The 132,032-nt window shown below is 32.9% G+C and overlaps 4 protein-coding genes across 20 annotated transcripts; all 4 read right to left on the bottom strand.

Moving 5' to 3' along the window:
- Positions 1 to 15,653: 15,653 nt before the first annotated feature.
- LOC139494029 (zinc finger protein 135-like) lies at positions 15,654 to 18,329 on the bottom strand. Its single transcript, XM_071282195.1, has one exon. It carries the CDS (start codon positions 18,327 to 18,329, stop codon positions 15,897 to 15,899), a length of 2,433 nt encoding a protein of 810 aa, XP_071138296.1. The 3' UTR covers positions 15,654 to 15,896.
- An 11,515-nt stretch (positions 18,330 to 29,844) lies between these two features.
- LOC139494028 (uncharacterized) lies at positions 29,845 to 30,558 on the bottom strand. Its single transcript, XM_071282194.1, has one exon. The coding sequence runs from the start codon at positions 30,556 to 30,558 to the stop codon at positions 29,845 to 29,847; it is 714 nt and encodes a 237-aa protein (XP_071138295.1).
- An 8,260-nt stretch (positions 30,559 to 38,818) lies between these two features.
- On the bottom strand, positions 38,819 to 96,598 carry LOC139495242 (coronin-2B-like). Of its 17 annotated transcripts, none has more exons than XM_071283493.1 (16): positions 96,508 to 96,581; positions 77,297 to 77,370; positions 76,554 to 76,620; positions 69,264 to 69,458; positions 67,671 to 67,787; positions 66,032 to 66,178; positions 64,365 to 64,529; positions 62,760 to 62,876; positions 61,544 to 61,742; positions 53,617 to 53,729; positions 52,595 to 52,711; positions 50,380 to 50,618; positions 48,983 to 49,124; positions 46,259 to 46,336; positions 40,871 to 40,997; positions 39,520 to 40,823 (listed from the first exon to the last, which is right to left on the bottom strand). In XM_071283493.1, exons 3-16 carry the CDS (start codon positions 76,557 to 76,559, stop codon positions 40,783 to 40,785), a joined length of 1,803 nt encoding a protein of 600 aa, XP_071139594.1. In that variant the 5' UTR covers positions 76,560 to 76,620; positions 77,297 to 77,370; positions 96,508 to 96,581; the 3' UTR covers positions 39,520 to 40,782. The 17 variants fall into 17 exon arrangements, 15 of the variants coding, with proteins under 15 accessions (XP_071139604.1, XP_071139603.1, XP_071139606.1 ...); XM_071283492.1 differs by lacking the exon at positions 96,508 to 96,581 and adding an exon at positions 86,918 to 87,501; XM_071283498.1 differs by lacking the exon at positions 96,508 to 96,581 and adding an exon at positions 86,918 to 87,294 and having other exon boundaries at positions 40,631 to 40,708; positions 40,824 to 40,997.
- An 11,275-nt stretch (positions 96,599 to 107,873) lies between these two features.
- LOC139495240 (transcriptional regulator ATRX homolog) lies at positions 107,874 to 118,937 on the bottom strand. Its single transcript, XM_071283489.1, has 6 exons — positions 117,704 to 118,937; positions 114,194 to 114,520; positions 113,169 to 113,645; positions 112,455 to 112,516; positions 111,891 to 111,988; positions 107,874 to 109,926 (listed from the first exon to the last, which is right to left on the bottom strand). Exons 1-6 carry the CDS (start codon positions 118,233 to 118,235, stop codon positions 109,785 to 109,787), a joined length of 1,638 nt encoding a protein of 545 aa, XP_071139590.1. The 5' UTR covers positions 118,236 to 118,937; the 3' UTR covers positions 107,874 to 109,784.
- Between the last annotated feature and the right edge of the window lie 13,095 nt (positions 118,938 to 132,032).

The raw sequence follows: 132,032 nt of genomic DNA, 5'->3' as shown, positions 1-132,032 counted from the left end.
TAAGTGCCCTCATTCGATTGTTCATTACTTAAAAAAAATAATAAGATGATTATAATTTTTCAAATTAATAATTCAGTTCAATGAAAGTCGTTGGGGTTCTGGGTGAGATTTTACAGAAAAGAGAAAAATGACGGATACCACAGAAATATGTAGAATCCATTTAAGTTTTAGAAAAGAGAAAGATATGCCCACAAAATCACCAAGAATAGAGATTCATATACTAGTAGTGCTTAGATATTAAGAATGAGACTCCCGCAAGGTCAAAAACGACATGCGACCTCTGGGCTTTTTAGAGGCGACTTCCGACCTGAGGGCCTTCTAAAAACGACCTGCGACCTGTAAAATTTGGAAAAAACGATCTCCGACCGACTTCCGTCCTCTGTGATGGAAAAAACGACCTGCGACCTGTACATTTCCCTTAAAAACGACCTCTCGACGAATTTAAAAGCGACCTTGCGACCTGAGGGGGAATACCCTGTGGGACCCTCAAGAATAGAGAATAATGGTTCAAAATAAAGAAGAGGAAATTGGCTTAAAATTACAGATATAAAAAATAATAAAACACCGCCATGCATTAAGACCCTTAAAGATAAATCATTAAACATTTTTTTATACAAAAAAGAAAACTTATTCAACCAACCCCTAGGGATTAAAGGAGAATATAATAATGGTATGGACAACATGCAAGTTTAGTTGTTAATTTCTGTGTCATTTTGTCTCTTTTGAAAAGTTGTCTCATTAACAATCATACCGTATCTTCTTTTTTATATTATAAAATTTCAGGACATCGTACCATGGACATAGTATATTGTCAATATAATACTTCTATGATCGTACTATACCAGTTGTAACTAAAAATAATAGTTTGCTAGTGGGGTGATTCCTCTCCTCAATGCAAATTTAACTTGATTGTCCGATATATTTTAACGAATACGGTAAATATGTCTTCCTCATTCCATTTAAACAGTACGAAATACCAGAGACATATATAATTGTATTATACGTCTCTGGAAATACGAAATATTTCATCATATATGTTTTTACTTGATATCTGATATGTTAATGTACGTCATAGGAAATTATACAGTATTCAGGTCAGAAGCCTAGGGTCTGAATATATATATTAAATACACGGCTTTTAAATAACCACGATAACCACATCAGCACACGCTGTTTGGCGGGGTGACGGCGAGCACTTGCTACGTAATGTGAGCCACAGTGTTAGGGATGAGCCGCCGATGATTAATTATAATTTGACAAGGTTGCTGATTGAATTATAAATATCTTAAAAATAATCAAATGTAGATTTATTCAAATTTGCGATTTAAAATGCTTGCTGTTCGGTGTGAGCCAAGACTCCATGTTGAAATCCGTACCTTAACCTATAATGGTTTACTTTTTAGCTCACCTTTTCAAAAGGAAATGTGAGCTTTTGCCATCACTTGGCGTCCGTCGTCGTCCGTCCGTCGTCGTCGTCCGTCCGTCGTAAACTATTTCAAAGATCTTCTCCTCTGAAAATACTGAACCAATTCAAACCAAACTTCATCTGATTGATTCCTAGGGTATCTAGAATAAAGTTTGTGTTTTAATTCCCATTTCATCAAAAAACATGGCCGCCATGGCTAAAAATAGAACATAGGGGTAAAATGCAGTTTTTAGCTTATAACTCAAAAACCAAAGCATTTAGAGCAATCTGACATGGGGTAAAATTGGTTATCAGGTCAAGATCTATCTGCCCTGCAATTTTCAGATGAATCGGACAACCCGTTGTTAGGTTGCTGCCCCTGAATTGGTAATTTTAAGGACATTTTGCTGTTTTATTATCATGAATATTATTATAGATAAAGATAAACTGTAAACAGCAAAAATGTTCAGCAAAGTAAGATTTACAAATAAGTCAACATGACCGAAATAGTCAGTTGACCCCTTTAGGGGTTATGGCCCTTTATAGTCAATTTTTAACCATTTTCCGTAAATCTTAGTTATCTTTTACAAAAATCTTCTGAAACTACTGGGCCAAATTGAACCAAACTTGGCAACAATCATCATTGGGGTAACTAGTTTAAAAATTGTGTCCGGTGACCCGGCCAACCAACCAAGATGGCCACCATGGCTAAAAATAGAACATAGGGGTAAAATCAGTTTTTGGCTTATAACTCAAAAACCAAAGCATTTAGAGCAAATCTGACATGAGGTTAAATGGTTTATCAGGTCAAGATCTATCTGCCTTGAAATTTTCAGATGAATCAGACAACCGATTGTTAGGTTACTGCCTCTGAATTGGTTATTTTAAGGAAATTTTGCTGTTTTTGGTTATTATCATGAATATTATTATAGATAGAGATAAACTGTAAACAGCAAAAATGTTCAGCAAAGTAAGATTTACAAATAAGTCAGCATGACCGAAATGGTCAGTTGACCCCTTTAGGAGTTATGGCCCTTTCTAGTAAATTTTTAACCATTTTCCGTAAATCTTAGTTATCTTTTACAAAAATCTTCTCCTCTGAAACTACTGGGCCAAATTTAACCAAACATGGCCAAAATCATTATTAGGGTATCTAGTTTAAAAATTGTGTCTAGTGACCCGGCTAACCAACCAAGATGGCCGCCATGGCTAAAAATAGAACATAGGGGTAAAATGCAGTTTTTAGCTTATAACTCAAAAACCAAAGCATTTAGAGCAAATCTGACATGGGGTAAAATTGGTTATCAGGTCAAGATCTATCTGCCCTGCAATTTTCAGATGAATCGGACAACCCGTTGTTAGGTTGCTGCCCCTGAATTGGTAATTTTAAGGACATTTTGCTGTTTTATTATCATGAATATTATTATAGATAAAGATAAACTGTAAACAGCAAAAATGTTCAGCAAAGTAAGATTTACAAATAAGTCAACATGACCGAAATAGTCAGTTGACCCCTTTAGGGGTTATGGCCCTTTATAGTCAATTTTTAACCATTTTCCGTAAATCTTAGTTATCTTTTACAAAAATCTTCTGAAACTACTGGGCCAAATTGAACCAAACTTGGCAACAATCATCATTGGGGTAACTAGTTTAAAAATTGTGTCCGGTGACCCGGCCAACCAACCAAGATGGCCACCATGGCTAAAAATAGAACATAGGGGTAAAATCAGTTTTTGGCTTATAACTCAAAAACCAAAGCATTTAGAGCAAATCTGACATGAGGTTAAATGGTTTATCAGGTCAAGATCTATCTGCCTTGAAATTTTCAGATGAATCAGACAACCGATTGTTAGGTTACTGCCTCTGAATTGGTTATTTTAAGGAAATTTTGCTGTTTTTGGTTATTATCATGAATATTATTATAGATAGAGATAAACTGTAAACAGCAAAAATGTTCAGCAAAGTAAGATTTACAAATAAGTCAGCATGACCGAAATGGTCAGTTGACCCCTTTAGGAGTTATGGCCCTTTCTAGTCAATTTTTAACCATTTTCCGTAAATCTTAGTTATCTTTTACAAAAATCTTCTCCTCTGAAACTACTGGGCCAAATTTAACCAAACATGGCCAAAATCATTATTAGGGTATCTAGTTTAAAAATTGTGTCTAGTGACCCGGCTAACCAACCAAGATGGCCGCCATGGCTAAAAATAGAACATAGGGGTAAAATGCAGTTTTTAGCTTATAACTCAAAAACCAAAGCATTTAGAGCAAATCTGACATGGGGTAAAATTGGTTATCAGGTCAAGATCTATCTGCCCTGCAATTTTCAGATGAATCGGACAACCCGTTGTTAGGTTGCTGCCCCTGAATTGGTAATTTTAAGGACATTTTGCTGTTTTATTATCATGAATATTATTATAGATAAAGATAAACTGTAAACAGCAAAAATGTTCAGCAAAGTAAGATTTACAAATAAGTCAACATGACCGAAATAGTCAGTTGACCCCTTTAGGGGTTATGGCCCTTTATAGTCAATTTTTAACCATTTTCCGTAAATCTTAGTTATCTTTTACAAAAATCTTCTGAAACTACTGGGCCAAATTGAACCAAACTTGGCAACAATCATCATTGGGGTAACTAGTTTAAAAATTGTGTCCGGTGACCCGGCCAACCAACCAAGATGGCCACCATGGCTAAAAATAGAACATAGGGGTAAAATCAGTTTTTGGCTTATAACTCAAAAACCAAAGCATTTAGAGCAAATCTGACATGAGGTTAAATGGTTTATCAGGTCAAGATCTATCTGCCTTGAAATTTTCAGATGAATCAGACAACCGATTGTTAGGTTACTGCCTCTGAATTGGTTATTTTAAGGAAATTTTGCTGTTTTTGGTTATTATCATGAATATTATTATAGATAGAGATAAACTGTAAACAGCAAAAATGTTCAGCAAAGTAAGATTTACAAATAAGTCAGCATGACCGAAATGGTCAGTTGACCCCTTTAGGAGTTATGGCCCTTTCTAGTCAATTTTTAACCATTTTCCGTAAATCTTAGTTATCTTTTACAAAAATCTTCTCCTCTGAAACTACTGGGCCAAATTTAACCAAACATGGCCAAAATCATTATTAGGGTATCTAGTTTAAAAATTGTGTCTAGTGACCCGGCTAACCAACCAAGATGGCCGCCATGGCTAAAAATAGAACATAGGGGTAAAATGCAGTTTTTAGCTTATAACTCAAAAACCAAAGCATTTAGAGCAATCTGACATGGGGTAAAATTGTTTATCAGGTCAAGACCTATCTGCCCTGAAATTTTCAGATGAATCGGACAACCCGTTGTTGGGTTGCCGCCCCTAAACTGGTAATTTTAAGGAAATTTTGCTGTTTTTGGTTATTATCTTGAATATTATTATAGATGTAGATAAACTGTAAACAGCAATAATGTAATGCTTGGGGTATACAATGTTTTTTTTATACTTTTATCATAAATTATATTATGAACACGAGACAAACGAGACATTTCAGTGTGTCCACTCTTGTTTTTGCTTTTGAAGAAGATATGACAGAATCGAAGAACCATTTATATAAATTGAAAACTCAAAATAATCATTGATGGAAGATTTAAGCAAAAAATTTAAGGTGAGCGATTCAGGCTCTTGAGAGCCTCTTGTATAAATTGTGACTTGCATGGAGAGTTGTCTCATTGGCATTCATACCACATCTTCTTATATCTATCAGGTATTATTTCAAATCTATTTATCTATCCATGAAATACTCTGTGTCTCTGCTGCTTACCACTTCAACACACAAGTCGAACCCCCCCCCCCCCCCCCCCAAAAAAAAAAAAAAACAACCCAAAAAGACACAGTTGCTATCGTAATGTTTGAATGTATTGATACTCTTCAATGATTACTTAAAATGCGGCATGGGTTTTGCTCATTGTTGAAGGCTGTACGATGACCTTTAGTTGTTTAGTTGTTAATTGCTATTATATCATTTGGTCTCTGGTGGAGTGTTGTCTCAATGGCAATTATATCTCTTTTATATTAATTTCTTCAAACAGATTTTTTGCGTACGAAATTAAACTTTTTACATTTTTTGCATGAATTTGGCATCGACATAATATGTTGTATTTGTATGTCTCTGATGCAATAAAAGAACGAGGGCTTACACAAATTGTCCTGTTCCTAATAGAAAAAGACAGAAAATTACAATCAATGAAATTGCTATTTTTCAGACTGTTTAACAGTGAGAACTAAAACGCCTTCAGTAACTGTCTCAGAATGGATACTTCGAAACTCAACTGATTTTTATTTCAAGCAATAATTCAAGAATAATATACAAATAAATTCAAGAACGCCATCTATCATTTCATTTCAAGCAAGTATGTTTCACTCACTCAGCCAGTTATACCGGCAATTTTGTCATGTGTATTTGTTTCGTAAACAGATGTGGCATCGAACTTTGCATATTGAACAGGCTGGACTATATACAACTGAGGGGAAAACCGTTGGAACTGTACCATAGGTTAGTCGCGGATTCAGACGGCGGTGCATCCATCCATTAAAAAGGAAAATAAATGTATCCTTCTTGTCAAAAAATTGCCTTCAAATCCTTATTCTCGGGAGTCCCTCGCCTTTTGTCAAATCTTGGATCTGTTATAAAAATCTACATACCCAAGATGTGTTTTTTTTTTTAGATTTCTACAATGGCGACTATGAAACAAAATCTTAAATTTGTATAACATTTAATAAAACAAAATAATTTTGTAAATAATAAAATAACAAAAAAAGAGGTAAGTACAAATTAACTAAATCATTTTTCTCCAACGCACATGCATGGCAATTAAGGCAAGTTAATCTCGATTTACAAATACATATACAGTGAAGCAAGTAAAATCTTGATCTACATACATATTCCTTTAACCACAGTTTATCTCATCTCTCATATCATCGTATCTTCTCGTGAAAGTTATTTTTTTCCCATCATAAACAAACTCCATATTAGGATAAAAACTATAATACAAGTCCAGTTTGTTTCATTAATCAATATCATTCACCAAAACCTGCTTGTCGGTTCTTCTTGGTCATCGTTTTGGGATTCGGAAACATGTTCATAAGTAGAAACGTCCAACAAACTCAATATTCAGAATACACCTGTTTGAAATGTGTAGTTCCAGTGTTTTTTAATATCAATTATCCAGTCACCCAAACCTGTTTGCCGCTTCTTCGTGGTCATCCCCGTTTTTAGAATCATTATCATTTTGGGTCTCGGAATCATTGTCAAAATTATTTACGTCCAATTCTTTTAACACTAATCTATCAAAAATCGCATCTTGATTCATATCCTTAAAAATATTTCCCATGGCGTTCCTCCTATTTTTGTGGTGCCCATGTCCGTTTTGAACACTTATGTCCGATTTTTCTCTTTCCATCATTGACATAGTAACTGCTAGTATCGACATTTAATACAAATAACTTAGACGTATTAGAAATGAAACTTTCTTCTCCAATCCGTATATATCAAACAATCGTATGGCTCTCAATGAAATAACTTTGATGTATATTTCTTCTTCAATCCTTTAAACAATTGTACGTCTGCTCGCAATGAAATAACTTGGAAGTAAAAATGAACCCTTTTCTTCAATACTTATTATATAAACGTATGTTTGATCTTGGATGGCTCACGATTAATCTATGAATTATGATATAAGATTTATATATAATATAGAATAATGCCAAACTACGTCACAAGGTGAAAATCCCCCTATTACTCATAGAGATATTATTACGTTTTGTCTAGTAACAACAATGACTAACGGAAGTCGATAACTAATTCAATGGTCCATATCTAATAGTACTGGGTTAATAGGTAGATACTAGTTTTCAACCTATATTTTGTATACGTGTAGGTTGTTTCATTTTATTGATAACCTAAAATATAAGTGTATATATTTGTATTGTATATACATGATATATGCTTTGGTATAAATGTGCATTTTTTGTATAATAAATCATTGAATAAATATATATTTTTCTACCTATTTATGAGGGTCTAGGTGAGGAGGGGAGCAGGGGGTCCTTCGTTTAAGTATTAAATTTTGTAGGTAATTTTTCTCTATTCACTTTTGGTCATTATTATTCCGGCTCTATTCTTTGTATTTTCACACCCCATTCTTTTGTTTTCTTTGCATTTAAACACCCTACATTCTCTATTCTATTTATTTTTGTTCCCCAACGTTCTCTTTTCTCTATATTTTAACACCCCATTATACTCTTTCCTATAAACCCCTATCCAACTCTCGTCTCTCATCTATCTACCCATGTGTTCTTTCATTTGAAAAGTGTAATTTTCACAGGTTTTTTCCCCCCAGAAGATGTTTTGTATAGTTATATTGATTTGGAAATAAATCTTAATTGGGTCCTTTTTTCTGTTATCAACTAAACTCATCATAGATACAAGGTTTGGAATTCTGTACGCCAGACTCGCGTTTCGTGTTCTTGGAAAGACTCGTTCGTGACGCTCGAATAAAAAAATCAAAAGGTCAAATAAAGATCAACCGAGGATAAAAGAGGGGGTACAACTATATGCCACCTTTCAAATGCATTGTTCGTTCAACAAAAAGGGGATTTCACCCCCACCCCCCACACACCCACCCCGAACCCTCCCTCCGGATCCACCACTGATCCTGTATTGTCTTTTTTTCTGATTTAATAGTCAAAATCGAAACTTTCTACTGATAAATGATATCATTCCTATTTAAATATTTGTATTGTTTAAACATGTTAAATGTCATCAACCCCTTTGGGTATACATATATATTTCATTAATAAATAAATAAATAAACATAATCCTCTACTATCGTACCATCTCAAATGACACATATCTACGCTTACGTGTTCAATCGACTAATAACTAGAACATATATTTTACTGTATCCATGTAAATAAAGTTACCAATGAGGCCCCTAATGGGGGGGGGGGGGGGGTCCTAGTAATCACATAATCACCATTTTTTTGCCAATATAATCACATAATCATTAAATATTTGCTTATCTTTAGTAATCAAATAATCATAAACTAAAAATACAGTCCTAGGTAATCAAATAATCATGAAATATTTGGCTTAATAATCAAATAATCATTAAAAAAACGGCCAAGTAATCACATAATCAAAAACCCCATGAGGGCCCTCACCAATGAAGTATAGGTTTACTGTTTACTTCTGTTTTGTTTTGTCATCATGGTCATAACGATAAACATAAAGTTCAAAATTAATTATGAATGCGTTTTTAAATAATAACACGCACAGGAGAAAAAAAATATTATACGTACGTCTCTTGATGCACAATTTAAAAAATAGATATTCTCCTTTATAATTTTTCCTTACGATTTAATGCAAGTATTCTTATGTTAATAAATAACACGCACAGGAGAAAAAAACAAATACATGTGCATACGTATCTCGATGCTTGATGCACAATTTAAAAAAGGCTATTCTCTTATATATTTTTTTTTATTATGCATTAGGGACGACATCTAATGCTAAAAGATAAAAAAAAAAAAAAAACTTAAATCAAATAGATTAGAGGGGAGGGGGGGGGATTGCTGCAAATTTTGTTTATCCAAAATCGATTTTACACATATCCATATTGGTCAATCTATTTTTCCTAAAATAAGTTAAGAGGGGGAGGGGGGACTATGTGTATTAAGTTTTTTTTTATCCTACATTTAACTTTTGATGCCGTCCCTTAAATTAATTATAAATTACACGCACACATGAGATATGTGTTGCCTGCCTTAAGGAACCATATTATTAAAGACATATTTTTCTATAAATAATGTGAATACTGTTAATATTTGATTGTATTAAAGTTATGAATCTTAAAATTACCATCCCAAATATTAAATACCGAAACACCAAATAGTCAGGTCCCATCCACAGGGATTCTTATGAATTGTAGTAAATATATCGTAATTGGCTAGTTATTGATTGATGACACATGCCATATGTTTAAATATTGTAGATAATTGTCAATATATATATTGATTTAAATTTTTCACATTCAGGCCCCAAAAGGGGGGTCCGTGTCAGAACAAATACCTGTGGTCCTTCCAGTCTGAGATGGGTCATAGTGTTTTGGAATGACACATTTTTTGTAAAGGGTCATCCTATCATTAATTCAATTTGGTTTTATAGGGAGGCGAAAGAGGCCAGAGGGCCATTCAAACTCATAAGTTGAAAATATATTTTCATGGCTAACAATTAAAGAAAGAGACCAACAGATATAGACAAACAATAGTACATTAATACGAGTCGGTCGACATGGAAAGATAAAGACAGCGCAACATGAACCCCACCAAAAACTTTAGGCGCATGATCCAAGATGCTTTGGACTGGTAAGCAGATCCTGCTCTACCGGTGGCCGATCCAGAACTTTTCATAAGGGGAGCCGAGCCGTTGACTGACCTAAAAAAAAAGGGGGGGGTGCTCCTGTCATGCTTCAGTGATTCCCTATATAATCAACCAATTTGTTTAACCGTGAAAGGGGGCCGGGACCCCAGCCCCCTTCCCTGGATCTGCCTATGCCCACCTATGGCACCAGTTTAAAAAATTATCTTGTTTAGCTCCACCATAGAATGATGTTTGTCATTAGAAAAACACTTTCCAGTTAATGAGTAGTAATTTGAAAGGAACTTTTTTTCAATTGAATTTTTCATGTCGGGGCCTTTTTTTGCCAACTATATATTATGGGTGTCCCCATTGTTGAAGGCCGTACGGTTACTTACTATATAATTGCTAACATCTACTGCATTTAAAGTTTGGCTGATAGGTGTTTCATTGGCAATTTTACAATATCTCCTTATTTTTATATAAAACATACAGTATTCATGTTAAGTTTGGTTCTAAGTTAGGCCTCGGTTGCAAGTGATCGGGGTAATGTAAATTTGAATTGCATTATGACGAAAGAACGGACGAAGGACGCAAAGTCTCTTCTTTTTCATTCCTTTATGATATGTAGAATCAAAAGACAGAAGATACACTATACACATGGGAAGAAGTCATCTATGTGCATGAGAGATATGGACATAATAGAGAATCGCATGTTGCTCAAATGGAACTAAAAGAACCTCCACTTCGTTTTTGTAATACCTTGTGATACGGCCTTCTAGTATATACTGTATTTATCGATTTAAGCCTTGCAGAAAAAAGCCTGGAAAAATACATCTTTAAGCAAAGTTTCAATGCCCAAGAAAATTCCGGACTCATTCATATATTAACCCAAACATATCCAGCCTGGCTCTTTAGCGAAACCGATAGGGGACTAAAAAGAGGGAAACACTGACATTTTTGCAGACAACTACTAGGTCGAATAAACCGAGGCAGGACACTCTCCCACAAAACGAAAAAATGGGAGGGGCAATAATTTATTCAACGGTTTTGAAGATTGAAGTGGAGTGTAGACATGGTAGATACATCACAATGTAACAAGAAATTCTAATCTACTAAAATGAGGTAGACGACACGCTTATGGATTGTGGGATATGAGGGTATCTGTGAGAAGGAAGGGAAAATTACGAGAACTGGGAGACCATTATTCGAAAAATGAGGGCTTCGGAATATGAACACCCTGCGGCATCCCCTCCTGAATTTCATTTAATATCCAGAGTGGCATACGGAACTAGCTCAAGTTAGCCAGCTCACAATACGCGACAGCTTATTTCTTGAAAGTAACTTCTAAGTTAACTTGTATAAGGGATGACTGTTAGATCTCCAGTGGTATATTGGATTCGAGCGTCACTGATGAGTCTTTGGTAGACGAAACGCGCGTCTGGCGTATATACTAAATTTAGTCCTGGTATATATGATGAGTTTATTTACAACCACTGGGTCGATGCCACTGCTGGTGGAGATTTATTTCCCCGAGGGTATCACAAACCCAGTAGTCAGCACTTTTTGTGCTGACATGAATTGTCATGGTTATATTTATAAATTTACTGTTTACAAATTTTTGATTTTTTTGAAATACTAAGGCTTTTCTACCTCAGGCATAGATTTCCTTAGCTGTATTTGGCAAAACTTTTAGGAATTTTGGTCCTCAATGCTCTTCAACTTCGTAATTTATTTGGCCTTTTAGCTTTTTTGGATTCGAGCGTCACTGATGAGTCTTTTGTAGACGAAACGCGCGTCTGGCGTATATACTTAATTAAGTCCTGGTATCTATGATGAGTTTATTTACATGCATTTCTAACTCTTTAATTCCGCGTGCTTCTCAGCACAAAAGACAAACACACTTCTACATAACCACAGTGGCGGATTCCAATAAATGTGATCATGATCGTATTGAAATACAAGTTCCTAGGGTCTCCTTTTCGTCACCATAAATCGGTCTGGTTCTTGAACTTTAGTTATTAATGAGCACTGTAATCAAACTTATTTTCGCGAGCGATTTATTTTCGCGACTGGTTTTCGCGAGTAGGAAAATAACACGATAATTAATTGTCGCGAATATGTAAATCATGGATCTTTCCTTATTCAACTACATAAACAAATTTAAAAATAGCGAAATTAAATGGTCGCGAAAAGAGGGCTAAACGCGAAATAAAGCCGTATCCGCGAAAAAAAAGTTGGTTTACAGTAATCCTTCTTTTGAACTTTTTTCAATATTTAGTTTTAGTTTCGCTAACTTCGACATGCTGATCCCTTTGTTTCCGACTGCGTATGCTTTGTTTGTGTCAAATGCCATGCAAGATTCTGCATTTGGGTTTTTATTGTATTGAAATGAAAAAAAAATGAAATATGGAGTAATTGTCTCTAAACCCCTTCTGAGAAATTATATTTTGGTCTATTTTCAACAACTGACATACTGGTTTTGACTTCAGAACCGTCCTTCATATGTGTACGAATATGCTTCGGCTTGGGTTCAGTCCAATGCATGGATCTGCATTTGGATAATGTATTTAAACCTCTTTCCTGCACTCAATGAGTGCTTTTTCTAACAAATCCAATTCCTCGACTTTGGGAAACCAACAAGGAATTTCCTATCATAGTATTACATGTCTAGATGTTAGACGATATGTTAATTAATGCATGTAATAACAATGATAACTGTAATGATTTTATGGTTCTGATCCTGCCTGGAATAAAATGTATATGATTTTTATAGAATGAAGATAATAACATCTGTCTGAACTTTTTTTAATGTTTTATTTTATTATATAAAAATGTTTTTCTATTACAAATCATGATGTATTATTTTATGTGTACATGTTATACTGCCCATCAAGGGCCCTTGGTTGGAATAATAAATAGTCTTATTCTTATTCTTATTCTATGCCAATAACTGCAAGTAATGTTGCCATTCCTATATGTAAGGTACTAATTATTACCTGGAAAACACCTTTTTTTAATTATGCTCTTGACATATTGACCTTAAATTAAGTGATTTACCTTCACATGTGACCAATTATGCTTAGTTTGGTCCAATGTACAGACCATTATGAAGGCTTTTTTCATCTCATGTATAGATCAGGATGGTAGTAACAAACCAATTCTCTCGGTTAACTTAATTCGGTCTAAGAACTGTTTTAGCAACTATAACCTTGACCTTGGACTCGAAATGAAAATGAAACTTCCGTTTGCTATAGCGATTGGTTCCAATCCATTATAAATACAAAATTATGATCGTGGTATATATGATGAGTTTATTAACCTAATCTGCAATCTCCTGCGTTTTACACTTATTTCTATTTTAAGTAAATGTGACCTTAACCCTCAAACGAAGTGACCTTGAATCATCATCACTATCAATCTTCCTCATGATGACCATAGTTGGCAATCAGTTTCATTTGTCATCCGAATACCTTTATCTGACGAATTGACGGGACATATGCCACCTGTGTTTGAATAAGGAATTCCTTTCTTTAAAAGAGCTCTTCCAAGTTTTTTTCCGGATTTGCTAAATTTAGAGTGATATCCAAAAACAGTAAAGATGCACAGGGGCATCATAAACCAGCATTGTCTTCTTCTACACATCTTCGCTAGCCAACGGTTACGATCCACTCCCGCTCTGTGAAGAGAGCGGGAGTGGATCGTAACCCTTGGCTAGCGAAGATGTCTGTGAGAGAGCGGGAGTGGATCGTAACCCTTGGCTAGCGAAGATGTCTGTGAGAGAGCGGGAGTGGATCGTAACCCTTGGCTAGCGAAGATGTCTTCTACATAACAAAATTGATACAAATCAAAGACAAATACGAACAGTGTTTTAAGAAAATTTGTGTGAAGGTGGAACAACTTCGATCATGTCACGTGTTGGACATTTATAGGAATGTCATGGAATTTACAAAAGTGGCAGTGCATACCAATTATGATGGTCCTTCAATGTTTCTTCAATGCGACTAACAGAACATGCCTTCTAATTACCCCCTCGATAAGAGGCGTACTCAGCAAAGCAATTTAAACAAATAAATTAAAATGACTCTGCTTTTTGCAACTGACTGGACGTAACTCACCAAAATCAATCAATCAATGCTACAAGACCGACATGATGATTCGTAATTTAAGACGGTAGACCTAGGGTAAGGGAAATAACTCTTCAGTTCGTTTGTCTCAACCATTTTCCTAGATATATTCTAAGCTTCTAGGTTACATAGATTATTTCCAATCTGTTTCGGGTAAATGCTTAAAATACTTTGATAAAAATTTACCTTTACAAACGCATTACTGATTTAAGGAGTTATCTCCCTGAACCAAGGTCTACCACCTTAAGACGCGCTAGTTGGCAGGGTACAAGTAGACTCAAGACCTTTTACCAGGGGAGGGTTCCGGGAGTGAAACTTTTTTTTTTTACGATCAATGCATTTGAATGCGGACATCAAGTTGAAACCCCCCTCTTTTTTGTCCTGGGTTGGGTTACCCCCCCCCCCCCCCCCCCCCCCCCGTTTACAAAAACAGTAATAGGTTTTTGGTATGGTTGTTTTCTCTTTGATATATTCCCCATTTTCAGTCTCAATTGTATTCAATTTGGGTAATCAATGCTCATCAACTTCGTACCCTACTTTTAATCCCATCAGGGCACATTATTTGGACTCTAGTGCCAACCACATTCTTGCTTCTTATTCCTAAATGCGCGATAAACGGAAAAGCCCCAATTTGATTTTAAAGTATTTGGTTTTACCTGACCATAATGGCCAAACCCACAACATGACGCACCCCTAGTAGTTTGAGACTAAATTTGAAATTTGCATATATTTGAACTTTAGATTGGTTTGAGATTACAGATAGATAGATTGACCGTGAACAACAACAAAATATATATATTATCAGATTATTACATGTCATTTTTCATATCGCATGTATTATCAGTCCTAGGTTCAATATCAGCCCAAGAGCCGCATGGCTCGAGGGCTGATACTGACCGAGGGCTGATAATACATGCGATATGAAAAATGATATGTTATGATCTTTTTATCATATGCTTCAACTATGGAGAAAAATCACAGATTCATATATTGATCCTTTTACGTGGTTCCCAAATAGATGTTCAAAGAGAGAAAAGTTCACGGACGTCAGACCCCAAATTTAGTCCATTCGATATGAAATCTTTCTATCATACATGTATGCCTCAACAGAGAAAAAAAAAACCATTTAAATTTTGACGAAACGACAAAAAAAAATATTCAAAAATATACATAATAAACATTGTTTGAAAAAGTCAACTTTTTGGAAAGTAACTTTCTAAATTATGTTTGAAACTTTTAAAAAATGCATTTATTTAATAATTTTTATTTTTTTTTGCTTTTGTTTTTTTAATTATTTTACAAAATTTACTTTCCAGTATCCAAATAATTGTTGTGTACACTTCTTTGTAATGTTTTTCAGTGAAAACGTAGCATTGAGGTGTATTTTCCGGAATTTGCCGAGTTTCACCGGAATGCCATGCGATAACGTTACGAAATGGCATGTGATAACACTTGAAGCATGACTGTGATAAACTTTTCATATCAGCCCGCTAAGCACCAATTCAAAAAATATGGAATTTACGTTAATTAAATGCTATTATCATACAGTAAAAATCATATGTTATTTAGTCCAAGTATATGATAAATTTATTTCTAATTCTACATGCATAATTCTAGCGTTATATTTAAGACATCATTTTGCATTCCTTCACAAATACTGACAAAATATATTATGTACAAATTTACAGTTTTCAATGCTACCTTTTTCTAAGTATATTTTACAACTTAGCTATGTATGTGTTCTCAGGTGAACCTGTAAATAACGAAGAGTTAACCTTATATATACCAGTCACGTGGTTTATCAGTATTATCATCAACTGTCAGTATGTGTTCTCAGGTGAACCTGTAAAATATCAGGCCGACTAAAAACTTTACCACATACATCACAGTCAAAAGGATTATCACCTGTATGTATTCTCATGTGAGTCTTTAAATTACCTTGCTCACTAAATCCTTAACCACATACATCTCAGTTATATGGTTTGTCACCTGTATGTATTATCATGTGTCTTTGTAAATGAGAATGACTACTCAATCCTTTACCACATATATCACAATAATGAGGAGAAGCACCAGTATGGGTTCTGGCGTGTATCAGTAAAGTATAATGTTGACCAAACCCTTTACCACATACATCACATTTATGACGTTTTTCGCCAGTGTGTGTTATCATGTGTCTCTTTACGTCACCAGCCGCACTAAATCTTTTACCGCATACATCACAGTCATAAGGTTTATCACCTTTATGTATTCTCATGTGAGTCTGAAAATTAACTTGCGAACTAAATCCTTTACCACATACATCACATCCATAAGGTTTGTCTCTAGGTTTGTCACCTGTATGTGTTCTCATGTGTCGCTGTAAATTAGAAGACGTATTAAACCCTTTCTCACATACATCACATTTAAGGCGTTTTTCGCCAGTGTGTGTTGCCATGTGTCTCTTCACGTTACTACCATAATTAAACCTTTTACCACATACATCACAGTCATAGAGTTTATAATCCTGGTACTTTTGATAACTATTATCACCCTTATGTGTCCTCATGTGAGTCTTTAAATTACCTTGCTCAATAAACCCTTTACCACATACATCACAGTCATGAGGTTTGTCGCCTGTATGTGTTCTTATGTGTCTACGTAAATGACTGAGTCGGCTAAACCCTTTACCACATACATCACAATCATGAGGTTTATCTTTAGTATGTGTTCTCTCGTGTATATCACCATTATGTATTCTCATGTGTTTCTTTAAATAACCTTGATCACTAAATCCTTTACCACATACATTACAGTCATGTGGTTTGTCACCTGTATGTGTTCGCATGTGTCTTTTTAAAGTACCAAGCTGACTAAACTGTTTACCACATACATCACAGTCATAAGGTTTATCACCTGTATGTGTTCTCATGTGTCTCTTTAAACTACCATGATGACTAAACCCTTTACCACATACATCACAGTCATGAGGTTTGTCGCCTGTATGTATTCTCATGTGTCTACGTAAATGATTAAGCCGACTGAAACCTCTACCACACACATCACAATCATGAGGTTTATCTCTAGTATGTGTTCTCTCGTTTATCTTTAGGTGATTACCTTCAGAAAATTCTCTATGACAAAACTCCCATTTGCGAGGTTTTTCACCAGTATGTGTTTTCGTGTGTCTCTTTAAGGAACTACTGTGACTAAATTCTCTAGCACACACATCACATTTATGCAGTTTATTACTATCCTGTGTTCTTATTTGTCCCTGTTGACTACCATTAATTGTGACTAAATCCTCTGTTCTTATTTGTCCCTGTTGAGTACCATTAATTGTGACTAAATCCTCTGTTCTTATTTGTCCCTGTTGAGTACAATTAATTGTGACTAAATCCTCTGTTCTTATTTGTCCCTGTTGAGTACCATTAATTGTGACTAAATCTTGTGTTCTTATTTGTCCCTGTTGAGTACCATTAATTGTGACTAAATCCTCTGTTCTGATTTGTCCCTGTTGAGTATCATTAATTGTGACTAAATCCTCTGTTCTGATTTGTCCCTGTTGAGTACCATTAATTGTGACTAAATCCTCTGTTCTGATTTGTCCCTGTTGAGTACCATTAATTGTGACTAAATCCTCTGTTCCTATTTGTCCCTGTTGAGTACCATTAATTGTGACTAAATCCTCTGTTCCTATTTGTCCCTGTTGAGTACCATTAATTGTGACTAAATCCTCTGTTCTTATTTGTCCCTGTTGAGTACCATTAATTGTGACTAAATCCTCTGTTCTTATTTGTCCCTGTTGAGTACCATTAATTGTGACTAAATCATCTGTTCTTATTTGTCCCTGTTGAGTACCATTAATTGTGACTAAATCCTCTGTTCTGATTTGTCCCTGTTGAGTACCATTAATTGTGACTAAATCCTCTGTTCCTATTTGTCCCTGTTGAGTATCATTAATTGTGACTAAATCCTCTGTTCTTATTTGTCCCTGTTGAGTACCATTAATTGTGACTAAATCCTCTGTTCTTATTTGTCCCTGTTGAGTACCATTAATTGTGACTAAATCCTCTGTTCTTATTTGTACCTGTTGAGTACCATTAATTGTGACTAAATCCTCTATTCCTATTTGTCCCTGTTGAGTACCATTAATTGTGACTAAATCCTCTGTTCGTATTTGTCCCTGTTGAGTACCATTAATTGTGACTAAATCCTCTATTCCTATTTGTCCCTGTTGAGTACCATTAATTGTGACTAAATCCTCTGTTCGTATTTGTCCCTGTTGAGTACCATTAATTGTGACTAAATCCTCTGTTCGTATTTGTCCCTGTTGAGTACCATTTATTGTGACTAAATCCTCTGTTCCTATTTGTCCCTGTTGAGTATCATTAATTGTGACTAAATCCTCTACCTCGTACATCCTATTAATAAGGTTAACCTCTAGTAAATATGTTTGTTCTTGTGTGTTTCTGTAAGTAAAAAATGAAGACTTGCATATATGTTTTGTAGACATTGTTTAGGTGCAAAAATAAAGAGATCTTCAGGTTCTAGACGCTGTATGAATGTAAATAAGTAAGTAAGTTAATTTTATTTAGAGTCGGCATATATATTCATTTTTTATACATGATAACAGAGAAAACGTGAGCCCTGGTGAGCTCTTTATTAACCGACTATATGTGTACAAATTAAACTATAATGCGGCTGAGTTGTTATCTAATGTTTCGTAGTATTTTGTTCCTGTAAGACCCAAACATGCAGTTAATAAAAATAGAATCTAGACTTTATGTTCGTTTCGTGTATCTAACTTTTGTTTTGGTAAATTATAAATTACTTATTGAAATATCAGGTTACAAACCCGCATTAATAGCTTGGACAAAATGGCTACCGCTTGAAAAAACGACTGTGTAGAGATGGTTTTATAAAAGCTACATTTTTTGAACTCACGAACAATGAGGCAAATGTTTGTTCTTTCGGTAGATGTTATTATTTTGTAAATAAACTCATAGATAAATAAGAGTCCACCTGGAAAATCAAAAAAAGTGTTGTAAATATGGACTTAGAATGAAAAATTGAGTTGTAACTTTGTCGTCAAAAATGTTATAGAAATAAACTTGCGCAAAGATATGAAGAGGTACATGACAACAAAATATCATTTCATCATCAAAACAGAAAAGTCCTAAAATAAAACCAAAAGAACTGAATATAAAGAATGATATTTGTCATGTGCAACAAAGAAGGCTGTTGGTGCTTGATTGAGTCCTTAAAGTTTTATTTTTAAAATCATAAAAAAAAACAATTTAAGTCTTAAAGACACCAAAGACAGGAACTGGTTCTTGCTTTAAACGAAGATTAAAATGATGACTCCTGCCATGTGTCTGTATGTCATTTTATTAATATGATAGCCATTCCAAGCTGGCAAAGAATAATACATTATGAGGTACTCCTTCGTTAGAGGAATATTCGTTTTAAATTTACAATTATGACTCCTACCTGCCAACTGTATCTATGTGTTTGTTGTATGTGTTTTTTACTAACATCCATAGCTTGATTTATACTGTATGTTGAAAACTAACAAAACTCAATAACATGACAAATTTTTAGCAATACTCAAACATGTCTAACTAAAACACATGTCGTAACCCGTAATCATAATTGAAAATCACATCATTAATTAATATGCAATTGTATTACTCATATTGTTTCATTCTTGCATTTCCCTTTAACTTATTTTTCACACCTTTGTATATGAATTGAAAATTGGATATGTGTTTTTATTCCAGATAAATAGATCACATCTTTGATTATTATTATAATTATAGTCTGAATTATATCCCCGTAAGCATTATATCTGTAGTTATAGGAATATCTAAAAAAAAATATAGACAATAGACAATATTTATTTGTACAAACACATTTACAATAAATGGTTATGGCATACACGCATACACCATTGAGATAATAAACTGGCAATTATTAAATTTACTGTATTTAAATGAGAGTGACATGCATGCAGTGGTAGTCACACGAAAAAAAGTCTATAAAAACATGTGTGTATCTATACGGTTAACTCACTATCAATGTTCATGAACAAAATGATAAACAAAAAAATAGTATACATATTAAAAGAAAAAAAATTATACAGATTTCTTAATAAAAAAACTACTCATTCAAAAGTGTGGTCGAACATATTATCCACATTGATCTGTGTCCACACTTGTATACATATTAAAAAAATATACAAATTATACAGATTTTCTTGATAAAAAACTGCTATTCAAAAGTGTGGTTATATGCCTCTGTGTTATATATATCTGAATGCAATTTGATAGAATTGAAATTAAGATAAGTATTAATATTTTGTAAATAGGTATCCTCCAATGTTAAATAGCATGATTGAACAGACTTGGAAGAAATTGTATTCATCCTCAATTTCTTGTCTGTTACAGAATAAGCACTCTTGATTTCTTTCAATGATGGTACATAGCGCCCCCTTTCTGAATTGCAAGGGAATGGGCATTAGGTTTAAATTTACTGAGAACTGATCTGTCAGTTTTATTTTTACATATATCAATATAGGGGCCTTTTCCAATTATTTCAGTCTTACAAAAAAAATTACGTTTTACATATTTATGGATAGGACAGTTCATAATTTGATAAGCCTGGTCAAAGATTCTTTGTAGGATAGTATTTATATAACATTTTAAATTAATGACCAGATGTCAAATATAAGATGGCTAACACCTAAATCATTTAACCAGTCTTTTACAATGTTGACCCAGAATAATAAGTGATCATCCCCTCGCTAATGGAACCGGAAGCTTCAAATATACTCCACTCATCAAAGACTATGAGACAACAAGAACAAGTTCGCATGGGCGGATCCAGCCATTTTAAAAAGGGGGTCCTAACCCAGGACAAAGAAGGGGGGGGGGGGGCTCCATCTACATTTCCCAATTCAAATACATTGATCGTTCAAACAAAAGGGGGGTTCCAATAAAAATAAATGGGGAATGTGTTCATGAGACACAGATGATGCGCCGCTTGCATATCATCTAAAGTTATAAAAGAACTAACTAACGGTAAAGGTGATGAACTCAAAAATGTACTGCATCATAGTTTTGTGGTAATAAGCTATGTGTATAAGTTTCATAACATTTGGTTAAGGCAAACTTAAGTTAAAGAACGGAAACGAAAAATTCAGGAATTTGTACGGAAGCGTATTAGCGCCACACATTTTTTTTTTCTTCCTATGTTTGCGTTATAACGCAAATGTTATAACGCAAACATTTGCGTTATAACGCAAACCTTTGCGATACAACGCAAACCTTTGCGATATAACGCAAACATTTGTTTTATCTTATTTCTTATTTAAGATTCAAAGGAAACAGTAGTTATTAATGGAGGAGGCTGGATATAATAAACTTTATCACCTTTGTAGTAATTGCAAAGTAAACTACTTGAATAATTAGATCATATCAATGACTAATAATGAGCATAATAAAATAAGAAGATGTGGTATGAGTGCCAATAAGAAAACTCTCCATCTAAGTCACTATTCGTAAAAGTAAACCATCATAGGCCGAATTACGGTCTTCAACACGGAGCATTGGCTCACACTAAACAACAAACTATAAGGTCCCCAAAAACGATATCCAAGTTACTACTAGTATATATATTACAAAGAAAATTGAGTAAATTGAGGTTATACCTAAGAAAAAAATCAACCCTGCTAATATAGCTATAACCGAATATAAATATACTTCCAAAGTAAGCTCTCGTTTGAGAACTGTTTAAAGTAGGTTACATTCAAACAAGCTACCCTTTGGCAATAAATGTATAGAATGAAGATGTTTCATTAATAAAATTATGTTCTCTCTATTCACATTGCTACCCAAGCATCTTAAAAATACTTCATTATATTGAAATGAAAATTCAATGACTTTCTATCAAAGAATCTTGATCATATTCTGAGATTTAAAAAAAATGTTTCCTTATTAATAATTCATTTTAAAGCAAAAACATTTTGTCTATTTGACTTGGAGGTTTCACAATTGTATGACATTATTTTTGATCTTTCAATTTTAATATGACTATATACTATATCTATTTTCTTGTTAAATTATATACTTTTCTGATGCACAAATCAGTCTTCATTTATGTATAATTACACTTCAATTATTCCATTATTCCTATGCATATTTATTATAATGATTTGGCCTTGTATGTATGTTTCTTTTTTTATCTACTAGTAAATCACATCCGAAATAAATGACAGACGGACATATATACAAAACTTAATGAATAATTGAAATAAAGATGTTTGCGTTATAACGCAAAGGTTTGCGTTATAACGCAAAGGTTTGCGTTATATCGCAAAGGTTTGCGTTATATCGCAAAGGTTTGCGTTATATCGCAAAGGTTTGCGTTATAACGCAAAGGTTTGCGTTATAACGCAAAGGTTTTGCGTTATAACGCAAAAGGTTTGCGTTATAACGCAAAGGGTTTGCGTTATATCGCAAAGGTTTGCGTTATAACGCAAATGTTTGCGTTATAATGCAAAGGTTTGCGTTATAACGCAAACATAGGAAGAAAAATAAAAATAAAAATGTGTGGCGCTAATACGCTTCCGTACAATTCCACAACATACAGATCAAGTTTGAATTTTGTAGGCGTCACTTTTACTGTTCTAGAGTTATGCCCCTTTACACATGGAATTTGTCCATGTGTAAAGGGGCATAACTCTAGAACAGTAAAAGTGACGCCTACAAAATTCAAACTTGATCTGTATGTTGTGGAATTGAGCATTATGTATAAGTTTCATAACATTTGGTTGAGGCTTACTTGAGAAAGAGAATGGAAACGAAAAATTCAGCATTTTTTTCATTTGTAAAGGAGCATAACTCTAGAAGAGTTATCGTAGCAACACTAAATCGAAATTGATCCGTGTGTTGTGGTAATAAGCATTTTGTACAAGTTTCATAACATTTGGTTGAGGCTTACTTAAGTTGAAGAATGGAAACGAAAAATTCAGCATTTTTTTCATTTGTAAAGGAGCATAACTCTAGAAGAGTTATCGTAACAACACCATCGAAATTTATCCGTGTTTTGTGGTAATAAGCATTTTGTACAAGTTTCATAACATTTGGTTGAGGCTAACTTAAGTTAGAGAACGAAAAAGAAAAATTCAGCAATTTTTATACGACCGCAAAAATTAAAAAAAAAAAAGGTCGTATATTAGTATCACGTAGTCGTCGTCGTCGGCGTCAGCGTCGTCCGAAGACAGATGGTTTCCGGATAATAACTTTAGTATAAGTCAATAGAAACCAATAAGTTTTAACGCAAGGTTTGTAACCACTAAAGAAAGATTTGGATTGATTTTAGGGGTTATGGTCCTAACAGTTTAGGAACTATTGGCCAAAAAGAGGCCCGAATAGGTATTTTTCTAGTTTGCAGACAATAACGTGTGTTAAAGTGTATGGATCTCTCTGAAATTATACCACAAGTTTCCATACCACAAAGGGATGGTTAGGAATGGCTTTCGGGGTTATGGTTCAATCCATTTAGGAATTAGGGTAAAAAAAAAAGGAAAAAAAGGGGGAAACAAGGGTTTCTTGGTTAATGGACAATTAAGACAATTTGAAAGCAGGGTTAAGGAGGTAATCTAAAAGTAATCCAAACATAATATATGGAGTTACCTCCCTTATACTGCTTTAAAATTAAGTATAAAGAAATATTAAAATTGAGAATGGAAATGGGGAATGGTTCAAAAAGACAACAATCCGACCATAGAGCAGACAACAGCAAAAGGTCACTTTTCTTGAGATGGTTAGCAGTCAATTTTTATTTTACGAAAATACTACTAATTTTCTATTATAAGACTTTTAAATTATAAGATGTATTTAAATGGGAAATTATGGTTGCATCTCCAAAGGAAATTTGAAGTGTAATTATGACCAGAACTTGAGGGAAAGATTTTTTTGGGGGGGAATGGGGGGGGGGGGCAAAAATTGGAGGGGGTTAATTAATAGATTTGGGAGGGAGGATACGATTTTTTTCCGGATAAGGATAAATATGCAACAGCATAAAAAAAAAATGGAGGGTAATTTTTTTTTATATTTGGGAGTGGGCAATTCGCAACAGTATAGTGTTTTACACAAAAGCAAAAAATTGAGATTATTACCAATTCTAAGTTCTTTGACTACAGCTGTTCTGTGTCTGAAACCCAAATATCTGATTACAAACCAAATTCAAACCTGTATCAAGTGTGAAAATTGTGTCCATTTTTGCCTCGACGGTTCAGGGTTGGACCTCTGCGGTCGTACCAACTGCGCTTGGCAAAGCAATTTATTTTATTTGTTAAGGGGCATATTTACTCTAAAACAGTTAAAGTGACGACACCAAAACTCAAACTTGATATGTGTTTTGTGGTAATAAGCATTGTGTATAAATTTTCATAATATTTTGTAGAGGCTTACAATAATTAGAGAACGGAAACGAAAAATTCAGCAATTTTTCCATTTGTAAAGGGGCATAACTCTAGAACGACTGAAGTGAAGCCACCAAAACTAAACCTTGATCTGTATTTTGTAGTAATAAGCAGCATCGTGTATACGTTTCAATCATTTGGTTGAGGCAAACTAAAGTTAGAGAACGGAAACCAAAAATTAAGCATGTTTTTCCATTTGTAGAGGGGCATTACTCTAGAACGGTTAAAGTGACGCCACCAAAATTCAAACTTGATCTGTATTTTATGGTATTGTGTACAAGTTTCATAATTAAAGTTAGAGAACGGAAACCAAGTTGGGACGTACGGACGGACAAGGGTACAACTTAATGCTCCCTACGCTACGACGGGGGCATAAAGAGACTGACAACTATGCAGATCATTACTAGGCCGAACACAAAAAAAAAGGAGGGACAAACATCTTATAAACGGTTTTGAATATTGAAGAGGGTTGAAGATTATTCACAATGATAATTTGTCTAGGCCGTACGGTGACCTATAGTTGTTCATTTCTGTGTCATTTGGTTATTTGTGGACAGTTCACAGTTGTCTCATTGGCAATTATACCACATCTTCTTTTTTATATTCACAATACGCTAAAATACTTATTTTTAGAAAGTAACAACGTGTTGAACATACAAGTATTCATCTCAGAATCATGGAGTCTTTTCTAATCCGTTGCATTTGCCTATTCAATTGTGTTCATGAAATACTTTTTTTCTCCACTCATTTCGATCGATTTTGAACAACTGCTTCCACGACTTTGGGAATAAAAATTAAAAGGGATCTCCTATTATGTTACTATATACATGCAGGTTTTATTACAATTCCATGTTAAGTCAGTCAAGAGTTGTTAAAGTGAAACCACTTTTCTTTGTGAACTTTGGACATAGTGATCTCGAAATGTATATGGGCTTTGCTCATTGTTGAAGTGACCTATTGTTGTTAATGTCTGTGTCATTTTGGTCTTTTGTGGATTGTTGTCTCATTGGCAATCATACCACATCTTCTTTTTTATACTTCCATTTATTTTATGTGGTCATATACAAGTTTGTTTCCAATCCATTACAAGGTTCTAGAGGTATAATCTGTAAACTCCTTTCTTGTACTACTTTGTTTATTGTAGTAACTGTGGCCTTAACCCTCAAACGAAGTGACCTTTATACGTACCCGTCCACGTTAACTTGTAATTTTGTCCATCTGATGAGTAAATAGATATACTGAGAAGATGTGGTGTGAGTGCCAATGAGACAACTCTCCATCCAAATAACAATTTAAAAATTAAACCATTATAGGTTAAAGTACGGCCTTCAACACGGAGCCTTGGCTCACACCGAACAACAAGCTATAAAGGGCCCCAAAATTACTAGTGTAAAACCATTCAAACGGGAAAACCAACGGTCTAATCTATATAAACAAAACGAGAAACACGTATATATTACATAAACAAAACGACAACTACTGTACATCAGATTCCTGACTTAGGACAGGTGCAAACATTTGCAGCGGGATTAAACGTTTTAATGGATCCAAACCTTCTCCCTTTTTCTGAAACAATAGCCTTTTTCAACTAATTTTTAAGTTCGTTCTTATGTTGTGCTGTTATACCACTGTCCCAGGTTAGGGGTAGGGTTGGGATCCCTCTAACATGTTTAACCCCGCCACATTATTTATGTATGTGCCTGTCCCAAGTGAGGAGCCTGTAAATTTAGTGGTTGTCGTTCGTTTATGTGTTACATACTTGTTTTTCGTTCATTTTTTTTTTACACAAGGCCGTTAGTTCTCTCGTTTGAATTGTTTACATTGTCTTATCGGTGCCTTTTATAGCTGACTATATGCGGTATAAGCTTTGCTCATTGTTGAAGGCCGTACGGTTACCTATAGTTGTTATTGTCTGTGTCATTTTGGTCTTTTGTGGATAGTTGTCTCATTCGAAATCATACCACATCTTCTTTTTTGTATTTAGAGCTATTGATCTTCAGTATGTTTGACCATAGGTTGTAAACCATTTTTATTTGACAAGGTTAGTGCAAAATGAACCCTGTTACTGACAGGCCCGATTTAAGAATCCACTGCCTGGATTAAAGTAGTCACTGACCGGACTTAAGTAGCCACTGACTGGGCAAAAGTAGCCACTGACAGGCCCGATTTAAGAATCCACTGCCTTAATTAAAGTAGTCACTGACCGAACTTAAGTAGCCACTGACTGGCCCAATTTAGAAATGCACTGCCTGGATTAAAGTAGTCACTGACTGGACTTAAGTAGTCACTGACTGGACTAAAGTAGTCACTGACTGGACTAAAGTAGTCACTGACCGGACTTAAGTGGCCATGCACTGACTGGACTTAAGTAGCCACTGGCTGGACTAAAGTAGCTACTGACTGGAGTCAAGTTGCCACTGACTGGACTACAGTGGCAACTTGCTGGACTTAAGAAGACACTGACTGAACACAGAACTAATAATCAATCAATCAATGGTACTAGACAGACACGCCAAGTCGTATTTTAAACATGCTAGTTGGCAAGGTAAACGTCACCACTAGAAACTTCACCCAACCGGAACATAATATGCCGACTCCAGAGCCCATCAGTCTTTGTTCTTATCCCTGAATGCGTGCAAAGTGGAAAAGCTGAAAATACCAATTTGAAAATAAATAAGACCGGGATGGTCAAACCACGACCTGACGCACTCCCCGAGTCGTGCAGGCTCCTTTGAGCCAAGAGACAAAACGTAATTGGTTTGTGATAAGGAAGGATAAAAATACACCGTAAACAACAACTATACATCTATTTTTATTTCTACATACATAAATCTAGCGTTATATATCAGACATCATTTTGTATTCCTTCACAAATGACGACAAAAATATATTATGTACAAATTTATTGTTTTTAATGCTTCCTTTTTCTGCTGTTAAAATACTTTTTATAGCAAAAGTTTCTATTGTCAATCTTGTCGTTAATATTTATAGTTTTTTTCGTTCTATTCTCGGTCATTATCTACCAATTCGACATCATTTTTCTCTCTCTTTCATATAAACTAAACAATTCAATAAATTTAATGAATACGACTTTCTGTAACTACAATACCAAACTAGCATATATTCAATTCATTTGAGAAAGTAAAGTTGTTTTCTTTTTTATTTCTCTTTATTCTTTATTTACATCATATATATTTTATTTCTCTTTGTCATTTATTTACAGCATTACTAAGTTTTCTTTTGGTATAAAGTAAAAAAATAAACTAAAAAATATAAAGGTTCTCTTTTCAGTATTTGGCCCAACAATACCCGAGACATGCATGTACATACTTCAATACATTATAAGAAAGAAAAGCTACAAACTTGCAAAAGCAGAATTAGCCAATATGTTTACTTCTTCTTAAAACAAAATAAAAATGTAAAAAAAATCAAAAATCTTCAAGACATCTTTTTTCCGTTTATCATATATGAAACTACGAAATAATTCTGTCTTTTTCTATATATAGCAAGCCGTTTAACTATTTATTCTAAACTTCAAGATATCTAATAAAACTTGATGTTGCGATATCTCATATAGTTTATAAGATATCTTGTATATAAAATTGAGAATGGTAATGGGGAATGTGCCAAAGAGAAAACAACCCGACCATAGAGCAGAGACAATAAATATGTCTTCTGAAATTTTCAAGCTATATATATATATATATCCAGAGACATATAATACAATATTACTATGTCTCTGATATATCTTATGCAAACTTGATTATACAAGTTATCTTTGGTATCTTAAAGTTAGAATAAATAACGAAACTATTTGTCATTCTTTTTGATAGTTGCATTACCGTACTAGGGAGACTTGGAATATACGTTTTAATATCATCAAATATATTTTTTGTTCTTTCTAAAAACAAAATTATAAAAAAATAAATGAACTTTTTTTTCTCTATTTGCATAACATAAAACGACATATACAATATAAAGGTTCTCTCTTTTCACATTAAAGCATGCATTACTAGTATAGCATACACTTTAATTCATTTAAGAAGGCAAAACTACAAATTTGCAAAAGCTATGAAAACTCATTTTCAATATAAATCGAGGTATATTGTGCTGTTTAAAAAACAAATTGTTAAAAAAAAAAATGCAAACGTCATCATTTTTTTTTCTCCTTTAAAATGTAAAGTTAAAATTTTGTCAGCAACTTTACTAGAACTTTAAAATACAAATCTTAAAACTAACCAAACACAGAATATATCTTAAAACTATAAAAATAAAACATAATTTGGTAATCAAGTTTGAACCAGACCATCTTTTAAAATGCTTGAAAATCGTCAAATCATGATTATATTTTTTCCTAATACAACTATAGTTAAAAACGATACACTAAAAAAGCATGTAACTCATAAGCTTGAACCATGCTGAATTGTTAAAAACCTTCAAGAATATATGATGTGCAAAATAAAATTTTAAATTTTCAAAATTATTAAAATAACCATAATACTGTTTTAGATTAAAAACTATCTAAAATCTATGAAAATCATCGAAATGGTATAAACTCGTTAAAATATTCAACTTTTATACGTAGATAAAGAAGTTAAATCAGAAGTTTTAAAATTCGCAATTGCAGCTCGCTTCAAAATTGTAAAAAGAACACTTGTAAAACTTGTGATAAAAGACCTAGTTATAAATATGAAGATTCAAAAGCACACATGGGGGTCATTTAAGGTACATGTATTACAATGCAGGGGCAACCAAAAGGAACTCGTGTATTGTCAGTTTGAAAAGTGTGTAAAAATTACGAGCTTTGAAGACGAGTCTTGATCATTATAAAACTTGTTTTAAAAGTCGACAAAAAAAGTACAATTCTAAAATGTTATTATTTGCAAGTTTGTGAGATAAAAAAGAAATCGGTGAACTTGTTTTAAAATTCTATGATTATCTATAACAAAATAAATAAAATTAAAATCTAATTAGATATACTGGGGTCCAAGCAGGGATATTTAAAAAATACATTTTTAAAATCTGTTTTTAAAACTCTAGGGTATCTCAAATAGCAAACAACATCGATAAAAATTAAAATTGAAGTTTTAACACTGGTGTCTTGGACCAATTCACATCTTCTGGTCTCAGTAGAGATGGCTAAAAGTATATATATTAAACGAATTTAAAAAGCACCAATTTGACATTTAAAGAAAAATATAGAAATTTAAAATGTTATTAAACGTTTTCGATATTTAAAATTGAATTAGATTCTCGCAATCTTGTTATCAAAACGCATTTAAAAGATTTAAAGAATATTTCACAAATTAAAAGTATTAACAAAAAGTTTAAAAAATATATCGTTTCATCTTGAATAAAATATTGTCTTCCATTCAAATTTGGCCATCTTTTCACGTCATATACTAAAGGCGATCTTCTTTCGTCAATAAGTCGATCTTCTTCCATCAAATTAGGCTATCTTCTTTCTTCGTCTTCCACAGCTACTTCTTAGGGTGTAACATGTCTCCGTAGTGGACGACCCCTGGGCATCAGAGAACGGACAATGGCGGAGTGTATGGGCGTTATCCCCTGTGGCTTTACACTTCGGGCAAACGTACTTGCGGAGTACTGGGCATATTACTTTTCCCCTATTGTCTTTCAACACATGTGTAGTGTAATATTCTCTGGTTTCACCGTTCCGTTTACAAAGAATGCAGTATTTCTCTTCGGAAGCGGGTTTAGCTGGCATTATCTGGTATTGTAGCGGAGCTTGTAGCATATTATCAGAGCTACCGTTCAATTGTCTTAGAAAAGCTGATAAAAGGTAATCACTGGAATATCCATCATCTGAAAAGCTGTTTTCTCCGGAAGATGCGGTCTCACCGGACGAAAGAGAGTCCGACCGACACAACTGATCCTGATCATTGTTATATATTTGTACAGCCATCATGTTGTCGTCTGTTGCGTCTGGCATATTTTCAAATACATCAAGGTCTTCATCCGAAAAAGAATCAGAAGTAAACGGCTCCGATGATAAAATATCTTCAATTGAGCTAATCGAGTTTGCCCAATAATCAACCTCTGTTTCAGATAACAATTCTGTAGTCTTCTCGACATGTTCTTCTCTTTCTTTAAATAAAAGAGAACTGAAATTCAAATAATCTTTGAACGGACTGTAATCCATCTTGTCGAGTCTGCAAATTTGTAACAAATGACGCTGGGTAAGATTTTTCGATGTCGGCGAGATGCTTTTTCCCAGGCTCATTAAAATTTGCATAATAAAACTGCGTAGACATCAAACGATTTATGGCTTTTGATCTTTTTGATTGACAGGAATATCGCACGGAACAGTGGTCAGTCTAATAGGTAAGGGAATGGGTTAGGAAGGGTTATACTTATTTTGTAGAATAGGGGCGGTGATCTGCTTTTCTGTTATAATGTTTCAGAATGGGAAAGTTTTAAAATTAAAAATTTAATTTTTAAAAAATGCTTAATTATTTTAGCAGTTTACAAAAATTAAAACCAACATTCAGCATCTTTTTTTTTTCGTAATGAAAGTATCAAAATAGTTTGAAACTTTAAATATCAAAAGTTTTACCAGTAGAAACTAATTTAAAGAGATTTCCAGTGGCGGATCCAGGAATTTTCATAAGTGGGGGTACAGAGGGAAACGGATAAAACAAGTAGCGATGTGGGGTACAGAGGGAAACGGATAAAACAAGTAGCGATGTGGGGTACAGAGGGAAACGGATAAAACAAGTAGCGATGTGGGATACAGAGGGAAACGGATAAAACAAGTAGCGATGTTGGGTACAGGGGGAAACCAAGTAGCGATTTGGGCTTCAGGGGGGAACGGATAAAACAAGTAGCGATGTGGGGTACAGAGGGAAACGGATAAAACAAGTAGCGATGTTGGGTACAGGGGGAAACCAAGTAGCGATTTGGGGTTCAGGGGGGAACGGATAAAACAAGTAGCGATGTGGGGTACAGAGGGAAACGGATAAAACAAGTAGCGATGTGGGGTACAGAGGGAAACGGATAAAACAAGTAGCGATGTGGGATACAGAGGGAAACGGATGAAACAAGTAGCGATGTGGGGTACAGAGGGAAACGGATAAAACAAGTAGCGATGTGGGATACAGAGGGAAACGGATAAAACAAGTAGCGATGTGGGGTACAGAGGGAAACGGATAAAACAAGTAGCGATGTGGGATACAGGGGGAAACGGATAAAACACGTAGCGATGTGGGGGTACAGGTGGAAACGGATAAAACTAGTAGCGATGTGACTGGTACAGGGGGAAACGGATAACACAAGTAGCGATGTTGGGTACAGGGGGAAACGGATAAAACAAGTAGCGATGTGGGGTACAGGGTGAAAGGATGAAACAAGTTGCGATGTGGGATAGAGGGGAAACGGATAAAACAAGTAGCGATGTGGGGTACAGGGTAAAACGGATAAAACAAGTAGCGATGTGGGGTACAGGGGGAATTGGATAAAACAAGTAGCGATGTGGAATACAGGGGGAAACGGATAAAACAAGTTCCGATGTGGGGTTACAGGGGGAATCGGATAAAACAAGTAGCGACGTGGGGGTACAGGGAGAAACGGATAAAACAAGTAGCGATGTGGGGTACAGGGAGGAAACGGATAAAACAAGTAGCGATTTTGGGTACAGGGGGGAATGGTTAAAACAAGTAGCGATGTGGAGGTACAGAGGGAAACGGATAAAACAAGTAGCGATGTGGGGTACAGGGGGGAAACGGATAAAACAAGTATAGCGATGTGGGGGTACAGGGGGAAACGGATAAAACAAGTAGCGATGTGGGGTACAGGGGAAAACGGATAGAAAAAAAGTGGGAAAAAAGAAGTATTTGGGAAAAATGATGTTTGAATGTTGCTGAAATAAGAGGAAGGTTTGTTTGTTTATATAAGTTTCAGAAATGTCCTCCGTTATACTTAAAATTGTATAAACACACAGATTTAATTGTTATATAAAAATGCATGTATTTACCAACATTCGAGGCCGTACTGTGTAGCCTATTATTGATCAAAGTTCCTTCACTTTGATTTTGGATATAGATCTGTCTCTTTCACACTCAATTGTACACCACTTTGTAAAGCGGTGGTTTAAAGTGATAATGAAGTCCGTCTTTCCGTTCGTCCGTTGGACCGGTACAACATGTTTCGCCGGTTTTGTAAGCGCATCTCATCATAAACCACTTAATATACATGGGGGTTTCCAGACATTTTTAAATGGAGAGGGGTCCAATCTAGAAGAAAAGAGGATTCCAAATATGTGTTTCCATACAAATGCATTGAAGGTTAAAAAAAAAGTTTAAAACCGCCAGATCCCAATTTTGTTGAATCCGTCACTGGTATAACTTTTTATTATTTTTTCTCGGATTCCGTATCATAAATGATAATATAAAAAAGAAGATGCGGTATGATTGCCAATGAAAAAACCTTCCATTAGAGATCAAAATGACACAGACATTAGCAAATATAGGTCACCGTATGGCCTTCAACAATGAGCAAAGAAAAGGCATTTGATAACAATCAAAGCATGTGATAAACTTTTCATGTCAGCCCGCTAAGCACCAATTCGAAAAATATGGAAAATACTTTAATTTAATGCTATTATCATACGGTAAAAATCATGTGTTATTTAGTCTAAGTATATGATAATATGATTGTGTCCATGGAACTATAACGTGTACTGAATTTCTTTCATCAGACAATACAAATATATTTCTGGTGATTTTAGTAGACGGCAAAACATAGCATTGAGGTATATTTTCCGGAATTTGCCGAGTATTACCGGAACGCCATAGATATAGGAGTAAACAAATGATGAGAAAAAGTACCACAACAAAACCGTTCTGTTAGCCAGTTTGAAATCCTCGCTTCGAAAATTACGACTTCCGGATAGCGTACAGAATAGTATCTACATGCAGTGTGTATAAGAACTACGTTATGTCGTCTCGCTCTATTAATTTTTACATTATATATAAATTACTGTACTTCCTGGATCGAAATCAATTTTTCGTCATCGGATTTCCAATGTCAATTTCTGTAAACAAACGATGGAAAATTCCCGTAAGCTAGTTCATATAGTACTAGGATCTTCTGCAATTGTTGTCAAGGGGTATGCGATAAAGGCATTGTAATTCGACCAAATAGTGAAAAAGGTGTATAGACACATAATGAAACAATTGCATCAGATATTATTCGGGTTTTTTATTTGTGTCTGCGTATATTTGATGTATGTGAACGTATTCCCGGATGTGAAAAGACACAATACCGTAAAAATAGACAAGATAGATGAATTAGGGAATTACGTGCCGTTTCTCGCTTATTCGATCATATCTATGTGCGATATAACACCGAAACTTATAGAATTGTATAAAGTATTCAATTCATCACCTATTTCAAAGTACTATAAACCACTAAACTATACCACGTATCATATGACAGTCTTCAATTTGTGGAATCAGCGGGAGAAATTATATCCCTACCAGGTCGACCAGAGCGGGCGAGCACCAAAAAGCCGAGATTCAATTACATTGAATCATGTTATGAAACCTGCTTTCTTCAAGATGGCAAACAAAATAAAAGAATTTAAAGATCTGAACGAAATACACGTTTCTGTTTCAAAAATTAAAAGAACTTCTACGGGAATTGTTATGGATGTTCAATTAATGTCTTCAGTACAAATAGGTCAAATAAAAAGTCTTAGATCGTGGTGTGTAGATAACTTTTATAATAGTGATGCGAAATTGAAATTCCACATTTCTTTTGGATACTTGTACAAAAAAGTTGAAGAAGACCTCACTCAACCAATATTTAAACTTGAAGAATGGATAAAAGAGAACATTCCAGACATAGTAGTCAGACGACCTTCGCCAACTATTTTTCTGTCTATGGAGAACTTTCACTCGGCAACCTTCGGGTGAATCCGCTACTCCTAAGACGGAGGAACGGAAATTGACGAGTTCAGACAGGTGATCGAGAAAACTTCATGTCGTTTCGATCACAAGCACTTGTCTCAGAATTTTTTTTTACTATATATTACCTTAATATTAAAAAAATACTTGTCTCAGAATTTTTTTCCCTATATACCTTAATATTAAGGTATATAGGAAAAAAATAATTTCTGAGACAAGTGCCTGTGGTTTCGATGCATAAGAAATAATTGATGCAAGCTATACTCTATTCTAGTTTTAACATGGGTATGAATTATATTCGTAATTATTTATGCCCGAGCGATAGTGATAGCCAACATGAACTGGGTTGTCGATTATAGGTCAACAAATTTTATTTGATTTAGGGCATGGGTTTATTTACAAGGTACTGGCTACGGTTACAAGGAAATGTAACAATAATAAAAATATTATTGTTACATTGGAGAGTAATTGTCGGAAACCAAAGTTGGGTGAGGAACCAGTTTTAATTACGAATGTAACAATAATTACTGATGCTACGGTTACATTGTGTAACTGTTACACGAAAAACAGCAATGTACGATAGATTTATTAAACTTACAGCAGATTTCAGTGAGTATGTAGCTTAATGTAATATCTTTGGTTAGCTTGCTTGTTAGCTGAACCGTGAAGTCATTGTTAGGTTAAGGTAAACTTCCGGCCTCCTTTAATAGCAGACTAGCCCAACAGATAACCAATCTATCTCTCTGTAGGACTAAAGGAGGATAGTATACCTTAACCTAACAATGACTTCACCGTTCAGCTAACAAGCAAGCTAACCAAAGATATTACCATTAGCTACATACTGACTGAAATCTGCTGTAAATCTTCTATAGTTGTATTGCTTAATGCTTTCATATGTACTAAACAATACTTGTAACACTGATAAATAATAAATATCATTATTCAACAAATGGTGTATAACTTGAATAGTTTTACGTATTAATGGTTTTGATGTTCTTAAAGATACTACTCAAGATTAGTAGTGTCAAAGGCGAAAAATATAGTTCAATGGTAAAAAAAAAATCACTTTTTTAAAGTATTTAACTGCAGACCTACTCTTATTACTGTCATTAGACTTTGAACCAATTTTGTTGAGGGTGAAAACATTAAAGCTTGTTATGTGTTTTACACGAAACTGAAACATTATCAAGACATACATTTCATACAGCTATACAACTTGACGCAAATTGATACACCAAAAGCAAAGTTTGCTATCTGTAGCTTAAATACTAAGAACTTCTGTTTGTACACATATCCGTGGAGGACGTACTAAGTAATTTCGTTCATTAAAAAAGTGTCGGAGTTTAAAAACCACTTACTGGATTTGTAGAAATGGTCATTGTAAATACCAAAAATACAGTAAATAAATTGAATGTAATAAATGTATGTATTGTAAATATAAAATAAATATCTTCAACTTTTATTATTTAGTACATATTACCATCGTACCGATTGCTGTTTTTCATGTAACAATGACGCAATGTAACCGTAGCCTCATGCAATAATTCTTGTTACATTCGTAATTAAAGGGGTCCTTTCCCAACCATGCAGTCCGGCATTTAGTCTCCAATGTATATTTTTATTATTGTTACATTTCCATGTAACCGTAGCCAGTGCCTATTTACAAAGCGGAAGAAGCATGTCATATTAGAATGATCATTAATAGGTATTGCAGTGCAGAGGAAAGTTTACATTACCAATTCGAATTCTAAATACTTGAATGCGGTATGGGCTTTGCTCATTGCTGAAGGCCGTACGGTGACCTATAGTTGTTAATGTCTGTGTCATTTTGGTCTTTTGTGGATAGTTGTCTCATTGGCAATCATACCACATCTTCTTTTATATATTGAACTAAGGGCTTTTATTTTGATTTGTTAGGGTAGGGTTGCTGCTTTGTTTTCAGATCTAAAAAAATATAATACAAACAAGTCTTCTTTTATGTAAGAATGTAGTCATAGAAGATGAGATTCATGTCTTTTTCTATTGTGATATCTGTGTCATTACTCTCACATATCATTTCAAGATGTTGATCAATTAAATTAATTAATTTATTACGCATTATAAGAACTTTCATTGAACTGGGTAGCATTTGCGGATCTAGTGGGATCAACTACACAAGCGCCTGTGATATAATTTGAAAATTAATATAACAACCAAAGAAAGATAATTCAATTTCGAAATAGGGTGTCGAAAGTGACGTTCATGAGTCATATTCCTTTAGATATGAAAATTACTATATCTGTCGTTTCAATTCTCTAACATTAGTTTACCTCAACCAAATGATATGAAACGAATTCACAATGCTTAAAATCACAAAATAGTCTCAAATACGTCACAGAATCCTGCATTTGAATGTTGAAGTTGACTCATGCATATTTACAAGTGGGGCATCTATGGCCTAAAGACACATTCTCCATTTATTTTTTATATTTAAGCACCCAATTGTTCTTTGTTCTCTAAATTTCAGCCGATTAGTTCTTTATTCTTTCTCTCAAATTTATATGTATTTTTAAATAGTACAAGTGTGGACACAGTTCAGTTAAAGGAGTAGGTTCGGTAAGGCCCTAAAATGGCCCCTTTTTAGCTTAAATTTCAAATAAGGATTAATTGACCAATATCACAATGAATCATAGCTTAAAAGTATTCAGTAACAAATATTTCTTACATTTTTGAAAACTTTTACGAAATACAGGAAGAATGGATTGCATCCAGTGGCAAATTAAATGGATATTCAAAACAAGATCATGATAGTTTCATCTAAATATAAACCCTGCTTTGTCCTAGACTGACTCACTAAGTCTTATCTTTAACATTCTAAGATTACTAGGTAACAGTCCATACCATTTGACATGTCACCCTTTAGGGACACATTATTCTACTCCAAGCCAACCAGTCTTTGATCTTTACGCTATTCATTGCATATATTTAGCATAAAAGCAGCAAAACACAAGACTTTGCTTTATACCTGGGCTAGGAACAAAAAAAAATCCACCACTTGAGGCAAGCACACTACCACGATACCACTTCTACAAAAACATGGAGGGTAGTAATCATAAGATAAGACAGTTTACATTCTTTAACTTTGTACTTGTTTGGCTTTATAACTATTGTGATCTGAGCATCACTGATGGGTCTTATGTAGAAAAAATGCGCCTTTGGTTTATCAAAATATAATCCTGGTACCTTTGATAACTAATTATTATAATTTTGTAAGAAAACAACAAAGCAGAATTTCCTCATTTATTTGCACAGTTTTTCACAAACATTTTGATAAAATTTAAATATTCATATAAAAGAAACACTACTCAAAGCAGAGTACATTTTGCATAATTATAATAATATAATCACATTCACAATGTCAGTCACATAAGCAAATGATAGGCATCACAATCTGTCTGACCTGATGACCTTGCCACCATTCAAACGTTTCAAGCTAATTAGAACTTATTATTTTTACAGATTTGCTTTTTTAACAGAGTACATCAGCACATGGTGAACCAATCTTGGGAGGATCATTTCTAGAAGCAGGGTTCAAACCCATGACATAAGAGGGGTGTTCCAACCAAATATCCCCATTCAAAAGCTTTGATCGTCAAAAGAGGAAGGGGATTCCAACCCCTGTAAACCCTCTCTGGATCTGCCACTGCAAAAAACAATTAAACAAGTTTATTAAGAAGCAGATTTAGGGGGGGATCATTATAACACAAACCTTTAACAAGTCCCACTCATAATGTCTTTGTTGTTGGTCCCCCTTTTTCAAATTTAAGGGTCTAGTCCTGGTTTTTTTTGCAACTTCTTGCCATTAATGTAAATAGTCTGACTTTTGTCATGAGTTGGATCCTCAATAAGTAAATGATTGTTTATTAATATAATTTCTTAAATCTTCACAACATTTTTTTTTCATCACAATTTTGGAATGATTTATTTTTCGGTTTTCATGGTCCCACGAATCTGAACGTGATTCTTTTAAATATTAATTTTACAAGTTCATTTTCTTTATAAAAAAATCAGAAATACCAGATCTATTATATCATGTGAAAACAGGAATTATTTAAGTATAAATTATAATGTAGATTTCATAACATAATATTTTCACTTTTTCATATTATGTGTAATAGTTGCGTTATTTGAGAATACACATGAACATGTTTTGTTCAATTTATTGATTACAATAACAGCATATTTTGTTAGCTTGAGAATACCTGCCAATTTTTTAAAATGCCCATGGGGGTGTTGTGTGCAAAATGACTCCCTAAGTCCTACAAAACCTTCAAATATATTCTAATGTTGTTTTTTGGCTTCTTCATACTTTTAAAAACCCTTAGACATTGTAAAATTAATTGTTTTGTTTGAAATTGTGGACAAAATTGCTCTTTCAAAATTTCCATTTTGGAGCCTCCATGGGGAAATCCCCGACATTAGTGACAGTTGGCAGGTATGGAATATTCTTTTGCTCAAAATATTGATCATAATAAAATTTTCGGCAGTTTGAAATACATAGTTTTGCAATTAAGGGCTAAAAGATTTAAACATTAGGACAAAACAAAAAGAATAATAGATAAAGAACCTTTATGACAGATCGTTTCAAAAAAATGTACTTAAAATTATACAATCAAGATTCAAATTCAAATTTTCTCCAGATCAAAACTTCCATTAACATCCATGGGAACCACTGTGGTGTCATTTAACAGATTTATATATGAATACACTTTTGGTTACCACAATGCCCAACAATGAAATAAGACTTTACAAACAAAATAAAGGTACTAGTCAAATAAAAAAAATAAAAATTTGAAATATACTTATAGTATAAGCAGTCCCAATTGGATTTGAAATATAATATTTCTGACACCATTCTGAAAGACCAATGTACATTGGTTCAATCCATAAATGTCAAACAGCCAGGATAAATTCACTGAATTCATAAAGCAATGATTAGCACATTGAATCAGTAACAAAAGGATCACTGAAGGATAAATATTGCTCACATCTGCGATGAGGACTTAAAATAAAAATTTGCAAAACACATTTAACCAATGATTGAATTAGAGTTATCTTTCTTTGTGCATGCTTTATTTAAACCTTGCACTACTTATGAAATTTTAAATGGATATTTTTTTTCACATACATGAATAAATGATTTTGTAAATTGATTAATTATTGGAGTATACATGTAGATACTAAATCATGTAGATCTATTTCAGAATCTTTGCACTTTTAAAAGAAAAAATAAACATAAAATAAAATGTTTTTATAAAATAAGCTCAGATCTGAAGTTTTCTCTAAAGTTCAGTTTAAAAATAAGCACTAAATATTGTGTAACAATATATTATGACTAGTAATCCACATTTGGGTTCTTTCTTTTTAAAAAACATTTAAAATTAAATTCATGTTAAAAGACCACATACATCATGTACATCATAAAACAGAAAAATAGGTTATATAAAAAATAAATTAAAACAAAATATTGGGAATTTAGAAAATTATAAAAATAACAAGCAACTTTTAAAACAATAATAAGCCTGAGAGAAACAAATATTAAACAACAAAATATTTCATACATTTTTTGAAGTTTTCAATCACAACCAGAGTTATCTTTCTTTTACCACATTTATTAAGCAGAGCAAAACATACTTTTGTTCCGTTTGTATTAATTGATTACGTAATTCGACATTAAAAACATCCTGAATGAAAATTACAGAACTTATCAAAGCATTTTTTAAAGGACTTGTATATACTTTTTAGGGGTAACATATACCATACAGGTTCAATTTTGTATATTATATGTTGTTATATAAATATGCATAGGAACGTTTTTCTGTCTTTAAGTTTAGAAACAGATATAAAGATGTGGTTTTAACTTCAAATAGGTAGATGTACTTTACTTGTACCACCTGTTTTCACGATAGACTCAACTGTATATTGCTGACCTTGCTTTTAGTTCTAACAATAAATTAAACAGCCCATTAAAGAAATCCAATTCTCCATCACCAGTTCTTTAGATTAAAATATTTAGGATGAAGAAAAAGTTCTTACAGCCAGATGTTCAAAAACTTTTCAATTTTTTGTCTCACATAAGATTATGAAGTGTGGGTATAAAAAGTTTTTATGGAATAGATATCTTATGATAACGGAGAACAGGTTTCAACAAAGCGTTGACAATCGGCTCTAGGGTCAAGTGAGCTTAAAAATCCCCGTCCTTGACCCTCCTGCAGTTGTGCATTCTTCATCCAAATATCTGCATACAAGGGGAATGAAAATGATTCTTGCAGTAAGCCCATGATTAAATGACCTTTGCACTTTAAAATCATAATTGTGTCAGCGGTCTGCAGTCACTCTGACCATGACCTTTGCACTTTAAAATCATATAATTGTGTCAGAGGTCAGCAGTCACTCTGACCATGACCTTTGCACTTTTAAAATCATAATTGTTTCATCGGTCTGCAGTCACTCTGACCATGACCTTTGCACTTTTTGGGGTAAGAGGTCAGCAGTCGCTTTGACCAGGACCACAGTCTGAAGGAGTCCGTAATATTTTTAATTCATCCTCTAACTGTCTGATTCTTTTGTCTTTTAATTTCACTTGTTCTTTTAAACTCTTGATTTCTTCTGATTGTTGGAAATAAGCTTTCTGTAACTATAAATAGAAAATATGAAGTTTGAAACTATAAATAGAAAATATGATAATGATTGCAACTATAAATAGAAAATATGATAATGATAACAGATGTACTTTAAAGTTATTTAAAAATAAGTAATTTTATGTTATTCAGGTATTTCAATATTTTAATTGTTTGTGTTATGCTGTCGCATAGACATTTTAGTCCAGTCGATTTGTGAAACAATTGCTCAGATTGTGGTAAAAGCACAAAATTTGGCAGAGTGTTAGTTGAGGTCATAACTAACATTTATAGCTATGGACCCAATTCAGAAAATCAAAATGGCGGCTCTGGGCGGCCATTTTGAAATCATGTCCAAAAAATTAATAAAAATTATTAAAAAAAATATAAAAAAATAAATTACTTTACCAATTTTGATAAACTTTCGTATATCTTATGACAAAGGATATCAACTGAGGACTATTGAAGTATTAGGTGGCCATCTTGAATGGTGGCCATTTTGGAAACGTAAATTTCAAATATATCATTATTCGCTATCCTAAATTGTTTTTGGAATTAATACTTAGTTTTATATGCATTTACAACTAGTTTTTCTTATCATTTATTTATATGACTGTTGCTATTCATATAGGATATATTCACCAAGTGCTGAAATAAGGCATGCATATGTTAACTAATAAATGTATTTAAAAAATTTCCTAAATTCTTTTAATTGCAGTTTAGCATGTAGGGCTTAGTAACTTTTTTACCACCAAAAAATGGGTATATACAATATAAGTTATGACCACTGTATGTTGAAAAGGAATAATACGTAGGTATTAAGTCATTGGAGCTGAAAAAATAATAAATAGACTGGAAAGAATTCCGTAACGCCAAGAGAGGACACATGAGGATTTACAATGTCAATCAAATACAAAAAGAGCAGACATAGACATTTGAGCTGGTAATCAGTCATTTTCTGTAAGCATACAACTGTTCCAAGTTGATGAAGGCAATGTAATAGGAGAATGACAAGGCAAAAGGTATTTATCCTGTCTAAGCAAATCTTAAGATCAAAATATATTTTGTCCGGAAAAACGAAAAAAAGTCTAAGATGAGTCACGGATTGAAAATAATTGTAAAATAACCAGTCACGGTTGTGATGAATTAACAAGAGCAATATGATTGCAGGAATTTTTTTCTATCATTGTGATGAGGTATCTGACTATCATCATGAAGCCTCGACAATTATGATCGACAATAGAGTATGTGACTGTCACTTGAACTACTAACCATTGTTCTTTTAGCAAGACTCAGTGCTGGAGATTAATATTTCAGGAGCAGATATCATGCTAAATGTTTGTTAAAACTGCACGACAGGGCGATTAGACAGAATTCGAGACACAGAAAAAAAAAGTCAAGAATCTGTTATCCATGGAATGGGGCTCGCCCAATTGATAGAAAACAGTGACGGCTCACACTTTGGAACATCTATTGTTTTAATATTTGAAATTGATGATATTGGTAAATTGTACAAGAATGATTAATACAGCACTTCTGAAAAATTGAATACTAGCTGCCATAGATAGTATGCAAGCACACACGAAAGGTTGCGTTTTTCTCCGGATTCTCAACGAATATGTTGGGGAAGTTTTGAAACAGGCCATGTCTTTTAGTCGTGATGATGAAGGCCTCTTCATAGTCAAAGTAACTAGAAAAGTTTGAAGAGATAAGCTTGTTACTATAAAAAGGTTTACAGGGACATTCAATGTAGGCTTTCCAAATGATTCAGTTCCACAATCTTTGAAACATCTTACTCTCTATCTGAGGACTGATAAGTTGCAGTTGTATCCTTTCAACGACGAGTTGCACAATTGAACTATTATAGCTGAGAAATGGTAAGTCTTGTCTGCCACTCAACGATATTTCTGGACTGTGTCTTGATGTTTGACCATGCTGTATCATTTTTACTAAGGAAACTTATGTCTGTTGAACTAATTCGTGTCAACAGCTGTTATTGAGTGTCCCTGTAAAGTTATTCTTAGTATCAAGCATATCTATTTTGCCTGCCTTCATTTTTAACCCTTTTTCTATTAGGTCTGTTTCAGAGCTTCACGATTACATTTGTTGAAAATCAAGAGCACTAATTTATCTTGCTTGTATGCTTATAGATATCCTATAGCAGCTACATGCCAATTTTGTTAACTGCGTTGTATCAGTTCTTCCTTCCATGATAACTTCAAGATCTTCCAGGCCTTGATTGTACAATTTAGCGTGATCTGCAAGCTTGGAGATTGGTACAATGCTTCTTCCAGACCGTGTGCCATCACTGTATTTCATTATTTAGGAAAGCACAACTCCAAGGATAAAAGATTCCTGGCTTTCTTTCTGTGTCTTTTATTCTGCCTATTTGCTATGTTGTCAAATTTCATCAATCATCAAGCATGATACTAGTGATTTGACATCTCCAGCTCTTACTTTGGCAAAGGGAATATGTCTTGTAGTACAAGTGCACAGTCATGCCCTATTTTTGTCGATTTGAAAATGTTGATGTAACATGGAGATCTTCAGATACATCACCACAGAAAAAAAAACATTGCAGTCATTGTTCTTTTTGATCCAGTTCCCCTTTACAGTGTCTGGTTACTTTTTGTTTCCTTCCAATTGGCAACTTAACTTCAACATCAGAAGTATGTTTTCCCTTTTGCTGATGAAATATTTTGAGGTCTGAAAATTTGTTTGACATGGTTTGTGCCATTTTGCCTTGTGATTCTGGAGGGTTTCTGCAGTTCCATAGCCCTCATTCAACTGTTTCGAATTGAGCGAAAGGAAAACCAATTCAAGACCCACCAACATCTTCGCATGCTTGCATCAAAAGAGGGATTGCCAGCTCAAATATCTATGACTGTTCTTTTTGTATCTGCTTGGCATTGCAAACCCTTACATGTCCTCTCTTGCCGTTTCACACATTCCTTCCAGTCTAATTGCCCATTATGTTTTTCTTATATCTAGTTCCAGTGTTTTCGAAATCAACAATTTTGATCTTTTCCAAAACAACAAAACTTTCGGTCATAAATTATATAATATATACGTAATTTCTGTTTTAAAAAGTTACTTAGGCAAACGTGTAAGTAACAGAAATTTTGATACTGATATCTTAATTTTGTAAACATGTGCATGCCTTATCTGACCTCTTTGTGAATATCCAATATAAATTAGTAAAAAAAGTATGAATGAAAACAGTGAATTAATAAAATTAGCGAATAATGATATATTGTAAATTCATGTTTTCAAAATGGCCATCATTCAAGATGGATACCAAAAAATCAATATATATGAATTCCTCAGATGACAGTCCTTGTCAATTGTGATGAATATACCATATGACTATATAATAATTTCCTGCAGCAAGCGCTTAACTTATAAGTCAAAGTAAACACGGTTACTAAGGAATGGCAAATGTGTGAAGGCAGTATTAAGTTGTACTACTCTATGTTAATGTGGAGGACAATGTGATAGAATATGATAAACAGAGTGTGATTTGACAAAACATGTACATGTACATTTCATTTATTGTTATATATTAGCCAACGTCAATTGAGAACATTTGAGCAGTTGATGTTCTTATAACATTACTTGTATGATATAAAATTCATTTATTATGTCTGCAATCAAGGTTTTTGAAAGTTGTTTCAAATGAACAATATCAACAAAACGAATTATCCAGTAATCAGCTAACTATTATAAACGACAGGTATACACATATTTTCTTGCTTTATTTCTACGTATAAAATAAAATTCTCATGTTATTCTATGTTGAACAAGCGGTTGCACGAATATTGCTTTCAGAGTAATAGTTCATTTTATGATCCTCTTCGTGTCCGCATTTTAATGCTTTTTTGCCCGCTACAAAACAGAAGAATAACTCGGGGGAGGGGGATAGGCTAGCTTTTTGTCCTGTTTATATAGCTCAAACAAATACATTTTTATATATCTTCCACTATGCATTTTTTTTATTATATCGAATCATGACTACATATTTTGGCTTAAAAAAAAAAGATTTTTCAAAATGGCCGCCATTCAATATGGGTAATATTTCAAAACTTTTGTTCTACAAGACAATTGGATTCAGTACTGTTATTCTATCAACCAGATTTCATGTCAATATCTTCTCTAATATAATTTTCATGATTTTCTATTATTAATCTATTGAGATCAAACGGCCGCCATTTTAAAATGGCCGCCTCTTCCGCTAATTTCGATTTTCAGATTGGGTCCATAGCTTAAAATGTTGTCCATGACATATACTACTACTATGCCAAATTTCATGCTTTTACCACAATCTGAGCAATTTTGTCAAAAATCTGCACAAATCGACTGGACTATTTACCCAATTTTTACTTTACACATGTTCTCTTATAATTCTTTTAAATCAAATGCAAAATACTGTGGATTCCTTATTATTCGTTGGATACCAATTTTTTATTTTTTTAGTTTGTACAGGAGAACTATGAATGTACAGGAGAACTATGAATTTAAATGTTCAACGAATTACACACTTTCTATAGGCTCTGTATGCAAAGATTGGCAAAACCACAGCTGTTTTCCTGGATCAAATGTTTAAAATAATTGGAAATAAAATTAGAAATCTGAAATTCATCTATTTCATAGTATTGCATTTATCACATATAAGGGTTTACATAATCAATATGGAAAACATTAAAAACATAAGTAAAAGAATGACAGCAAAATATTATGGCAAAATAAAATATTTATAAGTGGTTCCAATCAAAGAAGTTTGGGGTAGATTTTTCATACGGAAAGTGAAGAAAAGTGCTGGATTATGGTGATTGATTGAAAGGGAAAAAAAATAGGTTCAGGAAAGCAAGAAATTAGGGCACAAAGTAGAACCACAAATACATATCATTTGGCCTGATCACAATCTGGTTGAATTACAGATTGGGTCTCTTAGCTTCACTTATAAGGATCTGACAGTGCACTATTCTACTTGTTCTGCTCTGATGGATATTACATTAGCCAATGAAATTTTAGCTTTCAATTCTTTTAACAATGAAATTTCATCATTCAAATTTTCAGCCAATGACATTTCAGTCTTTTACTTTTTAACCAATGAAATTTCTATCTCCAGAACAACAAAACCTATTGATCTCAAAAGTGTACTTCATAGCAGACGGTCAAACAGAACAATGTCAGATTCTTGTGAGCAAAACATGTGCAGAGAGTCTGTTATTCAACCAGATTGGGCTTGAACAGAACTAAAAGAGGAAGAGATACCCACCTCCACGTCATTAAGTGGTGATTGACAGGGAAGAGCAGAAGGAGGCGGAGTTGACCAGACTTTCTTGACATGAAATTTCTACAAAAGCAGACGACAGGAACAAAGCTTTATATATTAGTTTATATTGTGCAGACAAGATATACATTGAAGCTGTACTGTAAAGTGAGCTATTTTTATCTACAATTTGTGTAAAATAAAAAATTTGAGAGACAAACAGACGACATAACTGAACTTTAGTTTATTGAGATATGCCAACAGCAGGCAATGGGCTATGGAATTTTCTCTGTAAAAAATTTAAAAAAATAAATAAGAAGAAAACATAAAAATATCTTAACATCAAGCAGACATCTAGATTTGATAAAACCTTGCATTGGCCCTTAAATTGTGAATAGAGTAAAAAATTCAATAAAACTAATAAGATCCAAATTATATGAAAACAAACATAAAACTAATTTATTTTCATCAATATTTGTAGGAATTTTGAAGATTTTTTTTTGAAATTTAGCAATGGTAAATTACTGTATCAATTCTTTTTTAAATTATAAATATATATATTTTTTTTAGATGTACAGAGATATACAAAGCTCACTTTTCAGTTTAATACACATATGTATATACATGTATAAATATAAAATCAGGGTTAAATAAAGTGAATGATAAGCAATACCTCATTTCATAACAATCTTCTATACTGTAAATTCAGAAACTATTGCAATGTTTTTATAATTGCAAAAAAATGCAAAAGGGTTGCAGAATTATTGCAATATTTTAAACTCACAATTTGTATTTGAAATTTTCCGTATGAATTAAACAAATTTTTCTCTACATCACAAAATTAAAATCCAGTTTTTGTCGAAATGACAAAATCTCAATTATAAATGCATGCAATAATTTCTGAATTTATAATTAATATTAATGATTATTGAACAATAGAGAAAATTAGCAAAAATTATAACGAATACAGTAAAAATGCTGCATATCAAAGATACATCAAAATTTAGAATGCTATTTTTAATATTTTGTCAAAACCAAGTAATTTATGCAATAAATAAAAACATTGCCAATATTTCTGATTATTCAGTAGAATCTGATAAAAGAACCGATCATAAATAAACTTTGTAATGTAATGAGGGCTGTTCCAGAACAAAATGCTTTGGGGATGAGAACAACCCCCCCCCCCCCCCCCCCATTAAAAAAATTTCTTTTTCCTTTTTAAAGACCCCCTAAAAAAATCATTTTACTTTTAAATAAACCAACCCTGAAGATATATTTTTTCTTACTTTTTTTAGCCCCACCCCCTATTATTTTTTTCTCACTTCTACTAATAAATTCATAAAAAATATATAGGAAAATACAGTATTATAAATTCATGTTTCATCAATTTAAGCACCCTGAAACTCCCCACCTGATAAATTTTGGAACAGCCCTTAGAAAAAAATCTGAAAATGAATAATTCTTCAACAAACAGGAAACTGCCAACTAAAAATTTAATCAACAGAACATGGTAACTGCCTCACCACAATCTCTCTTTTCTTAGTTTTAGTTTGTTTGATTATCTCCCTTTTCTCAACATTAGTTTTTGTGGTTATCTCCCTTTTTTGAACATTAGATTGTTCAGTTATCTCCCTTTTCTGCTGTGGAAACAAATTACTGTACAGTATCATTTTGTGTGAAGATACTGTTGCATCATTTATTTTTCGTTGGTTCCAATTTTTGTGGATTTTAAAAAAACAATGTTTTTTTAAGGTGGATATTTATTTTTGTTTTAGTAATAAAACCATCAGGATTCTAACATCAAATTAATTGTAGATATAAAAGTATAGTTAAACTATGAATGACAGAAAGTTTGACTGATTAACTAATGTTTGCTATCATCTAGGATGAAATATAATATTTGGTAATGTGAAGACAGAATGACTAAGGTTAAAGGTCGTCTTCATGTTTCTGATAGAAAGAGCTATAAATTGACAAAAAAGACTTCGATTGATATTTGGTGATAAGATGACAAAGGTAAAAGGTCATCTTCATATTTCCTACTGAAGAAGCTATAAATAGAAAAGCTAGTAAAATTTTAATTGTTACGATTCTACCGATTATATAAGAGATATTATTTCTATCAATAAGCTTCAGCACTATAGCAACTTACATTACTACGATCACATGACACCTGATTAACATAAATTATGTTAGTGTTCTAATTATAGAATTGATGAAATCACAAAATGAAAGTATGTGATATGTCAAGTCTTAGTAATTCTCTGTTGATCCCATTTCTCATCTACACATTTTACCCTAATTTATCATTATTCTGTGATTAAAAATTGACAGAAATCGTAATATTTCCAACAAATGATTCTTTAAGCGTTTCCAGGCCAAAGAGATTAAATACAGGATACAATTTTTTTTTTTTTATCTCAAATAGTATTTTTGGTTCTATCATCCTTAAGAAAGGCAATGAGGGTTAAAAAAAATAACCAAAATCTATGAAATGTATAATATTAACCCACCTCAAACCGTGATGTAACATCAAATTTTTGATTAAAATGCAAAAAACGTCTGTTTGAATAAAAAAAAGTGTAAATAGGTCTGTTTGATTTAAGAAAGTGAAAAGTACATTTAAAGCAAAGCATTGTGGGTAAATTTTTGACAGGAAGACAGAATAACAACAATAAATGTGCCTAGGTTATCAAATAATTCAATGGACAAATTTAAATAAAAAATCACCTCAGGTTCGGAACCAGTAAATCCATTAGTCATTGCATCTTTTGTTGGTGAAACAGGGGACCAGCCTCTCTTTGTTACTTTCTTTTCTTCCTTGTGGCCATTAGTCATACCATTTTTATTTGTGTGGTTCTCAGAAGCTTCACTGAAAGATATTAAACACAATTTGAACTTTGAGCTATTGTTCACTTAAATGACACCCCAACTATCAAGTATTGTGTATTTTGTAATTTTGAATTAATATGCATTATGACTTGGATGTACAGTTGTCTCATTGGCACTCATACTTTCATTTTCTGATTTATATTTTAAAATAAGATCAGTGGAAGTTGAATATGCATCCAACGGTACTATTTTCATTTCTGAAATCTGAAATAAGAAAAATTGAACCCCACCAATTTTTTTTTTCACCTCCCCCTTTCCCTTATTCCAAAAATGATCTCAATTCAAATTTCTAATGGAGTTTTCAACAATAACTACTCATTTAAATACACCATAAAATATTAAATGTCATACAGTCATGATTTAAGTTGATTTAACTACTATTCTGGACAAAGAAAGATAACTCCAACGGTACTGTGTTGTATTTTTTTGTCTACCAAATTTCCTGGATTTCCTGGATATTTAATTTCATAGTTTAGCCAAAGTCTCTGAATATTAAATTAAAGTATTCAGTTAACAGAGAGTTGATGAGCAAAGAATCTGATAACAAATTTTAAGGAAGCTCTTTTTTAAAGTTTCTTAGAAAAATGCAAACAAAATGTTCGATAATTAAAAATCATAATAGATTGAAAGGAACAAATTGATAATCAGAACTTCACCAACAGATCATTTCTGAAGTTATACCTGATAGCACTGAATGATAAGTAATCTTCATTTGTACTGATTCCTTGAAAGGATCTGTAGTATTGATTGAAAATTTTCAATTATATTCAATTATCCAAACACTCGCATATAAAAAATTTAAACCTGACAGTGGCGGATCCAGAACTTTTCCTAAGGGGGGGCCCGCTGACTGACCTAAGGGGGGGGGACTCCAGTCATGCTTCAATGATTCCCTATATAATCAACCAAATTTTTCCCATGAAAGGGGGCTCCCCCCCCCCCCTAGATCCGCCTATGCCTGATCTAGGTTTTGTGGTAATAAACAATGTGTATAAGTTTCATAACATTTGGTTGAGGCAAACTAAAGAAAGAAAATGGAAACCAAAATTCAAACTTGATCTGTATTTAGTGGTAATAAGCATTGAGTATAAATTTTATAGCTTTTTTTTAAGCCCAATGAAGTGAGAGAATGGAAACCAGTTTTGGGACGTACCTCCAGACAGACGTACAAGGGTAGAACTTAATGACCCCTCGCTACGACAGGGGCATTAAAAGACAAGTTTCTCAAGTTATACCTGACAGCACTGTAAGATACATAATCTTCATTAGTACTGAGTCGTTTCATGTTCTGTAATGATGCAGGTCGTTTGTCTGTCCTCCGTGGCACATCTATCGTACTGGCTCTTGGAGGCATGCCCTGCTTGTTGACAGTTTTATATGTTGTAATGGTCGGAGCCTGATGGATGATATCGTTCTGTTGATTCTGTATGGCAGTTGATGATGTTGTCTTCGGACAATTAGTCACATGACCGTCCTATAAAATACATCGTTAATTTTTACTGTGGATTCATTTATTTTCGTGTGTATCAATTTTCGTGGTTTGAGGAAAACTTGAAAATTTGTGGATATTTTAATTTTTCATGGTTTTGGAAAAGTCTGCATACATTCCTTTAGAAAATTTGTAATTCATGGTTCTCCACATTGCTCCAGTTCCCATGAAATCCACGAAAATTGGTATCCAACAAATGTTAATGAATCCACAGTAGTGTTTTAAGAAAAGAAACAGATAATTATCACTATACACACACTGAAGTTTATTGAAAATGTACGAGACCAAAAAAGATTGAAAATCTTTCAAGCAACCAAACTCTAGCAAGTTTGAATATACTGTAAAGTCAGAAATTATTGCGTGTATTTATTATTGCGATTTTGTCATTTTGGAACACAATGCAATTTTAATTTTCACGATATTGAGATCAATCCTGTTTAATACTGATAAAAATTTTCAAAAATACGGGATTAAATTTTTCAATTATAACCCTGTAGCATTTTTCGCAATAATTTCTGAATTTACAGTATATAGATTTTCCCACGGCATTGAGTGTGATACACTATTAGCATACCCGTAGCCAGGGGGGTTCGGGGGGTTTGGACGACCCCCCCCTTGAAATCAAATAATCACTGTTAAAGTCAATATTTTGTTCAAATTGTGACTGATAAAGTCGGGTTCATGAGTCCAACGAACCCCCCCTTGGAAATTTCTGGCTACGGGCCTGATTAGACTACACTTGTTACATTATGTTGATTCTGTAAGGCTGTTGATGATGTCGTCTGGGACAATTGGTCACATGACCATCCTATAAAATACATTGTCGTGATGTACTTATACATAACATAGAGTAAAATAGAATGAGTATTAAAATTAACAAAATCAGGGAGTAAAATAGAATGAGTATTAAAATTAACAAAAACAGGGAGTAAAATAGAATGAGTATTAAAACTAACAAAAACAGAATAGAATTGCTAAGTCCCACTGCTTGGAAAAAATTTCAATAATAAATTGATTTTTTTAATTAAAATAAAAAATCAAAACATCACCAAGAGGTTATATTCTGATGTTATACCTGATAGCACTGTGAGATACATAATCTTCATTAGTACTGAGTCGCTATAAAATTGTTATGATGTTGTAGTATACAATGAGCAGGGGCGGATCCAGCCATTTATAAAAAAGGGGGGTTCCCAATCCCACAGTAAAGGGGGGGGGGGGGGTTCCAGCTATATGCTCCCATTCAAATGCATTGATCGGCCAAATAAAAGGGGGGTCCCAACCCCAGAACCCCCCCTTTGGATCCGCCAATGATGAGCATGAAAAGTAACCAAAAAATGTCTCATATATTGATGGTGCTGTCGGTGTAAAAGTGTAATGTTGAAGGTAAAAAATGAGTAAAATACAGAATTTGTTACTGAAAATCGATTTCGTTCCTTCAGATGTTAATTCTTGATTTTAAAGATTAGCTTCTGTCCAAGTTTTTTAACAATCCATAAAGGTTAACTAAAAATGCCTGACGATCTGCAAATTTTAATTGCAAAGCACTAAAGTAAAATATGAGAAAAATGGTAAAAAAAGTTCAAAATGAAGACAAGTCAAATCTATGTCTTTCTTCCAAAATATGAATGTTGTTTTTTACAAGAATGTTGTTTTTCACAAAAATGCTGTTTTTCACAAGAATGTTGTTTTTCACAAGAATGTTGTTTTTCACAAGAATGTTATTTTTTACCAAAATGTTGTTTTCACAAAAATGTTTATGTTTTAAATACTATTTTTTTAGTAAGATAACAAGGATTGCAAAACTCTTTTAAGCAAACAAACTTAAGTAAGTTTTAATATATGCATATATCTATCATAAGCGAGAAAACTAACTAAAGCATTGACACCAACACTTATTTTAACACGATATCCATACATTAGCTGTTAGTGAGGGTTTAGGTTTAAGGGAGATAACTCACCATCATTGACACCATAACTGGTTCCCTGTTTTGACCTGCTATCCATTCATCAGCTGTCAATGAAGGTAACATACTGGATGTATTTGGATAAATATCACTGTGGAACTGTGAAGAAACCTGCAAACGAAAATAATTTTTTACATATCAAATACAATAAACCTATTCAATTTTGTTAGCAATTTTTAAAGCAACTTTTGCAATATAAGAATGACATGATATTGTTTAGGGATGTTTGCTTCTCTTATTTTCAGATATTCTGAATCTGTCTGTTTTACCCATATACTGTGGATTCATTAATATTTGTTGGATACCAATTTTCGTGGCTTTCGTGGGTACAGGGGAACCACGAATTTAAATATTCAACAAATTACAAATTTTCTAAAGGAATATATGTATACTTTGCTAACACCACGAAATTAAATATCCACGAATATGCAAATTTTCCTCAAACCACGAAAATCGGTACCGAGGAAAATAAATGAATCCACAGTAGTGTGATTAAATTTATTTTTAATTGCCATAATTGCAGCAGGATAGGTTAGGAAATATATAAACTTGCATTTAATAGCATTATCTTTATGCAGAATTTTCTGAAATTGCATCAATAAATTTCATATTTGTGTCAGTTGTTCGTCAATTTCAATAATAAATGAGTGCAAGAAAGTTTAGAATGGCAACGATTTCGCTGAACAGGTATATATGATCATTTACTGGCCAGCTGAAGTCCGCCTCTGGATGTGGGATTTTTTACCCTGTGCTTAAGACCCATTGATGGCCTTGGACTGTTTTATGCTCTTTACTCAGGTGTGAACTCTATAACTCTATCGTCATCACCTGACACCATTCTCTATTCTAAATTTATTATACTGTGGATTCATTAATTTTCGTGGGTACCAATTTTCGTGGATTAAGGAAAACTTGCATATTCATTGAACATTGAATTTCGTGGTTTATCTGTACCCACGAAATCCACGAAAATTGGTATCCAACGAATAATAATGAATCTACAGTATATAATTTACCTTTCTTGGGACTATCATTGATATTGGCTCTATAACATCCTTGCCTGAGTGTAGTTTATAAAATCGCATTACTTCACATCTACTGGTATCACAGCCTCTCTTTGGCATCACACCTGGAAAGATATAATTTGTTATCATAGGTACCATGCTTGTAATTTATACGCAAGACACACAGTTTTCGTCTACATAAGTAAGACTCATCAGTGATGCTCAGATTAATTTATACACCAGACGTGCATTTTATCTACATATATAAGAGTATTAAGACTCATCAGTGACGCTCAGATCAAAATAGTACATATTGTTTGACAATGCTATTCATATTTCAACTTCAAAATTAAACCTATACAAGAACTTGCTCTAAGCAAACCCCTAATTAGAGTTCCAGCCGATTCCACTGAGTGTGTAGCCAAAGGTAATATCATTGGTTAGCTTGCTTGTTTGCTGAACCGTGAAGTCATTGTTAGGTTAGGTAAACTACCCTACTTTATAAGTAGACTAGTCCTACAGAAAACCAATCTATCTGTCTGTTGGACTATGCTACTTTGAAAGTAGGGTAGTATACCTCACCTAATAATGACTTCACGGTTCAGCTAACAAGCAAACTAACCAAAGATATTACCTTTGGCTACACACTCAATGGAATCTGCTGTAAAAGTATTGTAAAACAGGAGGTAGGTGTCTGACAAATACAACACATCACTAATAAGCTGCTGAACAAATATGAAGTCATTCTGTTCTGACAGTAATTTTGGCAAGTAGGAAGTAGATATTTTTAAAGATTAGAAAAGTGCACATACAATTAAATTCGAAAAAATTGTGACGAAAATATATGTTATACAATTGCGATAAAAATACTTATCAAGAATGTGTCCTTTGTCATGTTTGTACACAGGACACAGATGGATTCATGACAAAATTCTGTTTTGGTGATGGTGATTTGTTGGTAGATCTTACTTTACTGAACATTCTTGATGCTTATAATTATCTCTATCTATAATGAACTTGGGCCTGGAGTTTCAGTGGAAATTATTTTGTAAAAAATTTACAAAATTTACAAAAATTGTTAAAAATTGATTATAAAGGGCAATAATTCCTTAAGGGGTCAATTGACAATTTTGGTCATGTTGCCTTATTTGTAGGTCTTACTTTGCTGAACATTATTGCTCTTTACAGTTTATCTCTATCTATAATAATATTCAAGGTAATAACCAAAAGCTGAATTTTTGTCTTAAAATTAGCAATTCAGGCAGAAACCCAACAACGGGTTGCCTGAATGGTCTGAAAATTTAAGAGCAGATAGATCTTGACCTAATGAACAATTTTATCTGTGTAAGATTTGCCCGAAATGCTTTGGGTTTAGATATACAAGCCAAAACTGCCATTTTACCCTATGTACTATTATTAGCCATGTCGGCCATCTTGGTTTGCAGGCGGGGTCATCAGACACAATTTTTACACTACATACCCTAATGGGGAAATTCATCTTAGTAGTTTTAGAAGAGAAGATTTTTGTAAAAGATAACAAAAATTTAGGAAAAATTGTTAAAAATTGACTATAATAGGGCAATAACTCCCCCTTTCGCCGATGAGTCCCGGTTTACCGGGATTCACGCTTCAGACAGCTGAAGATGAGTCCCGTTTTACCGGGATCGGAATACCTCTTTTACATTTCCCGCTCAAAACAGTGCAAAAATGAGTTATCTTTCTTTGATGAATACCCGGATGAAAGTGTAAACATGTCGCTTCCACTTGTTGAAAACCGTGTCAAAATCAGAGGAAATTTACGGAATTTACGAGAATTTGAAATGAGGGAACATTTTTTTTGAAAGAATATGGAAGAATTGAAGCCAAACTAGTATACTTTTTTGACATAAAATGTCGTTTTATGTTCAAAACACTTGGAATGGACATCGTTCAGTGTGAGGAATTTGTACAGCCTCATAAAATTTTCAAAATTTTGCCGTTTTGGGTTAAAAAATTACGATTTGGGGTCAAGGAGCAGAATTTTGAGAATTTCACCTCAATAATGCCGAAAATTTGAAAATTTTAATATTTTATGAAGAAAAAATTATCAAAACATGAACAAAACTGTGAACATAGTGTTAGTGAAAGAAATAAATACATAAATAACTACAAACAAGTTTTTATTGACATTTATTATGAAGATCTCCCACTTAAGTTATAGTAGCCAGGGAAGCCATCGTCTCAGAGTAGCTTCAGTCTGGGCAGCAATCGGTGAAAGGGTTAATGGGTCAACTGACCATTTTGGTCATGTTGACTTATTTGTAGATCTTACTTTGCTGAACATTTTTGTTGTTTACAGTTTATCTCTATCTATAATAGTATTCATTTCAATACGGCAAAATTTCCTTAAAATTACTAATTCAGGGGCAGAAACCTAACAATAAATTGTCCGATTTATCTGAAAATTTCAAGGCAGATAGATCTTGACCTGATAAACATTTTTACCCCTTGTCAGATTTGCTCAATGCTTTGGTATCAGAGATATAAGCCAAAATCTACATTTTACCCCATTGTTCTATTTTAGGCCATGGCGGCCATCTTGGTTGGTTCGCCGGGTCACCGGACACATTTTTTTAACTAGATACCCTAATGATGATTGTGGCCAAGTTCGGTTAAATTTGGCTAGTAGTTTCAGAGGAGAAGATTTTTGTAAAAATTTATGGACACCGGACGACGGACGACAGACGCCAAGTGATGAGAAAAGTTCACTTGCCCCTTTGGCCAAGGTGAGCTAAAAAGAGAAAATATGAAAAACTGTTAAGCTAATATTTGTTGAAAAGACAAACAGACAAGGTGATTGCAATATAATCCCAAAATAGAGGGAGATATAATAATATTTAGTTACTTATCTCAAGGATTTGTATAGTAAGAAGGATTGGAATCTCGTGGGCTTTTGCATAGACTGTAGTATAATATCTTCTGCGGCGCGAGATTTTGTGAGATTACCCGTGATGCATCTGGAAAATGCTAAACAGCTCTGATTAATGGCTGACATTTGCATCACCTAAACAAATAGACATCGATATGTAAGTATCTACAATCTATATTTATCAAATATTATGCTTGAAATAAGAAGTTTAAAATGGTTCTGGTGTTATGAATAACTTTTACGATCGCAGAAAGAATACACGGCTCCATAGAATGAATTTGCATATTGACCGAAGTGACCTCACCCTATCACGCCTATTGGGCGGTCCTAACATCATTTTCTATTTTTATACTCCTTCCTCAAAAAACGGAGATGAGTGAAAATATTTATATTTTCTGATAGATATAGGATTTCTTCGTGTATTGAATAAATTTCGTTGTGATTGGTGCAGTAGTTTTCCTATTTTTCCTTTTTTTTTGAGTTGATTACAATAAAAATGGCGTTCTGGAGCAAAAATGGGGGTGGCTTCGGAAAAATGAATAAAGTTTTTCAATTGGCCTAGATTAATGTTCAAACATGTTTACAAACGTAAAACATTGGTGATAAAGTGTATTGAAGAAATCTCAAACCGCTAAATAAGGGAATTGTGATACTTTTTTGTCTTTAAAAATCAATGTGGTTCTCAGATGAATCGCAATTTACCAGGTCTAAATTGGGAGGGGATCCAGTTGTCATAATAATCTGATACTTCCTTCCTGATAATATACTGAAGTGAAATTGTTAAACCATGTGTTTTGAAATAGTTTTACATCAATTTTAACTAGCCATGTTCCATAGAAAACTCTATAGATTTGCCTTTGCCGATGTGGAAAGGGACAATGCATGGATGGTAATCTTTTCAAATGTTCAGCCCAATGTTAAACAGCATCATGATATTGTGAGTACATTGTGTCCAACTGTACAAATGAATGTACATTTTTACTGACATCAAAATATTATACCAACACGGCTCATCTACTTTAATGCCTTTAATGATGTATAGGTAGTGCTGTTTTTGTCTTCATTATAAATCACTGCCCCCCCCCCCCCCCCCCCCCCCCTAGGCCTTTATTATGCATGTTATTATTATTGACCCCCTTCTCTATCTGGCATTTTGCTAGGCTAAATAATGTTTTCCTGCAACAACTTCAAATCAAACAATGAAAGATGTTTTCCTGCAACGGTGTCAAAGCAAAAATCAAAATAGCCTTGCAAGATTTTTTCCTGCAACGGGGTCAAAGCAAATAATTAAAATAGCAAGACTTCATAATTTTTTTAAACCTGTGCATTACAAATGTACCTGAGCTTTATCTTTTGTAGATCGAACTGCTCATAACTATACTTCAGTCAAGTCCAGTTAGAGTTTTATATATTATTATTGCCACATGTAACTATATTACACCTTTTTTTTTCAGTATTTTCCAAAATGCTCAAACTGGTGAATGCTAAGAAGAAAAGTCTAGGCACAAGGAATCAAGTCCCCAAAAAAGTCTAAGCAGTTGTGTGCTAACCTAACAGCAGTTGACCATTCATGCACTAATCATGTGGACTTATATATATATATATGGCATGCCTTCAAATAGAAATAGAAATACAAGTGTATCGGTACAACTGAATGCCACTTTTGACCAGAATGTTCCTCTGAATATCATTTATGGAGGATATACCAACAATGTTTCATGGGATCATTAACATTCAATCTCTTATATATACCAACACGTGAAAGCTACGCTTTGTGTGTAGGGAACTTTGATAGTGACTTGATAGATGATCATGTGATACCTGGGTTAAATTGTATTATTTCTATATTTTTAGCATAAAAAAAATAAATCATTGAAAATCTTTTTTAAATTCCATTACATGCCAGATTTATTTAATATTTCAAATCTGCTCGGTGTTGAGTGTACTATGTATATTGACGATGTACATGTATGTGTAGTAAAATAAGCAAGGAGACATGGGATATGATTGAAATAAGACAACCATCCATCCAATATCAAATGAAGATTTTAAAAACTAGTAGTCTACATGTACAATGATTGAATTAATGAATGCATGTCAACCACCATCAACAAAACCCATGCAGCATAGTAGGTCGTTAAATATTATCACATGAAACCAATAGCCCATACATAATAGATGCACAAAAAAATAGTTTTTGTACCAAATTTAAAATTAAGACATAACAGTAAAGAGATGCGGGATCTGGTATGATTGCCAATCGAATGAGACAGCTCAGTTCACCAAAGAAACAAATGATGTTGATGTAAGCAATTATTTAATCTATAAAAATTGTTTTACATGTATATTCGTAACTGTGAGCTATAAAGTCAATACATGTACAAGGCAAAATTGTACAAAAAGTATCTTCTGTTAGACAATAACCATTTTATAGTTATCATGTACATGTTAACAAAGTCATTTATTGTAAAAATAGTTTTTATACCAAATTTGAAGTTAAGACCTAAGAGTAAAGAGATGTGGTATGATTGTCAATCGAATGACTGAGACAGTTCAGTTTACCAAAGATCAAATGATGTTGAAGTACCGGTAAGCAATTATTCAATCAATCCTTGATAGACAAAAGTCAGTGTTGTACATGTATATTAGTAATTGTGCGCTATAAAGTCAATACAAGGCAAAATTGTACAAAAAAGTATCTTCTGTTACACAATAAACATTTTAGTTATGTTTACAAAGACATTTATTGATAAATATCTATAGACGCTACAGTCTAGACCAAGGATCCGGATATTTTTTCACCTAATTTCGGTCATTTTCATACAACTTAAAAGTTGATGCCCCTTTTCAAAAAATGATTGTCAAAATCACATTACTGCATGAGACTCATTTTGAGTATGCTCATACTCGATCGTCATGTTCGTAGCATCAACAAACTTGTTTCACTGTTGCATCGCATTTACTTCATGATTTGTCCTACCATTTTCCAAAAATCGTTCAAGAGCAATTAAGGGAAGGCAACAGTTTATAAATAAAATGATTTTAATGACTCAAAACGATAATATTCTCAGTTATTGCTTACGTTTCCTTTGATTCTGAAGTCAAAATTCAAACCGGATGTACTGCGACAATACTAAAATGAACAATTCCGGACTCATTTCCGGGATTAGTTTTGTTTATCCAAATCACAGGAAATCATCGGCTTTTTAATATTTTACCTTTAATAGTGTAAGCATATTAATTAAAATAGTTGCACTAGCTTTATTTAGGATGAAATTATTTTATATTTACAATTAATTGTCTAAATCTGTGGAAGAGAATTTCAAACATGCGTATTACATAGTAAACAAAGCACGTGTGTTAGAAGTAAAAAAATATTTTTTTCTATGAAATTTAACCAAGTTTTTATTTAATTTTAAATCATAATTGACAATTGTCTGACCTGTTGAGTAATTAAATAATGAAGCCAGTTGGTATGGAATTTTTATTTCTTTATAATAATAGTTTGGAGCTTGTGATTAATTGCCAGGTGTGAATTAAAAACACAGGTAAAGAGATTAGCAATCATTAGCCAATAGCTCCCCGAGGCATTAATATAGTTATTAGGAGGGCCCTCAGGATTATAACACTATAATGAAGTGGCAGTTTAATTACAGGAAGTCGATAACAAACAAAAATATGTTCAAAATGGCGATTTTGAAAGTCGATCTCAACGAAATGACCGAAATTATTACGGTTGAAAAATAAAATTTGACCTAAATCCCAATTAAAAGTTTAGGACATTATAGTTTCAGTTTAGGACATGACTGGCAAATATGACCGTTTCCGGACCCTTGGTCTAGACCTAGAAAGCCCTAGAAAGCATGAAAGTTACAGACAGAAAAGTATTGCTTTTGTTTTAATACTTGATGTAAACTGCTGTTACGTACCTGCTTAATATAGGGAATCACCGAAGCGTGACTGGAGCCCCCCCCCCTTTTTAAGCAGTCAGTGGGCCCCCATTTATGTAAATTTCTAGATCCACCAGTGGTACCTCATATGAAAGTGTACCGATGTATAATCAGAAAAAGATAGTCTTCTTTGATATATGACAAGTCACTCTTCAAGTTAATTTCTGTATTATACATAACCAGGAATAATTCCATGACTGACTACTTGAGAGGCCGTACATGTATGACAGAGAGCTGACACTATAAAGTTGCCCTATTAATTCATGCACAAATTGATGAAAGTGCTCTGATGAGAAACAAAAGTGCATTTAAAGATGTAATGTTATTAGTACAATTAAAAAAATTTGCTTGCATTGATAATTTATAACACACTGGCTAACGTTTCTTTTATTCCTATATGTTTATGATGATTGAAACCTGCTACAGTAACATGCAGAGGCAGTTTTATAGGGTTTACCAGTGGGCTCCCTCTTCAACAGTACTTGTTCCAAACTTATGATAATGACTAGCCACTGACATATGTATAAAACGCAATGCAGTAATTCGTCCTGAAGTGTGTGGTCAGTTCTTTTTTGCCACAAAAATTGTTTTGCACCTGTTTCCCGAGATTGATGGTTTCCGAAGATGCAAATTTGCATGTATAGTTATAATGATATAATTTACAAGAAAAAGATTTTTTTTTAATTTCTTTGACTGAAAATAAAAAATTACAGAAGTTAACATACATTGACATACAAACACACTGTCAACTGTCGTTATACACCTTCCATCAAATAAAACAGTTAAATTATGCTTTTTCGTCAATTGAAACTTGAGTGAAAATCAATAATGATTACATTTTAAAAGAATGAATAAAGTCCTTAACCATTACAACATTGTCTATACGTGACAAAAATAAGAACACAACTCGATGCATGTGTACAAAAAAATCGCGTTCCGATATCGTAAGTGACGAGTAGTAGTAGTAGTAATAGTGGCGAGTACCGAAGTCTCGCCGCGGAAGAGATTACGATAAACCGCAGGATTCCAATCCTTCTTACTATACAAATCCTTGCTTATCTGTATATTCAACATTTCTTACCTAAACTCCGCTGTGGGTAGGAAGACATGAAGGCGTTGAGGAAATAACAATTTGATTGGTCGTCAATTTCATAATATCGTATATTGCTATCGCCTTTGCCTGCTAAATACATGACTCTATTGTCCCGATCGTAATATGGTAACAAAATCCCGTTAGACGTGTCTATTGTGTTGTTGAATAATGACTTGCTAAACTTCCTCTGAAAAAGACAGAAAATTATTATTTTATTGAAATTTAATACTGTAAATTCAGAAATATATGCGATGTTTTAATTATTAAGAAAAATGTGACAGGGTCATAATCGCAATAATTTAAACTCACATTTTTTTTTACATAGGAATTAAACAGGATTTTTTCAATATCAAAAAAATTAAAATGACAAAATAGCAATAATAAATGCACACAATAATTTCTGAATTCACAGGATTGGAATTATATTTCTAAACACACTTGTATTTACAGGTCAATGAAATTACAAAAGTTTAATTTTTGTGTGTAAAACTGTACACTTTTTCTGATTCAGCTACTTTGCATTCCTTTAGTATCAATTTTCATCGACTGAAGACAAATTTTTATCAATTTTCATCGACTGAAGACAATTTTTTATGGACTTTTTATTACTTACTTTTGCCACAGTCTACATACAGGCAAACTGAAAATTTGCATATTGTTGGACATTTAAAATTGAACTTAAACTGTACCCAAGTAAATAAGAAAATTAGAAAACTATAATTAATAATGCATCCTCAGTTTGCCAATTACTGTAGAATTGGATTCATTTATTTTAGTGGGTATCAATTTTTCGTGGCTTGCTAAAAACATGCTTTTTGTATTTGATTTAGTGGTTTTTCCAATCTCTGTATACATGGCCTATTGAAAATATGTTATTCTTTGAGCATTTGAATTCTTGGTTCAAATGTACCCATGAAGCCCATGAACATTGTTATCCGTTTGAAATTTTAATATAAGTGCCTTCTGATTTAATTAATTCTGGAAAAGCCCTGAAGAATTTATCATGTGCTGTGTTTTTTATATCCGATTGTTGATTATAGCAATTTGCCATTTAGAAGCCTTTATGTTTAATTTTGTCATTGGTTTCCTCACATGGTGAACTTTCTGTTTTTGTTTATTTTCAGAAATAAAGGGGAGATAATTTGAAGATTTTTTTGGGGTCTATTATTCACCATGTTACCAAAGTAGAATATCATATACTCACAATATCCCAGACAGCAAGTTCTCTACTACTTGATCTTGTCATACCACATGTAAATATTCTATTATTATCTACAAATACTGATTTAGACGATCGGTTACCATCATGGCCTTGACATTCCTACAAGAAGAAAGAATATTTTAGGGCTATTCCATTAAAATGCAAGTGGGAGGGTAGGAAGGAAAGTCTCATTATCAAATGTGGGCAATAGGTCTTTTTTCAGTATGAGTCTATAACCATTATGCAATATTTTCTAAAAATTGTTCTTGGTTGTAGGGATATTTTGAAAGTCCCTTCCTACTCCCCCCCCCCCCTTTTCCACACACACACATACATTTTAATGGAATAGCCCTCATTCTTTAACAAGGTTTTTATCTGCAGGAAAAGTCCAACATTGTATACATCAAATATGAAATCATTAAATTCGGCCTTTTCCATAATGCTGTTTCTGTTATGTACTGTAAATTCAGAAATTAATGCGAGGTTTTTATTATTGCGAAAAATGCGACTGAGTTGTAACCGCAATAATTTAAACTCGCATTTTGATATATTTTATATGAATTTAACAGAATTTTTCTCAAAATCGTAAAAATTAAAATCGCATTTCTGTCTAAAATGACAAAATCGCAATAATAAATGCACGCAATAATTTCTGAATTTACAGTAGTTGGAAAAAAGAAATTTAATAATATATTTACAACAACCATTACTAAAGATGTCCTGCAAAAATTTTAGTTGCATATTTCTGTATTATTGCTTTACAAGACATAGAATATTTATCGCTATTTTACAAAATTTTCATTAAATCTGACTGACTGATAATTTTTTTCTCAGCACAGTGGAGAGATTTGAAAAATTATCGCTCAAAACTAAGGGAGCACGTGCCATTGTCAACGAAATAAATAACGTTGTCACAAGTAAAATAGCGATAAACAGATTATCATTAGTCATTTCAACTTGATTGCTTTTCTCACTTACGACGTACCGGCTCAAGCGAGAAAACTGATCTTGTTAAGATCGCCAACAATAATCTATAAATATTGCAACTAGATCTCTCCTTGATAGTTCTGTTGAATGGCTAATATTTTATTGTTTCTGTTTAACAGACTTGGGTCGATTTAGAGCTAGATAATTTGTAAAGACACATGTCTATTGTGTTTTGTAGAAACTGTATGCTAGATATTGTTTTAGTAACTGTCTCATTGTTGTATACGCACATATCCTATATTAAGATGGTACATATTACTACAGGGAAATTAAAAAAAAAATCTGTAAAAATTAGCTGAACATTCTAATGGCATTCTATTGTTGAGGAAATATTAAGCTTTTAAATGTTCAAAATTGGTGTAAGTCAAACTGCTATATGCTCAATGAAAATTTCACAATAAAGTGTGGTTAAAATTTTTTTTTTTTTTAATTTTTTGAAGGGCAAGTTAATATTTTGTCAAAATTTTATGAAAATTAAACGAGCCAAATTAATTTTAGTGAAGGTGTTGGCTACCACCTTAATAACAAAAAAATCAGCATATTATCCCTTCAAACATGTCCAACACTTGCTAAAATGGTAACTTTTTAAATTTTAATTGATTAAATGTTACAAGTTCTTACCATTGCAACACTTCCTGTTCTGGGATCGAGAACTCTGATCTGTTTATCTTTACATGTAGTACAGAACAAGCTACCGTCCGTGTTCCATGATATGGAATAAATACTGTCCGGATGTTCTGAGATGACACTGATGGGTTCTGCCTGTTCAACATTCCATAATATACACTGAAATAAAAATCCATCACATTTAACACATCAGATAAAACATTGTGATATATATTTTTTGGTGGAGTTTGTGTTGATTAGTCTTTAGTTGTCTATGTTGTGGTCTTTATATTTTTTAGCTATGACTTTTATTTTTTATCTATGAGATTGAATGTCCCTCTGGTATCTTTTGCACCTCTTTTACAATAATTTAATTTTGGATGTAATGTGTCTTCTGATTGGCTGACAGTGGTTTGTTTATCATCTCATAGACATAATTCTGTCATGTGACCATGACGTCATCAATGTTTTTTCATGGTTTCAAATGGAATTGAGAATAAAATTATAAAAAATGACTGTAATATGTTTTCTTTCTATTAAAAATAACATAAAAATGTGGTGCACACTTTATAATAACCCGCCATATGTCAGATTAGATACTGGCATATATATATATAGGTTTTGTTCACACATGGAATTTTGTGGAACTGTCTTACCATTGAGAGGTTTAGCTAGCCATAAAACCAGGTTTAATCCTACATTCTCTACATAAGAAAATGCCTGTGCCAAGTCAGGAATATGACAGTTGTTTATCCATTTGTTTGATGTGTTTGAGCTTTTGTTTTTGCCATTTGATAAGGGACTTTCCAATTTGAGTTTTCTTTGGTGTTCTGTATTTTGTTATTTTACTTTTTATAGTGTCATTGAGTGTACTGTAGATTCATTATTATTTGATGGATACTAATTTTCATGCATTTCCTAGGTATAATATTAGTAACATAGTGTGCAAGTGACCTAATACAGTATATATGGGGTCAGTAAATTCCATATGGGGTGAGAGCGAAGCTCGAATCCCCATATGGAATTTACTGACCCCATATATACCGTATTACGTCACTAGCACACTATGTAACGAATTTATCTTACCGACTATCTTAAGGTGTAAAATTTAGACTTTTGAACTATCAAAATGAGCAAGCCAGTCTTCAATACTGTTAGCATTAAGAAACTACTTTCATTGGTCCTATAAGAACATTAGCCAACAATAACAAATTGTTAGGCCTTAACGTGTTTAGTGAATTTATTTCAATCTTAATCATCAATTTCTTCTTCTGTTGAAACCTTTAAGATTATTTCTCATGCAGTTCCGTTTTGTTTTATAAAGGGACGTAACACCACTACTAACGGTGTATGAAATAAGCACCACCTCCCTACTCCCTAATATGGAATATAAAGGGTTGTAACTCCACTACTAACCGTGTATGATATAAGCCCCGCCTCCCTACTAACCTAATATCAAATATACACGGTCTTCAAGCGGACACTTTTAACAATCACATTCATAGAAATGTATAGGAGGTAAGATAAGTCTAAATATTGAGAAGGAACATCTTTTTTAAGGGCATGGTAACAGATTTAGCTAAATCACCCATATCAAATATCCACTAAATTGCTAGCTTCCTCAGTGCACTTAAATAGGTTTCCAAGAAATTAAATGAATGCACTGTATTATCATATAATACCTTATGGTCAAAGCCAGCACTTAGTATGATATTCTCTGCTGTTGGATGCCATTCTATGTATCCAACTCTCCGATGATGGCCGTGGAGATCCACCTGCCATTCTGATAAATTTTTATTAAGGTTGTCTGGAATTTGCCATATCTTTACCTATAATGTAAAAACAAATTATTTAAAATTGAAAATCGCTAAGTTTGAAATATTAGCAACAATTTATAGTAATAAGCTTAAGTTTCATACCATTTGGTTGAGGATAACTTCAGTTACAGAACAGAAACCAAAAAATTGTCCATTGGTAAACAAGCATAACTCTAGAACGGTGAAATTGACACCACCATAATGAGCATTTGGTCGGATATTGTCTCTTTGACAAATTCACCATTTCCATTCTCAATTTTACAACTAAAGATAGGTGAAAGTGATGCCGCCCAAATTTAAACTTGATTTGCATTATGTAGTTATAAGCATTGTGTATAAGTTTCATAACATTTGGTTGAGACTAACTAAAGTTAAAGAATGGAAATGAAAAATTCAGCTCCATTTATAAAGGGCCATTAAACTCTAAAACAGTTATAGTGACACCACCCAATTTCAAACTTGATCTGTGTTTTGTGGTAATAAGCCTTGTGTATAAGTTTCATAACATTTGGTTGAGCCAAACTAATGTTATAGAAAGAAAACCAACTTTGGGACCTACAGGCGTACAGATGGACAAGGATAAAACTTAATGCCCCCTCCACCACTTTATCAACATTGTTCTCTGCAATTCAGCAGATCAGTATATAAACCAGTATACATACCAACAAGGGAAATAACTCATATTCAATTGATAATATTTAAACATTTTAATATTCTGACTTTCCGAATTGAGATTCAACAAAGGAGGATATGATGGTTCATTTGCACTTACCGTGCTGTCTTCTGATGATGATGCTATGATATTATCACTAAAGGGACTCCATTTTACTTACCGTGCTGTCTTCTGATGAGGATGCTATGATATTATCACTAAAGGGACTCCATTTTACTTACCGTGCTGTCTTCTGATGAGGATGCTATGATATTATCACTAAAGGGACTCCATTTTACTTACCGTGCTGTCTTCTGATGAGGATGCTATGATATTATCACTAAAGGGACTCCATTTTACTTACCGTGCTGTCTTCTGATGAGGATGCTATGATATTATCACTAAAGGGACTCCATTTTACTTACCGTGCTGTCTTCTGATGAGGATGCTATGATATTATCACTAAAGGGACTCCATTTTACTTACCGTGCTGTCTTCTGATGAGGATGCTATGATATTATCACTAAAGGGACTCCATTTTACTTACCGTGCTGTCTTCTGATGAGGATGCTATGATATTATTACTAAAGGGACTCCATTTTACTTACCGTGCTGTCTTCTGATGAGGATGCTATGATATTATCACTAAAGGGACTCCATTTTACTTACTGTGCTGTCTTCTGATGAGGATGCTATGATATTATCACTAAAGGGACTTCATTTTACTTACCGTGCTGTCTTCTGATGAGGATGCTATGATATTATCACTAAAGGGACTCCATTTTACTTACCGTGCTGTCTTCTGATGAGGATGCTATGATATTATCACTAAAGGGACTCCATTTTACTTACCGTGCTGTCTTCTGATGAGGATGCTATGATATTATCACTAAAGGGACTCCATTTTATGTCTAAGACTGCTCCTGAATGACCACACACTCTAGGAACACTAAACTCTACTCTACCAGTCTGCAAAAACAAAGATTGAAAGACATAAGTATAAAACTCTAGTTATATTGAACTCTTAAACTATATAACTGTCAGTCTGAAAAGAAGCTTGTAAATCAGTGGAAAACTTTGTTAATGTCTGTTGTATTCTTTTCTGTAATTATATAGTTATAAATGAGGGCCCTCATGGGGTTTTTGATTATGTGATTACTTGGCCGTTTTTTTAATGATTATTTGATTATTAAGCCAAATATTTTATGATTATTTGATTACCTAGGACTGTATTTTTAGTTAATGATTATTTGATTACTAAAGATAAGCAAATATTTAATGATTATGTGATTATATTGGCAAAAAAATGGTGATTATGTGATTACTAGGACCCCCCATGAGGGGCCTCATAAATTAGGCTGTAAATGTTCTCCTTGGAATTGTTTCACATTCTTCATGAATGTAAGGACCAAGCTGACTCTTTAGTATGGAATTTTTATCATTGTTGAAGGCCATACATTGACCAATAATCGTGATAATTGCTGATATATTGTCTTCATTGGTGGATAGTTCTGTCAATCATGTTAATGGCAATCATACCAAGTCTCCTAATTTTCATTTAATAAAAGTATCATTGATAACAAATAAAACAATATAAACAGTTTTAGTTTTCTTGAGCTATCAGTTCTCTGACTTTAAACTTGAGTTCTTGCTTGAGCTATCAGTCCTCTTACATTAAAACTTAATCTGTCACAGGGCAATATCAAAAGTCAAACATGTTTAACCCCATCACATTTTTAATATGCCTGTCCCAAATCAGAATCCTGTAATTCAGTGGTTGTGATTGGTTGATGTCTGACATGAAATTTCTTGTCTTTCATTTCTTGTTTTGTAACAAATCATTTGTCATGAAGAGGCCTTTTGTTATATATTTAGATAACTATGTATTATATGTGTAAATCAGTTTCATATTTTAATTATACAGAATTGTACAAGTGATGTTCAGGAAACGCCTTTTTGTTTTACACTCTCTTTTATAAAATGTTGTATAAATTATAAATTTTTGTTGCTGAGCTAGTCACAACCCAAAACTAAAGTATAAAGACGAGGCCCATGTCGTAACACTTATATAACTTACTATAAGATATGAGTCTTACATCCATGTCATTTAGACTCTGGTATTTACATGTAGTTGTCTCATTCATGATTGGTTATCATACAATTTCAGTCTTATTTTAATATAATTACATTGCATGTATGTTTCATTGTGATATGTTATTTTTATTGGTTAATAGCAATCTTGCATCCTTCTGAAATTAAAATGCATTACACAATGAAATGTATCATTCATCACACATGTATCACACAAGGTCCCAAAATGAAGTGCACAGGTTTTCTTGATCCTAGCTAAAATATGTAATTTTAAGTATTGAATGATTCTTTTTCTATTTTCTTTCATACAAAATTTACACCCCAATGATATACAAAAAGAAGAAATAAACCTACCTGTTTAAGGGGAAGACATATAAAAGATCCTCCGCCTCCTGTATCAGGGACAACACACAAAAATTTAGGATTTACGGCACAAAAATTACTGTCATGTGTACTCTTAGTTATTTTTACATTCTCGTAACATTCTTCTTTTTTGGCAGGATTTCCATACACGTGTCTGAACTTTGAAGTACGAATTCTAAATGGCATCTGAAAAAATATAAACAAAATTTATTGACATACCTTTATAAAATGAAATGCATCAAAAGATTATTGATGTTTGTTTAACTTCCAGTGGCAAATATTTCATTTATGTTCACAAGGACCACTGATATATTAATGTTTAATTATTATGCCTGGCATGTTTCACAAACAAATGTTTATATATTAAATTACCCTTGATAGAAAAAAATTGTTTTCTGTCACTAGACCTAACATTAATATAACATTGATATTTTCAAATACTATAAGGGGAAATTTCCATAAAAGTCTCATTTTTGCTAATTTTATGATACTATAAATGGATGAAATATCCCATATCATTTATTTGATCTCTTAAGAAATCAAAATCAAGGACATGAAAGGGACAGAAAATAAAAAATATGAATCCAGCCATTTTAAAAAGGGGGGGATTCAAACTATATGCTCCCATTCAAATGCATTGATCGACCAAAAAAAGGGGGGGTTCTAACCCCCTGAAACCCCCCCCCCCTGGATCCGCCAATGAGAAATGATCATACAAATTTACCCCCTTCGTCAATAGTTAATACAAATCTTTACTTTGTGTTGATTCATTAACAGAACTTCATAAGAAAGCCTATCAGGAATTAATTTCTTACAAAATCCGGACCTAGAAAAAAAGTCATTTAAACGCTAGGGTTGAGCATGCAGAATAACACTTTTTTAATCAAAAACATTCAGTTGAAATTCATTTCTATATGGTTCCTAGATTGCCTCAATCAATTAAATCCATAAAATTTATCTGTCACAAACAATCATGCATTATTCTAATGACACTCCAAGTTGTTCACAAGTGTGTAAGCAAATAATCAGACAAAGCAGACGACAGATGTTGAATGTCCTACTTATTGACCTACGATGTACCCACAATGCAACAATAGATTTTTCTACCTTGCATATCAATTGATGATCAATATCCTGGTCTCAGAGGGTTTGAAAACTAGTTAATTATTCATGCAACAGATTTATGAGACAAACTTCCTTCTTCTGAATCTTATTTAATGATCTGTAAAATGCAGTTTTCTTTTCTCAAACTGCAATTTTACTTTAATGTATTCAACTCTAGTTACACCCAGAAATGTATATCGTAAAAGTAAAAAATTCAACCTTACTTTCAAAACTTCCTTCTTAATTTTATTTAATGATCTGTAAAATGCAGTTTTCTTTTCTCACACTGCAATTTTCTTTATTTAAATGCATTTTAACAATAACTTATGATGCAGAAAATATTGCAAAACTTATTGAATCAAATTTTACTTTTAGTATGAAACTTCCTTCAAATTTTATATACTGGTAATGGTCTGTAAAATGTACTTTTCTCTCAATCTGCAATTTTACTTTTATGCATTTTTTTATTACAAATGCAGAAATGTTCATTGTAAATATAAGTAGCAAAACCTATCAAATTTATTATTATTTTCAATATTATTTGCTATACAATATCTTTCTCGAATCTTCAGTTTAAGTGTTGTTTTACTACTGCATTCTAAATTGTTAAAGCTGTTTCAATTTGTAAAGGTTACACCCAATCATTTAGTAAGTTGGCATTGATTTATCAGGAAAATAAATTCAGATGGCAAATCTTTGTGCTGAATACTTTTTGTCCCTCCTCAAGATAAATGGAGAATGTGACCATGGAACACAGATGATACCCCCACTTGCATAAAATGTTATAAAGGGGTAAAGCTCGAGAAACATCAACTTTTCATTCTTCCCATTCTTCCATAAAGTGGTTAGTTTTGAAAGAATATCAGCAAAATTTATTTGTTTACATTCCTACATCTTAATTTTTGTTTACATGAATTTTTTAGAAATCAGGAAAAAAATCCATACCGAAGAAAACTAAAATTAATGCATCACTTGTGTATAACTTAAGAATACCTAAACTTATATCAACTAGTTGACTAAACAAATTTATTAAAAAGAATAATTCAATATATAAAATACAAACAACAAAATCTGTGAGCCCCTCCATTTCTAAACACATAAAGTATATGAATCTTTATTTCTCAACAAACCAAATTACATTAAGGTTGAGTATAGGCTGAGTAAAAGATTATAGGTTTTTGTTATTGTTGTAAGCACCCCTTTAAACATCTTTGAATACCTTAAACATTCTATTATTTAGTTGACTTAACAAATTTATTTAGGAATAAAATTCAACTTGCATTTTGTTTCACGAAATATAACTCTGTAAATCGAATCCTTTTTTTAAAGAACCTATTATAAATGTTAAACATATTTGAAAAGAAGATATCTATGGCTCTTGTAATCAAAGGTAAAAGCTTATGTAATATATCCCTCCCTAACTAGAGAGATGAAGTTTTAATACACATTTTCTCACCATGAAATAAAAACTTTTTTTTTAAAGGACCTAATATAAATATACAAAATAACTTTTAAAAGATATATCTAATTTGTTATAAAAGTTAATAGCTTATGTAATAAAGCAGTTCCTGGTTAAGAAATCAACACTTTTTTAAACAACCTAATATAAATGTAAAATAACCTATAAAAGATATATCTGACTTGCAATAAAAGTTAATAGCTAATGTAATATATTAGTACCTCAGGTTTAGAAATAAACACTTTTTTAAAGGACCCAATATAAATGTAAAACAACTTTTAAAAGATTAATCTGACTTGTAATTAAAGTTTGTAGCTTATGTAATATAGCAGTCCCAGGTTTAAGGTGATGTTATAATTGACTATAAATAGACCTTGACATAAAGGTAAACAAACCACAATGTATGTAAACAAATCAAGTCAGGTGTGACCTTGTGGGGAAACTACCTACAGTAAAAACTACGCAAAAGAATAGCTTGGATAATACTGATCTTTCATTTAGGCAAATAATTTGTGAGGCGACTTCCTAGTCTATGGTAATTGCCTCAGCAAAAGGGGGTTCAAAAGGTAGTTTCTCATTAGTACCTACATTATACAATACTATTCGAATTTTTCAATTATTTTCCATTTTTCAATACTATTATAATATAGCCAAATTTGAAATAAAATAGTAAAAAATCAAGCTACATTTATGACAAACAACAACAAAAAAATCACACAATAACAAAAAAATACTTATAAAAAAAAAGAAGTTTTCAAAGTTGTGGTATGGTTTACATGTACATATAAAGCTTATAATTTCGCAAAACATAATGGAAATACTATCTAAAATGTCAACATTAACAAAAATGATTAAATGAATGGGAAAGATACAATTATTGTGGGCAGATAAAAATAACTCAACCTTTTGGCTGTTCGATGATTAATGCTTTAATATAATCTGACAGCTGTATTAAAGACAAATATGTAAATGTACCATTCTTAATAAGACTACTACATTTAGTATCTAAAAACAATGCAAACGCTAACTGAATACAAAGAATATAAATACTGTCCGACAGATCAAAATATACCTTTTAGGGAGCTACCATTTGATTTTTATGGGGGGGCTAGGATGAAATTTGAAAAAAATAGGCAGGACAGGAATTTTGAGTAAAAAAAAAGGCAGGATGAAACACTTGCAAAAAAAAAGTCAGGATGACAATTTAGGTAAAAAAAAGTCAGGATAAACTAAATAAAAAAGAGGCAGGACTGAATAGAATGAAAAATAAAAAGGCAGGACAGAGATCACAACTAAAAAAAAATGCAGGACAAAATTTTTCATCCTAGCCCCCCCCCCCAATAAAAATCAAATGGTAGCTCCCTTACATAGAATATAGGAAGATGTTGTATGACTGCCAATGAGACAACTCTCTCATCCAAGTTACAATTTATAAAAGTAAACCATTATAGGTCAAGGTACATTCATGAAGTGTTTTTGGATAGTATTTCCTTTGACTTGTTTGTCTGATGACCATGATCTGATCATCTCACAGAATTGCAAAAAATATTATTCTTAAAAGAAATACTATTAAAAACAACTGAAAGGAAAAATATAATAATTGTCTACAGATAAAAAAAACTCTACCTTTTATTCCCTGTCCATTGACTAGGATCTAACAAAAATAAATCCACTGTCTATTGACCATGATTTAAAGCTTTAATAATCTTGCAGAAAATATACTTTTCTTAAGGAAATACTATCCATAAAACACTTACTGAATGTAAAAAAATATAAATACTTTTGACAGATAAAAATAACTCTACCTTTTATCCACTGTCCATTTATCATGAGTTAAAGCTTAAATAATCTTGCAGAAAGTATACTATAATATTCTTAAAGAAATACTATCCAAAAAACATTTACTGAATGTAAAAAAAATATAAACACTTTCGACAGATAAAAATAACTCTACCTTTTATTCACTGTCCATTGATCATGTCATTTGTTGTAATCTGAGAACCTCTCTTACAGTAAAAATGTACATGATCAATAAACCCAATACATCAACACAATTATATGGTCATAAATAACTGATGGACATTTTATTGTTTGTCAATGGACTTGGGGGTGGTTTGGGAAAGTCATAGCATTATACTATTTTACTAATTAGATATTAGACTTATATAATGTTGCATTCACTATTACATGAATGACCAGTTTTAAAAACCCTGTTACAAGGAGGGTGAAAAAACAATTATATGGTCATAAATATCTGATGTTCATTTTATTGTTTGTCAATAGACTTGTTAGGAAGGGGCTGGTTTTATGAAAAAATCTAGGCATTTAATATTTGGATATAATAGGTACAAAGAATTGTTAGTCTAATGCCCTTCACAAGGAGAAATAAATAAAACTGCATAAAACACTATTATAGGGTCATAAATAACTGATGTTTATTTTATTGTTTTTCAATAGACTTGGGCGATAAGTGAAAGAAATAATTGCATTCTAATTGAGTAAATTGGCTGTGTTCTAAGTTATATGTACAAGGTTATGAAATTTTGAGGTCTCAACACCCTATTGCAAGGATTAATAAGAAAATTTAAATAAATCACAATATTCGGAATTTATGGTTTTTCAATGGACTTGTCAGAATATAGGTGGTATCTGAATAAAATTGAGAATGGAAATGGGGAATGTGTCAAAGAGACAACAACCCGCCCAAATAAAAAACAACAGCAGAGGGTCACCAACAGGTCTTCAATGTAGCGAGAAATTCCCGCACACGGAGGCGTCCTTCAGCTGGCCCCTAAACAAATATATACTAGTCCAGTGATAATGAAGTCATGGCATTTTATAATTAGTACTAGGAATTGTTAGTATATAGAGCCCTTTCACAAGGAGAAATAGTTTAAAGTGTATAAAACACTAATAGGGTCATAAATAACTGATGTTTATTTTATTGTTTGTCAATGGACTTATCAGGAAGGGGGAGGTTTGTGAAAGAAGTCAGGGCATTTAAGTAATTGGATGTACAGTACTTTTTAGAAATTATCAGTCTAGAGCCCTATAGTATAGATGATAATTTCTTTAATGCAAATTTATATAAAACATAATTATATGGTCATAAATAACAGATGTTTATTTTATTGTTTGTCAATGGACTTATCAGGAATGGAGGTGGCCCTGAAAATAAGTAATTGGATTGTGTTCTTTTTTTAAATGTAGAAGGAATATTACCAGTCTAGCACTCTGTTATATAAAACACGATATTGTCAATAATTAGAATATATGTAACTAATAGTTATTTTATTGTTTGTCAGTGGACTTGTTAGGGACAGGGTGGTTTCTGAAAGTCATTGCATCTGATAATTGGACTGAGGTAATACATGTAATGAGCAGTCTAGCACCCAAACAAATGGAACGTTTTTAACGACCTTGACTGGCTATACAGCCCTTGAACAGTCGGTACTATAGCACCCATTACAAAATATTTGTTTATAACACAATTATGATTAAAGTCTTTATGTTGTGTTATATATAAGTATATAAGTATATAAATATACATGTGACAAATAAAAATCATAGACACTGAATAACAAATTATATTTAGCACAAATGTTTTTTTTTATATTCTTCGTCTATAGACTTGTGAGGAACAGGGATACCTTTGACTTTATATAAAAGTAATTGGGCTTTGACCTTTGTTCAATGTAAAAACCAATTATAAGTTTAGCGCCCTGTTACGAGGAGAAATAAATCTATATAAAACACAACAATTGGAGTTGATATCGCTGAGGTTTGCTATTTGATTGTTTCTGTGTTTCTCGATGAACTTGTCAGGAAGGGGAAATTGCATTTAGTAATTGGACTGTGATAAATACACAAGGAATTGCCAGTCAAGCACCCTGTTACAAGGATAAATAAATCAGGTTCATATACAACACAATAATTAGAATTTATGTGGCTAAAATTTGTTTTATTGTTTGTCAATGGAGTTGTCTGGGAAAAGAAAGATGTCATTGCATTTCAGTAATTGGACTGTGGTTTGGTTTATAACTATTTTGATATGAGCGTCACTGATGAGTCTTATGTAGACGAAACGCGCGTCTGGCGTACTAAATTATAATCCTGGTACCTTTGATAACTAATTTCATAAACATCACCTCTTATTTTTATGCAGAGGCAGATTGAGGGGAGTAAGGGCCCAGTATACCCCTGCCCCCCTTTTTGTGGGAAAATTCACTTCTGACATTTTCTGATTCCGGCACTATTATGCTTATGATTATGTAAACCAAACATAATTGTCATGGTTGAGTTGTGTTCCTTTTCAACTTGCACAAAACTAAATATTCTTTTCTTGTTTTATCATTCAAGCAGGGTGAACAACACTGACAATATAACTAACGACCAATAAAAATCATGTCATTTTAATTCAAAACATCAAAGGCCTAAACTAAATTTAAAAAAAAACTGAAAACAATATCATCCAGAATGCATTAGAATCTGAAACGGACAATTGTCATTGAGATGTATCCCTTTTCAGCTTGCAAAGCAAAAAAATCTGTACTTGTTATTAAAATTGATAACTATCTAAAAATTAAAATCATGTCATTTTAATTTAAAACATCAAAGGCTTAAACTAAAAATAATCTAAAAACAAAACACCATGCTGAAGCTCTTCAAACAAGGTGACAAAAATACAAAACTTGTACAAGGAACCATGCTTTTTTTACCTCCATATTGAAAACTTATATTTTGGTCCAACTTGTTTAGATCAATATGTCATCACAAAGTCAAATACTGTACAAAAAAATTATAAAAAGTAGATCAAAACAGATAAATATGAATTCTGAAAAAGGAATCTTATTTTGAAATATTCTGGCATGCATACCTGAAAACTATCTGAATGCAATTTTCAAGATTGTCAAAAATTCTGAATTTACATCACTTGCCATTAGCATAACAATCATGTACAAAGGCCACAAGTGTTGCAGGAACTTTGCTCAATCTTTTGTTTTCAATGCAGTGTATTGAGGACTGTTGTTTTGCCTACATAGACTATGTATAAATTGTCTTTCTATATTGTGAATTTGTGATGTTACACTATTGTTTCAGGTAAGGGTGAAGGTTGGTTCCTATAAAAAAACGTTTGAACCACTGCATTTGTTTGCACCTATCCTAAGTCAGGAACCTGATGTTCAATGGTTGTTGTTTGTTGATGTTGCTTATAAGTTTTTTTCTCATTTTTTATATAGATTATACTGTTGATTTTCCTGTTTGAATGGTTTTACACATCATTTTTGAGGAACTTGCTGTTCGGTGTGAGTCAAGGCTCCGTAATGGAGACCGTACTTTGACCCATAATGTGTCACTGTGACTTGGATAGAGAGTTGTTTCATTGGCACTCATACCACATCTTCTTATAGCAATGTAGAATATCATATTTTCTTCTTTACAGGTTTAAGATTAAACATACCTCTTAATTGTAGGCTAATCTCTCATCTGTTGCTTTTATCTTCATAACTTCACACCAATGAATAATGAGTGGTTCTGAAAAAATAAAAAAAAAGATAAATAAACATGTTCCTACAACTTATTTCTACTACAGTTCTTATAATGTCACATTGTATACATGTATATCACTGTTTATTGTAAATTATAATGACTGAATGTTACCCTCAAGATATTTTTTTATGTTAATGGGTTCCTGTCTAATAGAATTTTTTCTGAACTCATTTTGCGTTTATAGTTTGGAGTCTTGGATACACTGTATTTCAAATACACAAATATCCAGTACTCTCTGCTTTAAATGAACCGTGAGAAACACCCTAATTTAAGAAATTTTTTTCTCCATTTATTGATGTTTATAAAATACATAAATAAATAGATGGAAATGTGTTATGATTGCCAATGAGATAGCTTTCTCTAAAGAGACAACAGGACACGGATGTAAGTGAATATATGTACCACAGTAAAAAAAAATATCAATTTGAAAACTCATATTATCTAGTAAGCTATTTATAAAAGGACCCAAACATAAGTAGATATAGGAAGATGTGGTGTGAGTGCCAATGAGACAACTCTCCATACAAATAACAATTTAAAAAGTAAACCATTATAGGTTAAAGTACGGCCTTCAACACGGAGCCTTGGCTCACACCGAACAACAAGCTATAAAGGGCCCCAAAATTACTGGTGTAAAACCATTCAAACGGGAAAACCAACGGTCTAATCTATATAAACAAAACGAGAAACGAGAAACACGTATATATTACATAAACAAACGACAACTACCGTACATCAGATTCCTGAAGGATTAAGAAACAATTCAAACCAGATAAACCACCAATGTATTACTGTAAATTCAGAAATTAATGCGAGGTTTTTATTATTGCGAAAAATGCGACTGAGTTGTAAACGCAATAATTTAAACTCGCATTTTGAAATATTTCATATGAATTTACCAGGATTTTTCTCAAAATCGTAAAAATTAAAATCGCATTTAAGTCTAAAATGACAAAATCGCAATAATAAATGCACGCAATAATTTCTGAATTTACAGTATTTTAATCATCATAAAAATAAACTTACCATGTAGGTTCTTATGAATTAAATCAATTATATTTAATAAAAGTGTTTCTATATTAATAATAACATGAGGGTCTGAGTGGGATTTATAGAATAAAAGAGAATAATAGGCAAAATGTGCAGAATAAATGACTAAAAAAAAAAAAATTACAGAAAAAAAAGTACAACATTTAAAGAATTGCAAATATTGGGATGCTAAAATATAAGAAAAGAGAATAATGGAAAATATGTATAATTTAGAATAGATTAAAATGGCTAAACAAATTAAAGAATAAAGACCTTTTTCCCACACCCTCCTTTATTCATAATAACATGGGCGTCTAACATCAATATCTTTTTTCATGTACATTTAATTCATGACATGCATTCGTTTAATTTATTTGAAGTCATGCATGTTTTTCTGTTTTAATAGGCTTGCAAACTATTATATACCAGTGCATCTAAAATTATTTCATCATAAAACAGTGTCATCTTTGATTAAACGACCTTGACAGAAGCATTAATGGGAGGTATTTTTTGGGTGAAATTTAATCTTATTTGGTATGCTCACTAGGGTATATATATTTAGGTGACTTTGAAAAGTTTGTTTATATAAGAATTAAATGACACTGGTACATTTTTGTTCCTATCAATTTCAAGGTTGGAGAAAACAATTATTATTTCCAAGGTTCCTTAGGGTATCATTACCTTAGTAGTCCGTGCTTGGATCCTGACTTGGTTTATATCTTAGTACATTGTATTCTTAACCCCCCCCCCCCCTTAAATAATTTTAACTCAGTGTCTTTGACCTTAAATAGACTATTCTGATTAGATCCTTATTGGTAAAACATCTCTTGAATACATTACTACATATTCTAATACATGTATTGTAAGTGCATCTAAAGTTATTTTATCATAACATCTTTTTTTGAGGTTTAAAGGGATATTTTGGGGGTGAAATTTAATCTCATCTGTTACGTACAGTAATATATTTAAAATGGTATTAGAAGCCAACTTTAAAAACTTGTTTACAATTTGCTATGTAATATAAGAATGTACAAAACAACTGATCTAAATGTAATCTTATCTAAAAGCAGGTTTGAAATTTGTTGAATTTTTGGATGACAAAAAATGTCCTCTAGTTTGATGACCTTGCAGTCACAATAGTTGTTGTTTAATCAGTTTACATGATTGCATGAAGAAAAAAATACATGTTCAAGTGGAGGATCAATGGAACTCAAGGACCCTGCTCCCTTTTTTTTGAAAAACCAATACTTTTGAATAGGGACATTTGGTTGAAACCACCCTTTAATCTTGGAATGGATTCCCCTTCCACCTTTAAAAAGGCTCGATCTGCTCCTGTATTCCATAATTTACTTGTTACTTCTTTTTGTTAATTTGGTAAAAGTTTGCCTTGCTCTGCAATATATATACCTATTTTTCTTATAATGCCCCCTTTCAAAATTATGGATCTATCTATGGTTGTTCAGTGTTTTCCATTCGGCATTTAAGCCGGGTGTGCCGACCACCTTCTTTTGAAAGCCGACCACCTTTCGATTTTAGGAGGTGGTCGGCTTTTTTTCAAAATCCGGATTTTTTTCGGTTCCGTACCGTTAAAATATGAATACTAATCCCGCCTTGTTTTCATTGACAAAGATGGCGTCTAATCGTCAAATTTCAATGTTTTCATTAATCAATCGGGGGGAAAGAAAGGAAGATGACGATGATGATAAAGAAAATACTAGACCAAATAAGTTAAATAAAATTGATAGTAATGTTGAAGTTGTGGAAATTGAACAAAAATCAACCAAACAACGGAAAAGACACGCAAGTGAAGACAAATATGAGCAAGACTTCAAATGACTTATAGTCACAGAGGAAGGATACTACTGTTCTGTGTGCCAAAAATACGGCACAAAAGCAAGAAACAGAACAGAAACCTGGATCGAAAGGCCTTAAATCCATGCTGATGCATAAAATTGTAAATGAAAGAAGAGATAAAAGAGATAAATTTTTGAAAAAATAAAATCAAAGAATATTTGACAATTAATATGACTACTTCTATTTATGTTTGTTCAACTCCATAAAATGTGAATATTATACTAATCTCTTTATTTCTGTGACCCCCACGTGCACCCACAGTAAATTAAAAAAGGTTGGACATTTAAAAAAAAAACCACCCGGTTGCAAGTTATTTTTTTAAAACACCCACCTTACCTTAGTGAAAAAAGGAAAACACTGTTGTTCTGTCAGCAAGAACTGCCTTTCTTCCCATATGACATTTTTTTAAACAATTATCATGCATGTCATGTGTCTAATGCATTTTCTATGAACCTTGAAATAACAGTTCTTCGTAAAGATCAAATGATGAAACTTTTCCCTCTAGGTTTTTCAACTGTACACCCATCTAGACATAAACTATATCAAGTTTCTTCTTAATCTAACCTATTGTTTAAATAATCATCATCTTTTCACCTGACATAACCTTTAAAACATGAGAAAAAGTGGGTAGCAAATTATTTTAAGCTACTATTATATATGATATCTAAGAGAAGAAAGTTATTTAAATTTGATATTGTTATTAGAAAACGCCTCTGGTAAATATTAAAATTCTTGAAAACAAATTTGCATTTCGAAATATTTTAAAAGTGTACATTTTATTTGAGAACTCATGACAGTCAGACGTGGGACCAAAATTTCTGATAAGTACCTTTATTTATTTTTGTACAGACAACAAAATGGACAGACTGGGATTGACATATAAAGCCATTGGCAGATCCAAGGGGGGGGGGTCCTTTTTTTGGCCGATCAATGCATTTGAATGGGGACATATAGTTTGAACACCCCCCCTTGTCCTGGGTTGGGAACCCCCCCTTTTTGAAATGGTTGGATCTGCCCCTGAATGCAATTCACTACTGTGGATCAATATTTTATTTTCTTGGATACTAATTTTTCTAGACTGAGGATAATTATATAGTATATATTCATGCATTTAGCAGAATTTGCATGGTATAATAGGATTGTACTTTGCCGAACATTGAAATTTGAGGTAATCCTGTACTGAAGAAAACAATGACAAAATTTTGGATATCGGATATCCTGTGGATAATACCGAACTTGCAGTACGAATAAATCCCCGAAGTTTTCTTAAACCTATAATTAAGGTGGTACCTAACACTTAACAGGGAGATAACTCTGTAAAATCAGCTAAACGTTTTAATTACGTTGTGTTTTTAGGGAATCTTAAGCTTCTCAATGATCAAAATTAGTGTTTGTCAAACTGCTATATAACCAGTGTAATTTTTCTGATCAATTGGTTGGTTCAAATTTTTTGAAATTTTTATATTTTTGTCAAAGGGTCAAAGTGAATACTTTGTCAAAATTTTATGAAAATTAAACGAGCCAATTTAATTTTAACAAAAGTGTTGGGTACCACCTTAAGTCATCTACATTTACATTCGTAACTAGATCAACATTATAAACAATGCAGATCTATATCTGTATTCATTAGATTGTCTCACATTTCAAAAATTGATGACAGAATGATTTTATTGATTTAAAAAATAAAACAATTTGTAAACAACTATTCATTTATTGTAATATTAACAATACAAAACTTGTGTGTGCCCTTATTATATTTATCTATAAAGATGTTTACATGCAGATAATAAGAAGTATTAGTTCCTAGTCCAGGAGGTCAAGTTTTAATATTGAAAGGGCCAGGATTACATGAATTTTCAAGAGAGGGTGACCGTCACTCACTCTTCTTAATTAGTATATTGGTCTAGTATGGAGTATCTACATTAAGAATGGGAGGTCCTGAACTTTTTGATAACAAAAATGCCTCCCCTGTAAATAAAACCACAGGTCTAGGACCCAGACTTAAGTTAAACCCCTAGTTCGCAGCAGTCATCAATTCTTAAAAATAAAAAAAATACAGACAGAATAAGAAATATTGAAGGAAATTGATAGCAGCAATAGTTTGATAAACTTTTTAAAATGTAGCCATCAATTCAAATAAAGAAAATCTGATAATGAAAAATTTAATAACCCATGCAATGCAGTCATCAATTCTATAGTTAAAGAAAAGGAAATAGAATTCAGTACCAAAAATAAAGAAAACCTTAGAGCTTGATAGCGACAATAATTTGATAAATTTTAACCCATGCAGTCATCAATTCCAATTAAGAAAAAAAGAAAAAGGATTCCAATTTCATATATAGACTAAATGCTAAAAACAGGAACATCAAAATAAAGAAAACAAGGAAGTTGGATGGAACCACAATTTAAAACATTGAATGAATATTTACCTCAAATGAATAATGGAAAGTGTCCTTGACACTTGACTTCACTTAACATTTCGGGGTTCAAGATTTAATTTTGCCCTATGGGTTAGTACATGTATTGAATTCAACTAGAGCTTTTCCATTAATTTTAATTGTCCATTTTCTCTTATTTTTTTACAATAACAAAAGCCCTTACCTGTACACTGAAATTGACAACAGTCAGTGAATGTTTACATTGGCATGGATCAGTGCACATTCTTACACTTACTTAGTTATGACTAAACAAGTCTGATATTGATTCTGACTGACTGAGGATTTATCAATATCTTTTAAATGTGTCAATCCTGTTGCTTACTGCATTTTATGACTCAACAAAGGAACTATAGAAAATGTGGAGCTTTAGAATTCGTAGCAAATATTTTATCTTGTACATAAAACTGAGAATGGAAATGGGGACAATAACTCGACCAAAGAGCAGAAAACAGCCAAAGGCCAACAATAGGCCTTCAACACAGTGAAAATATCCCCACACCCTGAGGTGGGCTTTGAACAGCTGGCCAGTTCAGTGAAATTGATGTCATACTGATTTAACTCCAAAACAGATAAATGTATATTTTTATATTGATTTTTATCATTTTTATATAATGACTAGATGAGCTTTCATAATCACCAAAACAGTCAATATCTCAGAGTTTTCCCAATCTTTCTTTTCTTGGTGGTCTTTGTAACAAATCTACAGGTCCTCACTTTGCATAGGCGGATCCAGGGGGGAAAATTTGGTTGATTATATAGGGAATCATTGAAGCATGACTGGAGCGGACCCCCCCTTAGGTCAGTCAGCCCCCCCCCCCCCCCCCCCCCCCCTTAGGAAAAGTTCTGGATCCGCCACTGCTTTAATTTCTATTGCAAAATACCAAAATTGTGGTGACGGCCGTACTTTGGAAATTTTGGTAGTCAAAACATTTGGACCACCACTTTTCAAGAACTCTGATCTACCAAACAATATTGAAAATTAAGAGATTAGGGATGAATTTTGTGTTTGGAATTGACTGACAAAAATCAATATTTGATTTATCAAAATAATCACAGGAATAACATGAATAATCAGACTGCAGCATGTTGACTAATCGAATCAGCTTTTTATGTATGCATTAATGCAGGAATTTGGTAACAGACTTTCCTATTTGTAATAAATGTGAATGTCATATACATTTGTAGTGTTTAGGACGATTAGCTCAAACATATTTAAAGATGTTTATTCAATGCACACCATATATACATGTATACTGTACTGCTTTAAACATTAGTACAAAATGGATATTTTACTGATCAGTGTTTTAATAGATATAGGAGGTGCCCATGAGACAACTCTGCATCCAAGTAACAATTTATAAAAGTTAACCATTATAGGTCAAGGTATGGCATGTATGGTCTTCAACACGGAGCCTAGGCTCACACTGAACAGTTATATATATACATTTATACTGTACTGGTTTTTATTATATAAATAGTAGTAAATACAGATAAATTGTATGTGTAATACAGTCAATGGCAAGCGTGCTGTATCAGCCACCCGTGATGATATCGATATCAGCACGGTTGCAAAAGCTTTATCACACCTTTAATCTGTATGACGTCACGTCATCGATTGCAGTCACTGTTGCAAAGGCTTTATCAAAACCCTAATCTGTATGACGTCATTTCAAACCTCCTTCTCTGTATGACGTCATGTCACATAAAAACATCTACTTGAGGTATAATGTTATGTATATAATAAAGTGTATATGATATGGCTTTTTCAATATCACACACAGAGCTCTTGGGATTATATTGGTGTCTCGGGTTGAAACGGATACGATATTGAAAAGGCCATATGATATTCTCTATATATGTACAAAATGGATATTTTACTGATCAGTGTTTTAATGCTTTAGTTATATTCATACCATGAAAAAACATTTTATAGATCAATGTTTTTCATTTATAATATTAATAAATGAAAGTAATAATGGATTAATGGAAAAACTTTCTACAACTGACCGACTTTACAATCCTAAAATTGATAATCACTTATGGTCCCATCATTCTTAAATGTCATTAGAGAAACAAATTAAGGCTACTATAACTAGAGGAAATCATCCATCTGAACACACATTTATCTTTCTGCTCAATTTCAATTTTTTTTTATAATAGCTATCAATATGAAACTGACAAAATTATGATCTTGTATTAATAAGAGCTTCAATATTATTATTTCAGATGTTGTAACAGTTATCCTGTCAGTTAATCTCTGGACCAGGCGTTGATTATATGAAATCATCCACTTAACAGCTGACTGTAGGTTATTAGTGATACAAACAGCTGGTCACTGAGTTTTCTTTATTCTTTATATTCTACACCCTTTTATCCTTCATTTTTATTTTGATAGCCTTATTTGCCCTGAGTTTTATATGTTTTCCCTATTTTTCTCTTTTTCTATTATATTTTTTGCCCTCTATTATTCACTTTTCACCCATTATTCTCTATTCTTTATTTTTTGCCTATTTTTTCCTGATCTTTATATTGTTTTGACCTCTTTATTCTACACTTTCATCCATGATTCCCTTTTCGTTATTTTTAGCCTATTTTTTTCTCTTTTCTTTACAATTATTGCCCTTTATTCTACGCTTTCCATCATTTTCCCTCTATTTTCAGAAATAACTCATGGCAGTTGAAGATTTGCTCTCATTTAACCATGGGTTGGTTATTTATATTTGATTATCTTACCTTGAGCGTTATAGCACCAAGTGCTGAGATCATTTTCAAAGGCTAATAACTAGAGGGAATGAGTCCGAATGACACGTAACATCTATAAAATATTGTTCTGCCTAATTTAATTTTTTTTCAGGTTATTGCTTTTAATGTGAAAATGAAAAAATATGATATCATTTTTTGGGAGCAGCAACATTGTTATCTCGGATGTTATAAAAGTTACCATTTAACTAATCTGTCTATAAAAATAACTTGCAGAAATATATGGGGTCAACAGCTGACAGCAGAAAGGTTATTAGTGAAACAGCTGGTCATCTGAATTGTAATTATAACTTATAACAATCAAATCTCCACTCCACAATAGTTTATATCCAAAAATAGCAAAGGCAACAGATTTTTTAAACAAAAATTACAAAAAATATGCCAAAGTTCAATATTTGTGGGTCAAATTGTTACTATATGTTTACTGAAAAATGTTTAAGTTCCAAAGTCTGCAAAAATGGTCAAGATAACATTCCAAAAAAAAGTGATATTAGATGCACAACTTCAACTTCTATGTGTATTTTCGGGGTCTGACTGGAAAACTGTACAATTTAAAACACATATACAAAGGTACATGTACCCACTTTCCCAACCTCCCTACTGACTGTCACTGCAATTAGACTCTTTTAGTGGCAGCTCCAGGACTTTCAAAGAAGGAACCAGTAGGTCCACTAAAAACATTGGAAACAGGCATTTAAACATAAAATTGAGAATGGAAATGGGGAATGTGTCAAAGAGACAACAACCCGACCAAATAAAAAACAACAGCAGAGGGTCACCAACAGGTCTTCAATGTAGCGAGAAATTCCCGCACCCGGAGGCGTCCTTCAGCTGGCCCCTAAACAAATATATATACTAGTCCAGTGATAATGAACGCCATACTAATTTATCCTTATAATGCCTCACAAATATTTGTTTTCTTTCATAAAATAGGGATGTATGGGTGCCTTTTTGCCACCAACTCCCCTTCAGACCTTTTTGGCTGGCACCTGTTGTATCTGTATGTAACATCAAGGGTGAGGATAAAGGGTGGTTCCAACAATCTAAAACAACACTAATTGTCGAAAACAAGAAGGATTTCAACCCCCAGAACCCCAACCCCCTCTTAATATGCCACTAAACATAACATTTGCTTGTGCTGATCAAAATAGCATACATACTGCATGCATATATTAAAAGAACGTCATGTTGTACTTATATATATCTGTATGCAAATTTGCTATTGTATTCTCAGTGCAAATCAAAACAACATGTACTGTGCATATAGAATGTCATTCATGTTATTTTCTGCTCTATAAAAATAAGACTGATTACATAATGGTATGTAAATTGGTGAGGTCAAATAACTGATCATCTCTTCCAATGTTTCAATCATTAAATGTCAAATAATATAACTGATACTCTTTATAAATGTCAAATAATTATATAATTTGTATTAATAATTTACTCACTTGGGTCCAAATTGATACAATTAATCCATCATTTATTCCCTTTAACAGTGACGAATTTTCCACTTCTTGGTCAGACAGAAATTAAATATATTCTAATATCCAAATTATGAATTAATATGATTAAAATTTCTCCTTTAATTTTTAACAATACAAGTCGCCACTATTTGAAACAAAAAAGCTTATTTCGTCGAAATTTTATACGAAAAATTAATCAAATGTTATCTTGTATTACAAATATCCATTAATTCACTCTCTGCGACCTATCATCAGCAGTTATGTTTATTTTCCTAGATCAATATCACAGTTTGTGTTACATAATCCTTAAACCCTCACGATTGTATCACAATCTACAGCCAGTCTGTGCATTAAATGATTGCATCATAATCTACTGTGCATTTACAGCTAATCTAATCCAGGTGTTAACAGTAATGAGGTCAATAAACAATTGCAACCCTACCTAAGGACAGTCAAAATATTGTTACAGCTAATTACACTTTAATTGGATGCAGTTGTATAAGTTCACCTGAGGACATGACTCAGAGCTGATTCATCCCACTAGTCAACCTGAGTACCTTCTGATTAGTGATTGGTTAATGTTCAATATTAATTGATTATTTAAACACTGAAAGTGATGACAGCTGACAAATTTTGAAAAAAAAGATTTTTGATTTTGAAAATTAAAAAATAAATAAATATTTAACATATTTACCATGAATCAAAATAAGACTTAATTAATCAATTTAAATTAAAGCACACAGAATTATGATGTAACATTTGAAAAGAACGTGTATTTAAAGAAGTGTTTTTTTATAGAAAATTTTCTTCGTCATGCAGCCACCCCAAGGGTGACTGGGGTATAGAAATATGGTCACTTGGTCTTCTCCTGACCGCCAGTAAAACACTTGCTGAAGTGGGGCGTCCATTTGGCTGTGCGGGTCACGTCCGGTCAGAAGAGGGTCGTTTAATCTGATGCCTCGTGTAAGAGAGTGCCACGCTCTTTGCATGCTAAGAACCCTTGCAACAACTCTTTGAGGGGTCCGTAGGTGGTCCGTAGGTGGCCTGTTGCAAGGCAAAATTTCTGTCCCTATCCAATATATTCTCATTTTCCAGTGGCAGTCCAAATTGTCCTGACCATCATCCTAGATGGCCCCTATTACAACAACCTACCTATTGTATTTATTGTGAACTTGTTCTTGTCCTGTATATGCATGAAATATTTGCCACTGGATGTTAAGCAACCAACAATCAATCAATCAATCATCATGCAGCTGGTGTGTTAAACAAAATATCATGATTTTGTTACATTAAATGTGTAAAAATACCCTTCATTTATCATGCTTTATGTAAAAATTAAATAAGATCAAATTCCTGAAATATCAAAATATATAGTTTTTCCACTTGATCTTCTATGGTATAAATTAGATATTATATACCGTATCTGACCGACACCTTCTGTGTTAAAAAATTGAGAATGGAAACAGGGAATGTGTCAAAGAAACAGCAACCCAGACCAAAGTGTAGAAAACAGCCAAAGGCCCTTATGGGTTTTAATTCAACACAGTGAGAATACAATTACATATATATTTACACTAGCATATTTACCATGCATTCAACTTAACAGAGCCAACCCTTAAATCTGCCTTTGAACTATATCATATATTTTTTGGTTTATTTTAAACTTTTTACAGCTAGTTCATCAAACATACATTTACTCCCCTTTATTATACAACCCTTATATATAAGTCTTTTGTGTTTCATTTCATTTGATAAAAAAATAGTAAAGCTTTATCATACTATTTGGATGGTCTCTGTTTTCTAACAGGATAAAATATGTAATTGAAAAAGTTTGAAGATAAGAAGAGTACAAGAAGTGTGTATTTGGTCCTTTTTATCATGTCCCAGACAAACATCAATATCTTTTGTTTACATTTCTGATTTTATAAATTTTCATAACAATGAAAGAAATCTCAAGAGCTAATTTACAAGAACATGTTGATAAACCAGGTATGTCGCCTATGGAGTTATATTACACACAGATATATGCAAAACATTACGTAACCATGGTAATTCATTTTAAGCTCTTGTTGCAAGATTTTCAAAGGAAATGCTTGTTATTGTTGGTGACAGTAATTTAATTAAGGAATGACTGTAATATTTTTTCTGTCTATGAAGAAATAACATAAAAAAATTTGGTGCACACTGAATAACGCGCGTAGCGGGTTATTTAACAGTGTGCACCACATTTTTTATGTTATTTCGAATAGACAGAAAAAATATTACAGTCATTTCTTATAATTTAATTCTAAATTCCGTTTTAAACCATAGAAAACCATGAAAAAACGTTGATGACGTCACGGTCACAAAACCATGAAAAAACGTTGATGACGTCACGGTCACATGACAAAATTATGTCTATGGGCTCATAACAAAATAACGTCAGCCAATCAGAAGACGCGTTACATCCAAAATCAAATTATTGTTAAATAATATCTTTGTACATTAATATTTTATTGATATTATTGTTGAGGCCAAAAATATGTTTATTTGTTTTCTGCCCTCCTAGCAGAAAAAACGAATTGACTAAGGTTATGTAGGTGAAAAAATAATTAAACATAGACTTTTTATTTACTAGTATACATTTAAGTTGGTTCTTTTAAAGTGTTGAATGAATAATGTTTGAACATGAACAATATGTAATCGAGACAAGAATGTTTATTTAATGTGTAAGGGTAGGAATGAAAAGTTCAGACAAATAGGGAGGCAGGAACCAACCAAGAGGGGCATATATCAGGGTTTGAAATTAGCAAGGGCTCACTCTCCGATATCCCCTAAAATTTGGTGTGGGCTACTAAAATTTCTGCTTTTCTTATATTGCACTATATAAATTGGCCACCAAGCTGTTGGCAGCTAAAAATGTACCATGCCAAAATTTTAACTTTAATTCCTGTATATTTTGACACCGGGTAATGTATGTATATTTTCATATATTATATAATTCATATTTTTGTTTTTACCTGGAAAATGTAAACCCTGATTTGTGAACGATAGATCAGTATACAATCATTTTATCTAATAAATTTGTTCTATAATCCTGACAGAATAAAATTGAAGACTTTTAATTTCCTAAACATACAATACTGTTATCAGGGCTTTAAAGTTTACACAGAACTGATATAAAATAGAAAGCTATTAATTTTTGTATTAAATACACATTTACATGTTGTTCATTTCCTACACCGATACATGAACTCAAACATTACTGGCTGCAACAAATGAAGTCCGAGATTGCTTTAACACTTTGGACAGCCATTGTGGGGACTTTTTGGGGAAGTCTCACATCAGGGTGTCAGACCTCTTAAGTAATTCCTGACTAGAACTTAAGTAGTCTGAGATTGCTCTATTTTCAAACATACTATTTTGGGATAGTATTTTCGATAGGGCAGAAATTTTGCTTTGCAGCCGAAGGCCATCAATGGGTCTTCAATGCAGGGAGGGTTGTGGACTTGTCCAACTTGTAGAGAGCATGGTTTTCACCCTACACAGGAAAGTTACTGGAATGTACATTGTAACTACATAGAAAAGGAAAATTCACAATTGAAAAAATATTCTCTTTTGTTATAAAGTTTAGTTTACTAATGATTTTTACTCTCTAAAGTCAACTTGATTGTAAGTCGAGATATGAAGCAAATAAATGTATTTGCTGTATTTTCATGATTATTTATTTTAAATTAATTGGAAAGCTTTTACAAACTTGTGTCCTATTTATTCAAGAAGCAATAAATAATAGCAAATACATGTACCTGGTACAATGTACATGCATGGAAAATTTCAAGTTCATTGGAATTCTTTTATAAATGGTTCTGTTTATTAGTGTGTCAAGACTCCAGGATCAATGAATAATATAAAACAAGAGTGCACACGCTGAAATGTCTCGCCTTCTATACTAATCATTGATATTATGTTGATAGTCCTAAGTATAAAGCTAAGCTTTATAACAACTGTCACATAAACTTAACATTAACCAAGATAACTAAACATAGACCAATGAACCTTGAAAATGAGGTCAAGGTCAGATGAACCATGCCAGGCAGACATGTACAGCTAACAATGCTTCTATACAACATATATAGTTGACCTATTACTTATAGTTTAAGATAAATAGACCAAAACACAAAAACTTAACACTGTGCAATGAACCGTGAAATTGAGGTCACGGTCAAATAAAACCTGTGCGACTGACATAAAGATCATAAAATATTTCCATACACTAAATATAGTTGACCTATGGCATATAGTATTAGATAAAAAGACCAAAACTCAAAAACTTAACTTTGACCACTGAACCATGAAAATGAGGTCAAGGTCACATGACATCTGCCCGTTAGACATGTACACCTTACAATCGTTCAATACAACAAATATAGTAGACCTATTGCATATAGTATGAGAAAAACAGACCAAAACACAAAAATTTAACTTTGACCACTGAACCATGAAAATGAGGTCAAGGTCACATGACATCTGCCCGCTAGACATGTACACCTTACAATCATTCCATACAACAAATATAGTAGACCCATTGCATATAGTATGAGAAAAACAGACCAAAACACAAAAATTTAACTATAACCACTGAACCATGAAAATGAGGTCAAGGTCAGATGACACCTGCCAGTTGGACATGTACACCTTACAGTCCTTCCATACACTGAATATACTAGCCCTATTGCTTATAGTATCTGAGATATGGACTTGACCACCAAAACTTAACCTTGTTCACTGATCCATGAAATGAGGTCGAGGTCAAGTGAAAACTATCTGACAGACATGAGGACCTTGCAAGGTACGCACATATCAAATATAGTTATCCTATTACTTATAATAACAGAGAATTCAACATTACAAAAAATTTGAACTTTTTTTTCAAGTGGTCACTGAACCATGAAAATGAGGTCAAGGACATTGGACATGTGACTGACGGAAACTTCGTAACATGAGGCATCTATATACAAAGTATGAAGCATCCAGGTCTTCCACCTTCTAAAATATAAAGCTTTTAAGAAGTTAGCTAACACTGCCGCCGCCGCCGTAGCCGCAGCCGGATCACTATCCCTATGTCGAGCTTTCTGCAACAAAAGTTGCAGGCTCGACAATAAAATGAATGTACTTGGTACATGTATGGAAAATTAATGTACATTTGTATACATGTATCCGACTAGTAGTTTATTTTCAACACATTAACCGGTCAAACAAATTAAATGACCAGACTATTAACTGAAATTTAACTATTCATAGGGATTAATCTTTTGATCCCAGTTATAAAAATGTTTATAATACTATTTACATGTTATAACTGACTTTTCACCCTCGAGCTACAGGACTTTTTATAAACTGGTAACAGTTTAACATTTAATTTAAAGTTAACAATAAGGTAAAATATCTTGACACTCATAAGGCTTGATCATATAATTTGTTATAAATCTTGACACTAAATATAAGGCCAAATGAATAAATATGGTCATTCATACTGTAGCCTGTAGTTCAGTGGTAGTCTTTGATTCATAAAAGAAAGAAGATGTGGTATGATTGCCAATGAGACAACTCTTCACAAGAGACCGAATGACACAGAAATCAACAGCTGTCTGTTTTTTGTCAATTGCTTTGTTATAAATTAGGCCCTTAGTTATCTCAAATTTTTCATTGTTCATGTCAAGGCTTTTTAAGCCAACTACCAGTATAAGGTGACATTTGTTTTTTTCTCATTGTCGAAGGCTGTATTGTTGTCTTTAATTGCTTTATCTATTTTATTTGCACTTTGGTATTAACTGTACTTACCCAAAAAGTTTTAACCGATAATTATCCATTAAAGGACAGGAATTTCAAATATAAAAACTGACGTTTTAAATTTTGATAGCATAATTTCTCTGCAGTCATGGCAGTATTTTATCAAAATGATAACATTTAATCTTTGAGTGTGTGTACGTTGACAGTTTGTTAAAAAAAAATACAATATAAAATGGAGGCAAAAATTCAAAATTTACAACTAACCTAAAATTTCATGTACAACTCAATTACTTATAAAAATTCTTACCTTCAACTTGTTTTCACCTTAAGAATAAATTACGAAACTATTTTCCTGTTTATAGTTTGGAATATTTAATCCTACATCAAAGTTTGTAATATAAAATAAAACCTCTTATTTATAAATACAAAACACTTCAAAATGCCTTTCTCACTGACAAGGCAAGATAGATCTTATTAAAGATTCACGATACTTGAAGATCTTCGCCGCACAGGTATTTTTAAGGTAAATAAACAAAGTTTATCTCTCCGACTTCATTTGTCAAATATCATTTAAAAGATTAAACTTATATGCTTTAAATATAGTGAGCGGTAATAAAAATGCACTGCTAAAATTCAATAAATATTTATGCACCTTTTTAAAGTTAGGACTGCGAACACTTGTGTTTTGTTTTAATGTGTAAAATGCTATACAATGATTTGGTGTTGATAGAAGATTAATGATATTTTCTGTACAGTGTTCTAGGATTTTTTTGGCACCTTGACTTACCACGGGTAAGATCAATAAAAAAATTACTTACCCACATCTAAAAGTTAAATCCGCCAACCAATGCGGACGGCGCAAAAAAAAACGATTTCTTACTAAATTTGACAAATATGTTATAGTTATTACTATGTCATTTATTAAGAGCTATAATAAATGCAACTGTAAGTTTATTTTCCTCCGATGACAAGAAAAAAAATTGTTTATGTCCCGATTTAAGCACCAGTTATCAATCCGGATTTTCTGATTTTTACCGACACCGTGACCGACTTTTAGAATGATAGGAGAAGAATGTGGTCTCTTTTGCGCTTGATTACACCTAGTAAACGAGTGCTTGAATAAAAGCGCCGATAGACATCGACAAAATCTTCGATCTTTTATCAAAGTTTTTTCTCGTGATTTAATAAAAATAAAAAGCAGATATGGGAAAATTGAAGAGGACCGGGAAATTTCAAGAGTTTTTCGGCTTCCCCGAAATTGAAAATTGACTTACCACCGGGTGACAAAGGCTAAAAAATGACTTACCCGTTGTCCTAATCCACTTACCCCGGGTAACGGGTAATGGGAATCCTAGAACACTGCTGTATATAAATTTATTCACAACTTTTTAATGCTGTGCATGATTTTGGCACGGAATTTTAAACACATGAACATTTGTATTTTAATTTTGGTCTAAATATCAGCATAACTGAAAATGGCCATTATAAATTTATATGGTAAAATTATGGAAAGTTTTTTCTATATGAATTGGATTTTGAATGAATAAGCATATTCACCTGCGGAAAAGTATTTTGAGCGCATAATTTTTGTAAAAAACGTTTGATGTACAATTCTTTTTGGTAAATAATTGCCATTAATTACACACATTTCTCTTTAAATATGGAATTAACAATTACTGTCTTTTGTTTCGGTAAATATGAGGTTTAATTGACTTTTGAAAAACTACATAATTACCTTATTAAAAGACAGTAATTGTATAATATCTAACTAAGAATGACCCATACCCAATCTTTACAAGATTCTTGTTTAACTACATTTCATGTCCATCTAGCTTGTTATCGGTCAAGAGGAAATCCTTCCAAAATAAATATACATCAGATTAAAAAAAAACTTCCTTAGTTTAAAGCATCTAATTTTATAGATATAACCATGATAATAATATTATTCAAATAAAATCAGAAAATGGTGTTTTTTGTTTATATTCAATGGATAAGCTAGCGTTTAATAAATGTAGGTAAAATGCAACTATGTTCGAATTGTCATGAATCTGGGCAGAAAACAGAAGAAGCAAAGAAGCCCCTCCTTTCCTTCCAGTCACCATTGACAGTGGCAGATCCTGGGAGGGGAAGAGAGGGAGGGTAGAACAATCAATGCATTTGAATGGGGACATATATTTTCTTTAAGCGGTGAGTATAACCATAAATATTTACACCTTGAGCAAAAGGTTATATAAATTAAATACCTTGCATTTTATCAGACATATATATTTTAGATGTTGTGTTATAACACTGAGGTAAATCAAGGTCAAACTTATAACTAATGATCCATTAAATTATTATGACACCTTAAAGATGGCCTTGGACGACATGTACCCCAAAGTTCGCAAAACTCGTTGATCTTCTTATGGAAACAATCTCCATCTTGTTAAGAAACTAAATGAAACAATTCTTAATTTTTCTATACAAGTTCAACTTTAAGACACCATTGTTTAGAGAATATTTTATAGCAAACAATATTGCAGAGAACTACAATTATAACATCTTTTAAATATATGATATGACTGCTTCAGAATATAATGTAAAAAATAAGAAATGGTTAGTTTTCCTCAAGAACACTGACACAACATGAATACTACCGTTTGCATAATTTTGATTGCAACCCCCTTATACAGTGGCGGATCCAGGAATTTTCATAAGTGGGGGCCCACTGGCTGCCTAAGAGGTGGCCCGATTTCGTCACGCTTCAGTGATTCCCTATATAAGCAACCAAATTTTTTTCTCAAGAGGGGGGGGGGGGGCCTAAATTTCGCCTCTGTAATAGATTGACAGTAAAAACCCTTCCATCTATTGCAGTGCCCCAAAAAATATAAAAATAATTAACCATAAAATATTTTAGAAAATGTTCAAAAATTAATCTGAAAACACTCCATAGCAGCCTATAATCTATCAGGCAGAAATGCAGCAATTAAAATCTGACAGAGATTACTGAGAGTTCTGTTGAATATAACCACTGACTTTATTCAGGTTAAGACAGAAGTGACTTCCATCATGTCCATCAAAAGCAAAGTTCAATGAATCAGAGATAGAAGAGCAAGGTTCTCCTAAATCATGTACAAGTGTTTTTCCCACATTTTTGTTGGTAACTGTAAATATGGAACCTGTTTATCCTCAAGAGATAATCTTTTCAATGTTCAAAAGTATCGGAAAACATGCTTCATGTCAAGATATTAACAGAAATTGTCTTCTGTTTTCATGAACTGCGTGCAAAAACTATAAAATCTGAAGGAAATGACCTCGCAGCGTCTTTCCAAAACCTCATAATGATAATCAAAGACTATTTTAACACAATATTGTGAGTGAACAATCTCTGTGATATAGTTGTCACAGTTATAATCTGATCACATACATTTTTGCAAATTATAGAATGATGCAACCATTAATATAAAATTTACTGTTTTTTTCCAATACATATTTTTATTAAGATCAAGATTTACAAAAATTATTCATGATCTATCGTACCTCAGAAATAAATTTATGTATATAGGTCTAACTATGAGACCAGAAATATATGTTACATATTCTACAGTTACATGCAATACATTTCTTTTATATATATGACAAAATGTATATGACACTTGTAACTCTTGTTTGTGGAAAAATTCATGTCAGTTATTGATAAATAATTTGTTTGTTGGGAGATAGCTTGAATTAGTCGAATTCTGGGGCAAAATTTTGTCCAGAGTGAATCTGAATTTATAGTTATATTGCATCAAATCATGGCCTACAGGACACACACATTCGCTTACCGTAAATATTAGTAGTTGATAGATATTTTGTAAATGTTCAGTTCGAACGTGCTATTCCATATGGTTGAAGTTAAAAGTCTAGAGGTGTTCCAAACTTCCGACAACTTCCGAATAATTACGCGCCAAATATGATATAGGCACCTGCTACGGTTACAGAATGTAACAATAATATAAAAAAGTTGTTGTTACATTGGAGACCAATTGCCGGAATGCAGGATTGGGTAACGAACTGATTAATTACGAATGTAACAATAATATTCGTGTCTACGGTTACATTGTGTAATTGTTATAATGTTAGATTTACCAAACATGTTATATAGTTTTGTTTTATAAGCAGCCATCACAAATAACTGAATGATACAGGTCAGCAATATGCAGGTCGTTTTTTCAGACTTGACAATTCCACTCTGCAGTATCACTTTTTTAAACAATAAAACGCACATACTTTTTTGTTTGGCCTAAGAGGTTGTCGGCTACTCTGTATAAATGTATCACACTTTTCAGTAGTCAGCTTAATTTAACCAATAGTTCAAATATTGCATAATGGCTGCTTTAAAGAATACATACTTCAAGACAATAGTTTATTATTTGTGAAGTTGATAAGGAATATTTATTAACAAGATGATACCTACCAATTGTCACTATTTGGGTGATCAAGTTCACCATGGAGTCTGCCAATTTGAAATATTGAGGGCAGTTTTGTCCACAATTTAAAGCAAAACAATCAATATTACCACGGTTATAGTATTGTCAAAGTACGAAGAAGCAAGTAAACAACATTAAATAAGTTTTGAAGGCCCTTGAAATGTTTTATATGTCTATATGCATGGCAGCCATCCTGCACGTAAAATACCCATTGGCATTTTGAAATGTTGACAGGTATGCAAGGGGAAATTTTTATATTGCTACTAAGGTGGGAGGACATTGATAATTTCAAAATTAAAGTCGTATAGTTTGTCTGGTACTGAAATGACCGCTCATTTCAAATTAGAAGTATAAATCTAAAAATGAGGCAGAGGAAGCCGTGTCTGTTGTTTCTTTAATGTCTTGTTCTGGGGGATATATTAATGGAACCCAAACAGAAAATTTTGGAATGCTCATGACAAATTCGAGGTAAAGTCTAAAAATGAGACAGACTGAGGACGCCGTATCTGTTGTTCCATTAATGTTTTGTTCTGAGAGTTTTATTATAATGGTGTTTGGCTTGCTAATGCTTGTTCTGGGGATATATTATTGGAACCCAATCAGAAAAGTTTAGCATGCTCATGACAAATTCGAGGTAAAAGTCTAAAAATGAGACAGAGAACGCCGTATCTGTTGTTCCATTAATGTCTTGTTCCGGGACTTTATTAATGGTGTTTGGCTTGCTAATAAAAAGAACATCTTCTATATATCTGTTTGTGAAATTAAATGATGAGGCCCCTCATGGGGGGGTCCTAGTAATCACATAATCACCATTTTTTTGCCAATATAATCACATAATCATTAAATATTTGCTTATCTTTAGTAATCAAATAATCATAAACTAAAAATACAGTCCTAGGTAATCAAATAATCATGAAATATTTGGCTTAATAATCAAATAATCATTAAAAAAACGGCCAAGTAATCACATAATCAAAAACCCCATGAGGGCCCTCAATGATCTGCCTCTCCGATCTTCTGGATTTTGACAAATGTCTGAAAGAATTCCGACTCAAATGAAAACAATAAGAGGTCGACAAGGAGAGGTGCACAGTTCCTTCCCAAAGGAATGCCGCGAACAATTTTCCGAAAAAGTTTCTTCCAAATTTAAAAAATTTTTGGTCAATGAAAAACTCAAATATTTTGTTAATAGAAAAAATCCATCATACTTATCACTTGTTACACTGTGTGTTCACATATCTTATCCTAAAGTAATGCAGTTATAGCGTAAGCTGCCATTTCTATCTTGAAAAAAGTAAAATCACAGATATACTGAACTCTGAGGAAATTTCAAAACGGATAGTCCCTAAGCAAATGGCAAAATCAAAAGCTCAAACACATCAAACGGACAACAACTGTCATATTCCTGACTTGGTACAGGCATTTTCTTATGTAGAAAATATGGTGGACTTTGTTAAACCTGGTTTTATAGCTAGATAAACCTCTCACTTGTTTGTGAATCATTTCTTTAAGACGATTTTTCAAAAACATCGGGAAGGGTGGTATACAGTATAGAAAAATTAAGAATTTTGATAGAACTATAATTTTAGAGAAAGATTTTTTTTTTTTGGGGGGGGAGGGGGGGGGGGTCATAATATCAGTCGTGAAAACCACTAAGCTCTTTCACTGCATAAAGAATCTAAGTCAATCGAATGGACAATTTTCATCTGACGTGTAGATGAGCCGGTATGATTAATGTACGGTTGTTTGTATTGGATTTTGTGTAGCTTTATATTATGTATTTAATACAAACAAGGTAAGTCCCCCGATTTACTGCTCAACGTTATGTTCATTAAAGCCATACAGAGCTTATGATTAGTCAAAATCTCATCCTTGGCAAATGATGATTTGTCTCCCGATTTGCAGCTCAATGTATTGTTCATTGAAGCCTTAAAGAACTTGTTATTTAGAAGAAATACCGACATAGCTAGATAATACAATTCATTATCTGATTACTAACACAATTCTATATCAGTAGTCTTGTCAATGTTACAAAATACATCAAATAACATAATTACAATCCTAATCTTGATTTATATCTAATTTTTAGAAATTAAAATGTGACGTCACTTTTGTGTCGTTGATCCAGTCTTGTGATGGATAGTTTGAGGTTCTGTTGTGCTGTTCTAGGTTGTTTTGCATGATTTTTATTCTCTGGTTAGCATGTCGAAATGTACTATTGTATTGTTTAATTGTGTATTTCTCTGTACTGAATGCTCTTGCATTTATTTGTAATTAATTCCTGTCATGTAATCTTGTCATTTAAGTGTTATATCTAACATAGCCATAGAGCGCAAAGTTTGGATAGCCACACAGGTTCAACCCAACATTTTTTTCTTTAAATTTCCTGTACAAAGTGAGGAAAATTCAAGATATTATCTTATAGTACATCTCTGTATGTGTAGCGGTTTTTTTTTGTTGCAATTCAGTATTTCTGTTTTAGTTTGTAGCCCGGATTTGTTTTTTCTCAATCAATTTATGACTTCTCGAAACAGCGGTATACTACTGTTGCCTTTATTTATGATTAACCACAATCTCATCCCTATCAAATTATGATTTGGTTGACTGCTGTATTTTTACATTTTTACATGTAATGTCTGTTTGCTTTGTTCACGCTTAGTTGTCAACATAATGGAATTTGATGCGACTGTCATACAAGTGAGAGGTTTAGCTAGCTATAAAACTAGTTTCAATCCAAAATTTTCTACATAAGAAAATGCCTGTGCCAAGTCAGAAATATGACAGTTGTTATCCATTCGTTTGAGCTTTTGATTTTGCCATTTGATTCAGGAGTTTCTGTTTTGAATTTCCTCGGAGTTCAGTATGTTTATGATTTTACTTTTATTCTCAATTCTTTGACAAGACTCTTATACGATTTGCAAACAAAGTCACAAATAGTAAAATTGTTTAATGTACGCTTTGCCAATTACACTCTCCAACATTGGTTAAAAAAGTTTGTTTTCTTCTTAGTTAGTTGGTAAATTCTTTTATCTCTGTCTTTAGTTTTTATATGGTGTTTTGTATATGGATGTTTGTGTTTCTGTCCTTGGTTTTCTGTGTAGTGTCCTGTATACAGATGTTTGTGTGTCTGTCCTTTGTTTTCTCTGTAGTGTCCAGTATACAGATGTTTGTGTGTCTGTCCTGTTTTCTGTGTAGTGTCCAGAATACAGATGTTTGTGTGTCTGTCCTTTGTTTTCTGTGTAGTGTCCAGTATACAGATGTTTGTGTGTCTGTCCTTTGTTTTCTGTGTAGTGTCCAGTATACAGATGTTTGTGTGTCTGTCCTTTGTTTTCTGTGTAGTGTCCAGTATACAGATGTTTGTGTGTCTGTCCTTTTTTTTCCTGTGTAGTGTCCAGTATACAGATGTTTGTGTGTCTGTCCTTTGTTTTCTGTGTATTGTCCAGTATACAGATGTTTGTGTGTCTGTTCTTTGTTTTCTGTGTAGTGTCCAGTATACAGATGTTTGTGTGTCTGTCCTGTTTTCTGTGTAGTGTCCAGAATACAGATGTCTGTGTGTCTGTCCTTTGTTTTCTGTGTAGTGTCCAGTATACAGATGTTTGTGTGTCTGTCCTTTGTTTTCTGTGTAGTGTCCAGTATACAGATGTTTGTGTGTCTGTCCTTTGTTTTCTGTGTAGTGTCCAGTATACAGATGTTTGTGTGTCTGTCCTTTGTTTTCTGTGTAGTGTCCAGTATACAGATGTTTGTGTGTCTGTCCTTTTTTTTTCTGTGTAGTGTCCAGTATACAGATGTTTGTGTGTCTGTCCTTTGTTTTCTGTGTAGTGTCCAGTATACAGATGTTTGTGTGTCTGTCCTTTGTTTTCTGTGTAGTGTCCAGTATACAGATGTTTGTGTGTCTGTCCTTTTTTTTCCTGTTTAGTGTCCAGTATACAGATGTTTGTGTGTCTGTCCTTTTTTTTCTGTGTAGTGTCCAGTATACAGATGTTTGTGTGTCTGTCCTTTTTTTTCCTGTGTAGTGTCCAGTATACAGATGTTTGTGTGTCTGTCCTTTGTTTTCTGTGTGGTGTCCAGTATACAGATGTTTGTGTGTCTGTCCTTTGTTTTCTGTGTAGTGTCCAGTATACAGATGTTTGTGTGTCTGTCCTTTTTTTTCCTGTGTAGTGTCCAGTATACAGATGTTTGTGTGTCTGTCCTTTGTTTTCTGTGTAGTGTCCAGTATACAGATGTTTGTGTTTCTGTGTAGTGTCCAGTATACAGATGTTTGTGTGTCTGTCCTTTGTTTTCTGTGTAGTGTCCAGTATACAGATGTTTGTGTGTCTGTCCTTTTTTTTCCTGTGTAGTGTCCAGTATACAGATGTTTGTGTGTCTGTCCTTTGTTTTCTGTGTAGTGTCCAGTATACAGATGTTTGTGTTTCTGTGTAGTGTCCAGTATACAGATGTTTGTGTTTCTGTGTAGTGTCCAGAATACAGATGTTTGTGTGTCTGTCCTTTGTTTTCTGTGTAGTGTCCAGTATACAGATGTTTGTGTTTCTGTCCTTTGTTTTCTATGTAGTGTCCAGTAAACAGATGTTTGCGTTTCTGTGTAGTGTCCAGTATACAGATGTTTGTGTGTCTGTCCTTTGTTTTCTGTGTAGTGTCCAGTATACAGATGTTTGTGTGTCTGTCCTTTGTTTTCTGTGTAGTGTCCAGTATACAGATGTTTGTGTGTCTGTCCTTTTTTTTCCTGTTTAGTGTCCAGTATACAGATGTTTGTGTGTCTGTCCTTTGTTTTCTGTGTAGTGTCCAGTATACAGATGTTTGTGTGTCTGTCCTTTTTTTTCCTGTGTAGTGTCCAGTATACAGATGTTTGTGTGTCTGTCCTTTGTTTTCTGTGTGGTGTCCAGTATACAGATGTTTGTGTGTCTGTCCTTTGTTTTCTGTGTAGTGTCCAGTATACAGATGTTTGTGTGTCTGTCCTTTTTTTTCCTGTGTAGTGTCCAGTATACAGATGTTTGTGTGTCTGTCCTTTGTTTTCTGTGTAGTGTCCAGTATACAGATGTTTGTGTTTCTGTGTAGTGTCCAGTATACAGATGTTTGTGTGTCTGTCCTTTGTTTTCTGTGTAGTGTCCAGTATACAGATGTTTGTGTGTCTGTCCTTTTTTTTCCTGTGTAGTGTCCAGTATACAGATGTTTGTGTGTCTGTCCTTTGTTTTCTGTGTAGTGTCCAGTATACAGATGTTTGTGTTTCTGTGTAGTGTCCAGTATACAGATGTTTGTGTTTCTGTGTAGTGTCCAGAATACAGATGTTTGTGTGTCTGTCCTTTGTTTTCTGTGTAGTGTCCAGTATACAGATGTTTGTGTGTCTGTCCTTTGTTTTCTGTGTAGTGTCCAGTATACAGATGTTTGTGTGTCTGTCCTTTGTTTTCTGTGTAGTGTCCAGTATACAGATGTTTGTGTGTCTGTCCTTTTTTTTCCTGTGTAGTGTCCAGTATACAGATGTTTGTGTGTCTGTCCTTTGTTTTCTGTGTATTGTCCAGTATACAGATGTTTGTGTGTCTGTTCTTTGTTTTCTGTGTAGTGTCCAGTATACAGATGTTTGTGTGTCTGTCCTGTTTTCTGTGTAGTGTCCAGAATACAGATGTCTGTGTGTCTGTCCTTTGTTTTCTGTGTAGTGTCCAGTATACAGATGTTTGTGTGTCTGTCCTTTGTTTTCTGTGTAGTGTCCAGTATACAGATGTTTGTGTGTCTGTCCTTTGTTTTCTGTGTAGTGTCCAGTATACAGATGTTTGTGTGTCTGTCCTTTGTTTTCTGTGTAGTGTCCAGTATACAGATGTTTGTGTGTCTGTCCTTTGTTTTCTGTGTAGTGTCCAGTATACAGATGTTTGTGTGTCTGTCCTTTTTTTTCCTGTTTAGTGTCCAGTATACAGATGTTTGTGTGTCTGTCCTTTGTTTTCTGTGTAGTGTCCAGTATACAGATGTTTGTGTGTCTGTCCTTTTTTTTCCTGTGTAGTGTCCAGTATACAGATGTTTGTGTGTCTGTTCTTTGTTTTCTGTGTGGTGTCCAGTATACAGATGTTTGTGTGTCTGTCCTTTGTTTTCTGTGTAGTGTCCAGTATACAGATGTTTGTGTGTCTGTCCTTTTTTTCCTGTGTAGTGTCCAGTATACAGATGTTTGTGTGTCTGTCCTTTGTTTTCTGTGTAGTGTCCAGTATACAGATGTTTGTGTTTCTATGTAGTGTCCAGTATACAGATGTTTGTGTGTCTGTCCTTTGTTTTCTGTGTAGTGTCCAGTATACAGATGTTTGTGTGTCTGTCCTTTTTTTTCCTGTGTAGTGTCCAGTATACAGATGTTTGTGTGTCTGTCCTTTGTTTTCTGTGTAGTGTCCAGTATACAGATGTTTGTGTTTCTGTGTAGTGTCCAGTATACAGATGTTTGTGTTTCTGTGTAGTGTCCAGAATACAGATGTTTGTGTGTCTGTCCTTTGTTTTCTGTGTAGTGTCCAGTATACAGATGTTTGTGTTTCTGTCCTTTGTTTTCTATGTAGTGTCCAGTAAACAGATGTTTGTGTTTCTGTGTAGTGTCCAGTATACAGATGTTTGTGTTTCTGTCCTTTGTTTTCTATGTAGTGTCAAGTATACAGATGTTTGTGTTTCTGTGTAGTGTCCAGTATACAGATGTTTGTGTGTCTGTCCTTTGTTTTCTATGTAGTGTCCAGTATACAGATGTTTGTGTTTCTGTGTAGTGTCCAGTATACAGATGTTTGTGTGTCTGTTCTTTGTTTTCTATGTAGTGTCCATTATCACTGTACTATTATGCATATTTTAGGGGCCAGCTGAAGGACACCTACGGGTGCGGGAATTCTCGCTACATTGAAGACCCATTGGTTGCCTTCGGCTGTTGTTTGCTCTATGGTCGGGTGGTTGTCGCTTTGACATATTCACCATTTCCTTTCTCAATTTTATCCAGTATACAGATGTTTGTGTTTCTGTGTAGTGTCCAGTATACAGATGTTTGTGTTTCTGTGTAGTGTCCAGTATACAGATGTTTGTGTGTCTGTCCTTTGTTTTCTATGTAGTGTCCAGAAAACAGATGTTTGTGTTTCTGTGTAGTGTCCAGTATACAGATGTTTGTGTTTCTGTGTAGTGTCCAGTATACAGATGTTTGTGTGTCTGTCCTTTGTTTTCTGTGTAGTGTCCAGTATACAGATGTTTGTGTTTCTGTGTAGTGTCCAGTATACAGATGTTTGTGTGTCTGTCCTTTGTTTTCTGTGTAGTGTCCAGTATACAGATGTTTGTGTTTCTGTGTAGTGTCCAGTATACAGATGTTTGTGTGTCTGTCCTGTTTTCTGTGTAGTGTCCAGTATACAGATGTTTGTGTGTCTGTCCTTTGTTTTCTGTGTAGTGTCCAGTATACAGATGTTTGTGTGTCTGTCTTTTGTTTTCTGTGTAGTGTCCAGTATACAGATGTTTGTGTGTCTGTCTTTTGTTTTCTGTGTAGTGTCCAGTATACAGATGTTTGTGTGTCTGTCCTTTGTTTTCTGTGTAGTGTCCAGTATACAGATGTTTGTGTCTGTCTTTTGTTTTCTGTGTAGTGTCCTGTATACAGATGTTTGTGTCTGTCCTTTGTTTTCTGTGTAGTGTCCAGTATACAGATGTTTGTGTTTCTGTGTAATGTCCAGTATACAGATGTTTGTGTCTGTCTTTTGTTTTCTGTGTAGTGTCCAGTATACAGATGTTTGTGTCTGTCCTTTGTTTTCTGTGTAGTGTCCAGTATACAGATGTTTGTGTTTCTGTGTAGTGTCCAGTATACAGATGTTTGTGTTTCTGTGTAGTGTCCAGTATACAGATGTTTGTGTGTCTGTCCTTTGTTTTCTGTGTAGTGTCCAGTATACAGATGTTTGTGTGTCTGTCCTTTGTTTTCTGTGTAGTGTCCAGTATACAGATGTTTGTGTGTCTGTCCTTTGTTTTCTGTGTAGTGTCCAGTATACAGATGTTTGTGTGTCTGTCCTTTGTTTTCTGTATAGTGTCCAGTATACAGATGTTTGTGTGTCTGTCTTTTGTTTTCTGTGTAGTGTCCAGTATACAGATGTTTGTGTGTCTGTCCTTTGTTTTCTGTGTAGTGTCCAGTATACAGATGTTTGTGTCTGTCTTTTGTTTTCTGTGTAGTGTCCAGTATACAGATGTTTGTGTTTCTGTGTAGTGTCCAGTATACAGATGTTTGTGTGTCTGTCCTTTGTTTTCTGTGTAGTGTCCAGTATACGGATGTTTGTGTGTCTGTCCTGTTTTCTGTGTAGTGTCCAGAATACAGATGTTTGTGTTTCTGTCCTTTGTTTTCCGTGTAGTGTCCAGTATACAGATGTTTGTGTGTCTGTCCTTTGTTTTCTGTGTAGTGTCCAGTATACAGATGTTTGTGTGTCTGTCCTTTGTTTTCTGTGTAGTGTCCAGTATACAGATGTTTGTGTTTCTGTTTTGTAAACAGTTGTTTGTGTTTTATAAGAGTTTCTTTTAGCCATAGTATTTGCAGCATTTCTTCATTTTTTTATTTTTTGCTTTTCCCTTCAGTTTCTTTTCTCTTTTTATAATTCAATGGAGTGAATTTCATGGTATTATGTTTTGCAGATAAAGGCAACACTACGTTACAGAAAGAGTGCACACATACTCTCATCACAGAGAAACTCATGCATAATATAATAGTCAACACAACATGCAAACTCCAGAACAACGGACATATTCCTTAAAAGACAAACACTAAAGAATATAATAAATTGCTTCGCTGAGCGCAGATGGATACAGCTGCAGATGTCCAACCCTGAAAAATTGGTGCCAAAATGGACAGAATATTCAAGCTTGATACAGGTCTGAATTTTGATTGTAACTTAATTTTTGACACATAATAGGTTTGTGACACAGAATAACTGTAGTCAAGAACTTCAAATTGGTTTAACTATTTGAAATTACACTCATATTTTTGCTTTTGTGCAATTCACTGTGCAGTTGCGAATTGTAGAATGATACAGTCATGGCTAAAATTAATATTTATTTTATAGTAACTGCTAAAAATGAATTGACAGCTAATCACTTCAAGGCAATCATCATTTCTTAATACATAATTTACAAGCCGCGTAAGGAAAGTAAGTAAACACTGTTCTTGAAATTGATTTTGATTACCCTTGTTTCTCCCCTTTTTTGGCCCCTAATTACTAAATAGTTTAAGCCATACCCCCCACCCCAAAAGTCAATCCTAACCATCCCTTTGTAGTATGGAAACTTGTGGTATGGGCCCCTTTTTTGGCCCCCAAATCCTAAACAATTGGGACCACAACCCCCAAAATCAATCCAAACCTTCCTCTAGTGGTTAACCTTGTGTTAAAATTTTATTGAAATCTATTTACTTATACTAAAGTTATTGTGTGGAAACCATCTGTCTACAGACAATGATGACAAAGACAACGACAATGTGATACCAATGTACGCCCAAATTTTTTTTAATTTTAAAAAACAGTGACACGCTTACGTAACTAAAATGCAATCTGGAACTTTATACAAATATTTTATAAATAAATTTGTCTACACTGCCAAATGCTAAGTCAGCCTAAAATCATCAGCCACTGTTTTATGCTTCTCTTATCTAATGAAGAATCTGGCAAAAAATGATTAAACATGATCTTTTTTTTCAACTTTTTATAGTTTCACATCAAATACATAAAATTTCATTAACAATTCATTAAAAATATAAATACTTGGAATCCAATCTACAAATCTGCATGATTATAATATAATAACACTACCAGGACTGACTAAAGTAGTCAATTATTCCTCACTCAAAATAGAAAAGCATTTAAGGGGGTAGACCTTTGTTCAGGGAATTTAACTCTTTAAATCAGTTATGCGTTTGTAAAAGTCAAGTTTCGTCAATGAATTTTAAGCATTTACCTGAAACAGATTGGAAATAATCTATGTATCCAAGAAGCTTAGAAAATATTTATGAAAATGGCTGGTTATTTCCCTTAACCTAGGTCTGCCTATAGTTAATAGACACTAGTTAATAGGAAAATAGACACACGAAAGAGAAACTACTTAATTTGTGTGGTCTTTCATGAATCCAACAAGCATGTCTGTGCTTTTTTAAAACCTCATAGAGAATATCTGAATAACACCAGTTAGAAATCTTTTTTTATATTAGACGCGTAGGAGAAGTCATTTTGAGATTTTTTATAACAGAAAGTAAAAACGCCTCATGCACAACACAATTATAAACAAATAAACATGTGACAATTCTTTTTCTATTGATATCAAAAGAATAACCGGAATTGATTCAACAATATCGTTTTAAAAAGCTGTAGTTTTGAACGAAAACACTGGTGCAACAAGTCGGAAGAACAAATACGGAAAACAAACAAATAAAAAACAGATTAGGCCCACAAAAATTACTCAGAAACTAAAAAGAGATCACTCTAACATTTATCTTAGAATAAGTAAATACTATGTCATTCAAATCCCATTTTCAACTTTTTCTACATGGGCAGAAAATAAACAGGTGTCTTCTATTCCGTCAGCAATGTTTATGGGAAAACTAAATCTAAATTTAGAACCAAATTGAAATTGAAAGTACACATGTAAGATAAAAATATAACATGTCGTTTCTTCTTTATCAATTTCCAATTTTGAAGGGATAGTGATTTTTCTTTTTCTTTTTTGTGCTTATGTGCATCATTCAAAATTAAAGAAGGTAATTTTGAAGTAGATCTAACATTTTTATTCTCAAGTCTCAATATTCAAGATTATGAATGAATAAAAATTAAAATATAACTAGTATTAGGATAAAAGAAAAGAGGTCAGGAAAGGAATAAGAAATCAACTGTTCAAGTAATTTCTTAAAAATGCACATGATTCTTTAGTTTTATCTTAAAATCACTTTTAAATTCTACCAACAAAAAGTTTTGGATAGTTACAGTTCAAAGTAAAATCTAAAATCATAAAAGAACAAAATGTAAACAGTAGTAAATAAACCAAAAATCTCTTCAAGTTAAAAATATGACAAAATATAATAACACTCAATTTAATCCAGGGTTCTCACTAAGGCGAGTCCATGAGTCCTGGACTCATCAAAGTCTGTCTGGACACCATTTTCAAAACTGTCGAGTCCACAGATGCATTAACATTAAAATATTTTGTATGGGTAAACACAAATATCATCATTTTATAGCAAAAGTTTAAAAGTTATCTGAATTTAATGTCATTTCATTGCTCTGCTAGGAAATGGAAATTTAAACTTTACATTATATTGCAATAAAATATTTTCTTCTTGCTGTTGGACTCATCATGGCTAAAAATGATGAGTCCTTGGACTCGCTTTCAAAAATCCTTAGCGAGAACCCTGTTATCATAACAATTATATCTGCTTTATCTATTAACACTCAAGACCAAATCTGAAGCTTTTCTCTAAACAGAGGTAATAATATATTTCAATATCATCTCTTCATTTAACTAAAACCAATAAAAGCAGACCTGGGGTAAACTAGTTTTTTTTTATGAAACTACATTCATTTAGTTTAGAAATACAATTAACTTACCATTTCCTAACTTATATATAACAAGAATGTGTCCATAGTACACGGATGCCCCATTCCCACTATCATTTTACATGTTCACTGGACCGTGAAATTGGGGTCAATTCTTTAATTTGGCATTAAAATTAGAAAGATCATATCAAAGTTAACAAGTGTAATAAGTTTCAAGTTGATTGGACTTCAACTTCATCAAAAACTACCTTGACCAAAAACTTTAACCTGAGCTTCAAAATATCTTCTTCTTTGTTCAGTCGACCATGAAATTGGGGTCAATACTTTAATTTGACATTAAAATTAGAAAGATCATATCATAGGGAACATGTGTACTAAGTTTCAAATTGATTGGACTTCAACTTCATCAAAAACTACCTTGAACAAAAACTTTAACCTGAAGCGGGACTAACGAACGGACGAATGGTGGCACAGACCAGAAAACATAATGCCCCTCTACTATCCTAGGTGGGGCATAATTAAAAGACAGGAAAATCCAGATAAATAATTGAGATGTTATTAAATAAAGATTGACAAAACTTGATTGCATAAATAGTTGGATAAAACAATATGAACTAAAGTGCTATTTTTATACCATTGATTCTTTTTTAGGGTATAATTTTTTTGTGGATTGAAATAAAATTTAGTTTTCATTGATACTTGATAATGTGGTTGAGTCTAAGCCTCCATACATATGTCTACAAAATCTTTGAATACTAATGAATCCATAGTTCATATAAATCAAAACATTACTTGACATATATCAGTTTACTTCCCAAATAAGTTCACTGTATTATCAAAATACATTTAAAGTAAATTTAGAAATATTTGCAATGTTTTTATTTTAAGTAAAATTAGAAAAAAATGTAGTTTTGCATATATTATTTAAAAAAAAATTCCCATGTAGCATTTTTGACATGCAGCTTTTCTTGGAATCATATGATTAATCCCATTTGTATTAACAATTGCTATTTCAAATGCACTTAAAAATTTATGATCTACAATATATATTATTTTCAATATTAAACCAATCTAAGCACTTTGAACAATTCTAACAATGAAAACTGATTTATAAATAGAACATATTCCCCCAGTTCATAACTGGTTTTGATTTGACCTCAATCTAAAGTTATACAGCAGGTTCCTTTGAGGATAGTCTGTCACTGTTTCACAATTGGTTACAATTCTCTGTTTCTTTGGTTGTATCACATGATCACTCAGTGATAAGTTTCTTTGTCTGAAAAAGAAAAAAATTCCATTACATTGAGATTGTAATTCTTAATTTATATCTGAAAATAGAATTCTTAATATGAAGAGGTGGGAAGGATAAGGTGCCATCCAGAATTGATTAAAAAAGGATGTGTCCATAGTACTTTGATACCCCACTCGCACTATCATTTTATATGTTTAAAGGAATGTGAAATTAGGGTCAAAACACTAATTTCGCATTAAAATTAGAAAGATCATATCATAATGAATATGTTCACTAAGTTTCAAGTTGATTGGACATTAACTTCATCAAAAACTACCTTGACCAAAAACTTCAGACAGATGAACAAACAAACGAATGAATGAACAGATGAAGAGACCAGAAAGCATAATGCCCATAAATGGGGCATAGAAATTGGGCATTATAAATGAGGCATAAAAATTTAACATTCTTCCCGTTGAACATCACCTTTTATAAAATCCAGTTACTTCCCTTTCTTCATGGAAACCAGTAAATAACACTTACATAAAAGTGCCTTACTTCAGCAGGGTTTACGGTACTATTTCATTTTCCCAGCATTAGGTTGACCTTTTGTGTACCCAAGACAGGTGAAGGAAGTCAATTTAGGAGGGCTGTGATCGGATGTAAGGGTACTGTACAATATATTTTTTTATTTATCTATGAATAACTGCAGTGTGTAAATTTACAATATAAATTTAAAAACCTATTGAAATATTTTCTAGAGAATTATTCGAAGAGGCTTCCAAAATTTCATAAATTTGGTGTAAAATGACGGTGGGCATGCATAACATAAACAAGCTCTGTTGGAAATTGGTCATGATACTATTTGGCTCCAATTTTTAAAATAGAGCAATAAAGTACTAACACCACACATAACTGTTTTATCCAGGTTTTTATTATAAAAACTGGTAAATTTAGAAAATGTTAGTATTGTCGCCTATGGCAGAATAAATAGTACCGCTTTCCCTGCAGGGTTTACATAACATTAATACAAAATATCAAGTGTTATACATGAATTAAGATTTTTTTTAATATGGTGATATTTACATTGGATTTTAAGATTATAAAAAGATACAGTATATGAATAGAGATGGGCAAAATACAAAACAAATATAAAATAAAAATTGTAAAAAAAATAAAATAGAAAACAACATATTTTTTAATGATGCAAATCTAAACTTAGATTTTAAGAAAAAGTTTATGTGCATGTAGTATATCTTTGATGTAGTTTAATGCAGTTTATATTTGATCTAGGTTAACCAGATGTAAAAATTAATTGTCGATTTTAGTAACGATTCTATTCCTCGTTATACCTAGTTTTACATAAAATCAGAAACAATTACTGATGAAGCTGCTATTTTTTGTTCAGTTTAATGATGTTTACTATCATTAGTCATATCCTAATATAAGTAATAACATTTGTTAATGATGCAGTTCCCCAGGTTAGGCCGAGAAAAAAAATCTCAGAGTTTCCGATAACCCGACCGACCCTAATTTTTTTTTATAGGATCTTCAAAAAAAAAAAAAAAAATGGTATCAACCGACCCTGACCCGACTTCCGGTATTTGAAACTAATTACGGACTTGGACTTGGGAAAACCATGATAATTTTTTGGATTTCGTTTACAATGTCAAAAAAAAAAAAAAAAAAAGAATTCCGACCTATTTTTCAAAATGATGTTACTGGAAACACAGATTTTTTTTTAGGCCTTAGTTTGATTTGACAAGCCAGTCCAAAGATTATACTTTAAATGGAAATTCAAACAAAAACTGCATTAGCTTTAAACATAAAGTAAACTCCTTGAACTTTGAACAGAAGTCAATGGCAAAAATACCGTTCCCTACCACAAATATGTTTGGAAAAAGGCCTTTTAAGGTATTGTAGGATAAATCTATGCATCAAGCAATATGGAGAATTGCAGTAACATTGAATTTACACCCACATCCTCTTTTTCATATTAGTTTTCTTACAATTCTCTGAAAGCTCGCCTAGGTTCATCTTCTTGTATACAGGAATATGGTGATGAAAATGGTATACAATTCTCTTCTGAGGACTTTCTACAAAAACTCTGAAATTGAAAAAGGAAATGAACTAAAGACTGATTCAAGAGCATATGAATGCATTGCAATTTTATTAAAATAAAGATTTTCTTGTCCATCCTTCTGTCAAAATCTTTACACTTTGCCACAGGTCTAGGCTAAGGTAACCTCCAGTCATTCCCAAGGTCAGTCAGACATGTGGCAATGTACGCACATGACCAGTAATCAATGTTTTGGTCCAATAAAAGTTCCTCAATTACTGGACCAAATGACCAGTGTAGATGTAGGATTTTTTTTAAAGTCATAAGGTAAAAGACTGTTTAAATACTGACTGGTCAGTGGACCAGTAATGCTTGAACATATACTGGACCAAAAGACCACTGAGGTCCAAAAAAACTCTAGTTGTTTCATTTGGTCTATGTTGGCAAGTTGTCTCATTCAATGGCAATAATATATACCACATCTTATTATATTTAAAGAATAAATTTAACTTACTCTCAGTCTTGTTCTTCTGTAATTGTTATCATTTTGTTGATTGTTTCCATGGTTACCATTTTCTGAGAAAAAAAAATGACAAAAATATGAATGTGGGAGTATTGTTTCTAATTAAGGGAAAAAGAAGATGAAACAATGTCCAATTATAAAAGCTATCATTTGATATCTTAATTAACGTTCAGCAATCAATAAGCCATTTCTTGCAAATTACAAGGTATGTCAAAGTTAGAAGCAAATCATTAACGTACAAAAAGCAAATTGAGTTTTCAAATGTTAAGGTTAAAGCATTCCAAATGAAGGTAACCAAGAAAATATACTTGGATGCACATACATATTCAGTTTGATTCTAATTTCATATTTGTAAGTATCTTTTTTATTTTATTTGTAACTTTCAGCAGGTTGCGTTCAAAATTCGGTACTACATGCTCATGTGCTCTTTAATTATGAAAATGTCTGTGGACTCACTGAATTTTCTGGCAAGATTAAATCAAATGTTTAAATTTATAAAAAGTCATTTTGGTATACATGGTATATGAGCATATATATAAACTTATTAATTATCCTAGAATATTTGTTAACATGGAAATGATTTCATATATGATTTTTAACCAAGCACATTTTGTATATTTGCTATATTAAACTTGTTAAGGACAGCTACCCAGAGAATTGAATTACACAAAATTAAAATAAATGTATACCGCTTATTTTCCTTACCTAATTCCCTAATACATTGATGATACTCGTCTTCAGCTATTTTGACCTTTAACTTGACCCACTTTGCTTGACACGATTTGAGCAAACTTTTAGTAACAAGTCCCTGCTGAAATTTATTTAACAAATGTCCATGGGAATATTTTTCCCATAAGTCTTTGGCACCATCTACGGAATTACAAAGTAAAGAAAATCTAATACTTCCGTTTGATATATCATGCATTGAACGGCCATGTTCACACAACATTTTAAGAGTATTCATAACTTCCATAGATTCCCTTAAAATTTCGTTAGTTTGTGACAATTCTTTTTTAAATTGTTCAAAAGCAGCTGGAGTTGTGTCCCTTCTTCTGATGGCCAGGTATGCTGTCTTTGACATGATTAGGATCTGTTCCTCCACTTCCTGACATGAGCAGAGAGGTTTTTTCTTGTTGGGGAGTGGTGCCATGTCTTCACAGTCTACATTAATACTTAATTCTCCTGTTCAAAGAAAAAATTAATCCATATTTTATAAATAACAGCTTTTTTGAAAATTGTAATTTTGCATTTTGAATTTACAGTATTACTTTATCATTTTCATACAATGTAGCATTTGTTGATATTCTTCCTTGATTTCACTGGGCTCACACAACTTTAGAACCAAAGGCCTAGGAGAAATGTGTAGACCTACAAATGTATCATTTGTTGTATTACGAAGATATTCAATGTACAAAAAAAAGCATCTTGCTATTTAGTATTTGTAGTCTATGTTTTTAATTCTTTTTTGTTCATTGATTCCTATAGTCTAAAATGTTGTTTGTATGTTTTTTTCTGCTTGTCCTATAATCCGACCATAGAATTGGAAATAAAGCTTTTATGAGAATGAAGTAGTCATTTTCGAACAGTTCAGCATGTTCAGTGTACACTTGAATCATACGTTATGTGCAAATGATGTACAAATTTATGTAAAATCAAACCTCTTACATGTTTTAAATCATTAAAAAATATTATTTTGATTTTAATTATAAGTACTTCTATTACAAATGTACCTGGAACTCTTTTCCGCTTTTGTCTTTTTTTGGACGGAGGTTTTGGAATGTCTTCTAACAGGTCAGCTAAATAGCCTTGTAAAGTTTTATGTAAAGATCTCACAAATTCATAAAACGCTCTGTCAGACCTTCGAACCAAATTGTTTAATAATTCCTCATTCATGGCTTCTCTAGTATTTTTCTCCTTTATACGACTGACATCTGCAGTGGTCAAGACTTTGTTTGCTATGAGGTCATTAAATATGTCATCAGGAATCATGTTCTCGACTAGCGTGTCTCTATTTGATTGCAACTTTGACTTGTGTTCCTTACTCATCACTTTGTCTACTGGAAAACATAATGGTAAATTGTTGTATATATTGAAACAGTGATAAAAAGTCTTTATAGCTGATGTATGGTATAATTGGTTTTACACATTGATAAAGCCTGCAGGTGGCTTATAATTGCTTACTTGCAATTCATTTAGTTGTGTCATTGGCATTCATACCACATTTCCTCATTTTTAAATCAACACTAAAGAACATTTGCATATTGGCTCTGTATGCATAATATTATGAATGCCAAATATTTGACATTTTTTCATTTAAATACAATGCTTGTCTAAAGCAATTATGACAAATCTGTAAATTATAGTCTTCGTGCTAAATCACAAGCCCACAAACCAAGGCATGTTAAATTGCTTTTGAGTCTTTAAAAATTATTAACCCTTAGGCCAATTAAAATTAATTGATAGATTTTCATCCCCGCCCGCCCCAATTTTTTTTATTTAAAAAAATTTACGATTTCCGGATTTTGTTCCGGTAACCATTTGTAATTTCTTTTCATTCAAACTTCCTGTTTCAAATTTTGGTTTTGTATTTCTGAACAAGTTATTTCTCAAATGATTAAGCCGGCATATAATCTGCTGCTCTATGATGACATCATCATCTACCGAGAATAGAGATTGATTACGAGAAAGGCATGAAATATTCGGGTTACGAGTAAAACGCTATGTCCAAGAACGCAAATCGCGGTGTGTCACAAATGAGTAGAAAACCGTTTTTTTTTATTTATACAATTACTTTGTGTCAGGAAATTGGACTGTGAATGATATCATCAAAGAGCAAGAGTCGTGGAACAAATTGGTACAAAAACATGACTGGATTAAAGAAATTGACATAAGCATGAACTTGTTAGATTTATGACCGTATATAATTGAGCTAAAAAGAAAGTCTACAAACATACGCATGTTATTATAATTTATAGCAAGCCCTTACATTTACCTTAGATGGCCGCTGTCGTTTTTTTGTTGACAAACAGCAAACACCCTCTGTCCCAATACCCTCAATATATTCATTAAACAACTGTACAACTTCTTTTGATTAAGTTCATGTTTTATATCATCTTGCTTTAGCACCAAACCTATTACTTTCAACACTGTTTGAGTTTTCATTTTATTCTGTACTCATAATACATGATACATGTGTTGCATACATTCGTACCAATACATTTTGGTTAATTTTATGGTGACTACACACCATCGCTTAGAAAGCAAAATGAATTTGGTGTAGGTATAGTCCAACTGAAGAGAGGATTTTTGTCGAGCCTTCTACTTTAGTCGAAAAAGCGAGACTAAGCGATCCTACATTCCGTCGTCGTCGGCGTCCACAAATATTCACTCTGTGGTTAAAGTTTTTGAAATTTTAATGACTTTCTTAAACTATACTGGATTTCTACCCAACATGGACAGAAGCTTGTTTATGATCATAAGATAGTATCCAGAAGTAAATTTTGTAAAAATAAAATTCCATTTTTTCCGTATTTTACTTTTAAATGGACTTAGTTTTTCTGCGGGGAAACATTTCTTCACTCTGTGGTTAAAGTTTTTGAAATTTTAATAACTTTCTTAAACTATACTGGATTTCTACCAAACTTGGACAGAAGCTTGTTTATGATCATAAGATAGTATCCAGAAGTAAATTTTGTAAAAATAAAATTCCATTTTTTCCGTATTTTACTTATAAATGGACTTAGTTTTTTCTGCGGGGAAACATTACATTCACTCTGTGGTTAAAGTTTTTAGAATTTTAATAACTTTCTTAAACTATCCTGGGTTTGTACCAAACTTGGACAGAAGCTTGTTTATGATCATAAGACAGTATCCAGAAGTAAATTTTGTAAAAAGATAAATCGATTTTCCCCCCGTATTTTACTTTTAAATGGACTTATTTTTTCTGCTGGGAAACATTACATTCACTCTGTGGTTAAAGTTTTTAGAATTTTAATAACTTTCTTAAACTATCCTGGGTTTGTACCAAACTTGGACAGAAGCTTGTTTATGATCATAAGACAGTATCCAGAAGTAAATTTTGTAAAAAGATAAATCGATTTTTTTTCCCGTATTTTACTTTTAAATGGACTTAGATTTTCTTCCAGTTAACATTACATACAGTCTGCAGTTAAAGTTTTTAAAACATTTTTTAGATTCATAAACTATCCTGGATTTTTAACAAACTTTAATAGACAAAAGCTTCTTTATACAATCAAAAGATAGTATCAAAAGGAATATTTTTATTGATTTTTTTCCTCATTTTTGTTGAGCCTGTGTTTTACAGCAAAAGTAGGCGAGACACTGGGTTCCGCGGAACCCTTACAAATTTTTCATGTTTCTCTACGTTTTTGATGTTTATATATAGGCCAGTTTCTATAGCTGTTATTACATGTATAACAGTGGTTGCCAATCAGAGATATTTATTCAAGAGTTTGAAAAAAATATGTACATGATATAAGCTTATTTTACACTTGCCTATACGCCATGCGGTATGAAGAACTGGACACAAGAGGGTTTCGTATGAAATAAAATTTTTAAAATAAAATCCTCCCACCCGTCCCAGTTTTTTCAAAAATCTGGATGAAAATCTACTAATTGATTTTAGTTGGCCTTATTAGCCAATATAATCTAACATAATTTTTTGGTATTATATAAATAAAGCCTTGAAGTTGTGGATATGAAAGTTTATCTTGCGACTGTGAATCATGTAGATTTGTATCTTTTGTCCTATATTAGTACTTACATGTATCATGTTTATACAAAATCAAAATGTAATATCTTTTTGTAATAAGGCCAAAAAAAAAAATATGTCTGTTTACGGTTACCTGACAGACCCTATTTTGAGCGCCGACCCTAAGCCATTTTATTTCTGTCGTAAAGTGAAAAATAAACTGAACTCGTGTTAAAAGTGAAGATAGTGTTGCCTGATACATCCCAATGTTCAAAATCATGAATATGATAGCTGTTTTAAGGAAATTCGCGACTCGTGTGATGAAATAAACATTTGGCTGCCTTTTTTTCCCCAATCAATAACAAAGGGAAATAATCCAATCATGGCGCAAAAAATAAAATGGAAATACCGACCTATTTATTTTGATGTTGTAACCTTAAACAGACAACTATTTTTTTTGGGCCTAAAAATGATAAAATTTATCCATTGATTGTACATGCATACATGGACAACCATGAACATAGCTTACAATTTTTCGAATCTTTGTCTTCATCTGATTCTGAATCTTCACACCCACTTTCATCTCGTCTTGAAGATGAAGTTTCAGCAGAACGTCGACTTGACAAATTTTTCAATCTTTCTCTTTGTTCGTTCAACATGGATGACAACCCACTAGATTCTGCAAGTCTATTTTTATCTAACGATCCTGGACTTGGACTGCTTGACATGTATCCAGAACTAAGACTAGTTGTTGATGAACCTTTTAACGATTTGACAGATTTACTCAACTCCTTGTACTGCTTTTCAAGACGAAATCTTTCAGCATTTTTTTTCGCAAGCTTTTCCTTTTCTTTTTCCAATTGTCTTATTTTTTCAATTAAATGACTATCATCTTGAGCTTCTTCACAGTTATCCGAGTCGGCATCAGAATTATCAGCCATTTTGTACATTAAATAATTCAATACACTTTGTCTAGTTATCCATTTCTCTTCTGGGCTCTGACTTGCGTCAGATTCCCCACTGCTGTCTAATTTAACAGGAGTGCAATGTGGATTGAACATTAATAAAGATATGTACAACTTGGTAAAAATCAGGTTCAAATTGCAATAAATTTCTTCTTTGTTTTAGTTTGAAATGCTCATCAATTCATTAAATTGAAACTGATAGCAGTACAAAGAATTAATCAAAAATCAGGAACCAATCACAATAAATTGCTTCTTTGTGTAAGTTTGATATGTCCATGAATCCAATAGGTCAAAAGTACAAAGAATAATTGTTATTCAAACAATGCAAACTGATTAATTTTCATCCAAAGCTTAAAGTTCACTTTTATCCATACATTTGTGTACATGTGTCCTTTGGAACTTGTTTTGTGTATTCAGTTATACCTATGTAAACACATTCTAGGATTATAAACTTGTCCTAACATGTTGAAATCAATGGCCGTGATAAGATATCTACCTACAACTATTTACACAATAGGTATTTAGTACCTAGGTAACGTAAATTAGCCCTGCCCACCTTTGTTCATGCTCCATCACGGACACATTTTGTTTATCTTTTTTACACCATTTCTGGTCATCGCATCGCATTTACGATATGAAATTCAATTGCATTTTCGAATATAAAGGGTTATGACCTTGATAGCATGTTGGTTTTGTGTAATATATTGTGTTTTTTGTACATTTACAGCCATAAATAAGTTCAGATTTTGATTTGGCCGCCCAAACAATGTTGGCGGAAGTGAGCCTCTATTTGATGTTAAATGTACTTTTTTATCTTCTAAATAGAAGAGCTCATAGATACAGAATTTGCCACGCCCACTTATTCATTTAAAAAAATTTAAATATGACACATTTGATTTGATTACCGTGGTATTTAAATAGACTAAATTCAATAATTATAAAGAAAATATGTGAATGATTTTATTACAAAAACATCTCTCCCAATAAAAAAAAATTCGTTCATTGAAAATCTGTTGCCTTCACATGACATATATGGGCGTATGACATTTGCGCCGATTTTGAAAATTTCCATTCTTTCATTTGCGCCGATTTCATTTTTTCATTTGCGCCGATTTTATAATTTCTTATTGGATTTACAGGTAAAAATAAGTTAATACTTTTACATGTACTATATATATATAACTTGAAGGTTTATTGGTATATCTGATTATAAACGTTGTTCACTTATGTTTAATAGATATAGGAATATGTGGTATGAATGCAAATGAGACAATTTTCCATTCATGCTGATTGGAAGACTATTTATGAAAGTAAACCATTTTTAAGTTTATTTTGATTCTAATTGTTCTGGAAATTCGTTGTAACACGATGGACATATTGTAACGACCCGATGAGTCAATTCTTTAATCTTCGACAGCCATACATGTCGGAGGGTCAGTGTCCAGAAAAATAACATATCTTACCGATGTACCATTAAATCGTGTAAAGCCAGAGTCACAACGGATTCTGATTGGGAGACTATTGTCAAACCAAAACACAGAATGAACATAACCATGTGGCAGTTGACCGAAAGACCGATGCTGAAGATCTACAAGTACGGTAAAGGAAAAGTCTGGAGTTGTATCTTCAAAGACTGGGATGAAAAGTTATCTCATTGACACTAATACCATATCCTCTTATATCTGTTTACCTGTAATTTACCTGTAATTTACCTGTAAAAAAATCGGCGCAAATGAAAAAAAAAATCGGCGCAAATGAAAGAAAAAATCGGCGCAAATGAAATGCAGATCGGCGCAAATGCAAAACGCCGATATATATATTAAGAGTCTATCTAAAAATGAGGGTACTGTTTATATGGCCTTCTAAATACCGCTTCGATCCCTAACATCACTGAAGAGACATTTATTGTCGAAATCCGGATCTGGACAGTGGTGTACAAAAAATATTAACACCTTATGTCTGTGGCAGTAACATCGTGGCCACAAGTTAATTGTTTTCTGTTTAGTATTAAATTTATTTAAGATCCATTTTGTTACATCTTGTGATCAATTTTATTTGGCAATCGCCAATGGCAGTCAGCAGGGTTAAAGAACATCATTTGTTCGACCTGTTAGTCAAATGCGTTTTGTTTAAATATACTTCTTCACTTTTTTGGTCTTTTGGAAAATGTTGTTTGTGCTGTATTTAGACCCTTCTACAACGAAATTTGTTTTACATGCACACGTATAAAAATTGCGGTTTTTATCCAACGCAATCATAGGTTTGAACGTAGTTTTCAATTTAGACTCGTTTATATTTTTTCGTTTGGGCTTGTATCCGATATTTTCCCTCCGGTTTATATGATCTGTTCATCCTACGTTGACTCTTAAAATTCAAGAGTCTAACTAAAAGTGAGGGCACTTTTTCTAAAAATTATGGTACTTTTTATATGGCCTTCCAAATACCGTTTCGATCCCTAACATCACTGAAGAGACATTAATTGTCGAAATCCGGATCTGGTGTACAAAAAATATTAACACCTTATGTTTGTGGCCACAAGTCAATTGTTTTCTGTTTAATTTTGTTTAAATATACTTCTTCACTTTAATTGTTGGTCTTTTGGAAAATGTTGTTTGTGTTGTATTTAGACCCTTCTACAACGAAATTTGTTTTACATGCACACGTATAAAAATTGCGGTTTTTATCCAACGCAGTCATAAGTTTGAACGTAGTTTTCAATTTAGACTCGTTTATATTTTTTCGTTTGGGTTTGTATCATATTTTCCCTCCGGTTTATATGATCCGTTCATCCTACATTGACTCTTAAAATTCAAGAGTCTATCTAAAAATGAGGGTACTTTTTCTAAATCTGGTGTACAAAAAATATTAACACCTTATGTTTGTGGCATAACATCGTGGCCACAAGGTAATTGTTTTCTGTTTAGTATTAAATTTATATTAAGATCCATTTTGTTACATCTTGTGATCAATTTTATTTGGCAATCGCCAATGGCAGAATCAGCAGGGTTAAAGAACATCAGTTGTTCGACCTGTTAGTCAAATGCGTTTTGTTTAAATATACTTCTTCACTTTTTTGGGCTTTTGGAAAATGTCGTTTGTTCTGTATTTAGACCCTTCTACAACGAAATTTGTTTTACATGTACACGTATAAAAATTGCGGTTTTTATCCAACGCAATCATAGGTTTGAACGTAGTTTTCAATTTAGACTCGTATATATATATAAATATATCCTTGGTGTTGGCTGGTCAAATGTATTCATTACTTAAGCTTTCCCCCTTTATATTTCATTTAAAACTACATATTTTCCAAAAAATATTGTGGGGTAATTTCTTGTCGGATTTTTAGCAACTCAGTACCAATACAAGCAGAATTGTCACAGGTTTATTTATTTAATTGGCTGTATGTTTGTTGTGGATCATTTTCTCGCAAGATAAACACAAAGATTATTTTCTGTTAAGAAATCAGCAATACCTTTCAACCAAATACAGTGAAACCTGACTAAACCGAATCCTGTATATAAACCGAAAACCTGTATAAACCAAACATGTTCGTAAGGACCGTCATATCAAATAAAGTGCGTTGTGAACCTGATTAAACCGAAAATCGGCCAAAACCGAACAAAATCTTAAGTCCAGAAGAGGCTCTGTTTTAACAGGTTTCACTGTAAACACATATTATTTAGACAATTCTACATCTTTTAACGTCTTGTTTATAAAAAATTAAGCCATAAACATGATAAATGCCTTCTAATTATATTTAAAAAAAAATAAAAAAATGTTTATTTATATGAAAGATCATGAAATATAAAAGAAATAAATGCAGATGACGTATACTTTTGACCAGGTAAATTGCCCTGTCAAATTCAATATTATAATTCTCTATACCTACCTTTGATTTTAAACAGGCTTGTTTCTGAAAACTGTACTTCATTTTTTAATGATTGAATCTTAGTTGGTATATATCGGTATATCAATATGAAACTTCGTAAAATATTAAAAAAAAAAAAACTACCGTGTGTATTATTTTGGAAACGTTTCACTCATCATCATGAGTTGAAAAAAAATAAATCTAAAGATTACCCGTAACCGAAAAAACTATAGAAGATGAATTATTAAACTAATACCAAGATTTACTTTTCGGTATACACTGGCATGCGCTGTCATCAGTGTTCTTCAAACACAACTTTTAATTTCTATGACTTCAGTGATCGGATTCAAATATTACATTTTTGTAGATATCATAATAATGGGATTTAATATAAGGCATGGAGAAAAACTAGCAAACAATTGATTGATCAGTTTTTATTGCCATTTTTAAAGAAGTTGGCTATTTCGTGCTGATCTATTTTCGTGGTTTGAGTATAAATTTGGCAAATTTAGTTCATAAAGTTTTAACATTACGCAAGAACATGTTAAAAGAGAGATAACTCTATTTGATCAATTCAATTTGTATGTAGATTTAATTCAGATAGTCTGAACAATAATGAATTAAACTTTAAATCTTCATATATCATACTCTTTATATAGATATAGATATAGATATAGATATAGATATAGATATTTCTAAAAAACATTCTTGGTTTGTGAATTTTTTTAAATGTTTTTTTCTTGGAATTCATATATTGCTGAATAGATAGGATAAATAGGATTCTTTAGAACAAGCAGATTTCCGTGCATCCTATAGCTGAGACATATATACACATATACAAAAAAGAATGATCGGTGCCTAACATTATTTGGTTGATCGTTACCACCAATGATGACCACTGACACGCTACTAAGGGTCTAAATGGGATTTGAGGAATAGAGAATTATCGACAAAAAAATACAGAGAAAATGGTAAAAAAACGAATAGAAAAACATAGGCAACACCAACAGAATACCAAATGAGGTACAAATATGAAGATTAAAGTATATAGGAGAAGATATAAGAAATAAGAAAATAGAATAATGGGGACAGAATAAAGAATAACGAACAGTTTGAACAAAGAGAGGAATAGAGAATACTTATCCTGAATTATCAATGAATAGACAAATCACGGTCCCATCAAAATACTCGAACCAGGAGCATTCGTTTCAATGGAGAGAAAAAAAAACAAAGAAAAAGAAAACAGCATTTGAAATCACTGCACAGAAAAGGAGACACTACATACAATTCGTGTAGTCATTCTGTTCTTAAACTCTGTATTCATGGTTGTTGACAAGAATTAAGACATTCTGCCTAAAGATTAATTTTCTGTTGTTGTCTTCTTCTTCTTCTAGTAATTGGCCGTATCAGAATCTAAAGCATCATGGGTAATTTCATTGTTCGTACCCCAAAGTGAAAATAACGTTACGTCATTGGTTGAATTTCCATTCTTATAACGTTTTAAACCAATCAAAACGCTTTGGTGTACGCCTTTGAAAATATTACCCAGGATGCATTAGATTCTGAAACGGCGAATTGATATCATTGATATCATTGATATCAGTATAAAGGAATTCTTCAAAGTCAATTTGTTTTATTTTCAATAACTCTATACGTACTTTACTTTTCCTTTTTGTTTACGCTGATATTCACCAACAGAAAGGATCGTCATTAATCAAAAGAAATAAAATACACTTCACTGAAGTTGTCTCTGATTTAGGGAGCTACCATTTGATTTTTATCATCTGTCCTGCCTTTTTATTTTTCACTCTAATCGGTCCTGCCTTTTTTTTTTTTTAGTTTATCCTGACCTTTTTTTACCTAAATTGTCGTCCTGACTTTTTTTTTTGCAAGTGTCCCATCCTGCCTTTTTTTTTACTCAAAACTCCTGTCCTGCCTATTTTTTTCAAATTTTATCCTAGCCCCTCCCCCCCCATAAAAATCAAATGGTAGCTCCCTTATCTAAACATCAATATGCAGTTCATATATCAATAGAAATATCTGTTGAAAGCTCATGTATTATTATCATATACAGAAACTTCATATTACAAATAGAGTGTGATCTAGGATTTAAAAATCATTCATTTTATTATAGATATTTGTTTTACTTTTTAGAAAAGCCTTATGTATAATACTCGATCGTTACTCAATATAAATTGTAAATGAATTGACACCGTTACTCAATATAAATGTAAAAAAATGACACTCGGATATACAAAATACCCTTATTGAAAAAAAAACCACTTTGAAACTTCCCTCCCCCCAAAAATACCCCCCCCCCCAAAAAAACAAAAAAAACACGTCCTTCCCCCAAAAACATTTATTAGGTCTTTTCTCAATTTCTATATCTCCTTTTGGCGTCATTCTCTATTCTTGATATTTCAGCACTCCATTATTGTCTATCCTTAATTATTTCTTCTACTTTTTATGCCCCACCTACGATAGTAGAGGGGCATTATGTTTTCTGGTCTGTGCCTCTGTTCGTCCGTCCGTCCGTCTGTGCCTCCGTTCGTCCATCCGCTTCAGGTTAAAGTTTTTGGTCAAGGTAGTTTTTGAAGAAGTTGAAGTCCAATCAACTTGAAACTTAGTACACTTGTTCCCCATGATATGATCATTCTAATTTTAATGCCAAATTATAGTTTTGACCCCAATTTCATGGTCCACTGAACATAGAAAATGATAGTGCGAAGTTCAGGTTAAAGATTTTGGTCAAGGTAGTTTTTGATGAAGTTAAAGTTACATCAACTTGAAACTTAGTACACATGTTCCCTATGATATGATCTTTCTAATTTTAATTCCAAATTAAAGTTTTGACCCCAATTTCACGGTCCACTGAACATAGAAAATGATAGTGCGAGTGGGGCATTCGTGTACTATGGACATTCTTGTTTTTATTTTTTTTTGCAATTTTCTCAGTTGTATTGGTACATTTATATACCATGTTCTATAGGCCCCATTTTGACTATCGACATGTCATGGGTCTTGTCTATTTAATTTCGACTACTTGTAATATAGTTTAGATTATCCCCCTTAGTGTATATTCAATCGTATTTTGTAATAAGACACCCGTGAACGAAGATTTACTTTTGGACAAGCTTATAAATATAAATAGGGGAATTAAAATAGTTTTATTATTATATATTAACCATCTCTTCTCAATTCATCTCGATCGGTGGATTTATTGATTATGTTTTTGGTCTGTGCGTCGTACCGTCCGTCCGTCTGTCTGTCGCTCGCAAGTTTTCATTTACGGTAGTTTTTGATGAAGTTGACTATGGACACATTCCTGTTTGATCTACATTCATTTTATTTATATGATTGTCAAAATTATTTGTGTCAAAAGAAAAATGTTTTGAATTGCTTGTTTTTTAATTGCCCTTCACTATATATCTTATCTCATAGAGCAGTTGTAAACATTTCGAACATATTCAGCATGAAATCATAGCAATAAATCTAAAATTTCTGCTAAGTGCCGATTGGGATGAAGGATAAGTATTTAGACTGCCACCTGAAGACGATAGCTTGTTTGACATATCAGATTTTAAGTCTTGAATCAGTGAAAAAAAAACCAAAAAAAAAACCAACGTTACCTCATATTTAACAAAATAAACTAGGGGATAAAAAGCACATGAATGTAAAATACTGGTATACTTGATAGCAAAATTCGGAGTTTAGTATGACGTCCATTATCACTGAACTAGTACACATGTTTGTTTAGGGGCCAGCTGAAGGACGCCTCCGGGTTCGGGAGTTTCTCGCTGCATTGCAGACCCATTGGTGGCCTTCGACTGCTGTCTGTTCTATGGTTGGGTTGTTGTCGCTTTAACACATTCCCCGTTTCCCGTCTCAATTTTATTGATAGAAAATACCAGTTTAATAAAAAAAAAAGTATCAAACATTGCTTGCAGTTACAGAAAGAAAACGCTTTATCTGCTAATTCTTACATACAACTGTCCTACACACTATATTCGGTTTGTATTTTAATTGTTAAAGATTTCACAAAGTCGTTAACAGAAAGGAATAAATAGCCTTCATAAATGTTAAGGAATATTCCAATGATTTCAGTTTTCCAGGAATCCTATTCTTAATTTCTCATTCTTGAGTATTAATTAGCGTACGCTCTGTTATAATTTATGATATTAGTTTTCCTATTGTTACCTTCTCGTTCTTGAGTATTTATAATCATACACTCTGTTATAATCTATGATATCAGTTTTCCTATTGTTACCTTCTCGTTATTGAGTATTTATAATCATACGCTCTGTTATAATCTATGATATAAGTTTTCATATTGTTTCTTCTCATTCTTGAGTATTTATAATCATACACTCTGTTATAATCTATGATATCAGTTTTCCTATTGTAAGCTTCCCATTCTTGAGTATTTATAATCATACACTCTGTTATAATCTATGATATCAGTTTTCTACGGTGGCAGAATGCGGCCATGAAAGAAAAAAAAATTATGTTGTTCCCTCAAGATACTATGTCGTTCCCTCAAGATACTATGTCGTTCCCACAAGATAGTTATCTCGTTCCCTCAAGATACTATGTCGTTCCCTCAAGATACTATGTCGTTCCCTCAAGATAGATATCTCGTTCCCTCAAGATAGTTATCTCGTTCCCTCAAGATAGTTATCTCGTTCCCTCAAGATAGTTATCTCGTTCCCTCAAGATAGTTATCTCGTTCCCTCAAGATAATATGTCGTTCCCTCAAGATGTTATGTTGTTCCCTCAAGATAGTTATCTCGTTCCCTCAAGATGCTATGTCGTTCCCTCAAGATACTATGTCGTTCCCTCAAGATAGATATCTCGTTCCCTCAAGATAGTTATCTCGTTCCCTCAAGATAGTTATCTCGTTCCCTCAAGATAGTTATCTCGTTCCCTCAAGATAATATGTCGTTCCCTCAAGATGTTATGTTGTTCCCTCAAGATAGTTATCTCGTTCCCTCAAGATGCTATGTCGTTCCCTCAAGATACTATGTCGTTCCCTCAAGATGTTATGTTGTTCCCTCAAGATAGTTATCTCGTTCCCTAAAGATACTATGTCGTTCCCTCAAGATAGTTATCTCGTTCCCTCAAGATAGTTATCTCGTTCCCTCAAGGTACTATGTCGTTCCCTCAAGATGTTATGTTGTTCCCTCAAGATAGTTATCTCGTTCCCTCAATATAATATGTCGTTCCCTCAAGATGTTATGTTGTTCCCTGAAGATGCTATGTCGTTCCCTCAAGATACTATGTTGTTCCCTCAAGATAGTTATCTCAAGATACTATGTTGTTCCCTTAAGATAGTTATGTTGTTCCCTCAAGATTTTAAAATTGTATTGATATATGATTCATTTCGCCCTTCGAAGCGGAACTGTAGACGTGGCCAGATCCCAAAAGTAGAATATTTACATAATAATAATGATATAATAATTCTGTATTTAAAGAGAAGAACTGAGAGGGGATAGGAGGGGTCCTGATCCAGAAATCCCGGGCTTAAAAACACGAAATCTCGAAATCCCGAATTTCAATAAAGTAAATCCCGACGTCCCGTAATCCGAAAAAAAGAATTCCCGGATCAAAAAGGGTCAATCCCGAAATCCCGAGCTTAAAAACACCCGATCCCGGAGACCCAGTAAAGGTAGCACTCCACAGTTAGATGTGTATTTTCGCATTTTGGCCCCTGAGGATTTTTCAAATATAAGAGCTAGTGTGCAATAAAATTCATTTTTGGATAGCTGAGTATTAAAATAGCCTTCGTATTGGGTTTATATGAACATCAAGATCATATAATGTATGTAATATAGGCTGTTTTCTGTATGACAGTCCGTATTTGTATGTCCATACCATACATTGGTCCGGCAATTTTTGTAATGTTTTTTTCCAACTTTTTGTCGCACGAACTTTGTGATTAGATTTAACGAAAAACTTCGGCGAAAGACACCCATTTTTTATTTGATCATTAGGAAGATTTATGAAAACAGTTTCTAAAAAGGTATCACTCAAAGGCATTGAAATTCTAGTTTGATCCAAATTTTGGGGGGATATGTGACAAGCATGTTTACCCCCTTTTTGCAATATTTTATGGTAAATAAATGCAGAATGTTGCCATGGATACACAGAAAAGGAATTATTTTTCACCCTTTTAACATTTGAAAATTAAATCAAAGGAAGATACTGATTACATACATATGCACATGTACAACACAAACAGTTAGGTTAATGTATTAGAAATCCAGGAATAGGAGATGATAAAACATTTTGTGGCTCATTTTTAATTTTATTTTCAAAGAGGGTGGTAAAGGGTTATTTTCGTACAACGTTTTCGACCTTTTCATTTTACGTGTTTTCGTGATTTGGTGTTTTATTTCTCGTTTTCTCGTGTTTGGTTCGATGTGCGTGCTTCGTATTTCCCCTTATTTATTTTCCGTGTTTCGTGTCGGTGGTCTTAATTTCTCATTCTTGCATTGTTCCGCATTTGATTAAAAAGAGAATTGGAAGTAACTCCACGTCTTTACTCCACCGTTTCGAAGTTGGAAATAAAGAATAAATCAATATAATTGTATTGCTATGTTGAGGGAACGAGATAACTATCTTGAGGGAACGACATAATATCTTGAGGGAACGAGATAGCTATCTTGAGGGAACGACATAGTATCTTGAGGGAACGAGATAACTATCTTGTGGGTACGACATATCATCTTGAGGGAACGACATAGTATCTTGAGGGAACAACATAACATCTTGAGGGAACGACATAGTATCTTGAGGGAACGAGATAATTATCTTGAGGGAACGAGATAACTATCTTGAGGGAACGACATAGTATCTTGAGGGAACGAGATAACTATCTTGAGGGAACGAGATAACTATCTTGAGGGAACGACATAGTATCTTGAGGGAACGAGATAACTATCTTGTGGGAACGACATAGCATCTTGAGGGAACGACATAGTATCTTGAGGGAACAACATAATTTTTTTTTCTTTCATGGCCGCATTCTGCCACCGTAGTTTTCCTATTGTTACCTTCTCGTTATTGAGTATTTATAATCATACGCTCTGTTATAATCTATGATATAAGTTTTCATATTGTTTCTTCTCATTCTTGAGTATTTATAATCATACGCTCTGTTATAATCTATGAAATCAGTTTTCCTATTGTAAGCTTCTCATTCTTGAGTATTTATAATCATACGCTCTGTTATAATCTATGATATCAGTTTTCCTATTGTTACCTTCTCGTTATTGAGTATTTATAATCATACGCTCTGTTATAATCTATGATCTAAGTTTTCATATTGTTTCTTCTCATTCTTGAGTATTTATAATCATACACTCTGTTATAATCTATGATATCAGTTTTCCTATTGTAAGCTTCCCATTCTTGAGTATTTATAATCATACACTCTGTTATAATCTATGATATAAGTTTTCCTATTGTTACCTTCTCATTATTGAGTATTTATAATCGTACACTCTGTTATTGTTTATGATATCAGTTTTCCTGTTGTTACCTTCTCGTTTTTGAGTATTCATTATCATACGTTCTGTTATAATCTATGATATCAGTTTTCCTATTGTTACCTTCTCATTCTTGAGTATTTATTTATCATCATACGCTCTATTACAATCTATGATATCAGTTTTCAAATTGTAACCTTCTCATTCTTGAGTATTTATTTATTATCATACGCTCTGTTATAATCTATGATATCAGTTTTCATATTGCTACTTTCTCATTCTTGAGTATTAAATACCATACGCTCTGTTGTGATCTATGATACCAGTTTTCCTATTGTTAGCCTTTAATTCTTGAGTATTTATAATCACACGCTTTGTTAAAATTGATGATATAAGTGTTCCTATTGTAAGCTTCTCATTCTTGAGTATTTGTAATCATACGCTCTGTTAAAATTTATGAAATAACTTATTTCAGTTGACACTTTATGAGAATACATATTTTATATTTTTAAAATTGACCCCCGGGTTTTAATATGATCTGTAATATTGCTCATTCTTAATCTTCTATGCTGTGTTTTGTATACTTTTGTATGTCTATTTGTCTTTTTTTTTAAAATCTTTTTTGATGCGGTGTTGTCGCCATTGATGAGTGTCAATGTCTCTGTTATATCGATCATCTCTCTTTTACAACACTTAACAAATCTTTGTTTTATACAGAAACGGTCATGACTTTGCTCATTGTTGAAGGCCGTACGGTAACCTATAGTTGGTAATTTCTGTGTCATTTGGTCTCTTATGGTGAGTTATCTCATTGGCAATCATATCATTTCACATCTTTTTTTTTTATTTGAAATAATAATGATAAAAATGCAACGTAAAAAACGCTATTGTCAATTGGATAAAAAAGCAACATTTTAACAATGTGAGAAAATACTCGCTACGAAACAGATCCTCACATTTCGATGAATACAATACATTTTATAATTTCGAACAACATCGAATTTCGTTGTTTACTTTTTTCTTCAGTTTGACACTTTTTTTTCTTTAGATTAAAAACAGTATTTTTTGCAGGGTACCAGCTTATTGATTATCGGCGCTACTTTATAGTCATGTAATAAAATTACTGAGAACTATGATAGCCTTTCTCCAAGTCTAACACATTTGAGAAAATATTCTATATATATAGCAAGTGTGAAACCTGGTTTCTTTCCTTTGTAGCAATAAACTGAACCATTATATATAAGTTTTTGTTCAGAGGTGTTCGAGTTATGTTTGTTTTAATTTTTAGCTATTGCGCATTACAGAATGCCAACAGCAGACTATAACTCTTGGAATTTTTCTATGCTTTGAGCTTTGTATGAAGGAGACTCCTAGAACATGAAAAATTGAAAAATACTATATGTTTTTTAATTTCATGTAAAGGTCAGTTTATGTAATTGTTTTTTGTTGTTGTTGCTCAGAGGTGCGCGTGTTGAATTTGTTTGCATGTATATTTATTGCAGACTGAATATCGGGGGGAACAATTCTATGCTTAAAAGCCTTTGTTTCCTGGAACTAGAAAAATTGAAATGAGGTATACGGTTATTAAATATCATGTAAAAGCCAGTTTATCTAATTGTTTTTTGGTTGTTGTTCAGAGGTGCGTGAGTTGAATTAGTTTGCATGTTTGTCTATAGCACGTGACATAATGGCAGCAGGTCCGAGACCACAATACGAATATAGTCCCTAGTGTTGTCAGTGGGTTACTTGCCATTAATTTTTATACCCCTTCCAAATTTATTTCTCCATGTTTAATGCCTCAAATTGCAAGTAGGGGGGGTGAAATTACACTGTCAAAAAATTTGGGTCCAGAATTTTGAAGGAAAGTAGTGATTTGGTCCAGCTGAAAAGGGTTGAAAATTAGCACTTCGGAAGCTGTCAAAAGATTTCAAGACGCCCTAAACATAAAATTGTCCATATTTTGAGTTAGAGCCGATGAAGTTTTCTATAATTTTGATATAATTTGTCCCAAAAATAGTGCAACACACTGTAAAAATTTCTTTGAGAAAGCGCAGGTGGGATTTTTGAAATTTTCATTTATGTTCTAAATGAAATGCACTACGAAATAATTGTGGTCTCGGACCAGCAGTCGACTGTAACCCAGGGTAACAAGTCTAGCTCTTCTTTGAAGAGAGCGATCCCTGAAAGAAGAAAAATTGATACACAGTGATAATACGTTTATATAATGTCATATAAAAGTCAGTTTATATAATAGTATGTTATAAGTTATATAACTGTTTTGACCTTTTTAACCTTTTTGATACGATCGTTATTGACGAGTCTTTTGTAGACGATTCGCGCCTGGTGTACACAATTTGTTTATTCTTGTATCTATGAGGCCCCTCATGGGGGGGGGGGGGGGTCCTAGTAATCACATAATCACCATTTTTTTGCCAATATAATCACATAATCATTAAATATTTGCTTATCTTTAGTAATCAAATAATCATAAACTAAAAATACAGTCCTAGGTAATCAAATAATCATGAAATATTTGGC

The sequence above is a fragment of the Mytilus edulis genome, chromosome 11, assembly GCF_963676685.1.
Source record: "Mytilus edulis chromosome 11, xbMytEdul2.2, whole genome shotgun sequence".
Taxonomy (NCBI): domain Eukaryota; kingdom Metazoa; phylum Mollusca; class Bivalvia; order Mytilida; family Mytilidae; genus Mytilus; species Mytilus edulis.
The sequence above is the reverse complement of the archived record's forward strand: the minus strand, read 5'-3'. Positions and strand labels throughout refer to the sequence as shown.

Excerpts from the sequence above, each read along its gene's own strand:
- LOC139494029 (XM_071282195.1), bottom strand. The coding sequence starts at position 18,329 with ATGTACGAGGTAGAGGATTTAGTCACAATTAATGATACTCAACAGGGA.
- LOC139494028 (XM_071282194.1), bottom strand. The coding sequence starts at position 30,558 with ATGGATTACAGTCCGTTCAAAGATTATTTGAATTTCAGTTCTCTTTTA.
- LOC139495242 (XM_071283493.1), bottom strand. Across the intron at positions 67,788-69,263 it reads TATGTCTTCCCCTTAAACAG|ACTGGTAGAGTAGAGTTTAG; the intron begins GTAGGTTTATTT and ends TTGTTTTTGCAG. Across the intron at positions 64,530-66,031 it reads GTGCTGGCTTTGACCATAAG|TGTATATTATGGAATGTTGA; the intron begins GTATTATATGAT and ends TTTTTATTTCAG.
- LOC139495240 (XM_071283489.1), bottom strand. The coding sequence starts at position 118,235 with ATGTTCAATCCACATTGCACTCCTGTTAAATTAGACAGCAGTGGGGAA. Across the intron at positions 114,521-117,703 it reads AGACAAAGATTCGAAAAATT|TAGACAAAGTGATGAGTAAG; the intron begins GTAAGCTATGTT and ends TATGTTTTCCAG. Across the intron at positions 111,989-112,454 it reads ACAGAAGAACAAGACTGAGA|AGTTTTTGTAGAAAGTCCTC; the intron begins GTAAGTTAAATT and ends TTTCAATTTCAG.